Genomic DNA, 144179 nt, shown 5'->3' with positions numbered 1-144179 from the left:
TTTAACGATGGTTACAGTATGGATCATTGTTTCAGTCAATAAGATTTTACAAAACGAAAAAGTTGTGCAAACTATGGTTCTCAGACTTTTCACATCAACAATACGAAAGACATTTTTTTAACTTTCTCTTTTACCTCTTGTAAAACTGACATCATTACAACCTGAGCACATTATTGGTCATTTTCTATTCCAAACACAACTCGTTTTATTTACATTTCCCAGTTGAATTAAAAAAAAAAAAAAACTGCATCCATAAAACTTGGCCTATCCATTCTAAACAATATCCCTCCTCACTTTGGCACAGGGAACTCTTCCTCTTGTAACTTTGGGCGGGGTTGGACACATTTCATTCGTAAAGACATAATTTGGCTCCATGTTTTCAGGCCGGCACCCAAACTACATAGTTACAGCCCATTTGGCCCAAGCACCGCAAAGTGTGCACCCTGTCAATTATTGATCTCCATGTGAATCTCCAACCATTACCTGCACCTCCCTCCTAACCCTGTTCACCCACGTCGCAAACTCTCGCCCGAACCCACTTTACCTACTTTTCCTGGGCCTCATTGCTAGCGATTTAGCAGTGCTGCCGCTGTTAACCTGTCAGATCGTTTTTAGCTAACAAATTCAATGTCATGTCTGAGCGTCGCAAACAAGCAAATATCGGTAATGGAAGGAAATGACGACAAACAAGCCGTTCTGCAGCTGCCGCGTGTTTAGACGGAGGCGGTTTAAAGCGGTTGTGTGTTGCGTGTCGTTGCATCATCGATACGGGGTGAGGGAGGGGCGAGGGGGAGGTGGAGGAGGGAGTGTACGGGGGAAGGGGGGGAGAGGGGCTTGTTTGTTTATTTGTTTGTCGACATTAGTTGTTTACACGTACGTACACGCACTTGTCGTGTAGCGTGTTGCCGCACCAGCCTTGTCAGACAAATCATGGGAAGCGACAGCGCGGCGGCGGCCATGTTGCGGTGGTGGGTTCAAAGGGGAAACGGAGAAGGAAAAGAAAGGTGGTTGTGGAGAAATGGGCTGCTGAGAACATTGGAATATATGTAGTTAAAGGGACAGTATGCAACTTTCTGGAGGTCACCTGCATGATTCCATGGAAATAGAGTGTTAAAACCATACTTTAGAACATTCTCCATGGAAACAAGCAGGAGGAGGTTCTTCTCTAGGCCAAATAAGAGTCAGGTTGGATGGGAGAATGCTGGGGATGCCAAGTGCTGCTTTAGCTCTAGAGGAGGCCCTGAGGAAAGATTATTTATTTATTTATTTAGCGATAAATCTTGCAGAATCCAGAATCAGAGGTTTGAATGACCAAAATGAAAAAAAAAAAAGCTTCTATTCTTTGTCTAAAAAGTTAAAAAAGTGCTGTGGCCAGATATGCCACCAGGCCTCATTACAGGTCAGATCTGTGTAGAAGTGGCCCCTGTCACTTTCTGTTCTGTTGTATAAGGAACAGGTGCAGACGCTCGGGAATCGATCTGTAGATCTTTATTGTACAATCGGGTTAAAGGCAGCGTACAAAGCAGAATCAAATGCAAAAAGTCTATGCAGAGTCTAACACAAAGTCTAACAAATTGAGATTACACCAGTGTTTTAAATCCTCCCAGAGTGGGTGTCACGCATCCTGTATGAAAGAAGCTACTGTTAAGAAGTGTGAAATATGACCTTGGCCAAAATGTAACGTTATGTCTGAGTTTTCTGTGATTACAAGAAATGACACTGTTACATGGGAAACAGAACATTTTGTAAGTAATGTAATATATTTGTATATTGTTCACACTCCCTTCCAAGAAAGAAAGTTCATTAAGGTATTTTACTAGCCATAAAAACACCTTTTAATTGAATAAATCCCCATTTGAAAACTTAATAACATAGACACTACTTTATTGTACAACTGTGAGTACCATGACAAAGTATTTCTCTGGTTAGTTGAGTCTAAAATTAGTTCCAATTTAAATAAAACACTCGAGTCTTGTTTATTGATTATTACCTTTAAAATAGGACATTGTAGCTTACACTTTAACGCATGTAGACCTGTGTGTTGATGTAAATGCGTGTTTGGCTGTATGCTCTGGCCTACATAATACCCACTCAGATTAATATGTTGTGATTTTGTACTGTATGTGGCATAGGGTCCCTGCTGCGGCTCCCTTAGACTGTCTCTGTCTCTCTGTGGGCTCTGGCCTCGCTCACACTTGATGTATGGACATAAAAAGTGCTTTGCTCTGGTTTTACCTGTGGCTCGATATGTAACACAGGTGTGCATCCACATGTGCAGCCCAGCAGAGAGGAGCCTGTTGATGTTATATTGTTGTCTCCTCATCAAAAAACATGTTAGAGTTGGTTCCCCTTCTCATTTACCCTCTTAAAGTTGTATATACGGCGACGTCCGCTCACATCGGGTGCCACAGTTTCTTTTATTAAGTCGTTTTAGATGAATATTGTGATTTAAAATGTCAGATTATAACAGAATAATCTACTGATGTCATAGATTATAACTATATAGCAGACTAAAGCATATCTTTTTTAATCCATTAATCCAAAATCGTCTTCTCTGAGTGCTCAAAAATGTTTCATATTGCCTGGATTGTTGCATCATAGATACTAAAAATTCACAACAACAGGTGTTTTATTGCTCATAAATAACTTGAACAACAAACATTCTTACAATAACAAGATCACCTCTCCACAAATGTGACCAGTAACTTGGCAGTGACCTCACAAGTTTTCCTCCATGGCGACAGATGCGTGTAATGCCATACTATGAAACATTCCAGACAAAGCAATAATATTTCCATGGCGACAAGCAGTTGCATATAGTACACCCTTAAATATGTGATTGGTTGTATGTTCATGTCAGTCCTGAATTCACACCATAATTTTCCTTTTTGCATTGTTGTACCATGGGTATTATGCCAGATTTTTATACCAGATGCCCTCCCCAACAAGCCACCAGCACTACACTAAATAAACAGAACCAGAAGTGTAGCGCCCAATCTGAAAACCACTTCGTTATTCTATTTTTATTTCAGAATACACAACTCCAACCAAAAACTATTTCCCGCTGTCTCGCTGCTAGCTTACCGCGGTCAATCTTTAATTCTCCCTCTTTAAGAAACAACTAGCAAGGCAACAAGGCTTAAACGAGGCTAAAGTCCACCGATTTAGACAAATGAACTTTTAATTGTGCTAAAATATGCTAACGTATTCATCTGGACTATAGCTTCTCCCTTGTGACTAACCGCTCCTCTCCACCTCCTCCTCCTCGTCTTCCTCCTCTTCCTCCCCAGTGCGCTTCCTGCTATTATGGGCCGGGATAAGCAATGCTCCGAGCCCCGGTATCCATTTGTAACCGTGTGGTAATTCTGGTGCGGAGACCCATAGCTCGTGGAAGAGGAGGAGGAGGAGGAGGAGGAGGGGGGAGGCCCAGGAGAGAGTGCCCCCTGCGCGGAGACAGGCCCAGGGAGAAGCAAACATCATCAGTTAGCCGCGTCTGGAGCACCAGGCTAGCGCAGCTCCCTAGCCTCCACTAGCATCATCATCGGAAGCCCCATTCACTGTGATTTATGTGAGCACGGACGGGAAGGGAAGAGGGGGGAAGGAGGGGGGGAGGAGAGAGGAGAAAAAGCTACCTGTGATGGAGAGAGCGAGGTGATGATGAGGAAAAGAGAGAGAAAAGAAGATGAGATGTTTGGGTCAGGTGGGAAGAAAGCTTGTTGGGGATGTTGTTTTTAACGGGAGACACTGTCGGTGAATTGGAAAACATAATGTATCAATTTGAAACTTTTACTGTAGTTTTATAAATAAATGTAAGAAAATATATTATATGTCATTTCACGTTGTCATAAAAATATCACATTTTATGGGTAAATATTGACAAAATTAGGGCAAATTATTCTGAAAAATTGATAAACACAATTACATAATGAGACAAAAAAAGTTTGTTAGTTAGTAGTAGAGATACAACTTCAGCAAATTAAAGGTGCACCACGTCACATATCTCATGAGGGGTCCGCCACCTGATTGTCTCCATGGAGATGTTTTTGTGTTGCCTAAAATGTTCCACAGAATGGCATTAATCATAACAATTATCCAGTTACAGGTGTTTTTATTTAAAAATAAATAAATAAATAAAAATACCTTGAAAAACATACATTCATATTTAGATTGGGCTTGCCTTTCCATAGAGGCAAAAACATCTGCATGGAGACAACCAGGGTCCCATTTGAGGATGGATGAAATGCTTTATTATTGAATGTAAACACAGCACATCGGTCAAACTTTGTCAAAAAGAGCTGCTTTTACTGTGTAGTTTTAAGTGACATGCAGTTTCCTTATTTTTCAGAAAGTTAAAGTTTGGTACAACCTCATTTCAGGGATTTAAAGTGACGATGTTCACTTTTAATGGGATTTTTCTTTGTTCCTAAGGCCTTTTTGACTATGGTCACTTATTGGCAAGTTAAGTCTGCTCAAGTTAAGTGTGTTGCTCAAGGACACCACATTATGATGGAAATGCAGAGAATAATGCCTGTGGCTGGGATTGAACTGCAAAAATATCAAGTAGAAGATTATATTATTTTCCAAAATAAAAATATACTCTCTGACGCAGTTCAATTGTCCTTTGCTAAGTTTACTCTAATATAACACTTTTGATCATTGTAGTTATCTGTTCTTATCTAGAATTACTGACACACAGCAAAAATTAAACCTTTTCTTTTATAATGTTATTGTATCAAAGCCTGTCTCTGTAATCCTGATTTTCCACACTCAGGTTATGTAGTCCACACTTGACATGGGATACCCCCCCTCCCTCTCTCCCCCCTCTCTCTCTCTCTGCACCTCTCTACTCTCTCTAACTCTCTCCTCCTCTCTCGTCTGTCTCCCCCCTCCCTCTCTCCTCCCTGCTCCTCTATTCCATCCTCTCCATCACCGGGACTGGATTAGGACCGTGTCTAATCACTGCAGCATACCCACCTTATGTCGGCACTGGCGGGGGTGGGGGCCTCTGGGGACCCGCTGCCCCGTCGACGGGCCAACGCGGTGGGCATAAAAGCAGCGCCGTGTAACTGAAGAGAAATGTCTTTTAAATGACTGGCCCATTGTGTGTCTGTGCGGGGCGATGGTACTCGGGCAAAACAGAACAATGAGCGGCGACTCCTACAGGGGCCTACAGCACGCCAGCATTACCATAGTCATTCTAATACAGTAATCTGGTTTTCTGCACCAGACGACAGCGAGGCCATGGGCAGGGTGGGTCTGGGATCAGCGAGAAGGGCACACATAGTTTAAAGATGCTATAAAACTTTTCTGGTAGAAGATCTCTTTTTCTGGTCTCCATGGAGATGTTATTGCCTGAGATGATCAAGAAAATGGCATTACGCTTCAGTAAGAGACAGGCAGATGACACCACGAGACTAAGTAATGGGTCAGATCTGCGGTTTAGCGAGTCCACTATGGTAACAATGCAAGAGAAACCCGCTCCAGAAGTTACATAGTGCAAGTTTTAAAATATATATAAAGTTACTATGGAAAATAATATTGAGGGAATGTTGTTTATTGGTTGATCCTGTGCTTTCAAGTGATGTAAAATTGGAAATTGTTGCTATAGATATACTAATTCTTAAAAGAAAAGGTCGAAAGTCCCCAAAATAAACAGCATTTATCATAACATTCATGCAACAAGACAATTACTACAGATTTTTGGATCACACTTTCACTAATAACTGATTCCTTCATGACAAAAATGCTTAGATTTTGATTTACGGACATCCGGACTTTCACCTATGATGTCACAAAACTGGGAATTTCAAAATCGTGGACCTATAAAACAAGGATTCATCAAACTAGTGTGAATAAAGCAAAATGCAACTCCAGTTTTTTCATTAAGGAACAATGTTATAGTTGGTTAAAAGCTCCAGAAAAAGTCAATTTTGGATAATATGTGTCCTTTAAGTGTAATTGGACCTTTCTCCCAGAGCAGGTATAAACTGTGTGGGCTTGCAGGGTTATACCGGAGAGCTGGGTCTGTGCCGCATCAGCTCAACAACAAAAGAGGAGAGACAGAACCAACTGCTTCCACACAAGCTGCTCCATTCTCGCGCTTCCGGTCCAGTGGAACAGTTGATGAAGTTTAAATGAAGCAGAATTAGGAGATCAGAGAACCGGGGCGGGGTGGGGGGGCTGTGTGACTCCCCCGTACCCGCTCCCTGTCACTCTTTTGGGGTTATACGAGACCTTGGAAACAGCTGCACATCACCACATCACTAAACCGCGCCGGAATAAGTATCTCTAAATGTGATAATCTCCAATCACCTCTATAGCATCAATTCAGCGGAGGCCGGGGTTAATGAGAGCCCCCCCACCCTGTACACACACACACACAACGCACCCACGCACACACACACACACATATATATATCTTCTATCATCGGTTGTTCTAGCACCCTAATCCCTTTTCCTTCAGCTGACTTGGTGCGATCGGAGAGGGAGAGAAATCCTATTACCCAAGCTCCTCTGCTCTCAACTATCTAAATGCTAACGAGAAGGGGGCGCCTGGGACGGACGGGGAGGGGAGAGTGCGGAGGGGCGGAGGGGGGCATGCACGGCGTAAGGAAATGATAGTGAGAAGCATTAGTCTACAGGAAGTGAGTGTGGCGTGTCAAACGGAGAACAAAAACGAGCGGCGAATAGGCGGTCCCGTGCAGGAGATATAGTTTGGGTTAATCTGTGTCATGTAACAGTTTTAAAGACTAAAAGTGAGCTAGAGGGCACGGCTGTTTTGTCCTGGTTTAGGGCTAATATCTCTGTAATTACCAGTGGTGGAAGGTAACAAAGTAAAAGTAGTAAAGTACTGTACTTAGGTAGAATTTTTAGGTGTCTGTGCTTTATTTAAGTACATTTTACAGTGGATACTTTTTACTTTTACTTCATTACATTTGAGAGCAGGTGTCTGTACTTTCTACTCCACTACAATTTGAACTGAACTGAGAAGTAAAAAGTACTTTCCATATGGTTTGAGGTGTTATTTTTATCATATTCATGCCAACATCCTGATTAAAGTTTTTGAGTTCAAGCTTTGACTTTGAGCAAACATACATAAATACACAAACTTCATGAGAAAAACTAAAAAAAAAAAATTGTATTGTTACTGTTGACCAAAATATATATCATTTCTTAATCAGTATCACTACATTTAACACACAAATGAACAACCCTTGTGTGAAATACTTTTACTTTTTACTCTTAAAGTACATTTTTAAACAAGATTTTTTTTCATGTGATACTTTTAGTTGAGTAACTTTTTACCTCTGTATCTGTACTTTTACTTAGGTAACAAAATTGAGTACTTCTTCCAGCACTATTATCAGGCATAGGCATAAGGTTGACATGAAGCTGAATCGTGATAGTATCTGCTGACACATAGGTGGCTCAGTAGCTAGAACTCTTTGCTAACGGCAAGAACGTTGTGGGTTCGACTCCCAGGCCTTTCTGTGCAGAGTTTGCCTGCTTCTCCCTGTGTCTGGATGGGTTTCCTCCAGGTGCTCTGGTTTATATAGATAAAATCCTCCAGCTAAGGTAGACCTAACCAAGACTAGCTCAAGATGTGGAGATGGTCCCTTCACTGTGACACCTTCTGCTCCTGACCATAGACTGTATAAAGATGTGGACTAAGGGAGTGTGATATCACCCATAGTGTTCAGCTCCAGTCAAATGAAGTGTATTGAGGCAAATCTGAAACCAAGTTCCATGTTTGGAATTCATAGCAACCAAAGAGCCAATCTGGAGCAAGGCTGTTGAAGGTGGTTTAGCTTAGAAACGCTGTCAATCAAACTTGTTGCTAACGCTAGTGGGACTGACCTCAGGGAAAGAAGGCAGCTGATTTGTCTGTTATTAATGGTCATGTCTTTATTTCTGGACACGATAGTGAAATAAAAATACCAGGATCATGTAGAGCAGGTCAATACGAACATATTTAGACCAAAATGATGAGGCTCATTGCAGCAGTTACAAAGAGACGGGCAACAGGTTTTTAATAGAAAGTGAATTGGCTCCAAAGTCTATGGCGCCTATTTGAAATGCGGTGGCTAGCAGGTTAGCTATGTCCATTTATATATACAGTCTATGCTCTTGACATGTTGTCCCAGTGGTGTTGAAGGATGAGTCAAATACAGAGGACAAATTTTCCTACGGGGACAATAATGTGAACCCTATTTTGCTTGGAATCTTACTCTTACATTTCTATCTTGCATTTATTCAATTACAGGTGTTATTATTGTTCAAAAACAAAATCATGCATTCTTCCTATGAATAGATTCGCCTCTCCACAGACATGATTTGTAACTTTGCCTGTTAGTACCTCGTGCTTGTGTCCATGGAGATAAATGTGTTTGATGCCATACTGTGGAACATTCCAGGTAAAGCAGTAGCATTTCCATTAGGGATGTAGTCGACTGAAGAAATTCTTGGTTGACTGAAGCCGACCGATTAGTTGACTAAAAACGAAGCGTGGCAAAAGCTCTCAAAACTATCATGTGTTTCTATGTATCTGATACAAACTGCACTCACAAGACTACACCTGCAGGGGGAGTTCATGCAAAAACAACTATTTATGCAGAAAAAAAGTATAAGGAATCAATTATTTATGTAAAGACAGAACAAATGTGTGAATCCTGAGTTTAATTTACCTGTTTATATTTAAATACCAGTAGTGGAAAAAGTGTTCAATTTTGTTACTTAAGTAAAAGTACAGATACCAGAGCAAAAAAAGTACTCAAGCAAAAGTATTAAAGTACCAGTTTAAAAATGTACTTAAAGAGTAAAAAGTAAAAGTATTTCACGCAGATTTTGAAATCTATAATAAAGCTTCAAATGGAAAAAGTTTGATAAAGATGTGTGCTGAATCAGATTATTTATTTATTTATTTTTTTACTCAAACTATAAACTTGTTAAAAATAAACCCCTCTGCCTTTCCATCGGGTTTCAAACAATAATAAAAAAAATACTTTTACTTTTCAGTCCAGTTCAAAAATGAAATGGAGTAAAAGTAAAAAATATCCACTTTAAAATCGAATTAACTAAGGTACAGGTAACTACAATTTTAGGTACAGGTAGATACAATTTTAAATTAAGTACCAAAAAATACCAAATCTTACTTACTCACTCAATGACTAACTTCTTTCTGTTGTTGTCCCATATAAATCCTAATAATCTAATTAAAATAGCCCACAGTTGCCAGAAACCTGTGCTCGGGACGGATGGGAGGCAGGGAGCAGGAGGAGAGGCTAAACTCTACTTGATGGAGGTGTCTGGTAGTTCTTTTTAAAGCCACCCTCTGACCCTTCTGTCCCCAGGGTCAGAGCACCTTGTCTGGGCTCTTTACTTCCGCTCTGACAGGCCCCGCTCTACACAGCTTATGTCCAATGGGCTTATCACTGTTCTATTGATTAAAACAAGATGGAGCCGAGCTACCTGCTGTTTTCAGTCCAACCGGGAACGTCAGTGGGAAGTGTGGAGGATTTTTCTTCTGGTTAGATTGTAATACAGAGTGGAGTAGGTTTCGGTTTCATTCCATAAGGTCAAACTATAGAAAAAATGCATATGACAGTTTAGATTATTCATTTCACTTAAACATAGTTAACATAATTATATTTAAAGGTCTCATATTATGTAAAATTGACTCTTGTGAGCTTAAACCATGTTATAATGCTGTTACCTTATTCAAAGATGAATGGAGTAAAAACACAGTGGAGCACTTCCTGTATTACCACATGACATCACAAGGTGAAACAGAGTGTTTTCCATTTGAACTCAGCCTAAATAAACGTGTGTGAATGAAACAAAACACAACTCCAGGTATGTTTACATTATGACATAGATTAGAAAAGAGTATAATATGGGACATGTTAGATTTGACTGTAATTCTTGTCTATTTTTTTTTGTTTAGGTGAAGTTTATAACTTTACTTCCTGGTTGGATATGAGCAGCAGATATGACTTACATATAGGTGATTCTGTAACTGTTACCTAGCAACCTTAATGTTAACAAGGGTCAAAACTTCTAAATTGCACAATAGTTATGATTAGAGAAATATATTATTATAGATTTATTTTGTTAGATCAAGGTTTTAACTGCAAGAAAAATGTGTTCCTTGGTTTTAAGTTCCATTTTGGATGGACTTTTCTGTGCTGGTGACAGTCTGACCTGATCTCCATGTGGTTCTTGACTCCTTAACACTTTGATAAACCAGTTGACTCTGTGCACAACGGCTCCCAACAAGCTCACTGTTAGAGTAACTGTTTCCCTTCCAATTGTGTCTCTATGGGGTTTCTGCCACTTTATGTTTATAAAGCTAGGTATTGTTGTCTCAATGCTAACACCGATGTGAACCTTGTGGCAAAATAAATATTAAAAGTTGCCTGACCAGCCAAAATTTTGAAAAAAACTTTGCAAAGAGGTTAAGGTCTGGGATCCTATATTTTCGATTTGGGCAAGACTGACTGGCCGATTAACCAATTAGACATGTGCATGGTCAGTTTATGTTAAAAAGAAGAAAACAGCTGAGGATTGACAAACTTTCTGCAAAATAAACAAATGATCATATTCATATAGCGCTTTTCCACCAACAGAGACACTCAAAGCTCTTTACAGCAAGGAACCACTCGCCCATTCACACACACATTCATACACCAGCGTACACAGACATGAAGGGTGAGGCAGGTCTGGAACCCCACCGGGTCATCGGATCTGACTGCTCTAACAATGTTTTGAATCGTGAGCGGGATTCAATACGCCAACCTTTCAGATCAGAGGGTGAGCGCTCCAAACTCAGGTACTACTGCTCCAATCACCTGCTTGTCTCCATAGAGATAGGCAGGCTTAATGCCCGTCCAGGCAAAATAACGCCTTCATGGCAGTTAGTTATATCATTTTTTATTATAACTTGTGCTGTCTCCGGTGAGTGTCTATCTATCCACAAAAATGGACAAACTTAATTATGACAAGAAGCGTCAGAAAACCGCCCATGATTCACTCTTCTTAAACTTCCTCTGCTCGTCTCCTGCTGCCAGAGGATGGCCATTCACTGTAGTACTGACAGCTTGTGACCATATTAGGCGGAGCAAACGTTATTAGCTAGTTTCAATATCTTTTTACAGTGTCTACATTTGAGATTACAGTCCATTATTCCATTGGGGGTGGTGGAATTTTTGGAACTCCACTAATGATGGAATATTTCTGCATGTTTAATGTGATTCCATAAATAAGGTTACCCATTTTGGTACTTAGCTTATTATCAGTTCTCATATATCTTCTTATAGCATCGCTGTTTTTGAATATTTGCAGTGGTTTTTTTTTTGTCAGTTGGCGTATAGCTACTTTTGAATTGGATTTATATAGCGCGTTTCAACTGACGGAAGTGAGTCTGCCAATCTGCACCATCTGCCCCACCCAATACCACCAACACTCACACACCACTTTCATACTAGGCAAGGTGGGTGAAGTGTCCTGATTAAGGATGCAACTACAGAACTTAGTCCCCATGGGAATCGATCCTGCAACCTCTGGGCTCTTGGATGAGTTCTCTAACCACTGAGTCTCCACCGAGTCGCCCTAAACTTTTACCATTAAATTTACATTTTGGTCTATATCAGTGACCCATGGAGTGACCATCTTTTCACCATTCAAAAGACAGGATATTTTGTTATGTTTTGTTTCGTTTTTTTGGACGTAGGGGGCCTGACATATTACATATAAGACCTTTAAGTTGATAGTGGTCAAAGACATTATGAAACAATACCTTAAAAGCTCAAACTCTCCATTCATGTTTATTTTAACGCTCTGCCCAATCAGAACCATCAGCCTCCTCAGCCTCTCCATCTCCTCTTCTTCATCACCGCCAGAGTCTCTCACACTCTCCCTTCATTTTATCCCTTTATTTTTACCTGTCATCGTCACAGCACTAAATTTTTAACATTCAAAAATATTCAAGTTTAAAGAAGACATATTATACTATTTCAAGTATTTAGTATTGTACCATAGCATTTGTAGGTCATGATTTTACATTTAGTTAATTGTAAACAGCAGTATTCATCTAAAATGGCTTAATATTGGAAATTCCATTGAGTTGGTATTAAAAACTACAGAACTGAGATTCCCCACCTCTTCACAGTAAAATTTTCCTGTAGCATCAGCAGATTTAAATTGTATGTGTTTCTATGGTTGAAAATAGTTACGTGACACTGACATGACTTACAGTTTTTTTCATAATCCCAAGTAAGCGCAGAGAAGTGGGTGGAGATAGGGGTTAGGTAAAAATTGAATTCAAGACAATAGAGATGGTTCAAACATGAATACAACTTTGAGTACATGGTTAAAAGTTGATTTTGCACACGTCTTCTTTAGTTGGTAAATGGTCACATTTATATGTAGCGTTTTACCACCTTCAAGTCACTCAAAGCTCTTTACATCAAGGAACCACTCAAACATTCACACGCACATTCATACACCGATGTACACAGACATGGGGGCGAGTTGGGTTAAATGTCTTGCCCAAGGACACATTGACAGCATTCATCTGCACCACCAACCTGTGGGTCAGTCGATCTGGCCGCTCAACCAATGATGTTTACGTCGAGAGCGGGATTCGAACCGCCAACCTTCAGATCAGTGAACAAACGCTCACACACATTTTCTATAACTGCATTGTGCATTCTGTTCATGTATCTTTCATCACACAGTGTCAGGAATAGGTGGCACATCTGTATTGATTCCACCTTGGTTGTCTCTGTCTGCACACCTGAGTGCTCCCAGCTGGGCTAGTGAGGTGGAAAAGTCCAGGCTAAAAGGCATGGGTCACCTCCAAACCACTGTAACTCATCACGATCCCTGTTTCTATTATGGTTTGCTCCATCGCTCCTCCTCCCCCATCTTCATGTTGCAGAAATGTTGTCAAAGTCTCAGATGGTGAGCAGGAGCCTACATATTTTTAAAGCTGCACTATGTCACTTTTCTGATGGAAGGTCTGTTACCAATTTGCTTCCACATGGCGTTAAACTTCTCATGGAAAGGCATAGTCACGGGTCAGGTCTGTGGAGAGGCTCAGATAGACAGTAAGAATGTATGCTTTCCAGATGTTTTGAAATCATAAAAACATGTGTAATTGAGTGTCAGACTGATATGTTTAGTGTTATACTGTGGAACAATCCAGGAAATGCAATGAAATCTCCGAAGCACAAGCAGGTAAGCAACTCCACTCTAGAAAAGTTAGATAGTGTACCTTTAAAGGAAATGTGCCTGTGTTATTACTAGTTTAAAAAAAGATATGATTACAGCTGAAGTGATGCCAGAGTCTGAACCTGCAGATAGAGGTCACATAAAATTTTCAGTATATGGACAGGCCTCATGTGAAAGCTCAGAACCTCCAGAGATCACTCACTGAGCTGCAGATGCTGCACTAGCACTGATTAATGATTGGCTGCAAGTGGGGATTTAGGCAGTTGATGATTCAGATCAGACTAGAGAGGTTTTAATCAACCTTGAAACTGGCAACCCAAATGAGAGACTCATGTTACAATTATCAGTAAAAGCAATATTTGATTTTGACCTCATATCTTGGGTCACAGATAGGTCATTTGAAATTCTACATAACCTCTATTTAAGTGGATGTATAAACTTCTTGGCAAGAAAATCACGGTATAACAGGCCAAAGTACACATCCTACCTGGACTATATCCAGGGCAGGATGTGCACGGGCCAAGGCCAATATACCCGGGTATATTAGGCCAGTTTCCGTTTCCCTGTAATATTGCTTGTTTCTTGTCCTTCACTGATCCCACACAGGACATTATGTCCTTTAAGACATCTGCCCCCTCTAGTAGCGGAGTCTCTGCTCAGAAAAGAGGAGTGATGCTGAAGTGACGTATAGTCCCTGAGCACAGCTGTGTTCTTCCCCTGGCCAAACATGGGGATGTCCAGGTGCAGAGGAGAGGCCACAAGAGACACAAGAGTCCATCTGCGGTTACCTCTGACAAGCAGTGTAATCCAAAACGCCCTAGTGAACTGTCACTTGGCAGGTGGGTTTAGCTATAAACTATAACTTTAATGTATATTAGATTTGATAAATCAAGCTGTTGTTGTCAGTAACACGGCTTAATCTTGTATTTTTTCAGTGATGAGAGAAAGTCCAGGTAAGAAAGCGGAAAGTTCAGGACAGAGTGAAAATCCAAGTCCAGCTTCCAGATCCAGGCTCCGAGAGAGGTCCAGAATGTCTATAAGAACCTCCAAGACAAAATCACTAAGACAGTCATAGGGAAAGTTCTGGGTGACCTCCATGAGAAGCTCAGGACAATATCCAGCCCATAGACCAGAAGAAAGTCCTGAACAAAGTCACAGTCCAGAACAAGGCCAAAAAACGCAATGTGGAGGGAAGAATCCTCCAGAGAATCCTGGAAAAACTCCTACATCAAGACCAGGCCGGGTCTGGGGACAAGACCTGGGACATGATCCAGGAACAAGTCGAGCAGAAAGTACAGACCTCAGTCCAGCAAAAGGTCCTGAGTCAAGTCTAAGATCTCCAAGTTGAGGTCCAAATGAATCTTCTGGATAAAGGTCAGGACAAAGTTCCAGTTCCAGATTCACATTCAGGACAAGGTCATTATGAAATCCAACCACAAAGCCCAGGAGAGTCCAAGAAGAAAATATAGACAAGATCCAGAGCAAAGTCCTGGAGGAGGTTGGTCTGAAAGTCCAGAACAAAGCTGAGAATAAAGTCCAGATCCAGTGCCAGATCCAGGTTTCACTCCACAACAAAGTCCAGGACAAGGTCTAGATGGACGAAGTTCAGGAGAGAATCGAGCTGTCGATGAAAAGGTCCTGAAGAAAACAGCGAACAAAGTGCCACGCGTGAGCCAGGATCAGGTCAAGCACCAACACAAGCGGTACCATCTCAAACTACTGCACCCTCACACGACTGCAGAGATCCAAGACATCCTGCTCCGTTAAAAATAATAGCCCTCCTTTATCCGCATTGTGATGAAAAGGGAGTATATTTGAGTGTATATTTATGCATACAGCAGCGGAGGTGTGGCATTTTATTCACGTAGGCATGGGATACGGTAAATGTGTATCTGAACAGGAAAATCCTGAAGACTGCCCTGCACTCTTGTTTTTCATTTCATACATTTAAGCATTACAGAGTGGGTCAATACATTTGCATTTGATTTTTTGTTGTTGTTGTATTTTTATGACTGTATTAATTGTAATTTAGCATATTGGGCTTTCGAGTAGCTTTTTTCACAGGGCCAACTTAGCTCGACACAGCCCTGCACTTCTTGTTACTGTACCCTCTGGCCTTATAAAACATCTGAGCAAATATTTGGCGATCACTCAACCATGTTCCTGCGCCGCTACTGCAACATTTAATTTGAACGACAAATTCTCCAAAGACATCCATCCATTATTTTATTTATTTATTTTGTCTTTATTTAATTTTTTTACTTTGTGATTACAGTGAGGTAGGGAGGAGAATGTGCACCTGTGTAAAGAAAATTAATTGCAGTAGAAGACAGCAGGCTGCTGATTTGGAACATGAGAGAGAGAAGGAGAGACAGAAGCTTCTTTCATTCAACTGATATAAACCTGATCCCAAGTTATGAAGAATTTGCTTCAAAACATTTGTTAAGTGTATAATGTAAATACAAAAATAATAACAGGTATAGAGCTCCTGCAGTTGTTGTCACGCAATCCCAGCATGCACCTCCAATCCCCACACTGGCAGTGGAGCGGCGCGGAATTCTCATAGAAACTAACGCCGTTGGCCGTAATGAACAAACTTTATGGGAGTTTCAGAGATTATAGATTATGGTTGTGCAGGGGGATGTACATATTATCAAGTGTAGAAGAAGCCTGAGCCGTTTACCAGATTTACAAAGCTCCAGACTGACGACAGAAGTGGATTTATGCAGCTAAACGAGCCAACAGCTAATCAGGCCATACATTAATTAAGATATGAAGGCATTTTTTATATTGATATTGTTTTTGTTAAATTTTGGTTTTGTGAATGATTCAAACATTATTTCATACCAATTCAAAAGCTGTATGTTTGTGTATTGTCAGTTTGTATTATAGTCTATTAATAAGTCTGTAATAAGACAGAGAGAGGAGTTTAAAGAGAAACCATCCAAATGCTTTTTCCTAAACACTCTTCATTTGTGCAATGTTAAATGACTGCTTAGAAATCACAAACCAAAGTGAAATGTTTTTTGTGTTTATTACATTGACATGAGTGATTAAGTTGCTAATAGGAAACATCTGCACCTTAGCTAGAGCACATCGTGTTTCGCTATTTCATCAATTTCACATGATTTATCAGTCAGTATCAGTAAATGTTATAGATACAGAGGTTTTTAGTAAAGCATATTTTTGATGAACATCTCCCTTTTTAATGATAGAAGAAGGTGAAAAGTAAACCAGATGTCCAGATTTTGCAGAACTAAGGCGAAATTTACGCAATCTACACTCTCTAAAATAACATCCGTGCCAGGTAAGGGTCACTATAGTTTAATCTCATTAGTTTTAAGATAAATCATTGTCTATCATTTCATTTAATGACAACAAAAACTCCAAAAGTGGACTTGGTGCTATTCATTACCATTAATTCACCACTGCCAATGTGGTGTCTGTCAATTTTAGTCACGTGTCTGCAGGAGCAGGAGCTCTATTTCCAGCTCATAATTATTATTTTTCCAACAGATGACAAATTAGAGCCAGACAAACAGGGATGTCTTCTCAGATTGTTGATACTATTGATAGCTTCAAGTCAATGGGGCGTTGTTGACTGGACTAAGGACGGCTGAAAAAGGGTAACATCATTATAGTAATAAGGTGATGTTTTATTATTGTTGTTGTTGTTTTGTTTATTTTGCTTTACTCTATAACAATAATAGTACTTTTTGGTTGCACTTTACACTGCACTTACACACAGTATCTACCACAGTAAGCATAACACAATGCTTTGTGTAATAACATGTGATTAATACTTGAGGAATATTTTCAAGGCTTCAGGTAACTTTTCTATTGGAGGGTTCCCTCCGTGGAGACAAGGCAGGTTACAGGTCACAGGTTACAGGGCATATCTGTGGAGAGGCATGCCCGTCTCAGTCACTACAGAGTACTCTAAGTGGAGTCAGTAATTTGTCATTGCTTCTGATCTAAAACGAGTGAGTAAAAACACATGTCTGATATTGACCTGGCTGTTTCTTACCCCATGCAGTTGAATGCTTCAGCTAGTCTGCTCCCAACTGCACTGCTACATACAGCAGTTACCTGACTACGTACGTTCTTTTTTTTTTTTTTTCCAAAAGTGGGATTTGAGTTTTTTCGAGATTCAAGCTACAACACCTCAATCATAGTTCCTGGGTTTACATGCATTTTGAAAATTTGCTTTAAATTGGACTAGACAAGATACATGGTTTTACTGGTGTGCATGTAAATGAACTGAATAATTGCTAGACAAGTTTAATGCTATACTGTGGAACATGCAGGCAATGCAATCACATCTCCATCCATATGACATTTTTTCAAAACACAGTTCATATGATACATCAATACACTATATGCTTCATGGATACGTCTGTGTTGTCATGTATACTACTGTTCCTTTCAGTCACAATCACTCTTGATGTGATTCATTTGCCAGTGCATGAACCAGCTGTTAGCTTGGACTGTATTTGATGTTACACTGAGAGCCACTTTCGCTTTCATTCTGGGCATAACAACCTGCTCCTAACCATTCCGCACATCCTCCGCTCTCTTTTGAAGAATTCCTATTTGATTTCACTGTCGTCCAATCAAACCGCAGCGGGAGCAGAGCAGGCAACCCAACAATCAGCCTTTGTAAAATAATCCACAGCGAGCTAGCATGCCGGGTAAATGTTTACTCAGGCACCCAGCCAAACCTAACCAAGACCAAAAATCTATCTTCCTATCCTCGTCTCTCTATCCCAACACCAGCGGGGCATCAGGCACATTATATCCCAACCCTGTGTGCATTTTTCATATACGCTAGTCTTTTTATGTTTTATGTACGCTAGCCCTGGGGAGAACAGCAGCTAGCATCCTCAGCTAACTTCGGACGAGGGAACTCAATTTCGGGCGCGCCATACCAAACCTGATTCCATTACCATAAGACACGCAAGCTAGCAACACCTTGTCTTTGCATGCTGTTAGCACTATATATCATTTGGATTTGCAAGTTTCCCGCCTGATCCGTATCCGTGACCTGCCGCGCGACCCTGAACCAAATCATACCGGATTATTCGCAGTTGCGCCAAAGACGATTCCGATAGATAAGCTGGTGTGATGTTCCCTAATGTAAATTGATTTCGTGGCACGGAGTTGGAGAAATGTATAGCCTATAGTGCGAGTTTATAATTGACCCTGCTAGCGCCGTCGAGCAAAGCCGGTAAATCCCCCTAGCTAGCTGCTCCTGCCGGATTCGTAACGCAGCGCAATATGAGGCACGTTATGTTGTCAAGAAGGCAAAAGCTGATGGGGAAAAGATTGTTTATGATCTGCAATGTATTCAAATCTGAAGAGGGAGGATTTGAATAACAACAATATCCATATTTTCGGCTTAAAAGTTGAGGTGTTGCTAATATTAAGGCCTATTGTAGTTATGAGGTATTTTTGATAGGGTTAAAGAAACTCATGTACATTCTGTCATTTACAATTACATTTCATTCAGAATCTTAATATAGCCTAAGTAGCTTATTTGGTTTGGCCAATGTTTAGGCTATTTGCATGTTTTTTAAGCTGTGTATGAGCCAGAATTATGTTTAAACCATTCAGAAATAAACTGAAGCATGATTCAAGTTTCAATTAAAGGCGCTGTATTTTCTCTTGTCTTAAAAAGGTGAAAAACAGAACTGGCTCATTTTAAGTGGTTTGCAGAGGTCCAAAGTTATTCCTCGCTAATGTCCAACCTTTTTTCTCCTTTACAAAACAAAAATGCCAGAGAGTTACTCATTTTAATCACAAGAAATTCAGTGTATATAAGAGCCACGGTAAGCCTTAGAGTGTCTATAAAACATAAACCATTATCCATTTATTAGTGCACAGTTAGTCATCAAAATTATACATTTGCCACAGTAATTAATCAAATTTTAGTTATTCAGCACAATGCGTATAATTGAGGAATCCCTTTGCGAGCTACCTGGGAGGGAGTGGAGAGCTACTCGTCGCTCCCATGCTACAGGTTGTAGACCACTGCCTTATACATTCTGAGCATCCTGACTATTCATTGCAAAAGTTTAAGCAGTTTTCACAGAGAAGAGTCACCGCAAAGCTAACAAGAACTAGCATGCTAATGTGCACGTCCTCATTATCAGACAATAAAACATAATTGGAGTTTCAATGCACTGCCCGCATCTTTATAATTAAATGCAGGCAGTGCATAGAGGACATATTTTGACCTCAAGAGCTGCGTGTACTATATATATATATATATATATATATATATATATATATATATATATATATATATATATATATATATATATATATATATATATATATATATATATATTTATACTGGGACAAGATAGGCTATACCAGGGGTGTCCAAACTTTTTGCAATGAGGGCCAGATTTGGTGAGGTGAAAAGGTGCGGGGGCCGACCATTCACCCTGATCATTCTTTGAACCATTAATATTAAATGCACATGAACTATTTAATGATTTAAAACTTTTTATTGCAACTGGCTTTCACCTTTCAAAAACAAAATGAATTATACACAGATTATAAATATGAAAAAGTGAACATTTAATCTGTGGTTTTGATTATCATTAATTAATTCACTGAGATTTTCAAATTTATTCACCAAACAAACAGAGACTGGACTGAAACTGAGATCTGGACTGTAGTAAATAGGCCTGGTCTGGCTCAAAGACAGTGGTTTGGATGCGCAAAACGTCACGCAGGTGAATCAGTCCTCGTCCGGTTCTTGTTAAAGTTCATAACCGAGAACTAAACAAACACAGCATTTTCTTAGCAAATGTTCAAATTTCTTTAAACCTGTCTTTATCCAATTGCCGTTAAAAGTCAGCGAGAGCGCGACCTCGGAGCACGGTCTGGATCTGCTGCCATGCTTGGTGAAATATAATATTGCTTGTAAATGTGTATTTTACGTTGGTCAACAGTGCAACGGGCCACACATAATTATTTTTATTTCAGAGGCTGCGGGCCAGTGGAAATTTGTACACGGGCCGCAATTGGCCCCCGGGCCGGACTTTGGGTATGCCTGGGCTATAGGTTTGCTCAAAAATTGTAAAAAATCAGGTCCAGGATAGTTAAGAGCCATGGCAAGCCTATAAAACATAAACCATTATCCATTTATTTGTGCACAGAGTTAGTCATCAAATTACACATTTACAGTGGTAATTAGTCAAATGTTTGTTATTCAGCACAATGCATGTAATTCAGAAATCCCTTTGCGAGCTACATGGGTGGGAGTGGCCTACTTGTACACAAAATTATTAAAGTAATTTGCAAGGAATATAGTTTAGTCCAGCCAATGCAGCCACTATATGTGTATTAGCTGTGAGGCCTCAAAACTGTTATAAATATAACTTATAGGCCTTTTTAAATTATTTTTTTTACACTAGTGCTAACTGTGCCCTAGCCTGTGTACTGTAAGTTGTCTTCAGTGGAGCAGCATTAGTAAAACTGCGAGAGAAAGAGGATTTCGTGAGTATATTTGTCCACTTATTTTCAGGCTTAACCCCAGTCAGAGGCCCTTCTCCAAATCTCTGGCCTTTGCTGTCAGAATATAACTGTTTATATGGGACATGCTGCCACCTGCTGTCTGCTGTGTGGTACTGACAAAATCCGCTCAGATTTTTTTGTCAATTTTTATAAAGGTTGAAAATGCCACTAGGGCAGTCTATGGGGCACACTGAGAGAAAAGTGGCTGCCTTTCTGTGCATTTGATTTTTCCACGACAAATAACACTCATTCATAAATCGATATAGGGCAAAAACCTCCAACTTATTATCAATAAAAATACAATAATAATAATAATAATAATAATAATAATAATAATAATAATAATAATAATAATAATAATCTTTTTCACAGTTCAGTCATTATGAAGGACCTTGGTCTTGGTTTAGTCTTTGACATAGCACATTTCCACATTATAATACTGGATGACCTCTGGTGGTCAGTTCTGTCACTGCAACAACTTGGTACATGCTAGATTTCGTGTAATACTTTATAATTTACAAAAAATGTTAGTATCAGTAGCAGATAACTAAGGGACATTAACTTTGAAATACTTTTATTATTTATATAAAAGGGAAGGTTTTGCGGGTGGTTCCGAAAGTTGTTGTTTTTTTTCTCCATGAAGATGTGTTGTTTTTCCTAGAGTATTCCATAAAATGGCACACAACATAGACAAGCAATAAAACACAAGTAAAGAAAGACACATTAATACCACTTTGAGGAACATTCTAAATTAAGTAAACATTTTTATGAGAAGAAGTAGGTGACACACTCCCTGCAAGTTACGTAGTGCACCTAACCTGAATTGTCACGTGGAGATGTTTTTACTCTAATGTTCCACAGTATGGGACTGAACATCTCTGTCTCCTTGGCGACATGCCAGGTCAAGTCTGCAGAGAAGCGACCCTGCTCACAGTAGAATTGCATGTCTTTCGTGGTACTTTAAACTATGTAACTTGTTGCTAGGTACATCACCTGGTCTTCATGGAGATGTTTTTGCTTTGGCTGGAATGTTCCACAGTATGACAATAAACGTACCTCAATCTTCGTGGAAACAAGAAGGTCGCACTAACAGGTCAAGTTACAGCTCGGGTCTGTGAAAAGGTCTTTTTGAGCAAAATGATTAATAAAAACCCGTCATGAAATATATATTTGATTTGATTTTGATTTGATGCCATAGTATATTTCAAGCAAACCACGGACATCTCCATGGAGACAAGCAAATGGCATAACCTCCAACAAGAAAAGTTACACAATATGTTATGCACTTTAAACCTGTAATCCCAGTGGTGGAAGAAGTTTTGTTATTTAAGTAAAAGTACAGATACTGGTGCGAAAAAAAAAAATCCTCAAGTAAAAGTATCACATGAAAAAAAATCAACATATTTTGAAAGTATTAAAGTACCCATGTAAAAATGTACTTAGAGAGTAAAAAGTAAAAGTATTTCACGCAGATTTTGAGGTGTTATAAGGCTTCAAATATATAAATTTTGAAAAACATTTGTGCTCAATTTTGTTCAACAGGAAGAATTGATTTTTTTTTTCTTAGCTGTTTTATTTGTATATTTTTGTTTTGCTCAAACTATGAACATGTTAAAAATAAACCCTCAGCCTTTTCAGCAGCTCCCAAACTGTCATAAAAAATACTTTTACTTTTCAGTCCAGTTCAACAATGTAGTGGAGTAGAAAGTACAGATACTTTCTTTCAAATGTAGTTAAGAAAACGTAAAAGTATCCACTGTAAAATGTACACTACTACTTGTACTTGGTTACATTCCACCACTGTGTAATGCAAAATAAGCTAAATTGATATTCCTATGTGTTAAACCAAGATTCAAGGCAAAGCAATAACATCACCAGGGAGACAAGCAGGTGGGTTCTCTTCTTTTAGCAGCTATGTTTCTCATGCATAACATCAGGTTGATCTGCTCCTCTGGTTTTCCTCTCACTGTCATGTCAAAAACGTGCAGGTGACAGCCATTAGTACACATACTCTGTAAAAGATCAAACGACAGCAGAGAACAAAGCTGAACACGACTGTGAAGATCAGAGAAGAGATTGTCCCGTCACACAATTAAATGAAACATAAAAGTTTTAGTTATAACAAAAGAAATCAGACAGGCCGAGACATTCCCTCACTACCCTTGAGGTTGTTGGTTCAATCCCAATATTGCTTGTCCTTGAGCAAGACAGTCCAAGAATCTCCAAATGTGAGGATTTCCAAAAACTGTATCCAAGAATATGTGGTCCAATGCATTTTTATTTACTAGAAAAACAAAGCTCATAGTGGAGAATTTTGAGCTTGACCTTGATCTCTGAAGTTAAGCTGGGTTTGAGCTGGTTAGTACTTTAGGTAGTACCACAGGGAATATCAGGAGCCATAGTGGGGCAGCAGTGTTTTCAGCACAAGACACTTTACCCATTTTCTAGTTTGAATGGTGTGTGTGTATGTTATTGGTGGTCAGAGGGGCTGATGGCACAAATTGGTCTTGCTTCTAACAGTCTACCCCAAGGCAGCTGTGACTACAATATTTATCACCACCAACTGTGAAGTGAATTATATAGGACTAATGGTACACTCTGTCACATCTTCACAGTGACAGAAAATGTTGTCTTGCTCAAGGACAAAAAGGCAGTATGTGTTTGGACAATAACCCAAGGTAAAGTATGTGAGAAATAAAGTGTAAATTTACCTAAGCACTATGGTTGTAGTATTGAAAGGACTGAAATTAAGTATTGAAAGTCACATACTAATTGATACTAAAATTAGTATGGTAACTAGATACTCGTTTAAGTATCAATACTAAGAAAAAGTCACAGGACAGAAATGAACCTTTCCTGAATAGCTTTAGAATGATGTTGAAAATTATATTCTACTGTCTAAATGAAGACTGTTTTATTATGATTATGGTATTGGAATTAATCGCAAAAGAAAAATAAAATGTGTCAACTGGACAAACCACACAGTGCACAGTTAGGGTAGCACAATAGACCTAGCCAACAAACAAAAACTGTAGACAATAGGGATTTTGAGTTTCAGTGTAGTTAGCTCCTGCCTTCAGGTGGATATAGGGCAGTGTCCACCAGTGATCTGACCAGAATTGAAAAAGTGGCTTGGATGAGCAGCGAAACGTCTTCACTCCTACAATGTTTTGTCAAGATTTTATTTTTCTTTAGCAATGGATCTGACCTGGACAACTGAAGGACTTCACAGATATCAATATTGATTATCAAGTCTATTCCTCCTCAGTATCAAAGTTTAGTTTGCACTAAAATGACCAAAAGATGAATAGGAAAAGTAGATAATACTACTAAAACACCATGTACACAGTTTATTTATTAAAAAGTGGATTTAGACAAAGCAAAGACTACACTGTTGTCGATGGGCAAACATCCAACTCACTCCACCACCCCACCCTTACTCTAGACTTGTAAGTAAGACCAGAAACAGCCCCTTACGAGACTCAAAGCGTGGTTAAAGATTGTAAATGTGCGAATCATGGCGTGTATCTGATCTGCTCCTCAGAGTCCTGTTATGGGAGCATGAGTGGGGTGCGGGGGTGCAGGTAGCTCCCTCCACCCCACCCATCCCACTCTCACCCGTGTCCACTTGTGCTGTGTCAATGTGCCGTGACTAATCCCGCCGGCCCTCCTCTCCTCTGGCCTAATTAAAAGAGGATTAGCCAGGAGCAGCATTCATAGTGTCCTCGCTGCGTTCCCTGGATAGTCTGTTTATTTTTGTAGCCACCTGAACTGTTAGTGGAGCCAGATACCACCACCATTTAAACTGTCCCAATAGAGATTATGCACTGATATCATTGTATTTGCAAAACGCCCCTCAACATTCTGACTGAGTGGCACTGAGGCAGAACTATGAGCAGCACAACAGACAAAAGGTGTTTCTTAGCTTTTTGTGGCCTATTTTATGTACATGGAACTTTCTTTAGCTTAAATTTGCTTTAACTGAAAGTAGTTTCTCTGTTAGCTGACGATAGGAGATAAAGAACAGGGGAGATAAAAGACACAACACAACAACGAATCTCCCCAACACAAACTCAGAAACATGTTATTTAAAAAGAGAAAAGCTCCGTTCAGGTGTGTATGATCCAAATCCAAAGTCTGTATCAGTGACTTGAGTTGATTTTCGTGTTTTAGATGTAAGGTATAAACTAAATATTTAGGCGAATTGTAGACTTTTATAGCTGCTGGAGTTGAATTTACTCTCCTTCATGAGTAAAGTTTAGCTCGTCTTTACACTTGACTACAAAGGGACTCTCACCTAGACTGGATTAACCCTAGATAGGATTTACACCTAAATAGCAGCGACTTTCACCTGTTAGACTGTCAGTGTGACTGTTTGATAGTTAGCTGTAGTGACTTTTGCACTTTTCTTTTTTTCTTTTTATTTTACTTTACTCTGGAGAAGAAATTCAAGTAGATCCTAATACTAGATATTATATAAAGCAAAACATGGCAAAACTAAACCTATGTTCACCTTTAAAATGCAGAGGGCTTATGGTGTAGAGCGCACTCTTGTCTCCAATGTCCAGCGTGACAACGGATGCAGCATGGTTCATTGGAAAACCTTCCTGTTCTTTCGATTGGCTCTCCTCTCATATTTGCTCTGCTTACGTGTTGTGTATGAAATTGTGAAGGCAGTTGGTGATCGTCATCTTCATATTGTTGGGACTCATTTTACATAGTCACTGTTGCCATACACAGCTCTTTCTGCATTCTTTCTTGCGTCATTATTTTCTTTCCATTTAGCTGTTCTTATGTGTCTTTTCAGTTCAGTTAGGTGAGCAGCATTCCAGCCAAAGCAAGTTCACAGCTGAAGAAATGTCTGCTTTTAGTTCTCTGATGTAATACTTACACAAAAATCAGTTCTTGTAAGTGAGCAGGTCTTGTAAGTGATCAGTTTTTGTAAGTGTCAGGTCTTGTAAGTGAAGGACCATAAAACCCCTGATGTAAACTCACTTGTTAGACTCTGCCACTTTTTAGACTCTGTTTTGAATTTTGCTGGACTTGGCCTTTAAGACAACCATACTGCTGTGACCATCAATAAAGACCATACAGAACAATTCTCGTGCCTCTGAAACCGACACATACCGTCCCCCCCTTATCGTTGCCAAATTGCACTTTTTCAAATTTTATTCTAGGTCATTTACCTTTACAAATTCATCTTGATATAAGTCTGCCCCATATTTTAAACTATTTCTCATTTCAATTGTAAGTGCCTGAAGGATGTAAAGGAGACAAGGCAAAATCCAGAGTTCCCCATCTCCACGTATTCCTCCAAACTTCATTATTAACATTACAAGCATATGGTTTATGTATTTTTTGTTATTGTTGCTCTGTCTGTCTAATACATTATGCTTAAGGCTCTAGTAAAATTGCAAAAAGTGTTGAAGACAAGCTACATCCCTAACGAGAATACTTAAGAGTTATCGTTCATTTTTATTGTTGCAGTAAGTTGATAATATGTCTTGATACATTGTACTGCCTTTTCATTAAAAGTCAAATTATCATTACTTTTTATGTCTTATCAATACTATTAATGGGTAGGAACAGACTGCTCCATTACAAGGATGTTTGGTTTGTGCCCTGACTTTTGACTTGCAGGCTGATTTTGGAAACTGTACATTTGTTATTTTTCCCCATAATATGATTTTAATATACAAGTATTTTTTGCACTGTAAATATGCTTTTTATTGACGTGTTAGTTTATTACAATAATGCATTTTAATACTTTTTTGTCCATATGGTGTATTTAAGAACACTCAGGGACACTTCACAGAACAATAATACAACTATTTAATATTGCTCACTATTTTAAAGGGCCCATATTACACTCTTTTCAGACTTATGTTATAATGTTGAAATGAAAACACTGTTACACTTTGTGATGACATGTGGTAATACAGGAAGTGCTCCACATCTTCACTAGAATCATTTAGATAATTTCAGCCCTGGAATGGCCAATTTCCACTGAACTAAAAGTAATAGGTAGCTGTTAACTTGGAAACTAAAGCCTCATGACATCACAAGGTGGAACAGAGCATTTTGAGCTTTGGACATGTAGACAGACTAATAAACCAGGATTACTCAAACATTTGTGAATGAGACAAAACACAACTGCAGGTTTAAAGCTCACAAGAATCCATTTTGTGTAATATAGTGTGAAAAGCACTATAGACCGAGCACATACAAAAGCAGAGGATGGCTGTGGGTTATTAATAGGAGTGGGGAGAGGTTAGCCCTGTTTAAGTGCTGGTTAATAAGCTTCAGCTGTCACAGTGGAGGGTTCTATTCCCAGAGGACCTAGGAACACTGTTAGAGACACTGACCTCAGCCGGGGCCCTGATCTTGTCCAGCTAAAACATATGGCTCCATGCACCTCTGAATATATTACTTTAAGTACTGTTTCAAAATGTTCAATAGGCTAAAGATGCTAAAGATTTTTTTTTTATTTGAGAAATCATATTGTTTACACTGAAGAAGTACTGATATATAGAATGAAATAAGCATAAATAGACAATACTTTTCAATTTCAAAATGTAATCTATAATTTTGATACTTTTATATTACAGTAACCTACTTTTATATTACATAAACCATATAACTTTGGCCTAAGCCTTGTTGAAGTTGGGTTTCTTCCTAATTTAGACCTGGTTTACATTCAGTTTTTGAGATTTTGTTACACCTGGTCTGGATTTAGACAGGTCCAGTCCTATTCTAATGGCTACTTTAAAGGGTAAATATGTATTATGACGTTGTAGACCCTATATAAGTAAGTGCACTAGTACTAGTCTCTGTAAGATAAAAACACTGTAAAATGTAACAAAAGCCTTGGCTACAAACATTTATTTTGTAGATTTGTAACTAAACAAGGCTCAGCCAAGAGAGAGGATTAACAGTAATTATTTTTTAAACACCCCATGCTGGCAGTGACATAGTAGATTTGGTCACTTTGTCCAATTATTTAATTAGCTTAATTTACCATGTTAAATCCATACATACAATCTGTTTAGAGTCATTTCTTTAAAAATAAATAAGTACAATTTTTCCACATATTTCTGTATTTGATTTAAGTGATCTTGTGATTTTAACCTTATTTTAAAGACAGTTTAGTTAAGGGATTTAAACCATATCTGTACTTGCCTCCTAATGTTAAACACTTCCCTGTAGAAAAATCGACTTACCTAGTGGGAGGGCTTACTTTGTGCGTGAGTATAAAAGCTTGCATATGAAAAAATGTGGGAAATTCAAATTTGGTCATCGTTCTTTGCCGGCGCTTGAGTAGGACCATGAGTGGGTCAGAGGTTGGCAGTTGGGGAGATCTTCTTGATCTGGGGGAGGATGATGAAATTAGCATGGAGCAAAGTGAGCAGAGCATGGAGCAAGTGACAGCAAGCTACCAAAGAACAACAAGAGGGTGAGGAATGACAGCAGAGACAGTGAAGTAGATTTGTTTAGTGTTACACCAAGAGAGAGTCCCCTCAAAAATAGCTTGTTCAGTATGTGGTCAGAGGGAGGACAAATGGACAGAAGACAGGTGATGGGAAAAGTTTTCACCATCTTGTTAAAACAGCATTCATCTTGTGACTATAAATCATATTGGGTATGGACACACTGAACTGAACACAAAAATGCTCCTTAAAAGTGAACTGTTTGCCTCCATCTCAATCAACAAACTAATGGAACTGACTTCATCTCCATGAACTGTGTTTTGGATCCACAACCAGTTAAGTTTCTATGCATGTTGTGTTTGTGATGATGATTGTTTATGAAATATGATTAATGAATAATTTTCTCCCTTTAAGTATTTCATTTGATTTTTTAAGCATATCTTTTTAACTTTGTGCATGCCCTTATTTGTATTTGTATTTATTCAATGTGTTTATGTTGCACTTTTTCACCGAAGCAAGTTCCTAGTTTGTGAACTGTGTTCACAGACTATGGCAATAAAAGTCTTCTGATTCTGATTCTGAAAAGGGAGAAAGTGTGATGGAAAATGTAAGTTCTGTGTGTGTAGGCAGCACAGTGGCTGAGTGGCAACACTCATGCCTCACAGCAAGAAGGTTTGGTTCGATCCCCGGGTCGCCCAGGCCTTTCTGTGTGGAGTTTTTCATGTTTCTCCCCGTGTCTGGATGTCTTTCCTCCGGGTACTCCGGTTTCCCCCATCAACCAAAACATGAACGCTCTTCTAGACAGCTGTTGTGATTTTGGGCGTTACAAAAAAAAAAAAATAATTTAAAAAAAATTTAAGTTTATTGTGAATGAAAAAAATATTCTTATCACGAATGACTGTGTCAGACCAGACAATAACATGTGTGAAGGCTCTGTCCCATCCTCCAGGAAACCCTTGTTTTTTTGTTTTTGTTTTTTTCATTCTAGTACAAATACTCAGAGCTCAGAATAGTCCAGTTACGCAAAAAATTCTACTTAAGTACAATACTTTTCTACTTGTATTTCGTTACCTTCCACAACTGTACTATTGTGAGCGCTGAGCAGTCACGCCTTTACTTCACCTGGTGGCGTTGCCTGCTTGTTTCCGTGGATATAGATTAATGCAGTACTGTGGAACACTACAGCCAAAGCAATAACATCGTCATCGAGACAAGCAAGTGGCTTCTCAATCAGAAAAGCAACAAAACGCCCCTTTAAATTAAGAAATCGACTATTTCTATTGTGTGCGCGCGACCATCCAGTGCACCCGTGCGTCCATCGGTTGCGTCACGGCGCCTGTCAGACAGCGCGCAGGGCACAGTGTCCCTCTGTGACCCGCCCTCCTCCTCTGTGTATGTGCGTGAGCTCTACTGGGGCAGTCTGTGAGTAAACACGCACCTTTAACGACACCGTCTACCCTGTGATCAGCTCCAAACCTAACGGATCGGGATGGAAAACGACCGCGAAGACTTTGCCATGAAAGAAGCCAAGAGACGAGAGCGAGCTGCAGGTATTTTTGCACAACGCGCGCATGTTTTCTCTGACAAAACAACAAGCTAATTACTAATGTATAAGAACAGCTAAGCTTTCAGTCCTACAGTCACTGCACTGGGAGAAATGGTTCAATAAATGTTTAAAACCGTTTATTTAAGTCTATAATGCGCGGTGATGATCCAGATTTGGTGTTAAACGTTAGCTTACTTGGCTAACGGTGGTTTATCGCGCGTGCTCCGGACTAATGTTAACGGCTCTATGCTGGATCACAATTCAAACCTCTTTTTATTATTATACAAACAGTTTACAAGCCAGTTTGTATTTGTTAAGTAGACCATATACTACGTGATGTTTTAATACGAATAAAAAGTTAACTGCAAGTGAGAAATGTACTTACGTCGATTAAGCTCATGTAAATCCTGTCAATCGATTACTTGTGAATCTAGCGTCATGACGTAAGAATTGGGAAAACGGGAGATGACTCCACTCTTGAAGTTCGGAATCTAATAATTAATGGGAAAAGGTAGAAGAAAACTTACCTCTTTTTTAAACAGCAAAATTAAAATTGGTGAGCATAATTACATACTACAAACATGAAAGCAAAAAAAATAAAATAAAAAATTGGAAATGCTATATACATAAAACAATATTTGCCAAATCCAAACCAAAATTCAACTTGCTCTTAATTGATATATAAAATTACATCCAATCTGCTAAACAGTTAACAAATAACAAGTCAATTAACTTAATCAACAAATATTTCAAATTAACCTCTTACAGTTTAGTTCATTTAAACCTTATTTTCTTATTTCCTTTTGTTTTATGTAATGTATGTCTTCACGTCATTATTTATATTTGTTCCTTGAATCCTCATATGCCACATTTCATTTTTTTTTGTTCAATATCAAAATGTGCTTTCTTAATAATGTACTCCATGCAGGAAATGTATGTAAATATGTGAATTCTGAAGCCCCAAGAGATACTCTTTTGCAAAAAACATGTAAAAAAGTATACAAAAAAGCCGTGGAACAACCTGAGAAGGTGCTGGGTCATTTATCACTCAATAGTGTCCATCAAAATCTCTATTGGTTTAACATTAGGCTGACTGAAAAGCTCTTGTGCTGGATTTCAGATGACATTACAACACGCTATAGGCCTAGAATATTGAATACAGATAGGGACAGCTAAAATGAATATTGTTAAAATGCAGATTTTTGCTTTTAATACAGTAAAACTATCAGGTTCCACATGGAGCTCAACAGTTCCTGCCCAGCCCCTGGTTCTCATTCATAAATTTCTCATTCATGTTTTCTCATAGACTTTGTGCGAAAAAATAAAAATAAAGTTTGAAAGCTTGCTCAGGCATAATCACCTATGTGATTAATGACCTCAAGACCTATAATTTTATTTAAAATCTGTTTCTGGAACATTATAAACTGCAAAGTTATTCAAACATTTCACAGAATCTTGCCTTTAAATGTGCTTTTTCGTCTTAAAACAGCCGAGTTATATTAGTTATAGTAGATAGCTGATTAGCATCTTCGAAGCGTATGAACTCTTAATGTTTGAATTTTTCGAAAAGTCTTTGGGGAAAATTTATGGAAATTTTACATCTGGAACTAAAGTGGACTTTGAAGTGGGCGGGGCTGCTGAGCTCCAGCTGTGAATTTAGTTTTTCTATATTTCATGGCAAAGTGCAGTATAGGGAAAACTGGTTCCTGCCCATAGACTGTATATATAAATGGACATACTGTAGCTAACCTGCTCACCACTGCCTTCCAAATAGGAAGTGATCATGGGCGGACTTCCGGCTCCAATTCACTTTACACTGGAAATCTGTCACCCCTTTCTCTGTACCTGCTGCTGTCAGGCTCGTCATTTCCATCTTAAAATGTTTGTATTAACCCACTCTTGTGTTTGTAACTCAAGATATGAACATTAATAACAGACAAATCAGGCGTCTTCATTTCCTGAGGTCGCTCCAGCTAAGCGCCCGCTCCATACTAAACCAGTAGGAAGGGCATAAAGGGCCGTTACCTTCAACAGCCTCACTCCGCATTGACTCTTTGGTTGCTATGATACTCACGGTCAGAAATCCTAATATGCAAATTCGCCCCTATAACTTCTAGCCTCGATGAGCTTCAGTTGACTGGAGCCAAACACCATGGGTGACGCCACTCTCCCTCAGTCCACGTCTTTATACAGTCTATGTTCCTGGAGTATGATATCATCACTTTCTACAATCTGAAAACCATCATCAGAGTAATGTCCCTAAATGTTATTAATCACTAAATGTTATTAATCACTAAATGTTATTAATCACTAAATGTCACTAAATGTTATATTAATCTCAAAAGTGTTCAATCCATTTTGGAAGTTGAAATATTTCACTTTCTAATATTACCTCAAATGAACTACTAATACTTCACATACAAGCTCAGAATTCCAAATATGGAACTTGACTCCAAATTCACCCCTGTAACTTTTAGCCTCGATGAGGTTCATTTGACTGGAGCCACTACAGGTGACGTCACACTCTCATAGTCCACTTCTTTATACAGTCGTTGCCTCCAACTTGATTTTAAACTGTAGGAATTCTCAAATTTGATGTCATGTGAACGCAGCTTAGACACAGGTATAATCCAGTGTAGTTAATGTACTAACTATATAATTGATCAGTCATTTTAAATGTTGTCCAATTGTTTTTTACATGTAACTTTCATCTGTAGGTCAAAAGCATGGCCTTCATGACATTGAAGGTATGAACCAAAGCCTGCTGTGTGTGTGCATGCTAATTTTAATTTGTAATAATTTTGATACAATTATAATCAACAATGTTTGCAGTGGTGGGTATTCACTTTTACCTGCTGCATGTAAATTAGTTCTGAGTGCCTTCATACAGATTTGATTTGCATTTTGAACCCGTCTTGATCCTCTTCTGTTGACGTCTCTGGCTTCTTCTGCTTTCAAATGCACTGAGTGAAATCTTTTTATGTTTATCTAATGGACTGATAGCTGGATGTCATTTGCGCCTCAAGCAAGCACACAAACTTACAAATTGCACATTAGTGGGTTTATTCGAAAGCTTTTAGAATAGACTAGTCATGTGACCTCTTTGGACCCCTCTATTTCCTGTACTGTATAATGTTGCCAGTAACTTGATCTCAAATTTCAGTTAGGGGAAGTGGAAAATCAAACATATGAAATTATGAATTGGTTGACAACCATTCTTATTTCTCCTGATTTGCTTATGTTGATGGATGGCTAATGCTAACTGCTATATTATTGAATAACTATTATGTAAAATGGCAATTCCCATTTGTCTTGTCTTTGATATGTACAGTGGTCATAGCTAGGACTGCAGTCGACTAAAAAGGAGGCATGGCAAAAGCTCTCAAAACTATTACGTATCTCTATGTATCTGACCTAAAATGCACTCACAAGACTGACTCACTAACCTCTTCTTTCTGCTGTTGTTCCATATAAATCCTTGTAATCTAAATGATATGATTCTTCGACTAACAATCATTTTGGTCAACTAAGACTCCATTCACCGATTAATCGACTAAACCACTGAAGTACTACAGCTTTACTAACTTCTCCTTTGTGCTGCCCTCCCACATTAATCCTTATAATCTAGATAAAATGATTAGCTGACTCATATTATTTTACTCACCAAGACTCCATCGACCGATTAATCGAACAAACGCCTAAAGGCCAACAGCCCTCAACATGGCTATATCCATGCAATATCCTTTTAAGGCTTTGGGCAGCGTAGCTTAACAAGCTTTAATACTGTTGAAGAAAAGTGTAATATCTTGATGAATAATAATGTGTTTGCGAAGCGGGGTGAGTTATGAAATTTTTCAAATCTTTGTTACAGCGGTTATATACAGGACAGGGCTCAGGTCTTCACACCATGAATATACATACATTTTCATCACAATACTTTCTAAAATATATCTTTAACTTGTTTTTGGAAAGGTCTAGGCCTGAGGTGGTTGCATCTACTGGTGCATTGGAGAGGACTTGAATACTTGTCATGAGAGTAAAACAACCTAAATATGCAAGATTACCTGAACGTGTAAAACCCACATCTTGTTTTTATGGGGATGCAATATTGATATTTTATTTTAGTTATTTGAGCATTTTGCATTACAGTAAGACAAGACAAGTTTATTTGTATAGCACAATTCATACACAAGGTCATTCAAAGTACTTTACAGAATAAGAAAGACATTAAAATCACAATACAACAAATCAAAACATAAATAATCATCATAAAATTAACATTAAAACAGAAGAGTGCAGAATAAAAACCTTTAATAATTACAGTAAGTGCATTGTCATTTAAGTGCAGGGCAGAGGCGCTCAGAAGTAGTAGGTAGTTAAACCTTATATTTTCCTACCCCCTATTCCAGAATGAAGAAGTTAATTGCTGTGCGTGCTATGTCTGCAGAATTTAAATACCAAAATACAATGTAGTAATTCATCCACAAAAGCACAACAGAAATATACAATGCAACAATATTCAGTTTAGTTAAGAAGTTCTCATGATCTGTATAATTGTTAGCATATTTTGAGAGTTCTGTTAGATTCATTCACGTTAGAACAGGCTTGTATATTTTTGTCTAAAGCGTTCCAGAGGTCCACACCACACCTTGAATCGTCATAATTGTGTGGATAGTTTGTTTTTTTTTATTCCGTATTCGTCTAAAATTTTACCCCTCTTCTGTCACGAAACAAAGATTGAGTGTTCTTAGCTTAAAACTGTGTAAAAGTGTCATGTTGTGTATGATGGTAAACAGTAATAGCAACTGTTGCAGTTCAAATGACAAAGGTTGCAATTATTTAAGAAATAAATGTCCTCAATCCGCATACAACTAAATATCCCTTTTAAATATCCTTGCAGTTTTAGTTTAAACCTCTACAAACATGTTCTGAATGCATGGGATTTATTGTTTACCTTCTCAATCCTGGATGTTTGTTGAAATGTGTACTGGGAATTTAATCTTGATTTTGATATAAACCCTGCATTTTTAGGCTGAGCCCTTCTCTCATACAGAAAACACCATGTTCCACCTTGTGATGTCATCTGGTAAAATAGGAAGTGCGCCACTGTGTTTTGAACTCCATACATCCTCACTAGAATCATTCGGATAATTCAGCTCTGGAATTGCCAATCGCTACTGAAAAAACGTAAACATGACATGACATTACAAGGTGGAACAGAAAATTTTGAGCTCCAGACCAACATTTTTTTCCAGGAACTCTGTAGCACTGAAAACTTTTAGGAGCATCACCAGAACATTTAGAGGCGCATGATAAAAATGTTTATATTTTTTCTATAGTCAATATTGTATTCCTAATTTATGTGCTTTATTTTAATGTTTAATTGTTTTGTAACCAGTTAATATATATTTAATGCAGACAGATTCCTTTATGAGGAGGAAGCAACAAACGAGCCATCTGTAAAACATATCTGGCTTGAATAAAAATCATATATTAAGTCAATGCAAGTTTAATATAGAATTGAATAAGAATCGTCTTAATTCCCCTTCTCATTATTCATATGCAGTTTCACGTATAGTCTGAGTAATAGTGTATTCTCTACTTTTTTCATATGAGGATCACTTTAAAGCACAGAGGCTCCAGATTATAGTGAATGGCAGTACAGCTGTCAACCATTGACAATACATGCAGTCTGGGCCTCATGCTTGGGGCGACCACATATTCAAGATCAAAAATTGGGACACCCCGGAGTTGGGGTGGCTGGTAATAATGAAACTGGGAAGAGCGTGTGGAGATTTAAGGAAAATTGTTATGCGCTCTGTCCATTGATAACTTATTCACAACTTATTTATTTATTTATTTGATAGGGACAGCGCATATTAATGAACATCTGTAAACACAGTGTAAATATGCCAGATTATAGCAAAAAATACTAATTTCCATCTGTTGTCCCTAACTGTTCTGTTGTACTTGTGAGTCAGTTTTTGTCAGTTTTGTGAGCATGTTTTTCTGTACTTTGGCTAAACAAATGAGAATTTATGCTCCTCTTTACTGTTGGTGGGGATCAAATTGGTCAAAAATAGGAACGCCCTGTACATTTTTGTATAAAACTGGGACAAATCAATGGTTTAGAATAAATCTACTGAGACAGGGGCACAGGGTTCAAAGCTGGGACTGTCCCAGGTAAATGGGCACATCTGGTCACCCTCATGGTAACACACTTAGCTAAGCTCCCTCCATCTGTCCTCTGCGGGGCAAAGGTGTGAGATTTCAGAGGTTACACGCTTGTTTACGAAAGCTTCTCTTTGTGCCTGTTTATAAAACTTGAATAAACTAATCACAGAGGAAGCAAGTGAAGCAACATGATGAGCTCAGGCTCTGCTTCGGCTGAGCTGTGTCTGTGCTGCTATAGGAGCAGAGGGAAGATGAGGGGAGAGGAAGAGAGAGCATGTGAATGGCTGCGACTAATCTTATTACTCAAATTAATATATTTAATCCAAATACTGAGCAGGTCTGACTGAAAAAATGATTTAACTTCTGTGAATTTGTATGCATCTCAAATAAATATCTAAAAAATATCTAGTTAACATGTGTAAGTGCTTGAAAAAAAATACTCGCACAGACAAATAGCGGCAAAATGTGAGCATTTTAATGGCAGTCTGAAGCCCTAAGCACTAATCATAAAGTGTTACTCAAACATATGTGAAAGAAACAAAACACAAATCCAGGTATGTTTTTGATGAGGCAGAACATTCTAACATGGCTTAAAGCTCACAAGAATCTCTTTCGTGTAATATAGGACCTTTAACCGTAAAACTATCACACTCACACAGCCCTACCTAATTGTCATTGTTCCAAGGTTGTCATGGTCTTGATTTTTTTAATGAGTATTGAAACGATGTTAATAGCTTGCTTCTGTGTAGATGACATGCTAGATTAGGTTAGCGCTTGTTTAAAGGGAGACATTCAACTAAACAGGCCTGGAATAATGGTAGGTTGACAAAAGGCCTGTCATGTTAACAAATATTGAAGTACAATATACTGCTGAAGAAAATATTGACGATAAACCGTAATGTTAAAACACATTTATGCCACTGACACGATAACCTCAAAGCAGGGTTATTAGAAATGTTTAATATGGTTAAAAAAAAACACAAATTGCGAGAATTCCTAGAAGTTATGGATTTGACCCGCTACGGCTCAACTCTTTTTGTAGTACAGGAAAATAACAAAAAGTACCCATGATAAATATTGACCCCTAAAAATGGTTGTTCCATAAGCTGATATAGTAATTATCCTAACGGGCCGAGTTGACAGAGAAGTTAAGGTGCTGGTTAGATGGTGCGGCTCAGTTGTCAAAGCTCTAAAAGTAAAAGTTTTCTAAAGAGGAGGAGAAGGAGAGGAAATCATCTAGCCCTTTCTGACTTTCCTGGTGTAATAAAGTGAAATTATTGCATGTGAAAAGGTCTGAAGCATCAGAGGTGGTGGAGGCTGCTATGGGATTTCATGTGATGCTTCATAGACAAAACATCAAATCTGCTCTCAACTCTTGATGTCTTTAACTTAACCTCCTCGCACACTTTAGCTCCTGGTTTGTATGGCGCAGAGACCCTAAGGTAGCATGGGGACCTTAATCTTATGCTTATTGGCTGTTTTATATTAGCTAATGTTCAGGCTCTTCTGACTGCTAGACATTACAAAGAGTATAATGTGGTAGTTTGTTTTAAAGTCAAACTTGTATAAATCAGAAGCTTATTTAATTCCCAGGCATTCCACTTTTATATAACTTTGTATGCATTTGGGACTGCCCCATGGGAAAGTGAAGTTCTATCAGACAGAACTCTCAAAGGTTAGGTTAGGCCACCACGCAAACAATGCCACAACGGAAAGTTTGTCCCTAAGTTTCCAGTGTGTGATTTCCTTTTAAATACCTGTACCGGATTTTGAATCATGATAGAGGAATATGGGTCAGTTAGACAGAGATATTTGCACTTTGTAACGCATCAGCCGTTATCAACCTTACAGCAGAGGCCAATATTTTCTTTGGGTCAGCAATTTCCAAAGAAAATGTATCAAGTTTTACTAAGAAGAAGACACAGCTCCCTTGTCCAGTTTGTAATAAAATAGGGTTGTATCTGAGTTTGTAGTAAATGTAAATGGTGTAATTTGGGGAAAATAATCAAAATCTACCTCCTTATTGGCCCAAGAATGTTGGCTGAGCTTAGTGGCTATCGGTTTCTCTGAATTTGAAATAATAGGCATTGGCCACGAAAAATCTATATCTGTCAATGTCTAGTTTGAAGTGATCCATGATAAAAGAACATGGCTGAGTTTGACTTCGCCCAGATTGTGATTCGTGATGGAGAAACACGGTTCAGTTTGAAGTTGAAGAGATTTTGATCCATGGCAGCAAGACCTCACTGAGTTTTGAAGTGGACCATGGCTCAGTTGGGTGTCTTAGCACAGATACAGTTAATCCCTCATCCTTTTGAACCATGATAGAGGAACATGACTTTGTTTGAAGAGCTAGAACACATTTTGAACCATGACAGAGGAACATGGCTCAATTTGAAGCGTTATCATGAGAGGAACCTAGCCCAGTCAGAAGTGTTGGCACATATGTTGAACCATGCTACACAAACACGGCTCAGTTTGAAATCTTACTACATATTTTGAACCATGAAAGACTAACATAACCTAGTTTGAAATGTTAGCATGACATATGGACATGGCTCGGTTTGAAGTGTTAACCCAGATGTTGAACCTCTGGGATAATCTCAGCCAGTTTCCTTTGGTTTCTCCTCCAACAAATCGTCTTTGTCAGTGTTTATCAGATGAGCAGTCAATCCACAAACAGTATTCCGAATCAGAATGTCTTAAATCGTCATTGCACAAACTAACTGTACAAAGAAATGTATAAAGCCGCTCCACATTGGTTCTCAAATTACACATAAATTAATAAATAGGCCAGATACATAATTCAAAAGACATTATTAATATTTTAGATAAGCTTTAATGCGCCACTTGTTCAAACACTCACAGGTCTACGCAACAGGCAAATAATCATAAATGCAATTACAATTTCTTTCACTCAGTCAAAATTTGTATGCATTTGGTTCACCTAAAAGTACTGCAAAACAAAATGCAGAAAATAAAGACACACCACACAAAACTGATTTCCTAAAAACATTAATCGACCAAAAAGGAGAATTAGAAGCAGAATTTAGATATCAACTATACCAATTTTCCTCATTGATTATACATGAATTTCCATGGCAACTATTACAGTTAGATAATAATCAAAAACAAAAGAAAGGTTGTATGCTGTATACTGTCTCTAATCTTGCCTATTCCCCCTTCAGCTCTGGAGAACCCGGACTCAGACATTGGGCTGTGTGGCTGGATACTGGTTTTGTTCTCCATGCTGCTCACACTGGTCACTCTGCCCATCTCCATCTGGATGTGCATCAAGGTTAGCTTTCTCTGCTCCCCTTCTCTCCCCTCCCCTCACACAGTCAACAGTGTGCACCCCTGATAATCTGGTTACCATGGCGCCTATCAGACTGCACTCAGGACAAGAGAGACAGAGTAAAAACAGATCCCTTCAACAGCCTCTATTTACATCAGGCCTGACTAACATTGGTCTACTAATCATCTTAAAGGTCTTAAAAGACTTTTTTTCATTAGTTTTTGCAATATTGTTTTCATGCATTCATGAAATGTATTGCACCCATTATTAAAATATATCAATATTTGTAATTGGATCTGCATCACCATTTTTGTTCTCAAAAAATCCAAAATTAAGAAAAAATATCAAGTTTATTGTTTATAAACTATTTAAAAAATACAGCAGATGTAGGTTATGTGATATCTGCAGTTATTGCACTGTCACTCTGACTATTGGGTATTTTACTTCTATGGGGTATTAGCTTCAAACATATTTGGATCACCATGTTACCTTTTATTGTTTTGAAAATGCTATATTCGCCAAAAAACAACATATTAATAAGCTTTATAATCAAACATGCATGGATGACATCTAAAACGTCTTAAGGCATGTTTTTGATGAGGGAACAACGTTATAACATAAGATATGCCTTTATTAGTCCCACAGTGGGGAAATTCCAGACAACATGGTAGAAAGCACAAAAAATCTATTTTCAAAAATGCCTGTTGGTATGGATTTATTTTGACAACCTTACATAATCCCGTAACAAAATCTAAAGACAAGTCTTTCCACATCTTGCCTCATGGACAACATTTACCCAGAAAAGATTAACATTAACAACACAGTGATGTAAGCATAAAGTTGCCTTCCCAAATATAAATTTAATGTTCTCTTTTTTAAAGAGAAGATAGTAAGCAAAATCAACAGTTTTGAGCTTTCTACCATGTTGTAACATTGTTCCTTCATCAAAAACATGTCTGTAGAGGTTTTATATGTCATCCATGCATGTTTGAGTAATGTAGCGCTCTCTTCTGGGCCCTATTCAAGCCCTTTTTATGGTTAGCTGTAAAGTTTTGCCCAATGCTCCACCCACAGGCCTACGTCATCCATGGTCCCGCACGACAATTCTCCATAAATATACAAAAGCATGATACAAAACAATACACTACAAACCTGATGCGATGTACCGTATACCTCATAGAAGTGTAATTCCCCCTCTTAAACAAAATAATAATCAAAATAATCAATAAATGCGTAATGTCGTCCATGTTTTTTTCTGTCATTTCATATATCTCTCTCTAACCCTCCACTTGTACAGCAGCTGCTCCTGTATTTACCCAAGAGCGAGCTGGTCTAATGTAATCATGTCAAACAATAGAGAGGCAAACCGTTTTTCCCTGTCCTCCTGTTGTGTGCGTGCAGATTGTGAAGGAGTACGAGAGAGCCATCATCTTTCGCCTGGGACGCATCCTGAGGGGCGGAGCCAAAGGGCCAGGTCAGGACATAGCCACACACACTGTTGTAGCAAAAGAAAAATTCAATCGTGTCAACTGGAAGACTGAACTGAAGACGTTTCACCGCTGACCTGGATGACTGTGGGATTACATACACATACACGCTTTCATAGCATTTAGAGAACAGCTTGGGTCACTTAAATGTCATGGAAAATGGCTACTGCCCAAAAGCAATTGTGTTATATCTGTGTAAAGTGGGGGTACTATGTAAAATCTATCTCTCCCGGGCCCTATTCAAATGCTCCTTATGTTTAGATGTAATGCTAATGCTCCCAAGCCTATGTCATCCATGCTCCCACACAACAATTCTCCATGAATATACAAAAGCATGGTACAAAACTCTACACAACTTGTCAAAGCTGATGTGATGTAGGGATGTTGAAAAAAATCGGTTCTTAAAAGGATCACAATTCTATGTTTAAACAATTCGGGATCAAATCCAAATTCTCAAAATTTCAAGTTTAAATTACGTTAATAACAGCGTTTCTGCCACAGTAAAATGCCTCTTCTAAAGTCACCTGACATTGCCTTTGCAGAGTTTACAGCGTTTCTCTTCATCAGTAAACTGAGAATAAGCCTGTGCGTTGGTTTTATGTTTTTTTAAGTCGTCATGTGCCACTGGATTTTCCATCACTCCAGGCACCAGGGCGAGGAGCAGCTGCTGTCTTCTAGCGCATTGACAAAAAACACACAACACACACACACACTGCAGGAGACCTGTGTGAGGCCGCTCTGAGACAGAGGAGATATGGGTCAGACGCTACTTTTAATCACTTTAGCTCTGTGGCTTGCTTTACTATGATGATGTTAGCAACGAAGAAAAGCTAATGCGCGAACTAAAAACACAACTTGCTTTTAAATTTGCTAAATTCATTTGAAAATATTTATAAATAGGCCTACGTATTTAAGTTTAATCATTGCAGTATGAATTAACTGGGCTGATAATGATTGAATATTTTTTTATTGAGTCACGTATTCACAAAATAAGCCTATAGTTCATTAATGATAAAATATAAGCATAATTTTATTCAAAATAGCATTTTCAAAACAATAAAAGGTAACATAGGTAAATAAAAGTCTTAGCAGTTAATGGGTATTAATTACTAACACATAATATTTACATCACCATATCTCCATGGAGACAGTGGGTCAGATGTATGGAGAGGCGAGTTCCAGTAAGAATGCATGCTTTTCAAGAAATGATTAGCAATTAAAACACCTGTAATGTAATAAGCATATCATATGTAAGTTTAATGCCATACTGTGGAATATCCCAGGAAAGTAACAACATCTCCATGAAGACCATGAAATGGGAGACCTTCCACTCGAGAAGTTACATATTGCATCTTTAATACTTTGCTTGATCTTGACCATCACAGAGTCACAATTCATTCCTAATGGGGTCTTATAAAAATAAATATGTTCTTCTAAAAGCTAATCACAAGAGCAATTATTTTTTTTGCTCTCTGGCTGTTTGCATCTAATTAGAAAACATTTTATTGTGTGATAATCAGGAAGGGCATGTTAGCAAGCTAGTTTATGACCAATTCTTTTCCTGTGAATTTGAGTAAAATTTGTCTTGCTGCAGGAATCAGAATCAGAAGACTTTTATTGCCATAGTCTGTGAACACAGTTCACAAACTAGGGACTTGCTTCGGTGAAAAAGTGCAACATAAACACACTGAATAAATACAAATACAAATAAGGGCATGCACAAAGTTAAAAAGATATGCTTAAAAAAATCAAGTGAAATACTTAAAGATACACTGTATAAGCAACTGTTGAGGGCATCTGCATCTAATTAGAAAGTATCGTATTGCGTGGAAGTGCATGTTAGAATACAAGTTTTTTACCAATTTTTTCCCCCCATGTATTTGAGTGAAATTTGTTTTGCCCCAGTACAGATTATTTTGGAATTGTCCATCTTGATCACAGAACTCCAGTGCTCACTCATGTTTTGCAGCTGTCTCCTTGTACATTTGCTCACATTTAAACAGCACTATGGCCTCCGTCACAGCTGATAAAGGCCCTGCATTCACTTGACCTTTGAGTGGGATTGTTATGGTGGAAGCGTGGGAAAAGTTTGTTAAAAAAAATAAAATAAATAAAGATGCACAGATCCGGAAATGGCATGGATTGGGTGTTCAGTGTTATCCTAGTACCTCTAGAACCTCCAGAATTCACTGTGTTAGCACTGTGCAATTTGTCCAGTTGACAGATTTAAACTTCGTCTTTTGCTATGGCTCAGACCTGGACGACTGCGGGATTACACAGACATCTACACTAGCACTGATTAATGATTTGCTGAAGGTGCCGGGGTTCAGGTTGTCACGATTCAGATCAGAGAGAGTCCTTTTAGATTTAAACCAACTGGATTTCAGCAGTGAAACTGGCAACCCAAAGGAGGGATGTGAGGCTGCTTCTGCTTTCTGATTAGAACCAAAACACCAAATTCTAACATAAACGTGGTCATCCTGTCCAATGTTTTTTTTTAAATTAAGAATAAATTTGAATAAAATATTTGATTTGAATGTCTCCTTTGCGGACACAGATAGATAATATTTATGGAATCATACACATCTAAAACATACAGTTCCAACAAATTCTTAGGAATCCATAAATGTCAATATTTCTAGGGAAAAAAGTCTATGAAAACCTCTGACGATTCCTGTGGGATCATAAAATTATTCAGTTTTGTGCACTTTGAAATACAAACTATGTTATACAAATAAACATGCCTTGCCTGATATTGTAATAATACATTTGCCAAATATTATGCAGGACAAACACTTACAACAGTGGAGCACAGATTGTCCAGAAAAAATATTTGTTTTCCGTTTCTCAGTTCATTTTCCTGGTATCTGTATGAAACATTCTCTGAGTAAAATTGTATTCTTTTACAATCCTTGGATGACTTTTTCAGTACAGATGTATCATCCTGCTATAGTCTTGTCCCTCTTGGCCTTGCATGCCCTCAGAGTCACCATGGCAACAGATGTTATTAGATGCTAGAGAGGAAGGAAGCTAACAAGGAGCATTACGGTGCAGGACATGTGGGATAATTATCTTTTATAGCACAGAGTGAGAGGAAGCCAAACAACCACAGATCCTTATGTAGAGTGTGGTGGCCATTGTGGGTTTTAAAAGCAGCCGCCAGACTAACTGTTGAATACTCCATGTTTTAATGTTTTAGGGTTTGATGGTCGTGTACTATTTTTGAGTTTTTTTTTATTGAATTATGGGTTTTTTAGATGCAAAAACTATGTAACTTTTGTGGTGGAGAGCCTGCCACTTGCTTGTCTCTATGGAGATGATATCGTTTTGCCTGGAATATTCCAAAAAATGACACGGATTCAATCAATTTCCAAGAGAAACAGGTGACTCCACCAGACCAAGTTACAGATCAGGTTTGCGGAGAGCTGACTTGGCTTGTGCCTTTCTTCATCTGACAGTTTACCACACTATACAATGGACTTTAAAGGGAAATGAAGATGATTGCAATATGGTTACTGTATATAAAATAATCAACTCAGTACATGGGGTTACAGCTACAAAAATATTAAACAAAAATAGACATAATAACAATTGTCAGTCATAGCTAAATCTTACACTGTTGTTGTTCCCGACCTTGTCCTTGAGATTCTTGTGCTAGCTTTATGCAGTCCAGCCCTCTTCCATTTGTTTACTTTTCCCACCAACCTCCTGAGCTTACAATACAATACAGCAATGCAGCTTACAATACCTCGTACCTCGACCTTATTTGGGTACTCCTGTTCATTTCCGTAGAGGTCTGTTCCAAACCATTTAAATCAATGTCATGTAAGTTTTCACTTCAGTGGACCTGACAACTGGCACTGGTCCAAACTAAACTGTGAAATTTGAGTCCAGTGAATGTCAGCAGACTGTTTATAGCGAGCAGTAAAAATGGCTCTGTGATTGTAAACCCCACAATCCTGGACTCACAAACTTGGAATGATAAACTTAGGACATCTAAATATACTCTCATTTTCCATTTATCTCACTTCTGTTTAGTCAATTATTAAAGATCTTGTAGCCAATGTTTTCCCATGTATTTGCCCCAGATACAGATATAAGCAGCTGTTGAGGCCGCCTGCATCTCTTTAGAAAACATTTTATTGTGTGATAATCTTGAAGTGCACATTAGCATGCTAGTTTTTGACATGAATTTGAGTGAAATTTGTCTTGCCCCAAGAAGATATATTGTGTAAGCAGCTGTTGAGGATGTCTGCATCTAATTAAAAAGTATTTTATTGTTTGCTAATCAGGAAGTGCATGTTGGTATGCTAGTTTTTGCCCATTTTTTCCCCCTCATGTATTTAAGTGAAATTTGTACAGCCCCAGTACAGATATATTGTAAAATCAGTTCTTTAGGTCATCTGCATCTATTTAGAAAACATTTTGTTGTGCAATAATTAGGAAGTGTTAGCATGATAGGTTTTGTGTTTTTGTGTTAAGTTTTTCCTTGCGAAGTAGGAGGGTATAAGGACAGGAGATGTTCTGGGACAGTTATCTTTTATATTATCACGTGGTCTTATGTCTGTGTAATCCCTCAGTCGTCCAGGTAGGTTCCATGATGGTCCATGGGCGTATACTAGTCTATGTGTCTTGTACTTGTTCTGTTACAGCTCGGATAAGCCCCAAAATACATTGTTCCAGCATTCATATATTTATCAATAAGTGGATATAATAATTATCATAACGGACCAATTTGATACTTGCTCAAATGAGTATAGTTTCAATACTAGATTTAGTATCGATTGGTATCTGATTCCCGATACTTTTAACAACCCTAGTTTAGTTTATAGTATATGATAGTTTTCTATAGCAGTATATCAAGGCCCATTAAACACGGAGCTGGACTTGGTCATGTTTTCCTGTGGTTTTGGGTTATTCCTGTTGACCATAAAACTTGGGGACTTGCTCTCACTATGCTGTGTGTATGTGTGCTTCCTCAGGCCTTTTCTTCATCCTGCCCTGCACCGACAGCTTCATCAACGTGGACATGCGCACCATCACCTTCGACATCCCACCACAAGAGGTAACACGCTAGCAATGCACAAAGGGGGTTAGTTACATGTACAAGGATTCATATCAAAAAGCAAGAGTGGTTTGTGTTTTTAAATGTTATCAGTATTTGATAGTCAGTGTTTCTGTCTTGTATTTTAATATGTTTGCTATGAACCTTCTCAAATGTTCAACCACATACTGTTGACTTAGAGTTTAGTTAATTTCAGTCCATTGGCAAGTTGATGTAAAAAATGGCGTACATGCCAGTAGGAGGGCTACAGGGTGATATCTGGTCTGCAAGATATAAAAATGGTTTTTAAAAACTAGTAATATTTCTACACTTTTGTGGTAGGGCTGGACAATTAATTGTTATTGCATTGAGGTGGTGCAATTTTCAATTTGCAAAGGTTGCAGTAATTTACATAATAGAAAGTCCTCTGTAAAGAACAAAATATCCTGTCTCTGTCTGGAAAGTCTCTTTGAATGTTTGACACGTAAAGATACGTTCAGTATAGCTTTGTGAGCTTTTGTCATATCCTTTTTAGTCAACTAATCAATTGGCAAACGTCTTTAGACAACCAAGAATTCCTTTAGTCGACCATAGCCCTATTATCAGTACATTTCAGTGCCTTTATGGGTTACAGTAAACTGCCTCTCCGCATGTAGTCCGTTACCTTTTATCATCACTTTAGCTGACCTCATTTATCCACCAGTCGAGTCGTTTGTTGTTTGTTGGTGGTTAGCGCTCTTGCCTTCAACAGGAAGATTGTAGGTTAGAGTTCTGTTTGTGGTCTGATAAAAATCTCATCTCTTTGACATCACTGCTTCCTGTAGCCACTTTAGCTTTAACTACATATATTAATATTTTCTTTGATTCATCGCTTAACAATAATTAGATTCAGACAAGATTCTATCAGAAATACACTTTGCTGTATGCATGTAAATATGTTGGTTGAGATTCTTGCTGCAAGTTTGAATTGACCTAAAAACATCTAATCAGATCTTGTTTGAAAGATTATACTGCACATTTCTGTATATTTTTGTCAATTTTTTTATTTTTTATTTCTTTGTAGTTTTCTAATTAGTGTCAGTTTTAGTGTTTGTAGTTTTTAGACGTTGACAATCATGCTCTCATGTCAAAGTTCAACAAACAAGTGAGATATTCAGGCAGTGTATCCTGGTAGTCCTTTATAAATACATTTTATACAGTGTTGTTCTCTTCTAACAAACAGCGATGTTCAACCTGCTTTTTTATAGATTGTACAGTGATGGGTTTTAAATTCATCACCTGTTATGAAACGAAAGCCTGAGTGAAAGAGTGAGTCTAATGGTTTCAAGGTAGAGGCTGAAGTCAAGAGGTTTAGAGCTACACTTTTTTATCAAGGGCTGTGAAAAGGTCATTTAAAACTTTTGTGGTTTCATTGACAGTATTATGCTCTTCTCTCAAACCTGATTAGTAAGAATTTAAAATAGAGCATTTATTAAAGTAAATTGTAACATGATTTGCAATTACCTTTTCTAAAACAAGGTAATTTAGGCTGGAAATTATTTACACTATTATTTGTCCCACCTTTATGTAAAGGCAAAACATGTGCTGTTTCCCATAATTCTGCCATTTGAATAAAATTAAATAAATAAAAAAATATGTAATAGAGGTTGAATTAAACGTAGGGCAGCTAGTAAAAGTAAAAGGTTTGGATTCAGGTCAGCAGTTTATCCTGTGCATGCAAGAAGTCACTCAGTAGGCCTATTAGGTGCAGACTCCTACGTTTTATATTGAACACAGCCTAAATATGCAGGATTTGTGATTTAAACATGTGTGAATGAAACAAAACACAACTCTGGGTATGTTTTTGATGAAGAAACACAATTATATTAGTTGTTGTCAGTAGTTAGAGAGCCTTTACCTTGGAGTTTTCCCACACATTGATAACATTTCACACGTTTTTTTTCTCATTGTTTCCTTTGCTGTTCTGTCTGCCATGTGGTAGGTCCTGACTAAAGACTCTGTGACAGTGAGTGTGGATGGAGTGGTGTATTACCGTGTACAGAATGCTACTCTGGCTGTAGCTAACATCACCAATGCAGACGCCGCTACCCGCCTGCTGGCCCAGACCACCCTGAGGAACGTCCTGGGCACCAAGAACCTGGCCGAGATCCTGTCAGACCGTGAGGAGATCGCTCACAGCATGCAGGTACAGACACAAGATCAGCGGGTGTTGGGGATTGAAAATGAAAGAATGAATGGCTCTGTATCCAATTTTTCCTCATGTATTTGAGCAAAATTTGTCTTGCCCATGCACGGATGTATTTGGACCCCAAGAACTGTTTATACACTATATATACTGTCTACATCTAATTATAAAGCGTTTTTTTGTCCGATAACCAGTAAGTATGTGTTAAATTGCTAGTTGTTGTTATATTTACAAAAACATCAAAACTCTGAAAAGTGCTTATAATTGCGGTGAATAATTAGAATTCTTGGAATGCATGAGATAAATGAGGAATAACACTGGACAACTGCCCACCGTTTAAAACTACAAACATTCAGGCACACAACACATTCATACTAGGCAATGTGGGTGAAGTGCCTTGCCTAGGACACAGTAGCAGTTTTGGCTCTGGCACCCGACTGTGGCACTTGGTATTCCCAGCGATCCCCCATTCAAGTACTGACCAGGCCTTCCTTAGGCTTTGGCAAGCTGGTATGGCCACATAAACAAATGCATTACAATGATATTAATTAAAGAATTGGCTGTATTTCAAAATGTGTAGGGTTTTTATTTAAATACAATGTTTGACAACCCATTAGAAACTGGATTTATTACTTAAATACTGAATAACTTTCCAACATTTGCTTCAATTTAGATCCCACTTTTGATTCCATCTCTTCATCGCTCAGCCCTCGTCGCAGACCGCAGCAGGCATATATATATCCCTCTGTTCTCTCTAGTACACTTTCCAAACTGTATCTTTCTACAGTCACCTGCCGCAGACAAAGCATTCGTGAACACCGGGCCTGTTAGCAAACGCGCAGCTAATCCCAGCTCCAGCTCCGCTCCCAGCTGCCCCTGCTCTCATTCACATAACACACACGGGCCTGCCACTGCGCGCCACGAGGCTCTAAACCGTTCAATATTTATCGCAGACAGGGCGGCGTTTGCATGTGATCAGCGAGGAGTTCAATAACCTCGGCTCCAGATGGCACTCTCATTTGAAGGGTTTGAGAAGGCATCAGCGACATCTGCTCCCAGGCTGCCACTGCGCTTTCACACTATTCTGAGGGTTGTAATATGGCAAGAGATTTGGTTCAAAAAGATGTAGCAAAATCAGATATGGCACTGCGCATTTCATAGACATTAATGGATTCTTCAGAAAGGGCTGTTGTGATGTCGATTCAAGTCAATTAAAGTCATTACATGAAGACGGAAATGGTCTGTGTGAAAGTGTATTATGGTCCAGCTTTTCTTTATGAAATCATTTTTTGTAGCTTTCTACCGTGTTATAACATTGTTAATTCATCAAAAACTTGGCTAAAGAGATTTTATATATCATCCATGAATGTTTGAGTAATCTAGCGATCTCTCCAGGGCCTTATTCGAGCTCTGTTTTTAGTTAGCAGTAACATTCTGTCCCATGCTCAGCCCATAAGTCCATCCATGCTCCCACTCAACAATTCTCCATAAATACACAAAAGCATGATACAAAACTGTACACAACATCTTGACAAACCTGATAGGATGTGCAGTAGTTTCATTAGTAGGATGCACACTGACTGTGTTTTCATTGTGCTCTGAAGTGGGAGTGACTTTGCATGGGGAGCAAGTTATAAAACATGTTAATACACTGTTTTTGGCAACATGGTGATTTAAATGTGAGTTGGTAGTTAATACCCCATAGAAGTAAAATACCTCCTCTTGAATATTGTTTTTAAGTCAGGATTTTGTTTTAAAAAATCCTGAGCTTAAGACCGCAGTGGTTTTCACATGTAACAGTGCAAACTCCCCAGTCCCTATATTAAAGAGGAGTATTACACTTTTATGGGGTATTAATTGCTAACAGAACATATTTAGGTCACCATATTACTTTTTAATGTTTTGAAAATGCTATACAGTATTCAGCAAAAAAAACGTATGAGCATGTTTAATAAGTTTCAGTTTTGTCTTTGATTCTCTACCCAGAGTTGTGTTTTGTTTCATTCACCCCTTTGAATAACCCTTTATCATTAGTCTGTCTACATCTCCAAAGCTTAAAATGCTCTGTTCTACCTTGTGATGTCATCAAGTGGTAGTTTTAAAGTTAACTAATATTTTTTGCCTCAGTTGCGCTGCTTTACTCCCCAGTAACCTACAATAATCAAAGTTGTTGCCTTTTAAAAATAAATAGTTTAAAATATTTTTGTTTTACCCTTTGTTCTGATGAGATTGCTGCAGAAATTCTCCATTATCTTGTGCACCGAGAAGTGAAGTAGTTTCAACGAGGCTAAAACTATAGATTTAATTTAAAATTTGGCAATTCCAGGGCTGCAAATCATTCAGATGATTCTAGTGAAGGTGTATGGAGTTTAAAAACTTGGTATAAATTATTTAGTTGCATTTAATTTGTGATTTTTGATTCTTATGGATAGGCACAGTGATAATAATCTAAACATAAACTATGCAGTCACATTTGCACTTTCACCACAGATTCTTTCACCACATTGAAACAGTTGAAGAGCAAAACCACAGTGACAGACGCTCTAATGTCCCCCAGTCTGTGAATCTCTGTTTCTCTTTCAGTCGATCAACTAAACTAAACAGTATTTACAGAGCCATGCACACAAAAATGGTAAAATGGTACATGCAATAAAACAAGATAATGGATAAATAGCTTAAAATAAACTAAAAATAGAATTTAATATAACATCTCTGTAAAGTGACTTGAGTATTGCACATAGGTGTGGATGAATGACACATGTTCAGTGTTAACAGTGTTCATTGTACAGTCTGACAGCAGCAGGAAGGAAAGACCTGAAACCTCTCCTTCACACAGCGAGGGTGAATCAGTCACTGAAGCTGCTCTCCAGGACAGACAGAGGGGGTGAGACTCATGGCCCAGCATAGAAATGACCTTAGCCAGGACCCTCCTGTCCCCCACCTCCTGCACTGAGTCCAGAGGACAGCCCAGGACGGAGCTGGACTTCTTGATGACCTTGTCCAGCTTCTTCCTCTCTCTCGGTAATGCTGCTGTTCCAGCAGACCACACCGTACAGGATGGCTGATGCCACCACAGAGTCATAGAAGGTCTTCAGGAGTGGCCCTCTCACTCCAAAAGACCTGAGTCTCCTCAGGAGATAGAGCCTGCTCTGGCCCTTCCTGTACAGTGCGTCTGTGTTGTGAGTCCAGTCCAGTTTGTTGTTCAGATGAACACCCAGGTACTTGTATGAGTCCACTCTCTCAATGTCCCTTCCCTGAATGTTCACTGAGGGGGCAGTAGAGTGGCGTCTGCGGAAGTCCACCACCATCTCCTTTTCACTATTTTTCACTATTCACTATTTCACTATTTCTTTGGTAAACATATTTATAAAGCTTGGAAAAGAATAAATGCATTAGTGCAGTGGTTCTTAACCTGGGTTCGATCGACTAATTTGCAGTAAATATTAATTATTATTCTAGCCTGATGGAAATTAGGCGATGGGTGTGTGTTAAAATGTTAAAAATAATAAATAGCATAAATAAAATAAGTTCATTATTGAAATACATAAGGTTAAAAATTAAAATCATTTCAATGTGGTAGTATTAAAAAAGGTCAAGTCTTTGTTAAAAGGTATGTATGTAATTTGTTGTGAGTTCATGCATTGGATTGGTTTTATTCTTTGAACACAGTGATGTTAATGCACAGTTCATTTTGTGCACCAGTAAAATATACATATGTTTTTCAATAAACAAGGGTTCGGTGAATGTGCATATGAAACTGGTGGGGTTCAGTACCTCCAACAAGGTTAAGAACCACTGCATTAGTGCTAAAATATTAACCAAAGGTGAATTTACAATTTGCTCTGTGCACAACAGCACTGGCAACCTCACTGTTGACGTCTCTATTTCCTGTACTATTGTATCTGTGTTTCAGAGATCATGTCATGTTAGTCATGTTAAAGTAAAAGAATATGAAGATTGAAGCCGCTGACATGTTATAGAAGGAAAGACAAATGATTTTAACACTACTAACACTCAGGACACTGTGTTTAGAAAGATAAAGTTTGTGTCTCAATGCTAATGCTAATTTTAAGGCATAATGAATATTAAAACAACACCACAAACTGAAGTAATAGTGAGTGAGCATCAGGTTTGAGACACAGGGAGCTAGCTAACATGCTGCTGTACACAGAGTCTATTGTCTATGTGTCTCCATGTGGTTCTTAATCTGTCTAAAAAGTATTAACCTGATAGTTTAGACTTTTGCAAACATGTTCTGAAATGCATGGGATTCTAAGATTACTTTAACAGCTCAGGTTTTAGTCTCTCAAATGTTTATGGACCTTTCTAAAAAGTTGTGTGAACTGACTCTGGATTTGGACAAATATATTACAACTGATTGCAATGTTTGTCCAAAAATGCACCTATATATTTTTACTTGAAAAAGCCCATGTTTATCTTTTAACTCTATGTTTCCATCCTCTTCCTGTTCTAGTCCACTCTGGATGATGCCACAGATGACTGGGGCATAAAGGTGGAGCGGGTGGAGATCAAGGATGTGAAGCTGCCTCTCCAGCTGCAGAGGGCGATGGCTGCAGAAGCGGAGGCCAGCAGGGAGGCCCGCGCCAAGGTACATGAACTACTACTACTACTGTTTAAAAGCAGTTTAAAATCCAAATGATTATTTTATTATAGAAACAAATCTTATATCCCATCGAATTACAGAAAAATTGTTCAAGCAACCGTTATTTCTGTGCTAGATTATGATGATATACATGCAGACTTCAGCCTCTACTTTGAAACCTTTAGATACACTTTTTCCCTCAGCCCTTTGTGTCATAACAGGTGATGAATTTAAAACACATCACAGTGCACTCTATGAGAAAGTAGACTGGCCATCGTGATCTGCTAAAAGAGAAAAACACTGGGTAAAATGTATTTAGAAGAGACTACTTGATAGACTGGTTGAATATCTAACTTGGCTGTTGAACTTTGATACGGGAACTTTTAATACAAAATCTCATGTTTATCCAAGTGTAAAAACTGGCCGCACTAGAACTGAAATGAGGGGAAAAAACTTTTGGTTACTTTGCTTCTGAAAAATTGATTACATTTCAAGGACATGCAAAACTGGATACACTGGTGCCACTAATGCACTGTAATAATCTGGTGATAAACATTTACAATCACACCTGCTCCTGTTTTTAACGTTTTAAATGGACTTATGCAGTGATTTGTTTTGTTTGTTTTTGTTTGTATTGTTCTGTATTTTAACAGAGCGCTCATGAAAAACAGTCTGCTGCTCTCATTGGGCTCTCCCTCTATATATAAAACAAATGAAAAATTCAGGCTGTGCACTGTGGGGACTATTGACTTTTGTGTTTTTATTCACTCGATTATGCATTTAGAAAATACTTATGTACAGTGAAAATACAGTCTTATAGCACCACGCCTTTCTTGAAACAAACAACCAACATTTTAATCAAATAAAATGTTGTTGGGGAGATTCAGTATTTATTTAAAACAATTGACTCATTTTGATACTTCAGATTAGATTGTTACTTCAATCATAGCCCGTTTGCTAATTTGCTAAGTTTCAATTTATTTGCAGTATATTGATAAAATAGATTATAAATATAAATGTATGTTAAGGTCTGTTCCATCCTCATTGGCATTAACAGATTTGTAGGAATGGTTTGGTATAGAATTTAGTTTTCAGTTGATGCCGATATCCTCTATTTGTGGTGAATTTATTTATTTATTTAAAAGGGACAACGCACATTAATAAACACCAGTAAAAAATACATGTGTAAATGTGCTGAAGTTTGCTGCACAGCTAATTTTCATTCTCAGTCCCTCAACATCTAAAACGGGACAAGAGACAGGACAACACAAACAACAATCAAACAACTCCACAGATCACAAAAAATTCACACTCCATACAGTCTAAAGTGCCTATTTATAAAGTGCGTATGTGGCTAAAGTGCTTCCAGTAACTTTAAAGTGCTGTAGTGTTCTAATAAATAAGTTAATTTAGTTTAAAGCCAGTTCAGTCCAGATGTGTTAGTCGTCTCCTGCCGCTCAGAGACAACCAAGACACTGGAGTTTACAGAGCGTCCTCATGTCCTAAAACATTCATACATATATACAGATTTACATATTAACAGTAAAAAAACTTGAAAGTTGTGAAAAGTTCTTATAAACTCATCACGGTGAATAATCAGGATGCTAGGAATGCGTTACGGAAAGTGAGCCGATGCAAAAGACTTGTGTAAAACTTTGGTACGTCTCCCTTAACCTCGCGTGTGCTCTCTGTTTTGTGCCCTCCGTGTAGGTGATAGCTGCAGAGGGTGAAATGAACGCGTCCCGGGCTTTAAAGGAGGCGTCCCTGGTGATCGCCGAGTCTCCCTCCGCCCTGCAGCTCCGATACCTCCAGACCCTCAACACCATCGCAGCCGAGAAGAACTCCACCATCATCTTCCCCCTGCCCCTGGAGATGATGCAGGCCTTCATCAAGCAGTGAGCCACCACCGGACCCCAGGCAGCCATTCTCACCTCCAGACAGACCCAGGCAACCAGCCCCACCTCCAAATCCACCAAATCCATCAAGCAGTGAGCCACCACCGGACGCCAGGCAGCCAGTCCCGCCTCCGAACTAACCAACCCCATCTAACGTGTAAGAGACGTTTTATGCACCAATCTAGCCCGAGTATTTAGCCAAACTAGCGAGAAGATAGAACTCCATGGAGAGAGAATGTAGAGAAGGGCAAAATCTAAAGGATACAAGTGACATTACAATTACAAATTTGTTTCTATCCATGAGTTTCAGAGTGATAAAAGGACCATTGTTGCCTAATATTACAGTACATTTAAATAATTCTGAATATTTTTATAATATTTGCTACATTTCAGTCATCAAAATCCATTATTTGATATATATTTTTTCCAAATGTCACTTGTGCCCTTTAGACGTTCATTCCTGGCCTATATTCCGTTTACATAAATATGTCATTAGCCAATCAGAGCTCGCCCTGCCATCTTGTTTGTACGTGACAAACAGGTGCTACAGCCGTAGAGAAGGAGAGAGGTTCATATTTCATATTCTCAAACAGGGAAGTGCCTCCAACTACGTGGCCTTATATAAGTCAACATGGACCACTGTATTAACGCTTAAAACTGCTCAGAGGAGGTCAGGGGGCGATAGTGAGTAAATCAGATAACCAGATAATAATAATAATAATAATAATGCGGGGCTGGACGATACGGTAAAAAAAAATCTGTTTACGACGCAGTTTAATTTAAAAATAAAAATGGTTTTCACTGATGATTTCCTGAACATAAATATACAAGGTTACAGACTTTTAATGATTTAATTTTAATAATTTAACATAAAAATAGGCCAGTTTCTTCCTCCAACTTTTAACTCTTCAAACCACATGATTTATTTATTTTTTTATTTTTATAATTAATATCTCAATTAATATTAAATTGTCAAAATCTACACAGGTGTGAACAACTAGAAAGAGATCAGATTACTCACATTCGATGAAACGGTTTACGTGACTCAATAATCTGATAACTCCAAAAATCAGATTATGATCACATTTTTGGTGTGCCTGTAAATATAACTACGAATGGAAAACAAATAAAGTTGCACTAGCTAGTACGGTGATCAAAAGTATCGAAAATATGAGTCCAACTGATACTAAAACTAGAATTGACATTTGATACTCATTTGAACTTGAATTGAAGTATCAGTACTGAAAAATCCACATAAACAGGGCAAAGTTTTACCTCTCCAGAACTATAAGACAACAAGGCAAAGCAAAGAAATGCTTGTGTTGAAAATTACATTCTATGGTCCTAAAAGTTTAAAATGTGAGTATCGTGCCAACAGTCCTAGCTAATAACCAAAAGTCACCACTAATGTTTTTTTAATCAGTTATTAGTAAACACTGACTTTAAAATGGTATTTATTCATGTAATGAGTTTAACAATTGGTTAAAAAAAAAAAAGAAAAAAAAAAAGAGGTTTTAACTGCAGCTTTGTGATTCTTTTTGTAGCTCAAAGAAACAATCTCAGTCTGACTTTACTGAGGTGTAGCCAAGCCTCAAGTGTGATTATTTATTCATTTTGATGTGGGATTACATCATAAGATTTATTAGAAAGCATTGCTCGCCATATTTCTAAAAAAGAAATGACTAAAAATATCAGTACGTTTTAACAGGCCAAGTCAAACCCATTATTCTGGTGTGATGTAATGATATAATTGGTTTGCTGTTACTAATAATATCCTTCATACTTTCTAATGTCAACAACCACTAGAAACATAAGTTTTAAAATTCAGATTTTTTTATGTTTTATGCAAAAAAAGAAGTGTTTTTTAATCTAGTGCACTATATTATATGGCCAGTCTGAGATGGAGATGCGACAGGCTGTGGAAGCAAGTTAAAAAGGGGCAAAATATATCACGGAATTAAAGCTTTATCAATTTTTAAACTGCTGATTTTGAATTTCAGAAAATATTTCAAAACTTGAAAAAAAAAAATCTACATTTATTTAAAAAAGGAAGTAGTTTTTTTCAGCCTGAAGCCTTAATATACTAACACCACTTTACACCTCTGATCTCTATGCAGTCACTTTTCATTTAACTCAAACCAAATGTCTGTGTATATACTACATGTGCAAGTGCTGGCCATTTAAACCTCTTCACTTTGGGAATGTGGAAAAATTATAACTAAATTTGATGAAATGTTAAAATGTTTTTTGACTTTGAAGAATAGCTTATTTAAAAAAAAAAAAATCTAAAATTGCAACAGTGTCCTATCCCAGGATGAATTGGTCCTACATGGCCCCTGACTGTTGTATTTAGAGCGTGTACTGTTACTGCTTATTGTATATCAGAACTATAAGGATTACTACAATATATACATAAATATCTTGTAATGCAGTTTGACATCTAAGCAAAGAATTCTGTTATATTTTTCACTATTTCAAATTTTACCTTTACTGTTATGAACATGTCTTTGTTACATTTATCTTTGTCAAAATGAAAAGTTGATTTCAAGTTTTAGGTCAATGTTATTTTCGGAGTGACCATCACATTGAGCTTGTTTTTGATGAAATGCTGAAAATAGTTGAAAGTTGATGGTAAATGGTTTGAAGTTACAAGTTTAAACGGCTGTTACTTCTTTTTTTTTTTGGCGTTACATCTTTGTAACTGATTTTTTTTAGCAGCTTTTCGTTAATAAAATTGTTATGAATCTGCACAAACCTTTTTGTCATAATATTTAACTTATGTTCAAAGCTAATGCCTATAAAATGAGCATCTACGGTAGCCTTATAGGGACAAGCAGTAACTCAAACTCGGACTAATTTTTTTTATTTTTTTTTATTTAAGCCTATTTTGCAGCTCATAGTTAAATCCTGTTGGGTTTTTTTTGTAAGAGGGGCTTTTATGCTTGTGAGCGTTAGATAGGATCGTACTTCTAACTCCTAACTAAAAAGGGTTGGAATAGGACCCAGGAGAGATCACTAGATTACTCAAACATGAATATAAAGCAGAATGAATATATATGCAAAAACAACAACTTTCTTTTTCCATTAGTATTTTATTGGCGTGGCGAATAGTGACACAGAGGGTCCTGAGGAGGCATCATGGCGACCAAGCAGCTAAGCAATGGTTTCTTTTCTCTTCTAGCATCACAAAACAAGCTAGCCCTATCCGCAAACTCTATCCAAATAAATATAAACGTGCTAGCTAGTCGCTTACAAAGGCTAATCGTACAGTACCTGTAAAACACTGCGCTCTAACGTAAATAATGGTACTAAGGCATCTGTTGTATTGCTATTTGGTTCAGAAACAAGACAATAGACAATATTTTTGCATCCATTTAACTTCACTAGTTTTGACAGGTAGGGTACAAAGTAACTTAAAGCATAGACAGAAGAATTTTTGGACACATTTTAACATGATAAAATGACGAAAGCTTGACAAATAAAATACATTATGTCATGTTTCGTTTGACGATGCTGCCATATAATGACAAAATATGTAAATTGTAAATGACTTAAATTCAGAATAATAATTGTGATTTGACTAGGTTTGATATATTTAATTTTTAGACTTATAAATTCTTTCAAAAAATATATTTAGCCAAAATTACCCTAAAATTACACAAATACAATTCTGAATGCACATGATTTTGAATGTGTATTTTCACTTTTTGTCATAAACTATTTAACACGTCCAATATTTCTTCTGTCTATGCGTGACGTGAAAAGTGCATATATCTTCATTGTAATTCTGACCCACTAGAGTAGTTCCTATTAGCATAAAACAACTCTAAAAGGCCTCAAGTGACTGTAATCAAACGCTCTTAAAAACATAAGAAAGAATAGTATAAAACACATTGGCAGCAGTACAGTCTTAGGCCAGGAGGGGGCGGCACAGAGCAGTGGGGCGTGGAGGGGAGGGGCTCTCTCTTAAAGAGCCAGTTCAGCCATCATGCGCTCCAGGGGGTCGCTGCTCCAGTACTCGTGGTCCCAGCCCAGGAACCAGCCCGTGAAGGTCGGGGGTTCAAATCCTTGTTTGATCTTGACGATGGGCGTGCGCTTGTCCCTGCTCGCGGGGTCGGTCTCGATGTAGCGGAGAGCTGAGGGACAGAGGAATGTTTACAGGTGAAAGACAGAAAATGGACATTACCTTTAAATGACTTGAGTAATTATTTGGCTGTGAGTCAAGAGATTTCCACACTCTTTATTTGTAGAATTATAAGTCCTATAATGCACAAAACTGAAATGTTATAATGCTGTTACCTCCTCAAAAACATCCCTAGAGTTGTGTTTTGTTTCATTCACATGTTTTCTACATCCCCAAAGCTCAAAATGCTCTGTTCCACCCTGCGATGTCATTTAGTTTTAAAGTTAACAGCCATTTTACTCTCGTTTGAACTGCTTTAATCTTCAACACTCTAGAATAATCATAAGTTGCTGCTTTTACTTTTGAATATTTTTATTTGTTTATCTGAGATTGTCAATAGAAAGTCTCTAATACAGAATCTACTGGTGCACTGAGGAGTGAAGCAGTTTCAATGAGGCCAAAACAATAGCTGTAACTGCAGAGTTAGTCAAATTCAGGGTTGAAATTATCAAAATGATTCTAGTGAAGGTGTATGGAGTGTAAGAACACAGAAGAGCACTTCCTCTGTTACCACTTCATGACATCACAAGGTGGAACAGAGTCTTTTCACTTTGAGAGAAGAACATTAAACATTTTTAAACTTGTGTCAATGAAACAAAGCACAACTCCACAACTCCATGTTTGTGATGGTGAAACACTGTAACAGATCAAAAATAGTGCAATATAGGCCTTTTACATAAAATTAACTAAACAACAAAATTTTCAAGTAGAATTCATAATCTATGATCTATTTGTAATTTATTATATATACACCGACATGCACTTTTTGAAAACTATAAAATTCTTAGTGTATAGGGTGTCAATTTTTATAAAACATGTTCTGGGATCCTAGACACTATTGCTCCTTTTAAGCACAGGTCCACCAAGCCAAGGACCGATCCCTGGTTAAATGACACTACTCGTGCTCTTAGGCAGCGTTGCAGACAGGCAGAACGACGGTGGAAAAAGGACAATTTACATGTTTCTCTGGACATACTGAGGGACAATCTTGCTCATTATCAGAGAGCTGTGAAAGAGGCTAAGTCCCAATATCTGTCTGATATTATATCTAGTAATGGTCATTCTCCCCGAGTGCTGTTCAGTACAATTGATTCTGTAGTGAATCCAGGCACTTTTCCTTTGACTGACGCCTCAGTTTCCACTTGTGAAGATTTTCTTTGCTTTTTTGTTAACAAAGTGGTGTCTGTTCGACAGCTAACTAGCTGCAGCATTAGCTTAGACCTACCTATTGTTGCCACTCAGTCTGCTGTGTTTGACCATTTTGAATCAGTCTCACTTTCATTTCTCACTGATGTAGTCAAACATATGAGCGCAACAAACTGTCCGCTGGACCTTGTACCAACCAAGTTGCTAAAGAAGGTGTTCAGCACTGTTGGGCCTTCCCTCTTGGTTTTAGTCAACATTTGTCTTAGTTCAGGATGTGTCCCAAGTGCTTTTAAACATGCCATAGTTAGGCCTCTTCTTAAAAAACCTAATTTGGATTCTTCAGTTTTATCTAATTTTAGACCTGTTTCTAACTTGTCTTTTATTTCAAAAATTCTTGAAAAAATTGTTGTTATACAATTGCAGTCATTTTTAGACGAAAACTCTATTCTAGAGAAATTCCAGTCCGGGTTCAGGTCACGCCACAGCACGGAGTCTGCATTGCTGAAAGTTCACAATGACATTGCCCTTTCTGTTGATGCCAAATGTCCTGTTGTATTAGTGCTGCTAGATCTAACAGCTGCTTTTGATACAGTGGACCATTCAGTCCTTCTGTCCCGGCTAAACCACCATGTTGGCATTCGCGGTGCAGCACTTGAGTGGTTCACCTCATACCTGACCAATAGGACCTTCTCAGTACAGATAGGTGAACTATCATCCTCCACTGCTTCTCTGTTTTGTGGAGTACCCCAGGGTTCCATTCTTGGGCCTGTCCTGTTTTCACTCTATATGCTGCCCCTGGGGTCAATTATAGCCAAGTACAAGCTTGCGTTCCACTGCTACGCAGATGATATTCAAATATATTTACCTATAATGTCAAGGAAACATGACGCGCTTGAATCGTTGTTCAAATGTATAGCAGATATCAAGCTGTGGTTAGGACAAAATTTTCTGCATTTAAATGAAGAAAAAACAGAATATATTTTGTTTGGTGATTCTGCCCCCTTAAATCTTGGCTCACTGACCTCAAGGCTCAGACCAACTGTTAAAAATCTCGGGGTCATTCTTGACAACGCTTTTAAATTTGACAAACAAATTGACAGCGTGGTCAGAGCAAGCTTTTTTCAGCTACGTCTTTTAACAAAAGTTAAGCCATTTTTAAACCGCAATGACCTTGAGAAAACGATTCATGCTTTTATCAGCTCTAGAATAGATTATTGTAATTCACTTTATGTTGGTGTCTCTCAGTCGTCCCTGAGTCGCCTCCAACTTGTGCAAAATGCTGCAGCACGATTTTTAACCAACACATCCAGACGCCAACACATCACCCCAGTCCTTTATTCACTCCATTGGCTTCCTGTTACTTTTAGAGTTGATTTTAAAATTTTACTTTTTGTTTTTAAAGATCTTAATGGCCTCGCCCCACCCTACCTGGCTGAGCTGTTGGTGGTCCGAAATTCAAACCGGGCCTTGAGGTCATCGAATCAACTCCTTTTGGAAGTTCCAAAAACTAAATACAAACAGTGGGGTGATCGGGCTTTCTCTGTTGCTGGGCCCAAACTTTGGAACAAACTGCCCCCTGATGTGCGCACCATTACTGACTTTGGTCTTTTTAAATCCAGGCTCAAAACATATTTATTCAGACTGGCCTTCAACACCTAGTAATGTTGTGACACATTATCATTATTTATATTTTGTTGTATTAATGTATTTTATTCTATTTTATTCTCCTATTTTACTGTTTTAGTATGATTTTAACTTGTTTTAATTTGATTTTACTGGGAAGCACTTTGGTCACTTTGAGTGTTGTAAAGTGCTCTACAAATAAATGTTGATTGATTGAATTTAAAGTTGCACTAAGTCATTTTTCTGGTGAAGGGTCTGCCACCTACTTGCTACATATTTTATTGTTTTGTCTGGAATGTTCCACAGCACAGCATTAAACTCATCTATCTTCGTGGAGACAAGCAGGTGACACCACCGAGCTAAATTACAGATCAGATTTTATCTTTGAAGAGGAGACCCCACTCAAAGTATTTTGTTGAGCAATAAAATACCTGCAAATTTGTTGCTATGCTGTGGAACATTCCAGGTAAAGCAATAACATCTCCAAAAAGGATATAATGCACCTTTAATGTTACTCGGATTCACCCAAAACGTTGTCCCTTTCTGTTTTATTTGGTTGTTGGAGCTCGCAAGTATTATATGGCAGTAATTTTGTAGACTGGACTAGATTATCAAGAACACCACCACATGTGCCCAGAAATTACATCACACTAATGAAAGCATTCTGTATCCAAGATCAGGTTTTGGAGAACAAACACGTAACCAGAGATCCTTTACAATCAGATCAGACCATCTCTATTCCCCACGTCACTGAATCCTTAGCTTTTATTTCACGTGTGCCAGGATATATTCTCTCACCTGAAGCCATGGCCTCTGTCTTCTCTTCTTCTTGGGCTTCATTTCCGATCCAAACAAACACCTGAAACACAATTGTACCAACATCAGGTCCAGCTGAGTTTCAGATGACATCACCAGGATTATTTAACACAGATGAGGGGCGGCTAAAATGCAGGTTTCTGTTGTAATACAGTGAGTTCTTGTGTCTCATCAATAATGGATCAACATTTGTAAATTTACCTTTTATATATTTCGTGGCAAAATACAAAGTAATGAACAGGGACATTCTGAATATTGCTATTATAATGTTATGTAACTAAGTAACTAAATACATATATTCAGATTACAGTTACAGTCCCTAAAATTAAAGAAATCACAGTATAACATCACGGTGCTTGATGTTGAAATTTTTTGTAAACATAAATGCATATAAAACATGAAGCTGTTTTAATCCTATGATCTGTTTTTAATACTATACTATAATGCTACCCAATGTGAAAGTACAAATACAGTTCTGTGATTGGACCATGTAACAAAATAAAAAAAAAAAAAATACAATTGTAGTATTCTGTAAACACATTTTGAAATTATTCTTCCCATCACTGTAGAAAGTACAGCTGACTGAATCCACCTTCTATTCAGTGTTAGCAGCTCCAGCAGAAGTCAGAGCTCTATGTTTCTCCAGTGTTACCTGCTCCCATGTGTCCAGGATCATGACGTCATCTGTGGCCAAGTCGTCCTGGGTCATCTCCCCGGGAACCTCCTCGATCTGGACAAAGAGAGAGAGTTAGATGTGCTTAAAGGGATTGTTACCTGTCAGTCTTTTTCAATACCAATACTTGAACTAAACCTGTATTATTATATAAGACTTTACAATACTTTTTCACTACCTGGTGCATTTATCTTTATCTATTCAAATGGAATATACTCTTGAATGAGAAAATTCAGAGTCGTACAATGAAGTTGCCGGTCTTGTTGGAGCAGGCGAACAGTCTGGGCGGGTGGGCGTCCATCTTGTCTTTGAGTCTGGTGGATGTGCGGTACTCGGACTTTCCTCCCAGGATTTCCCAGAAGTCATCTGTGAAGAGAACGTGCCATTTAAACAGATTATTACACTCGGGCCCTGTGGGTGTGTGCAAATAGTTGATGGGTGTGTCACAATTCTCTACAAGGGCAGTCAGGTTCTGTTTAATTTGTCTCGCCTCAGTACAGACATATTGTAAAACACCGTCTGCATCTAATTGTATCCTCTGTTGAAGCACAGTCCCTTTAAATTAATTGTCTCCATGGTGATGTACTGCTTTGCCTGGAATGTTTCACAGTATGGCATTTAATGTATTTATCTCTAGTTTTTAATGCGCAGGTGTACTGTATACTTGTCGTTTTATGTGTACTTTTTTGGGGGTCGTGCAGTAACATTACGGTATGGCCACGTTTCTGTTTGTGCAATATGACCCGCAGCACTGGCACACATAGATGCACTTTTTAAATTAACGCCATATTGAAGAACATTTTAGATGAAACAATGACATCCCCAAGTGTCCCTTCACTGAATAAGTTACATTACCCCTAATTCAAGACAGAAACAGCTTATATTATCTCTTTATATCAGACCAGCACACCACCTCACTACATTTCAGGTCACATACAAGCCTGTCCGCTCTCCTCTGTGATGTTTGGACTTCACAGGCGCTCCTAAATTGCCTTTTCTTGGTTGTGTTGACTCTTACAGAAGTTTACACAAGATGTGCATCAATAGTACATTTAGCTGGTGAAACTGCGAGCTAACAAACCACTGAACAGAGCTTCAAAACATACCAGACAACTGATGAATTATGAAAAACAACTACAAAAATCACAAGACTGAATTTTTGCTTTTTGTATCGCTCTCTCTTAAACTCGGGTCATTTTTATTTTATTTTTTTCTCTCGTATGAAATATGGATAGTGTTTTGTGTTTTGCCCGCGGTCTGCAGAGATGACAGAGTAAAGCCTGATGTAACGCGGCCGTGTGCTGTTGTAAAATGAATGAACCCGAGTGCTGAGTTAAAGAGCAGCTTTGTACTGGACTTTGTGGACATTACGGCGCTTTGTCTGAGGGTCTGTGAACGCAGCACAGCAGGGAAACAGAGCAAAACTAACAAAGAAGGATCCAAGTTTGAATTGGATATTATTCTTATTATTATAGCCAGGTCATAAGTTTGGGTTTGATATCTGTACTCCTCATCTGTTTGGGCCCTGTAGGATTTTGGAAAATAAGGTGATGGAAGAAATGGTACATGAATCCAGGAATTTGTAAGCCTTCTATACAATTGGTTATATTCTTCGATTTATGTAGAGTTAATGCTACGCTGCTGGGTCCAGAGGGAAGGTCTACTGCGATTTGATCATTTGAAGTGATGAAGTTTAGGAATAGGATTATTTTTTAAGTTAGGAAATATATTATGGTTAAGGTGCTTGGTTAAGTTTAAGAACAAGATTATGTAAAGGTGAGGAAAATGGCTAAGGTTGGCCGTTAGGAAAATAGTTAACATGTTAGTAGTAGTAGCGAGCTGTACTTTGGGCTGTACCTGTCACTAAACAAAGTCAGCACACATTGAAAGCTAACACATTATAGCAACTTAAAAAACTCAAAAATCCAAATTACAGTTTAAATCTTTGGAGAGGCAAGCCCGCTGACAGTAAGAATGCATGTTTTTAAGGCATTTTCTTCACAATAAAAATACATGTAACAGAATAAATGTTAACCTGATATTGTGGAACATTCCAAGCAAGCTTTAAAAATTCCCAAGGAAACATGCAGAGGGCAAGAAACCAACATTATCACATGTTTAACACGAGCTAAAGTATCTGTCTACTTTGATAATAATAATAATGAAAAAGTCCACCGCAGTCTGAGTCTGTGAGTGATACAGTAGAGCCCTCACCGCTCTCCCCTCCCTCGGGCAGCTCTGTGGGGCTCACTCCCAGGATGGCACTCAGTTGGAGCGCTCCCTGCTTTTCAGTGTCACACGCGCCCTGCCCCACCCACAAGAAGCAGCCTCCAGGACCCGCCAAAACAAAAGCATCGTTGGAGTTTAAGTTAGAGGAAGTAGCTTCAACCTGCACACAAACACATGGATTCATAATTTTATTGTAATTGTGTGATGAACTTGAGAGTTAATCTAAGTTAATTTAAACCAAAAAATAACCATATGTGTTTAAAAATATTTGTATATTACATTTTTAATGCAATTTCACAATACATGATATTTCTATTAGGACTCGCACATATACACTTTCTATTTAGAATTTTCTTGAATAAAAAATATAAATGCATAGTTCATTTCTCATTACATAAACGTAAACTTGTGATTGTCAGAACACATGTTGTCTTATGGAGGTACAGGTCTCTGGCTCTGTTTGAGTTGAGTATTTTAGTTCTTCTAACTCAAAATGAAAAAAATCTATAAATACTAACTAACTAAACAATTATTAGTAACTTTTTTGTAGCGTAAACACAACTCTTGAGTAGTATGGTGGTCTCACCTCGACAGCACGTGTGTGCCCTGTGGAGTTGGATCGGACCTGGAACAGCCTGGTCTCTGCTGGAGCACTCTGGCCGCCCTCTCTGGAGGTGCCCCCCCTGTACACCACCATGGGCTGCCCCGCGAACAGGCTCATGAGGTGGGCTGGCTCTTTGCCCTGCACCACGCGCACCTGACACACAAAGCCACAGCAGAGTGAGTGAACGGAATTAAATAGGCTCTAGTCTTTGCTATACATACTTATATATACTTATTATATATCGTGATCAGTGGTAGTATAGTAGACTACACAGAGGCTGCGACTGTAGTCATCTGCTAAAAACAAAATACTGCTCATTGTTGATAAGGAAGAAAGTACAGTAGGGTTTTCAAAAGTATCAAAAATCAGATACTGAAACTAGTATCAAAACTAGACACTCATTTGAGCAGGTATCGATACTAAATAAGTCACATTCACAGCAAAGAAATTATCCTTTCCTGAATAGAATGAATGAGCTGTATCAGAACAAGAGCACATGGACTAGTGCCCATGGACCACTATGGAACCTACCTGGACGACTGCGGGATTACACAGATGCATGGTAATATAAAAGAAAGTACTATGATTTAATATTGAAAATCACATTATATTGTCTAAAGAAAGAGTGTTTTTTATTAAAATTGTGGTATTGGAATTTGTACTGAGTATCGAGTCTATTCCTTAGTATCAAAATCGAATTTGAAATTTTAGTATCACTAAAATATAGTATGTACTAACTCCAGATCCAGCTCCAGACGCTTACTTTATAATCCATTGCTTTATAATAATGCAGGTAAACAGATATGTACTGTACTGTGACTCGTCTGCAGAGGGAGCTATAGACAAAATGTACATTGAAAAATCCCCAGTGCCACAGTTACAACAGCAGTAATTGAAGTGGACACTAGAGGGCAGCACTAAACTCTGGGAAAATGACTGAGGACAGCAGGTCAGAGCTCTGCATGAACTGCAACAGTCAGTATCCACGTACAATTCTGCACACAATACTAAATGTATTATCCTCGTGTATAATTTTATTAAAAGTTTACTATCTAGGTTATAAACTAATGGTTAGTTAATATGTAACTCTATAAGATCTATTTCTTAAAACACTAGAGCTACCAGGAATGTGTTTTTAACCACTTGACCAGTGATTACAAATGAATGAATGGCACAACAGGCAAAACAGAAAAACATGCACAACACACCCTCATGCTATGGCAAAATGTATAGATAAACAGATCGTGCGGTGAATCTAAAAACAATATGCTTTATGCTGTTCTAAAGTGCTCAACTTGAACGCTATGATCCATAGGTAAGTTGATGTAACGAGATTGCTTTAAGGCCCTGTACCCGATTTTATCCCCATGTATTTGAGCAAAAACATGTCTCCTTGAAGTCTGCTGTGTGCTGTCTGCATCTAATTATCAAGTGTTTTGTCTGATAATCAAGAAGTGCGCTTTAGCATGCTAGTTGCTGTTAGCATTACTGTTACTGCAAAACTCTGCACTGGTCTCTGAGAGTGGTGAAAAGTGCTTATAAACTCATCGTGGTGAATAATTAGGATGCTCGGAATGCATAAGGTGAGTGAGGAATAACTGTGGACCACTGCAAACCGTTTAAAATGAACTAGTTCCTCATGTCAGGTTTTAAGACAATACAAATCAGGTACAGCGCCTTTAAGCATGCATGAATATAACTAAATTAAAAAAACTACGCCGGGTGTGTTCTTTGTCTAAGTGTCTCCTTAAACAGTTAAATTGAAATAAGGGAGTGACAATGAGATGAGTTAGTCAGACAGTCTGTACGTTTACATGCACATAGAGAAAAAACAAATTCCAACCCTACTCCGATTATAACAGGATTTCACACTGCACCTGAATGAAGAACTCTGACTGGGGGGAGAGGTTGTTATTCAGATTCCTCTAAATGGATTAACACAACTGGAGAACACTGACTAGGTTACAGGTAATAATGTCCACTGCAAACTACTTTTTAAAAACTCTGGGGTCTTGACCTCTGTAAATATGTTCAAAAATACATGATTCTTGTATTAGTTTAGCAGGTCACATTTCAATCTTCAAATTTAACACTCCCGGACAGTGAGCTGAATCTTGATTTGAAAACATAAATCACAAATCTAGCCTCAATCGCAATTCGATTTTCTCCCCAAATCTTATGGCTCTAAGGTTTTATTTGTACAGTGTGTTTTCTGACAACGCAAGAAGAGGTATTCAACTGCAGAGGGTAAGAAACAGCTAGAGAAGTATTAGACTAGCATGAGTTTGTTGTTTAATTCAACAGAGCTTCAGTTTGTTTAACTGAGCTCTTGGACAGGTAAATAGCTATAAAATGGTATTACTAAAAGACTAAATTACCCCATTTGCTGATATTGGGCTTTATAACAGGAGTGGTCTGACCGGTTTTCTAGAGTAATCAGACTATAATCGGATGTGTAAACGTAGTGAGAGTTAGTCGAGTTGCCACAAATGAGCCACAGTGAAAATGGAGGTACCTGCGTGGTTATGGGGGCACCAACAACCTGGAGACACGGCAGAAGATTGTAAACAAAAGAAGAAGAAGCAGAGGGAAACAGGAAGTGACATGGACAGCTCAGAGGTCAGGAGGAGGAGCCTGAGATACTGCAGTACTCCGAGTTTGGGTGATGTATATAAACGTGGACACAGTGAAGTAGTACATGGTGACTTTACCTGGACAGGCCCGCCCCCCAGCTCCTCGTCCAGCTGAGCACCCAAAATGGCTGACGCTCCGATCTCATCCTGACTGGAGTCTGAGCCCTGCCTGCACACACAGCACGAACAGATTCATTAAAGGTGCAATATGTCACTTTTGTGGAGATCACCATATGCGTGTCACCATGAAGCTGTTATTGCTTTACCTGGAATGTTCCAAAGTATGGCATTAAACTTCTCTATTCATTTATTCAATGCAGGTATTTTTATTTATATAGACGAACTATGGTGAGTGGAATAACCTTTCCACAGAATTTACATGTAACTTGGCCCGGTGGCGCACCTGCTTGTCGCCATGGAAACAGATCAGTTTAATGCCATACTGTGGTTACTTTAAAATGATGTTTAAATAAATTAAGCCTAAATTATTTGTGCCTTTATGTTTGAAACTCTTTTTAAATATTTCACATTTGTTTTTTGGGGGGTTTTTTTGCTTGTTTTTTGGTGACTTACAAATGCTAAGTTTATAACAGTTTTTGGATTTGGATAGGCCCCAGTATTTACAGTAAACCAGGTGAAAAAACTGTATAGGACTCTTTACTTACTTTTTTAAATGTTCTTAATCTGTGACACACGTTGATTTGGTGGTGTCACAGCCATTTACAGGAGGGACTGACAGCAAAGGAGGAAGTGGAAAATCTGAAATATAACCTAATGATCTGCGAGTTTCATAAAGTATAACTATAGAACAGATAAAAGAATTAAATGTCTTCTTCACCATATATTCATACACCATCTATATATATTCTACAAACATGGAACTCTTGGTCACAGTTCAAGTTTACTATCCTATCGTAGTATTAGTACTTGAGTAACACCCACCACATGTAGATGATGTGTCCGCGGCGTCCTCCGTGGCTGTAGTTGTACAAAATGATGTAACTGTCTCCTCCATAGAACTGTCCATAAGTAGACGGGTCGACGGGCACTTTGTCTGAGCCCTCGATACGCCAGATCTGGAACACAGCACAAGTATTCACTGATGAGCCTTTACTACAAGCGTATTATAATGTGTTTAAATGTATGTAAATGATCTGTCTGCACAATAACCCAAACATTATCGATGTAACTACTAGAGCTGAAGGATTTAGGTTTAGGTTTTATATATAGATAATAAAAAGGTATAAAGTGCCATATTTATTTTACAATCCACTCACTTTTTGTGTGATACTTGAGCTTCAGGAAAGATATTTATAAACATATTTTTAGCAGATTACACACATATTATCAGATTATTGTTATCGCAAGAATCTATAAAGAGACTGGAGGTTAGGGAGCGTCTCATGTGGATTTTTTGAGTCGATAACCAATATTTGTTGATTGAGAATTTAAAATGATGTTATAGTAAAGTTTACAAATGATGATGATGATTATTATTATATTTTTATGTATTTATTTATTCTTTGTGTAAAAATATAGTCATGTTTTTTAGCCTAATTGTTGTTCCATTGTTCCTGTCTGTTCAAAAAGACAAATCTGATGCACACATGGGGGACAGGGCAGAAAAAATATCAGTACCAAATTTCTGCAAATTCTCAGTATCGGACCAATATCTAGAAAACCCTCATGTCACATATTCCAATGCTGGAACTGATATAATGTCCATTCCTTGTTAATATTGTGTTTTTTCAATACACCTTTAACACATGTGCATTCTGACCTGTTTCTCTCCTCTGCCGTCGTCCACCATGCCGTGCTGGGCGGCCATGGCCTCAGACTCGTGCAGGCAGGCGGCATCGAACGGCACCTTCTGGATCTTGGCGATGGAGTTGGCAATGTATGCCACGCCCAGGCCCTCCGTCTGGTCCTTGTCTCTCCAGTTTTTGAAGAACTGTTTGAAGAGCGGCGTCTCACCCATCTCGGGCAGGATCTGCACCTCTGTGTGTTTGGGGTAGCCCATCTTCTTTATGAACTCGTCTGCTGCTTTCATGGCCGCCTTACGCTCGTCCACGTTGGCATCTTTACCTAGAAAAAAGAAAAGGGAGTTTACATTTGTAACGGAGGCTTCAGATTTTAGAATGAATAATATGATACACCCAGATAGGGACAAGAGCCAGTTCTCCCTAGCCAGAACAATGAATAATTAGAACAGTTTCTGAAACCCAGCGATGATTTGAAAGTAATAGTTATGTCATTTGTACATATGGTTGGGAGTGGTGTAGTGAGTTAAGCATTTGTCCATGAACCAGAGGATAGTCAATTCTGATATTACAAACCTTTCCAGACAAAGATCTTGCCATCGGAGCCATGGTCCAGGATGAAGCAGTCTCCAGACTCCAGAGCGCTCTGAGCGAAAGGGTTTTCTGCAGCCACCAGAGCGATGGCCATGTCCCCGCTCGCATCTGACACCTGCACAGGTACAGAAAACATGTGGATAACAACTCAATAAGCACAACCAAAGGAAAAATAATGCACTGGTTCATTTATATTACCTACACATTACTGAAGGAATGTATGACTATCTCCACAATTAAAACGTATGTGTATTATACTGTCTGTCTGTGCATGAATCTGTTTTATAAGGAACACCCAGACACATAAAACCTTAACAAGCCCAGGTGAGTTGTATTGCGTGTGAAGTGCAGTGACCTTGTAGAGTTTTGCTCTCTTCCTGTTGGAGGCGTCAGCCTTGATGTCGTCAGAGACTCCTTCAGGCAGGTCTGGTTTGGGGCCTAGCACCTGGACACACAGATCAGAACATTAGAACATCAGCTTACACACATGGCTCTGTACTGGAGCCAGAAGTGTAGTAGTACGATAGTGAATGCAGTCAAGTGTGAATGACACAGACCTCCACCATCTTCTCCCGCTCCGCCCCCTCGTCGCACACGTACACTCGGGCCCGCCCACTGCGCTCGTTGTCACGGATACCCTTGGCCACCTGAGTGGCCTTGAGCTTCTCGAAGCGGTTACTCTGTGAGCCACACCACTGGTAGATCTCCTGAGGAGAGCAGTATAATAGTGTGTTTAAACCACTGTCCTGTGCTGTGATGTTATTGTGAGTAAACTTGAGAGGAACTGACGTTGCCCAGGTCCAGGATGAAGCAGTCTCCCTGGTTGAAACTGTCCCAGGTAACCGGCACCTCTGTTGCCCTGACAACACGCCGACCTTTGACCTGGAGCACCCGCTGCACAGTGACCTCATTGGTGACCACATGTTTGAACCCTGAGGCAACGCCGCCTTTCTGTAGGACACAGGGGCACAACATATGGTAAATGGTAAATGGTCACATTTTTATATAGCGCTTTTCCACCTTCAAGGCAATCAAAGCGCTTTAGCTCTACCAACTGAGCTACTGTCGCCCCCTACATACAGGGTATTTATTTGTAGTTAGTAGTTATTTAACAGTAAAGGTGGTAATTTTACATACAAATTGGAAATAGGCCCTACTGAGATTTACTTTTTACAAAGTAAACAGGAATTATTATTTTTGAAATAATAATTACAACTTGCAAGCATTGATGATTACAAAGCAGTTTCCCAAACAGGCCCATCAGAACTGAAATTTCATAATATAATAATTATCTCATTATTCAACACTTAAGTCACACAGAAAGAAAAGAAAGTTTCATTTCATAAAGCTGTTAAATTATGAATGCTGTGAAATCAGACACAGTAAAACTTGTCAACAATAGTCAACACAAATACATTGTGTCTTCATAATACCAACAAACCAATAAATGCACCGCACCACTGTGGCTGAACTCACCATGTACTTGATGCCAGACTTGAAGTATCCCAGAAAGGTCTTGGACTCGTGGCCCTGCACCTCCCTGTACTGGATGGGCTTCCCTCCCAGATAGTCATCCATCTGCACCGTGAAGATAGCCGCCGAGCCGCTCTCATCCTGGGTGCAGTGGTCACCTGGAGAGAGGGAGGTTGCGGTCACTACAGGCATGCTATCTCTGCCTCTGCTGTTAAATTATGGGATGCAATGCTTTGCTTTCCCCGGGTTACATCATGTCCTGTTTATGAGATAGTTATTTTGATAATCAATGGAACGCCATAAAAGCACATGGCATCAATGAGGGGTAAAATGGCTGCCAGGTTCCATATTAGTGGGTCTCCAAAAAAAGTCTAGTGGTTTTGAAATGATCACAAAATCAGTTTATTACATTACGGTTCATCTGATGCCACATCCAAAAGTGGGTCAAATTTGAAAATGGTTGCAAAATTATTATTATTATTATTATTGTTATTATTATTATTATTTATCAAATGTATTGTATAAGTATAATACTCTCGTGCTTGAGATTGAATTAATATATAATATAAGATTTTCCCAAATTATTATTAGCATGTTTTGAATTTTGATTTTTATAGATATTTTGTTGTAAATGATATGGATGGACAAAAAATTTGCCACAAAACATTACTAATAATACATAAATACAAATACTCAAAATACAAAATACTCTTTTAAAGTTACTTTTATCCATCTTTTGGTCTTTTCTACAGGTCAACATGAATAATAATTATATTATATGTACGATTATATTACATCATGATAAATCAATATGCAAAGTATCTATAGTTGAAATAAAAATGTCATCATTCTATACTATACTAAGGAATAGACTCGATACTCAATACCAATTCCGATACCACAATAATTTAAAAAAACACTCACTTATCTAAACAATAGAATACATTAAATCATAGTACTTTCTTTTATATCACCATGTGGCCTTATAGCTGTGCAGGTAGGTTCCACGGTGGTCCATGGGCATATACTAGTCTATGTGATTTTATACTTGTTCTGATATAGCTCAAGATTATTCTAAAGCGAGTCAGGAAAGGTTCATTTTCATCCGTTGAATGTGCCTTTTTAGTATGGATACCAAATGAGTATCTAGTTTTGGTATTAGTTTTTGATATTAGTTTTAGTATCTGATTTTCCAACAGTCTAACCCAGGGGTGTCAAACTCATTTTGGTCTGGGGGCCACATACGACTTAATTTGATCTCAAAGGGGCCGGACCAGAAAACTCACAGCATAAATACTCAAAAATAGCAATAAGTAGAAACATTTGTGCAGCGAAACATGTAAAATATTTTTATTGAAGAGAACTGTTCCTTTATAAAATAGGAAGAACAACCTGAAACTGTCTCATTTTAGTGCAGTACAACTCAATACAGTAATTTTGAAAAAAAAACAAAAAAAAAAACATTTAGATTTTATTAGAGCATGTGCAGATTAATACAGAAATGATTTGAACTCAACATTCTGTACATAAAAACAAAAACAAAAAAGATCCAGACCTAAAATCATCAGCATTTTACCTTTTTATTTTACAGGATTTAGTCATGCTTTGTTTTTGATCCAGAAACTTAGCATCTTTTAGCAAGTGCATCAATATCAGGCATCATATCCTAAGTAGCTGCCAATTTCAAAATGTCATTTAAGTGCTTGTGTGTTAGCTTTGAGCGCAGCTTTGTTTTATTAAGGTTCATTATTACGGTTTCGAAGATGATTTTTTTTTAATTCAATTTTTGCTGAGTGTATTTTTCTTACAAATCAGCTGAGGGCCGGATCAAGTCTATAGGCGGGCCAGATCCGGCCCCCGGACCACATGATTGACACCCCTGTTCTAACCGCTGGGCTGTTAGATAGTTGTATTGTTTATTTGTCTAGTATGTTGAGCTTTCTAAAGCAGCTGTTGTGAAATTTGATCTGGTATTCAAACTTAAGACCCTCCTCCTCACTCACACATTGATCACTCTCATGGCCATAAAGCACTCAGCATTCACCTCTAAAGCATTCTAATGTAAAACCACAGTCAGACAGGAAAATTACACCACCTGCATATTACAGAGAGTATTGTCTGGCTAGCATCAATGAAAATTATGTGTCAAACGTACTAAAGAAGACATATTGTGCTTGTGTGTGCTATGTAGTTATAATCTATGATACCCCTAGATAATTATGTTATAATATGGACATTTTAAATCACAATATTCATATAAAATGACTTAATAAAAGAAACAAGTCCGCTGACTTCTGTATTAGAAAACTGCGGTGCCCAGTGGGAGTTGGGCACCGCATGATAACGCTGTAAACGTTATCATGGTTCCTGCCATAGATAGATGCACATCACACTAGTGCTCAGCAGATTTTTGACTATGCAACATAGCCGAATTCTATGAGTATCACCGATTAAGAAAATAAAATTGGAGAGGCAAGAAAGTTCAGAGCAGTGGGAGTATGCCGGTGGCAAAATGGCACCTTGAAAATAAGTGATTAAAGATTGCTCAAACATGCACAAATCACACCAAATACAACTTCGAAAGGGTAAATGAGAGGGGGAAACAACTATAACATGATTAAGGGCTGTGAAAAGTAGATTTTGCAGAATAGGTCCACTTTGAGGTAGACATTTCTGTGGTTAAAAGCTTATTAGATTGGCCTGTTTCATCACTCACAACATTAACTTGTTGCATTATTTTGTTTTCTAAATATGCATGTGATGAAATAGTGATGTAGCTAGTATATTTTTGTGGTTTTCACATTGGGGTAAACTGCTAGTAGTCTACAACGGTATAAAGCCTATGTGTCTTAATTTTTAGCGGCAAGCCTTGGTTAAAGCTACAGTACGCTTATGCTAATGATGTCCTTGTTTGGGTTGCTTTGGGTTGAAAACCAGTTCAGAATTATACCTAGTTTTAGTCAAAGATAAAATATTGGTATTTTAGTCTACAAAAATATCACATTTTAATAATTGCGATTAGTTTTTTTTATTTGGTTTATATTTAGCTTTAGTCAACAAAATTAGAGAGATGAAAACTAGGACAAGTTAATGAAATTAACACTGACTAAACATATGATCGCTCCAGTTTGAGTTTTTTTTAAGTAAGTGCACATATTACAGTTATTATACCTAACCTAAATTTTAAACAATAAAATATTAAACAAATTCTCCTACAAGTATCCTTTGTTCTTGTTGTGTACATACCGAGCCAGAAGTGCAGGTCGTATTGCAGAGCTCCAGACCTCTGCTTGATGGTGTTGAGGATGAGATAGGCGTCCCCGGTGTAGAAGCCTCCATACAGATTCTCCGGCACAGGGACCAGGTCAAAGTTCTCCACCCTCCAGACCTGCAGGCCCGTCTTCTTCCCGGCACGGTCAAACTCGGGGTGTTCCGGCATCCTGAGAAGAAGAAGAAGAGGAATGGTATTATTACAAATGCACAAAAATGTTTTTTTTTTTTTTGTTTTTTTTTTTTTTTTACAAAAAGGAAATTATGATAACTCTTTATTTTTAGGGAGTTACTGCTCCACCCAGAGCCATGAGATCAGCTGACCAACTCTTGCTGGCTCTGCCCAAAGCCAGGCTCAAGACCAGAGATGACAGAGCCTTTTCTGTGGCAGCGCCCAGACTATAACCTTGTTTCCACTGGTTCGATCTGGAGTGGTTCAGTACAGGCAGCAAGTGTCAGCCAAACCCAATGCATTACATAAAGAGAGGTTAAATGCGGCATAGAGGTGCAGAAAAGTGAAATAAATGTAGAAAAAGCTGATGATAAACAAGAAGTAGTTTTGAGTTTATGCTAGCTTTAGGCATGTGTTACAGTGCCACAAACTAAACATTTTTTTGTGAATTGCTGAAATCGGCGTTATGACTACAAGTATAATTCAAATATTACTTTGATTTTATTTATTAAGAAAAGTTTTGTAATGTTTAGGTGACGTCAGCGTCTCACGTAGCAGAGCCCTACCACTGGACCCGGAGCCGTCCTCAGGGCATGAAAACACAACTCAGCTGGAGAGAGCCACACTAAACAGCCCAGGTCCAAGGCGGCCTCAAGCGACCCGGGCCAATGGAAAAGAGGCTCATGGAACAGCCTCTCTCTGCCCGTCAGATCCTTTCAGTCTTTACAGCAGTTTAAGACTAGACTAAAAACCCACCTCTTCTCCCTGGCATTTAATACTAGCGAGACACGATATCCTGGAGTTTTATTATTCTTTTCCTATGTATCGTAATATCTGTATATTAGTTTTTTGATAATTGCGCCTACTCAAAATGTGATTTCAATTTGACTGTGATATATTGTGCAGCTCTAGTTTACTCCTCACATAAATTTTAAGTTTCCATTTAGTCCCCGTTTTTTATACCTGCTTTAGTGCTGAGTAGAAATGGATTAGTTCTACTTGGAATCTGGCTTAGTCCAGGTACACTGGTGACTGTAATTATGAAATCAAGGTGGTTGCAGTAAGACCTATTTGTGTAATATAATATCCTCTGCAGAAAAAACACATGGGTGTTGTTGGTATTACAGGGCCTGTATCCAATTTTCCCTTATTTATTTGAGCTCAATGTATCTTGCCCCAGTACATATATTGTATAACCAGCTCTCGAGGTCAAAATAAGTCTCCTGTGTACTGCCTGCATCTAATTATAAAGTATTTTATCGTCCAAGAATCAGGAAGTGCATTGTTAGTATGCTAGTTGGTGTTAGCTTGACAGTAAAGCTCCGCTGTGGTCTCTAAAAGTTGTCAAAAGTACTTATAAACTCATCGCAGTGAATAATTAGGATGTTCAGAATGGCAAATGTAAGTGCGGAATAACTTTGGACCACTGCAAACTGTTTTAAATGAACTTGTTCTGTTTTTCACATTTTTAAGACAGTAAAACTCAGGTACAGGGCCTTTAAGAAAGCCAAACAGACTATCCTAAAGCCATATTATTATTATTATTATTCATGAGTTTCAGCCCCATGTTTATAGGTAATATTCTGAGGACATTTTGTTTGAATTGTTAATTGCTATGGCAACTGTGCTAGATTTTTATCACTCTCAAACACATGGACAGCAACCATCAAGCAGTAAATTACCCAGAGATATTGCGTGCTTCAAAGTGATGACAGCAAATCACATGTGCCACTCCTATGGTCGATACGGTTGTCGTGGATACGGTGATAACGTTTACAGCTTGAGTTATACATTACAGATATTAATACTCAGAGGAGTGACTCAGACGTTTCCTCTTTGGGCAGGAAGAGGATGTAGTGACTCAAATGTGCCGCAGACTGTGGGTAGTTACATTTACTCGGTTACATTTACTTGAGTAACTTTTAAAAGTAATTGTACTTTTCAGATACTTTTCTAGCTGCATAATTTTACGTCCAATTTTCTTGAGTAATACTTTTTTATTAATAAGTAACAGTGGTTTTGGTTCCTCTTCCCACTGAGTACAGTAAGTCTACAGGTGACAAAAGCTTTATGTTGATAAATAAAATTATTTGAGCGTTTGTGTTTCTTGCACTGCTCCTTCAGATGTGTTTTTTTTTTGTATAATATTTGTGTCTATCCTTTGAAAATACCAGATTTTTCTGCATTATTTAATGTTTAGTCTTTCAAATTACATTCACTTCAAATTATAAATAAGATGTTACGTCCCAACAATTACTCTCACTTTAGTAATAGTTTTCCCAAATACTTTTTTACTCGTCTTGGATCACTACTTTGACATGTTAATTCAAATGCAGAGCGCTAGGAAAGGTGAGATTCAGTTTAAAATCACGCTAGTAGATAAAGAGAAGAAATAAGGACTTTTCTTTGCATTGGACCTAAAACTAGCGCAGACTTTATCACAATTCAAACTGTTCATTTAACATACAAAAATAAAACAGTCCAAATTCTTCCTCCAACATCTGAACTCCAAACCACATGCTTTTACTAACAGAGTATTGGTTGAACTCTTTATGAAGCCCAAATCTATCAGTAAAGCTTAAAAATGACTGAATCTTAATTGAAATTTGATTACTTGCCCAGGTCTACTTAAAACTACTTTAGACATGACTATGGTCCTGTTATAGACCTGGTTTAGATCTGGTGGTACTTGGAAAGCCAGATATTTGTGGTACTTGGAGAGCAAAGTTCTGATTAAATTCACTGCCGTAGAGGAATAATACCACAGTCCAGTTGCAACCAGTTTTATTTTGGGTAAATTTCATATAGGCAAAAACTAAATTAGCTGAAAACTGTAAAAATCTCATTCAAAGTGGTTTTAATTCATGTTAAATCAACTTGAATATGGGCTGAGACAATCACGATAACAAATTTTGACAATATATTGCTACAGAGATATCATTAAAAGATATGAACTCCAAAATGAAGCACTATTTAGCTGTATAAGTTACTTTTTCAACCCTCAGTTTGTTCATATTACAACTAAAATAACAAAAATCTCCACTTTTGCAAAGAAACTGTACCCACGATAAATATTGAGCCCCAAAATATATCGATCTAGCTGTCATTTATTGAACCATAAGTCCATATAGTAATATTGTGATAGGTCTACAAACACTAAACATTTATAAAGAATAGTCTGAACTATAGACTGATAAGACTGGTTGTTTGGGAATGTGTTCCTCTGACAAAGGAAATGCTATTTTGTTTATGAAATCTGTTCTGTATTAAACCCTCATTGGCTGCAGCTGGAGTGGACCAATTCAAACATGCTATCCCATTAGCACAATTAGCTCTAAAGTTGCAGCATTTTCTTGATTAACCACTTCTCATACAGAGAGAGAATCCATCTCCGCTAGTCTGCATACAGTGTGAAGACGGGTCGATCGTCACCCATGCTGACGACCGACCATCAGGCAACTATTCACATGAACATCAAAAACAAACCCCATCCCTCTTCTTTTAATCATCTCACTTATCGACATTAGCACATTAGCATAGCATGAATAGCTATCGGCTAGGTGGGCTGCCTGATATGAGGCGTGTCTTGGTCTTTAAGACCACCCCTCTCTCTTTGTTTCTATGCTATAAAAGCCCCTCTATCCACACAGCAAGGACAACCACTGAAGCATTTACCACAGCTTAGAAGATGGCAGCAATGTACTGGACCCACTCTGAGATCCAAGAGCTGCTAGAAGTCACCCTCAAGTGCAAGGAAGAGAAAGGCAGACAGAACATCGACTGGAGATCTCATCCCAGCACCTATGAAGATATCTGGAGAGCCTTTGTGCAGGTGTATCCGGTCAAACAGGTAGAGAAGGGATTGGGGGCCTTCCAACACAATGTGGAGGCCATTACCAAAATGGAAGTGATCTTCAAGCTCAAGGACATGCAGAAAAGATTCAACATGGCCTGGCAGTCGAATGGAGCCATCTTTTATGCTCCACTCTGGGACATTTGTAACAAGATCTGGGGAGAGAATGCACCACTGCAGGATGATGGTGAAGATGAAGATCTCCTGGAAGATGAGGACAGTCAAGAGCTCTCCAGCCTCTGGGATTCTGACTGCAGTGTTTGCTCCACAGAGTCAGAAGAGGAGGAGCTGGAATGGACAAGTCCACCATGCAAAAGAAAGATATTACAGGATAACTACTTTACTCAGGTATGTATTTATGTGATTTCTTCCTAAAATGAGTCTTGTAAAATTATAGATTTGAAATTAGGATTTTTGATTTTGTTTGATTTAGAATTCACAACTGTAAAGCTCACACTCTGAAATCTGGTTGAAACAGTGGGTGTTTCATGCGGTTTTTATGTCTCTTATCAGGAGTACAGAGAGGAGTCCATGAGAATACATCAAGAAGTAATTGAAGGTATGAGGCAATACCAATCGACAGTGACTGAGAGCATGCGCCTTTTGGCAGAACTCTTCCAAAAATTCCCACATCTACAGGACCAGGCAGCAGGCTTTGTTGGGCTCCAACATCTCCTTGAACTTCCACCTGGATCAACCTGGTTCTCCTCCAAAGCTGAACCAACAGGCATCATCTGAAGACCAGCCCCTGCAGAGCTGTGGACTGATGTGAACTTGGTTTGAGATTGTATTTCTGTCGTTGCTTATTTATTTTTATGACAGCACTGTTACTTTACACATTTGCTATGTTGAATAAAACTTTGCATTCATGTAATGGTTGTTGTGTTCCATTTTTATAGTTTCTGTTGAGTCGAAGAATGATTTCTGTCCAACCAAAATCCCACTAGATTGAGGATTCCACTCAATTGCACATTGCACATATTGCTAATGTGAACAGCAAAGGGGAAAGTGTATACCTTGTCTACAACCAATGATACATATTTTTTTCATTTTTTTTTTCATTTTATTTGTCATAATTTCAGCAGTTGGATTCATTTTGACACATTTTTAAAAATTGTCAATGTCTTTTTGTGACTTATAGAAAAGCATTATAATTAGAATGAATTATATTTAATGGTTTGTCTATTGTGAAAGTCCTGCTTACCCAGTTTTTTACCCATTTTTAACTCCATCAATTATATCTGGTAAAATGTTTTTTATTTACTGAGCTCATGTCTATGATAATGTGATGATAATGCCATAGTTAAAGGTCGCTAAGACATTTGAATCCTGTTGTTCATATGTATCTGCCTATTTGTTGAAAGGCTTGCTTTGTCCAAATGCAGCCAGTTTTAGCATCTTATTTAAATAAACTGCCCTGGGATTAGGCATAATAGTCGGTGACTGCTGGTGGGTTTGGTATGATAATGAATGGATGACAACGATGTTTTTTGTTCTTCTTTGAGTCAACGTTCTGTCCTACTTTAAAGCAAATAGGGCAGACCAAGCAAAGCTATCTCCACAGAGGAAGATTTTTAATTTTCCCCTTTTCATTTTTTCTATGGATAGTCATAACTTAAACCAATGTCGATGGAACCGTATAATTCAAACAGAAAATCTTCTTTTTTTGAGCCAATTGTGGTTCAAATCAGAGTTAATTTGGCTCCATAATAGGAAACAGCTGCGACACTGCTTTGTTTAGAGCTCTTATGTAATCACACAAGAGGTACCCCATTCAGTCTCGTTAAAGGGCCTATATAGTACTATTTCTGATCTATGTTATAATATTGTTTCCTCGTCATAACCATACACAGAGTTTTGTTTTCTTTCATTCATATATGTTAAACACTGCTCTACTTTGTGATGTCATTAAGTGGTAATACAGGAAATATTCCACTCATTTAATTTCAGCCCTTTGACTTTGAAATTACAACTATTTTTTTTAACCTCACTGAAAATACTTCACTCATCGGTGCACGAGCAGATATTGAAGACTTTTTATTGACAATCTCAACTATACAAAAGGCAAAGCATAAATATTAACCTTAAAAATAACCTACCTAAAAATGCTTAGCCTAATAATCCAGGAATAAAACAAAACACAACTCCAAGTATATTTTTGAGGAGGTAGCAGTATGACAACATGGCTAAAAGGTGACAAGAGTCAATGTTGCGTAATATAGGTCCTTTAACTCTCAAGTTGTGTGTGCTTTTGGAAGACTTTCTGAATTCAAACAGTGTCCTCCAGTCTCCCATTAAAACCTGCCCAAACATTACCTCAAGTACTCCTAATGGTCCACAGATGAGCCTTTATAAAGACCTGAAGCTCGAGTTGAACCTGCGCTAACGTCCAGTCTAGTTTTCCACAAAAATGTTACCTCTAAACTTTCAATCTGGAACGTCAAAATTGGAGCAACAATCGGCCATTCTCCGAGCAGCAGTCTGCCCACAAACATGGCAGGAATCTGGGGAGGGCAAGCAGGGTAACCCCCCCTCTCTTAACCAGACTGGGACTTATGTAACGAGCAGGCTAAAACCACAGCATGCCACAGAGAAGTCAATGGTGAAACATCTACATAAACATCCACATAAAAGCCTAAAGCAGTGTGTATGATTATTATTATGGTAGAAACATCAGCCTGGTCTAAGAATGCATTGGGTGTACATTATCATTATATAACGAATGAATTACATTTTTTTCCCGGTTTTGTCATCATGGTCATGCTAAAAACTAGCATACTAACACTGCACTGTGATTCTCAAACAATTTAACCCTTTAATAATAATTTGATGCACACAGCAGTCTCATTTTGACCCTTGTTTTCACAATATCTCACTACTGGGGCGAGACAACTTTTTATTTCCAACTATGCTTAACTACATGGAAATATGTGGGGACAGTCATTTAGTCCAAACTCTGCTGCTCTGATCAGCCCCAAGTTGATCATTGACTGAAATTAGATTACTAAACCTTGATTCAAATTTGATTAATTACTAAGTCATACTTTACAAAACATTTCCTGAAAGAACACCTATTGTGCTTGTCTCTTCTATACAGTTATAATCTATGACACCTGTGGATCATTATGTTATAATTTACACATTTTAAATTGCAATATTCATCTAAAACGACTTCATAAAAGAAACAAGTCCACTGACTTCTGTGTTATAAAACTCTGGTGGCCAATGAGAGCTGACGCTGCCGTAAACGTCATCAGAATAAAGAGCCGAGCAGCTGTTGGCACTTCCGATGGAGAGCTGCAGATGACACTAGCCAGTAGTGGATTTTTTTTTCCCATTTTTACCAAAATGACTATGCAGCGCAGCTGAATCCTACGTGTATCGCCGATTAAGAAAATAAAATTGAAGAACTAAGTAAGTTCAGTGCAGTGGGGGTATGCCGGTACTCAGAGCCTAACGCAGCCGGCCATGACTAAAGGTGTTCTGGAGACAGCTGATGGGGTAGGGGCCACCACAGTCTTTTCCAGTCTGAAGTCCTCTGTTCTGCACTAAACAAACACAAGAGGTATGTGAGCTATCCAGTCTCTCCCCCACTTCACTGGGCCCTATGTGCAGTCAGACTGAATTACATTCATGACAAAATATAGGTCGTTAGCATAGGGTCAGCACAAATTAACATTATAATGAGCAGCAATATCCCCAATATCCATTATAAAGGAGACCACAGGCACTGCAGAGGCTAAGACGCTTGACCACTGAACACTAAACAGACAGGTGTAAAGTGGCTTTTAAGAGCTTTTAACTGTGTTATAATTATTTACCCTGATGATTTAACATACTCACTCTGAAGTAGGCCTGTGGTGATAACATATGTTAAAGGAAATACAGGCAATAAACAATAATATTGAAACAGACTTATCCCACTGACAAAAAAAACTGAAGTAGAATTATCCCCAAAAAACTATTGAAATGTGTTTTTTTAACTATATTATACAAACTGTAAGTAGTTAGTTTGTATCTATTAAAAAAGTAATCGAAGTTATCAGCTCAAAATCTAATTGTAGTACAGAAAAATAACAAAATGTTCCCCACTAGTACAAAGAAAAATCCCCACGATAAATACTGTCTCCCAAAAATGATTGTTCCATTTAACATACATTGAACGATAACTTGATATAATAATTATCGTGACAGACCTACTATTATTTATTTAGACTGATTCATGGATTTTTGAGTACCATTATTTTCCTGCATTCAAGACATCATTGCTCCAAATCTGTCCTGTTTATGCAAAAAAAGCATCAACTGTAGCTATCAAGGTGGGGCCGTCAGCATTGTCAGGCGATTATATCATAAAGGGGCAGGAGGATATCAGCTCTGTAGTGTTATGATAAAGAAAGCCATAACAATTTTTAACCAGAAGTCAGCAAACATATTTGCTTTGTAAAGGGGGCCACTTTTCCTAATAACTGACAAAAGAATAGAACTAAAAATACAGTGTTAAGCCACATAGCTCTTAACCACAATTACAACCACGCTGTCCAAAATGTCCTTTTTTTAAACCTGGCCTTGTATCCCACATGTGGCCTGTTTACATGGGGGATTCCTGGTGACTCATTTTCTCCAGCACTGCTCAAGCCCTCAGCCCACTCGCATAACGTTTATAGCCCCATACTTCCCCGTGGCACAGCTTACAGACAGAAGGCCCGAAACAGCTGTCTATGGCTCTGGACAACTGCTGGTAATATAGGAATGCTCACTAAAACATTTTGGATCATACCATCTGAAAACATAGCATGAAAGATGAAACAAACTTAAAAGTGCACTATGTTACGTTTCTGCTGGAGGGTCTGCAAACTGCTTGTCTTCATGATGATGTTTTGCTTTGCCTGAAATGCTCCACTGTTTGGCTTAAACTCTATCCATCTAAACCTGTGCTCATTGTTTTTGTTGCTAAAAGTACCTCTCCACCAGACTGCATAAAGAAGTGGACTAAGTGAGTGTGACATCACCCATAGTGTTCGGCTCCAGCCAAATGAAGCTCAATGAGGCCAGCAGTTATGCCGGCTAATTTCCGTATTTGGAATTCCAACCGCTTGCAAGGTGAGTAATTGATCGGTAAGACATGCCAAAGGAACCAAAGAGCCAATCCGGAGTGAGCTTGTTTAAGGTACACGCCCCCTGTTGACCGCACCCTTGGTCTGTCATTAATGTTCATAGCTTGATTTACAAACAAACAATGAAAATAAAAAAAAACAGGATCATGTACAGCAGGTTAAAGTGAAAATTTTAAGACCAAAATGACAAGCCTGACAGCAGCAGAGAGAGGGCCACAGTTTTTCAGTAGAAAGTGTACTGGAACCAGAGTCGATAGAGACAAATTGCACGGTGCTAACACATGTTCTTATATACTTTTAACACAATAAGTCTGATTTAACTTAAACCAATATTTTTTTACTACTCTACTCTTTACTACTACTACCACTATCTAAAACAGGAGCAGGTGTGATTATAAATGTTTATCACAGGATAATTAAAGTGCATTAGTGGCACCAATATATCCAGTTTAGCATGTCCTTGAAATGTATTCCATTTTTGGGAAGCAAAATAACCAAAAGCTTATTTTTCCATTTCAGTTCTACTGCAATCTGTTTTTAGACTTGGACAATCATGAGATCTGGCATTAAAAGTTCCCTTATCAAAGTTCAACAAGTGAGAGATTCAGACGGTCTATCAAGCAGTCTCTTTTAAAGACATTTTATACAGTGAAAAAAGTAATAAAAAGTGTTATGGTGTTAAAAAAAAATTACATTAAAAACGATCATTCCTTTTTGTTTACCATCATACTGGAATTGCACCATATTACAGGGAATCTACAGTACTTGGAAAAAGCCCTGAGGTTAGCTGCATACAAGTATGTAGTAAACAATGAATGTGGTCTCAGCACACAATTAAGTTGAACAGAAAATTCTGACTTTGTGTCACTGATGATCTGTTTAGACAATGAAAACATCACTTTGTTTAAGCCATAGTGTGAGAAAAGAACCTTCAGAGGAGACACTAGGGTCTAGGGATGTAACAATATACTACTGTACAACTGCAGTATCACCAAAGTATTAGCCTCATGTTCGGAGGTGGTAGAGGAGCCAAAAATTGTACTAATGTTACTTCAAAATAATATCACTATAAGAAGTACAAAGTAGTGGGTCCAAGAAAATATTCAAGTAAGAGTAAAAGTACTACTCATAAGAGTAACTCCCAACAGAGTAACTGTCGGGAGATAACATCTTATTTATAATTTAATGAATGTAATTGGAAGAAAACATTCGATATTGCACAAAATAAACAAAAGAATAGATACAAAAATGAGACAAACTAAACCATATCTGAAGGAACGGTGCAAGAAACACAAATGTTCAAATCATTTTGTCAAAAGCTTGTGTCATTTGTAGACTTACATTGGGAATAGGAGCCAAAACTGAGCACTGTTACTTAAAAAAAATAAAAATATTACTCAAGTAAACAACCTATAGAAGTATGATGCTAGAAAAGTACTCTTAGCACTTTAGAACTCGTGCAATACACTTAGCACTTTAGAACTCGTGCAATACACTTAGCACTTTAGAACTTATGCAATACACACAGCACTTTAGGACTTGTGCAATACACACAGCACTTTAAAAGTTGTAGTAACCCTCCTGAGTTTATGTTTTTGACTTGGCTTCTGTCCTGCCCTGTATGTATTTGACTGTATTTTGTGTATGTGGTATTTTATGTTAAATGTGACTATCAACCTGTCCAGGGACAACAGATGGAAACTAGCCTGTGGCTAAAATCTGGCATATTTACATATGTATCTTATGTTCATTAATATGCACTGTCCCTTTTCTAAATAAATAAATAAATGAAAAGTACAATTTCTTTAAAAAGTTACTCAAGTAAATGTAACTGTGTAAATGTAACTGAGTACTACCCACCTCTGCTCTCAAATACTCATTGTCATATTGTGGGAAGCTAATAATAATCCAAGTGCTGCTGTGTAATTAATCAACATATTTTTTTTGCGACTCAGTGATGTCTAGTTGTCAATGATCAGGTTGGGTTCTTTTTAAAACAGAATTATGGTCATTGTAGTTCCCTCTGCCTGTTTCCCTGCAATAAAACCACTGTGTTTTAGAATAGTAAGTTTACTATTTGATTTATTACTAAACTGCATTACCTTAACATTCATATTGCAATCTATTTATATTTTTACTTCCCAGAATGGCGCCATACCAGGTTTTTACTGTCTTAAAAACATGAACAACAGAACTAGTTCATTTTAAGTGGTTTGCAGTAGTCCTTATGCACGCAGAGCATACTAATAATTCAGCATGTTGACTTTATAAGCACTTAAGAGGCCCTCACGGTAAAGCTAAAAACAACTAACATGCTAACACACACTTTCTGATAATTGGACAGTAAAACACTTAATATCCAGAGTTATAAACAGTCACAGCTGACTTCAAGAGCTGCTTATAGCCTACAACAGACACATTTTGCTCAAATACATGGGGAAAATCGGGTAATAAGGGGTAGTCTGCTTGTATTTTACTTTAGACTTTACACTGATAAGTGGACATTGGTTCCAGGATATAATTAGACTAATATAGTTAGACTGTTAGAGTTCATCTATTTTTCTGTTGTATTTCCTCATCGAGTTTTCATATCAAAATACTGTACAACATAAATCCAACATGTCCGCTCCTAAACCAAATATTTGACTGAGAGCTCATGTGCAGATAATGAGTAATACAGGTGTTTTTCCATATCCCTGCTCTGTACTGAGATGAATAACCCATGAACTGATCAGAAATACAACACAAAACAGAAATTATACATATTTTAATGTTGACTGGCAGTGCATTCTGTTAAACAAGACACTTCATTGTAATAGAAAAATATAAAATTTGTCAACCCAACAAAAAGTTGTAGGAACCTAAATGTTTCGCTGCTCATCCAAGCTGCTTCTTCAGTTCTGGCCAGATCACTGGTGGACACTGCCTTATATCTGACCAGAACTAAAGAACAACTTTTTGTTCACTTGACAGATTTTATATTTTTGTTTTATTTATTTTATATCCTAGTTGTTGCTACGCTTAAAGGTACACCCTGTAACATTTTCGCTTCCTGCTTGTGTCCATGGAGATGTTATTTCTTTGGGTTGATGGTGATGTGCTTTAGGTCCTCTGTCAGTTGCCGAGGTCTTACAGTGCTGATCCATGAGCACGAGTAGTGGTTTGATTATTTCAACACGTGATTTGGAGAGGTAATGTGTGACCAGTCCTATGTTGGCTACAGTGGGGAAGAGTGGTGTACCTGTTTTGTGTATCTTTGTTGTGCCAAATATACTCGAGAGTGATGGTGGCTGTGGTTAAAAGATGACTGTATGCGTCCTGAGGGAGTACACACCTTATCACTCACATGGGATGTGGTCCTGGAGAAGGTGTCAAACAGTAGGGGACATAAGCTTCTCCTACTGTCTGACAACACCAAATGAAGCGGCCTAACAGACTCGTCACTACACCATCTCATGATGCTTCTGAAGAAGGCAATAGGAAGTTGCTGAAACATGTAAAGCAGGTAAACAAACACTCCTGTCTGACAAAAAGAATCACTAATTTTAAGTTTAAAACTGAAGACAGAAACTAAACTAAACTTTAAAAAACAGGTCAAGTGTCTTGTCAATGGATATCTGGGCAAAAGCTCCACCAATGAGCCACTGCTCTTTTTATATCTCCAACACAAAGAATTCAGAAGTAGCCAGTTAAATATAACTAAACAACATGTTAACTTAGTGAGAATAAAAGAGTACTTCTGAAAAGATCTTGTAATCAGTCAACCATCCAACTACATCAAAAGCCTAAATAAAGGTAATGATCAATCCCAGGGTTACAGAGTGTCCAAACTGCTGGTCTATAGCACCACGCCCTGAGCTGAGGCCTACTGACTCAGAGAGAGAAGAGTCACTCACTGTCTGCTGCATTCTACCACTCTACCAGGGCTACGACATCTCAAAATAGCTCATATGTGGGGGGAGGGGGGATTTATTTGACCATAAAAGTACTTAAACTACTTCTAGAGCAATGTGAAGCGAATAAAAAACAAACTGTGATCTAATCCCTGTCTGTTATATGCAATTTTCGTGTCTTTTTCCTACCAATTGGTCAGCCTCCATCACACTCTGAGGGAGTGACAGGTGGAAAAAGCCAATCACAGTGAAGTATAAACTTACAGAAGCAGAAGATGGCTTTATTTATTTATTATGATTTTTACTGACTTAAAACCTAAAAAAAACATTTTAAACAGTTTGCAGTGATCCAAAGTTATTTCTTACTTATACATTCAGAGTAGCCTAGTTATTCACCATGATGAGTTTAAAACCATTTTTCAAAACTCTCAAGAGACCAGAGTTTTGTTGTGACAGTAAAGTTAACAACATTTACCATGCTAAACTTTGCACTTCCTGATTATTGGACAGTAAATTGCTTTCAAATTAGATGCAGACAGCTTACAGCGGACTAATCTGACCCCAAAAGCTACTTATAGGCTACACTATATCTGTACTGGGGCAAGACCTATTATGCAAACAATTGGTATGGAGCCATTATAAACATATGTGCACATGAATAGTGACTGAATCAAACTATATATGTTCTTAAAATATTTCAGCATATAGTCTACCCTACTTCTACTGTTCTTACTGATACTTACTTACTAAATATGGCTGCTATGCTGTGTTTATTGCATATCTGACTACTCCCCAATCACACACACAACATCAACATAAGCAAGGTAGGTGTCAAGTGTCTTACCCAAAACATGATGCTAGTACGCAATGGTGGTATGGTATCAGGGACTGAACCATCAAATTAGTCACCACCTAGCTTTACTTCAACTACTTCGATATCTATTTTTACTACAATTATTACCATTAGTTCTCCATCATAACTTGTATATTGAGCTACAAAAATGCTTACAGTTTTGTGATTTCTTCAATAACTTTATAGTCAAACCTGACAAACTGATAATAGAGCTATAATCACACAACTCAAAATTCTTAAACACATGAAAAACAGAAGACTACCTTACCTTATGCATTGAGAACATCCTAATTATTTACCATGATGAGTTTATGAAGCATGACGCATTTTTCAGCTGCCTTATTTTGACCTCAGGAGCTGCTTATACAATATATCTATACTGGGGTAAGACAAATTTTACTCAAATACATGGAAAAATCAGGTACAGGGCCTTTAACATTTTGTACAAAGCTTTTTTATTTGCAGAAAAGTATTATGACTTGTTTGGTGTTTTTACCTAGTAGTTACTGACAGGGCATCTGGTATAAATCTTTACAACAATGATGTACACAATTTGCTTGACGCTTTTACAAATCATAGGGTATTAGTTGATACACTTGCTGTAGCCTGTTGTTAAAAGGCTTTCCGTGGCTAAGTCTGTTACCTGGGCGATGTTTACAAGGCGACTCATACATCCCATAATAACAGTATGGGGTCCCCACATGGCGTGATCTGATTGGCTGTTTCCTCCTGCCTGTCTGACACCCGCCCTGAAGCCTCACAGACTGCAGCTTCATCAGCACGGAACAGGAAGTTGTGACTAACTCTACTGTAAGAGCACCCGATGTTAGGATGTGTCTCTATGGCAACTGGGCAATATTGACAGAAATGAATATCTCCTTTTTTACAGCAACTTGAGGACAATTTTCAGACAATATTTTAACAATGCATGAGGAAAGTATCAACATGCATGAGTACGTTTTGGTTGAAGTTCATTTAGTGCACAAAACAGGAATGAACTAATAGCACTTTATAGCCTTGTTTGGAAGATTATGCTACACATTTCCATTTTGTTTTCTAATCAATACTAAAACTAGTATTGAAACTCATTTGAGGAGATACCAATACTAAAGAGTCACATTCACAGGACAGAAATGAACCTTTCCTGAATAGTTTTATAATGATCTTGAGCTGTATCAGAACAAGTCTATACATAAACTTGTATACGCCCATGGACACTATGGAATATGCCTAGACGGTTGAGCAATTATGCTATGTTTTTTACTGTCATCATGGTATCAGACTCTGTATTAATTATCTAGTCTATATGAGTAAGCGACTTAGTAACGTGACAATATTAGATTGGGATTTCACCCGTCACCCCAGAGGATCAGTGGACAAAGACTTAAGCAACTGAGCTTCTGTCACCCCATTTTGGATTGCATTTCTGTGAATGTTTCTGTCTGTGAGTTTTGCAGTTCAAGTTACACACTAATAATCACTGTTGTGTAGCTTGTTGTGGCAGGTAAGGCATCTGAACTGATTTCTCGATGGTCTATATTGTATTATAAGCCTAAAAACAGAGATTTGCATAGTTTGTTCCACTATTCCATTGTTAATTTATATAAGCAGATACAGGAATGAACGCCTTTGGGTCTGACTTAGGAGAGAGTTGCAGAATCTTTCCCTTGATTCTTTACACTCAAAAATCAAGAGAAGGAGAAAAAAGAGGACCAAAGTAACTGTTATGACTGTCACGTGAAATTATATGAACTAAACAGAGCATTTGGAACAGCAGAGTCAACCACAAGTTCCTAATACAAACCTGAGTTCCTCTGCAATAAAGCAATTAAGCATCAGACACAGCTTGTAATTTGGCAGCGTTGACAGTGACTACACCAGAACAATTGTGCTTATAACAGTTGTCTATTGTCTATTCTTAGTAACCCATAATGATTTCCTGACTTAACCGAACTTGTTGCATTTTATTCCCTTCTTATCTCTGTCACTACTTTTATAGTAACTTGCATTTTCATCCAGAGAGCCTCTTTATACGCTGCAGAAATCGTGTGCAGATGAACAAAGGAGGGGGGTTAATTAAATCTATAAACTAGCCTGCATGACTAAAAATTCCACTATTTCAGGGCATGCCAACAGCAATGCGTTATCTTACTTTTGTCCATATAAGGCAGTAGTTTTTCCACTTCACAGCACACCCATGTTATGTTTAAACGCTATTTTTATTCAACTAGACGAGATAAAGTAGTTTGATCAAAGATTAGCCTAATTGTAACCGCTCCAAAACAGACGCCACTGGGTAATTACGCATAGCCTACTCGTGGGCGTCACTTTCCAATCCGTGCTAAGCTAACGGAGATATCATGCGGGGATTGCTTACCTGATAAAAGCACTTCTAGTCGGGTTGGGCTCGGTTTGGGTTCGCGGTGGAGACTCGGGAGCTGCAGCCGGAGAGGAGAGGTGTCGAGTCAGCGGAGCAGCGCAGAGAAGGGGCGCAGTTTAAAGCCCTGAAAGCCTGAGACACTCCCCGTTACGACACTCCCCCTCACGGATACACAGCCCCTGCACACAGGCGCTATGGAGGCAGGCCAGGCAGGCGGTGCACACATGGGTCTACGGCGGCTGTGCAGGACTGCGGAGACTGGGGGGCAGAGGAGAGCGCACCGGGCCCTGCTGTTGGTGCTCTCTAGTGGCACATGAGGAGCGTGGCAGCAGCATCATGGGGTTGAAACACACGGTGGACTTCTGCGTTGTGTAGTTTTGTGCAGTTTGTGTTGTTTTAAGGAGCCATGGGGCACAGCGGGAACTTTTTGGAGGTACTCTAGGTCACAAAAGTACAAAATGGGATCAACATGTGACGTTATTTATCGGACCAGCCTATGCGCTTACCAATACTGGATTTACAAAGAGACAAAACAACATACCTGGTTCAGAAAAGTAAAAAAAAACAAAAAAAACCCAAAACAATAGGATCAACATGTGCCGCTGTTTATCAGTCCAGCCCAAACTACAGAAGAGAAGATGACGGACAGAGTTAGCATCTCCCGTAAATAAAAACAACGGAGCAACATCAGAGCTCAATATTAACTTAAATACAACTAAAATATAATTACAGATGTAAATAAAGGCAAAAATAATAACAAAGGGACATTTTAATCATCGGATTACAACAGATAACTGATTTCGTCTCAGTACTGGATTCGCACAGAGATGAGGCAACGGTCAAACCCCGAATTTATAGCAGGGGCACCGCGAAGGTCACACGAAGAAGAAACAGAAACACAGAAGAAGAGGCTGGAGGACCAAGGCTGCACGTTAAAACAAACGCCAGGTATGAGCAAAACTGTAGCCTTGGGGCCCTAAGCAGCTGCTTAATTTGTTTATAGGCTGGGCCGCCCCTACCTGTAGCCTATCATAACCAAGCCTCTAGTGTTCATCAATGTGCTGTGTTTGAAAGAAAATGTGTTGGCCTACTCAAGTAAAAATTGGTTAGTTATATGACAAAAAATACTCAATTACAAGCTGAAAAAAATGTTCTCAAGTAAAAGGTACAAAGTTGCTATCTACTTTATTAGCCAACATGATGCGATTTGTAGAGAGTATGAGAGAGAAGCAGACAGTGGTGACTGGTAACTAGCAGTGCTTTGGATCAACTAGGACAGGGGTGGCGAACACGCGGCTCTCGAGCCGCATGCGGCTCTCTGCCAATAGGAATGCGGCTCTTTGCCTCTCATCATATTCAATATAATATGGCTCTTCGCATCGTTTCATGTTTCACTTATTTTTTCTCTTTTTATTTTTTCTCTCTTAAAACACATTCAAATCCACCGGGGCTTATTAAAACAAACAATAAACAATATATAAAAACTGATTTATCAGCTTTTTTTACGCTGCGTCTGACACGTGACCGCGGGTCATCTGCGCGGGTCACGTCTAATGCCGCGAAAATAAGTAAACATTTCATTCGCGTGCAGACTGTTACCCTCGAGTCAAAATGGCAAAATGCAAAACTAAACGAAAATATGAGGATGAACACGGGACATTTCTGGAAGAACGGGAAGATGCTTACTTTTTTATTGAACGGAATGGCAAGTCACTCTGTTTAATCTGCAATACTACAATATCACATTTCAAGGCTTCAAATCTTCAGCGTCATTTTAGCCTCTCCAGGCTCATATGGACAAGGAATTCCCCAAAGGTTCTGAACTACGCAAGCACAAACTGAGCACCTTGAAAAACCAGGTAAAAAGACAGTCTGAAATGTTTCAGTAATTGAACAAGCATGGAGAAACTGTGACACTTGCATCCTATAAAGGGCCTGGAAGGTTGCCCGTGCTAAAAAAACGTACAACGAAGGAGAGTTTTTAAAACAGTGTTTTGTGGATATAATTGAAACCTTGGCTCCAGATAATAAAAAATCCCACTGAGATAATCATCCCATCACTCCAACAAGGTAAGAAAATCTGTGATGTAGTTTGAAAATAACACCTGACTTATGCTTGTGTTAATATTTTAATAAGATAAGATAAGATATGATATGCCTTTATTAGTCCCACAGTGGGTAGCTTAGAATAAAAAAAAAAAATAGACTTAAAAAATAAACTAAAAATATTCCATCAGTTTATATTATACAGGCCCTACATGTGTTTCTGAAGTGTGTTCAGTAGTTGTGTGTGTCAGAGAGAGATAGAGATGAAGATAAAGAGAAAATGTGTGTGTGTTTGACAGAGTGAGAGAAAGAGAGAGAGGAAGAGATGCCTGTGTGTGTGTGTGTGTGTTTTTGTGTGTATGTGGGGGGGTATCTGACCTCTGGGGTAGGTGCTGTGTTAACTCTGGCTAAGCTGCATTTGATGTGTGTGTTGAGGGTGGACACTTATCTTGAAATGAACAGAAGTACAATGCTTGCTGTTGTTTTGTAAGGAGAGGAGTGTTTTATGGGAAGTAATGTGTGTGTGTGTGGGTGTGTGTGTGTGTGTGTGTGTGTCTGTCTGTCTGTCTGTCTTGACAGGTCAGTGTGTCGTGTGGCTCTTTGACTCTTACGGTTGAAAATTTTGGCTCTTTGTACCTAACTTGTTCGCCACCCCTGAACTAGGATTTCATAATGCAACTGTTAATGATATCATGTTGCCTAGCACATAGCTATAATTATACTCGACTACAAGTACAAGGCCTACATGTTTGAAAATCTATTCCAAAAAGCAAAATTACCCCAAAAATCTACTCACTCACAGTAAAGTGAGTATTTAGTGACTTTCCACTCCTGGATTTAAGACTGTCTGACTTTCCAGGCTGTACTTCCTGTTCAAATGAGGTCTGGGACCAGACAGACATTGCGACAACTGTTCAATTTTGGAACAATCCGATTACAGCTGCTTATTTGTGCTGCTTCTCTTTCAAATTTCTTTCAGAACTAAACATATTCTTTTTCTTCAGATATACAAAGTTAGCTTATCATGTTTGTTTTGTTACCATCTGGCACAATTGTTTCTCTGATGTTTTCTCTGATTGGCTAATCCACCACCCTCAATCATTCAAATCTTACCTCTGTTTCTGTTTGTACTGGAAATGCTGCCTGCAAGTCGAGCGATCTAAGCAGCAGCACATATACCAGGCTTTGTGCCGGCATCAGCGTTGAGAGTTTGATTCTCAGGTTTGATGGTCTGCTCTTCTCACCCCTTCTACTCTAGCATGTAGTAGTAAAGGTACGCTAAATCCGTAGGTTTCAGAGTGATGACATGACTTCAGCAGCAGCTATACCCCCTGGCATCCCACACTGATATTCCAAAACCTTACGAAAATATGAATCACATTCCAAAATAAATAGTATAAAGAATGAAATGCCATTGGGTAAATAATTGTTTCTTTTATGACGCTTTTAACTTACCATTCATAAACCTTAAATACTCAGCAAAAGACATGTTTATGTGTACTTCTCTGTTAGCTCGCTCCTCCACTGGTCGAGCAGCAAGTGTGACCTGAGGAATGTGAGAATGGCCATTGGACTGCACTGAAAAAGTCTCTTATTCAACCGAACAAAAAAATCTTTGTCAGTTTTTTATAGGCAGTTTTGTTTTTAGTTTGCCCTTAAACCACTTTTTACATTTTTTAAATTTATCTTTTTGTCTATTTTTTTTTTTTTTTTTCATTTTGTTGACACATTTTTGGATAAAATTGGTTACTCTGGTGCCTCAAATATAATTTAATGATCTGGCAACCAACATTTATATTCACACCTGCACCTGTATTTAATGTTTCAAATAGACTTATGTACTTATCATTTTTGGTATTGTATTTTTTCTGTATTTGAACAGGACGCCCATGAAAACGAATCTCTGTATACATAGTTCTATAAACAACTGTCTTCACACGTACTGAAGAAAAGAACAGGTACGTGTGCGAATTATCCATTTTGAGTATTTTTATATACACTAACCAGCCATGGAAGAAGTACTCAGTTGTGTTTAAGTAAAAGTGCAGATAATGGAGCAAAAAATGTATCACATGAAAAAAATGTACGTAAGTAAAAGTATTAAAGTACCCCTTTAAAAATGTACTTATAAGTAATACATATTTTGAAGTCTTATAAGGCTTCTGGTGTAGTGGTTTTGATAAAGATTTTATTCAGCAGAAACAATTAAATCAATTGTTTTTTCCTTGCTATTTTTATTTGTATATATCTTTAGTTAGATCAAACTACGAATGTGTTAAAAATAAACTCTCAGACTTTTAAGCAGGTCACAAACAATAATAAAAAATACTTTTGCTCTTCAGTCCGGTTCAAAAATGTAGTGGAGTAGAAAGTACAGATAACAGCTCTCAAATGTAATGAAGTAAAAAGTATCCCTAGAATAGACCTGGGATAGTCCTTTTATAGACTTGGTTTAGATCTGATGGTACTCGGAAAGCCAAATATTGTCTTTGGTGGTACTTGTTGCCACTGGTCAAGTCAAGTAGTCTTGATATATTACATATTTTTGTCATTATGTTGCCCTCTAGGGGAACGTTGCTGCAAAAACAAGCAATAAATCATGGAATGGTAATGGTTTTAAATTTTATTTTATTCAATATTTATTTAACCAGGAAAAATCTCAAGATTAAAAATGACAATGAAATAACATGATTCACAGATTAGGAAAAATAAGTGCACATTATTGAGGTAGTCTCTAGTGCTTTCTGATGCCTGGATTTAAAGGCATTAAAAGATAAGATGATATGAACTCAGCCAATTTCAGTCTTTCTGCAGCGTGTTCTAAGTAACAGAGGGGGGTAGTACCCAGTTACATTTACTTAAGCAACTTTTATGGATAGTGTACTTTTCACTGTACTTTTCTAGCAGTGCACTTTTACTCCTACTTCAGTAATATTTTATTGAAGTAATAGTACTCTTGAGTAAAAGTTCTGGTTGCTCTTCTCACTGTGAGTAAGACTGCAATAAGAAACAAGACAATATGAAATGATTTGAGTTCCTTGCTCCGCTCCTTCAGATATGATTTAGTATTTAGTACTTTGAACGTAGAAAAATATTTTGTGCATTATTTAATATTTCGTGCTTATAGTTACATTAACAAATCATAAATCAGATATTATGTCTCGGTAGTTACTCTTTAATCTTACTGAGTAGTACTTTTCCCAAATACTTTTTTACTCTTACTTGAGTAATTTCTTAGACCACAGTGTTGTACTTCGACTTGAGTAATATTATTTTGAAGTAACGTTACTATTACGTCAGCACATTTTTTGGCTAGTCTACCCACCTCTGCCAAGTAAAAGGAGTTTCTTCCACAGCTCTGTGTGGGCATAAAGGAACACTGTCAAACTATAGCCTTTTCACATTCAAGTACAAACCTACATTCCTAATTTCCCTAGTCTTGCACAGGCCCTGATTTAATCTGATGTGACCTATGACCTCTCTCTACTTTGATATTGAGTGGAATTTCTGCAGAATCAAACATGAACCAGGACAAACAAGACACTGTCCGGAGAGTGTCTTGTTTGTGAGCCCTTGTGAACGACCCCATCTCACAGGAAGTCCAGTGACCTTTACCATCTCACATCACTCACACATTTCCTCAGACAGTCTATTGCACAAGACTGTCCCACCCAGGGCTAAGCTGCAGATGAAATAGGCTTGTTGGTTATTAAAATACATATATAATAGCCATTTCAATTGTAGCTATTTGTTTTGGTAAAGCAGGTTGAGTTTAATCCTTTTGCATTCTGCCATTGTGTCCTTGTGCAAAACAAAGCAAACAAAACAAAAAAAAACTGTTTGGAATTTGCTATAGGCTGCTACATCTCATGACTATTGGAGGTTTATTTACAGAACAACTCATAATATGCATAAATAGGTAAAATCCTCCAGCTAAGGTCATTCTCACCTGTCAGGTTGGCTTAGTGGCACTGAAGGACACATGGGTCAAATGCAAAGAACAAATTTCTCTACAGGAGTCAAAATGATATCTTAAACATAACAAAAATCATATTAAATGTTACAGCGTAAAATAGCCCGCAATGGTCAGCACAAATATTAATAAGGAGTATTTTTGGTCATATATTTTATTTCAGTGTGGCTGGCTGAGGGCCTATTTTTGGAAAGCTGCAGCAGACCATCCCTCCATCCTCAGAGCCACTGATGCTATTTTCATCCTGTCTCCTGTCGTGCACGCGCATCCCAGTGCACGTGCCCAGTTGTGCGCGCGCATTGTAAAAGCCTGGCCTCAGGTGCGCGCACGGAGCCCGAGGGCGGGGAACAAGTGGCTTGTGGGATGCGAACTGCCCAAGTCGCCGGCGGCGGCAACTGCATAGATCCACACCGAGGAGACAAGCCATCAGCGGGGACAGAGACAGCAGGGACACACGCACAGCAGCTGGGGCAGACTACCGGCGCCGCGGTGCTTTCCACCTCCGTATCCAGGCTTCTGGCGCAGGCGGCGGTGATATTGGAGAATCGGCGGAAGGCAGAGGCAGGAAGGGAGGAAAAGTTGAGATCCTACGAACCAACGCGTGGGAGTGGGGACGCGGATCGTGACTGACTGAGGCAAGCCCCACTGTCTGTCTCATCATGGCAGGTAAATCAATGAACGTCCTCACGCATTGTTAGGGCCGAACATTGTGCATGTTTCGCTGATCTCTTTTTAATTGTGCGGCCGTGAGTGGAGCTAACGTTAGCTAGCCAACTAAAGTTAGCTCATGCTAACGTTAGCCAAGTGTCATCGCCCATTGGCCTGTGCATGGGTGTAGTGCCATTCTAGGCACCCAATCACAATCGCTATTATTATCAGCTAAATGACAGCAATACGGGATTTTTAGGGTTTTCATAATACAGTGCATCTATTGTGGATTACTTGTGTTTATTTATGACTGTTTATACATATTATAACCGTATTTGTTATAGACCAAAGCATAAATTGGTGGACAGTTTCAATGTTGTCCCTGAGGAGAAATCAATAGGATTGTAGTTTTAATGGACTTCTTCGTTTACTGGACAGTAAATGTCACTTCTTGGATGTAGAAACCATTCTGTTCAGGCTGCAGAGATCACCGCAACACTGGCTAATGCTAATGCTAGCTGTTAATAGCAAACGCCTGCTGTTTACTCCGGCCCGGGCAAAAACCTCCCTGCTAAATTTAGCTGCCTATCTCCTACTGTAACTTCTAGCTTATGGAACCACGGTTTGCCCCCATGTACCCACACTACAGACTTAAATTCATAACGTTTATTGTTCATTCAAACGGATAGCTTTACACCAACACAGCCCATTGCACACATTTCTCCAACATGCCATGACTGGCTTGACAAGGAGCGGCTAACGCTAGCTCAACTTTTGACATTGTCTTTTTGTTGGGCATCATCACAATTCCTTTGTAGGCATGAGAAGTTGTTAAATAGTTTTTTTGAATTTATGTGGGTACAGTTCCTAATCTAGAGCATTGATGAAGATGTATTAAAGCGACATTAACTGAAGCTAACAGGCTACCAGAATGGGTGTTGCTGGGTTGCTTTCTCTCATTAGCTTATGTGAGACACAAAAGTTCCAAGTTCAACTAGTAAAAGTAAAGCATCAGCATTATTTGACACGTTTTTGTTTGTGCAAAAGTGTTTGCTGTCTCAAACTTGTACAGCCACTTCTCTGCAAACCCTTTAGTGTTCAAAGTTCATTCATTCACAGTAGGGCTGCAAGATTAATCACAATCGAAACAAAAGTCCAATTTAAATAGATGCAATTAGCAAATTGCAAAGGTGGTAACTATTTCATTTACTCTTCAATGGCTAAATTTCCTGTTTTATTCTGTATTAAACTAATAACAGTGTAGTTTAGACTACACGGTTATTAACATGTTCTAAATACGGTTGTCAAAAGTATAATATTTAAAAATGATTTTATTCTTAGAAGTATCAATACTGGGGGGGGGGGGATGCATACCTGGGTACAATTTGAGCTTTTCTGCTAAATCACATGGTATAATAAGCATATAATAACTAAACACTTATTTTGTGTTGAAAATTACAATATTGTCTAAAGAGCTTTTAAAATGATCATTTGAGTATCAAAATCGGTAAAGGCTTTCCAGTCTATTGTTTAGTATTGAAATAGTTTGAAGATAAAAAGACTAGTTCTAACTGTGATTGTTGTATTTGTTCGGCAGTTCATATTGCTGTCTTTTTGTCAATTCTCTTGGACACGTTTTAAATTGTCAACTTTAAACAGAATGCTATTGTTAAAACATAACTCACAAATCTAATCACAACGTTAGTCAGAAAAATGGCAAATCATTTCTTTCCCAAATCGTTCAGCCCTGATGTTTTGGTTGTAATGCAGAGGATGGTGAGAAAGATGTGTAGAGGTCTGATGACAGACCCGCTGCCTTCTTCACAAATGTGATTCATAAAAGTGTGCAGCCGGATGACTCACTTGTGTCCTTGATGTTTCTGCAGCTGTGCCACTGAGCGCTGGACACTTTATCCTCTCCGCTTGATTGGATGGTGATGGTGAACATAGGGCTGAGCGATGAGGGAAACAATGTATCACCGATTCACATGATTCTATTCTCTTTTTTTTTTAATGAAAAACAAACAAAAATGGTTTTCAATATCAATTGTATGAACATAAACAAGACAGACCAATACCATTAAATATGAGAATAATCTAATTCCATTCTCCTAAGTCGGAAGTTAGCTCTAAACCACTTGGATTGGCTGTATTCTTGTCTGTTTTGCCCGGCACAGCTCTAAATGAACATTATCAGTGAAAATGTATGATTCGTATATATATTTTTTTTATCAATATTGCCCCATGTTGATGTGTTTTTAAGGTGAGTAAACAATCATAAAAAGCAGTAGGATTGGGTTAAACAGATTGAATAGCTCCAAATTTCTCATTTAGAGGTTACTAAAAGCCTGGCTGGGTGGGATGGGTGTAGAACTGTCACGATAACACATTTTGAAGTACGATATTGCTGACGTAAATATAGACAATAAACGATAATATTGAAATATTGAAATTTATGCAACTGACACAAAAACTCAAATCAGATTTAAACCACAAAAACTATTCTAAAAGCACAATAATGTTAAAAAATCATGAGCTGCATTAAAAAAAAACAGCAGAATGAAACACTTTTGTACTTAATTTGCATCTGTAAAGAGTAAAGTTATTAATTTAAGCTTAATGGCTCAAATCTTTTCAGATTGCCAAAAATACCCAAAAAATCCCAGTACTGCAAAAGAAAAATGTGCACGATAAATATTGACCCAAAAATATATTGTTGCAGCTTCCATATATTGAACAATAAGTCAATATTGTAATTATCATGACAGGCCGAGGTGTAGGTGATTTGTTTGGATTTATGGGTCTCAGTTTGCCTAAATTGAGATTAGGAGGTGGAGTTACCCCATGCTAACTCTTCTGCTCTTCTTAGACTGTGCCATATTATGTGCATTTTATCAACTCATAGATATAAATTCTGTAGTCTTATCTCTATTGGATGTTAAACCCCATAAACACGTGCATTTATACGCCTGTATTTCCATTGATATGCATATGTAGTTTTGGAAATACAGACTCATGAAGGTGTATGTGTATATATTTAGGTCTGTGTTTTTATGGTAGAAATAGACAGATATATCGTTTGGCCGAACCATTGGGCCAATACTTTCACTTGCACACAAAGCTATATTTTAACACTTTAATGTGATAAGATAATGGCACAAAACATGACTGCACAGCTCTCCTTAAGAGTTTGTGGCGAAAAAAGGCTTTGGATGAGTTAATAGTAAATTTAAATTACAGAATTTGGGGAAAATGCTTAAAAATCGGGCCTACTTAGAGGTCCAAATATAGCGACCCAAAAATGTCGGCAGAGCTCATTAGCAACCAGGGCTCTTTATTCTAAATAGGAATGTAACTATAACTGAAATGTCGTGGTATTGTATGGTCAAAAGTCTCGCAGTAATTTCATAGGCCATCACAATATAAGGAAGTACAAGTGTCTTTGCTTAAATTCATTGTTTTGGTGCAGCAATAAAACGGATGACTACATAGACCACATGTGTCAAACTCAAGGCCTGCGGGCCAAATGTGGCCTTCCAAATTATTTTATGTGGCCCTCGACAGGGTAAATTTAAAAGGTGTGATGGTCTTAAAATCTCAATTTATCAGGAGTTGCCCAGTTACACAGCCATATTTTTACATCTAGGTAAGTGCATATACAATATTTGTAACTTGAATAAGTAATTAATACAGAAACCGTTAATTAAGAAGTAAAAAAAAATGTTGGATTTATTTTACATCTGGCCCTTTGAGAGCAGCCATTTTGTTGATGTGCGCCTCGGTGAAAATGTGTTTGACACCCCTGACATAGACCGTGATCCTTGCTTTGTTTGAGTCCACATGATTACGGCAGAAAAGTAGCATATTCGCAATGTGTTAGCCTCGACAAAATATTAAAATATCAAAATATCATACTGTGAGATGTGCATCATGAAAATATTGAGAGATGTGTGGAGAGATTTTAAACGGCATCTGCAATCAAAAAACAGCAAAACATCGGCCTGTCTCTAATTCATGGGTTTGACTTCCTGTTATGTGCACTGTTTTGAGGACCTTTGTCATGATTTTGACCTAAACTACATAAAAGTGTATTTTGGTTATGCAACGAGCTGCAGCGAGGGACCTGTTGTGTCATATTCTCAAGGCGGCATGCTTGCTCTTGTTTCTGTTTTTAAAGGTGGAATGATCCTACACAGTGATGCTACACACTGATAACTATTGAAGATATGCTCGTGCAGTACTTTTATTCATAATTCAAATGCTTGTAATTCTGTCTGCGCCGTCGTGTACCCTGCTGCGACTGGCAAAACAGTTTGTGAATTTGTCAACGCTTGGTGGAGCATTTGTGTCGTAGGAACTCTGCATTCCCAATAAGACTTGCCAAAATAAAATATTGATTATGAAACAATCTTATGTAATGGGATGTTTTGAATGTATTATTTATTGCCAAAACGTACAATTCTCAAGGTGATTGCAACTTTATGCATTTGTCATAAAACTGTATTGTTTAGCAGTGATAAGATAAAAGATAACAAATCTTGAAGTACAATGTATCGCTACAGAGGAATATTGTGATAAATGATATTAAAATACTTTATACCACTATCACAAAGCAGGATAATCCAGTAAACCAATTTTTATATAAAGTTTCCTTAAATAACCTAAGCTGCAAAGATAAATGGCAGAATGAACTGATAATTAGCCATAGCAGATATATATTCTACTCTCTACAGTAGATCTTGCCCTATTACATAAAATTGGCAAAAATTCCCCCACTACTGCAAAGAAAAAGTACCCACTATAAATATTGAGCCCTAAAATGTATTGTTCCAGCTATCACATATTGAATGATTAGTCGATATTGTAATTATTGTGATAGGCCTACATACATTTCATTATTCATTTTATTTCTCATTGATTTTTCTACAAGAGTTGGTCCTCTTTGAATAATACATTTTAATATGCAAAAATGGAAAAAGAACAAACTTGCTAACATTTTGATCCAAGGGAACTGTAAGGTGACACTTCATCAGTTTTGTGCTTAAATTCTATCCACTCAACCACATTACATATACATGTATGTGATGGATGGATTGCAAAATACGGTTTACCTGACTAGCCAATCTCTTTCTGTTCGAATCCAGAATTGGGCTATAGAGTGTGACAAACCTCCATCCTAACTTGGGATAGTCCAACCACAGCTGCTGTTGTAGCATGTGTCTCAAATGCAGAAGACAAAAATTCTCAGAACATTCAGAAAAATATGTATAACTTATTTTACCTGAGGAGGTCTGTGTCCAAGATAGCAAAAAAAACTTTGTCTTTTGCTATCTTTTACCTGAGATACATATTGTTTTAACATGTAAGCTGCATGTGCCTCTCTGATTGGTTAATCTGCCCGTTGCTCATGCCCTCTGGAATCGGGGAGACAGGATACGGGTTCAGATCCACTCGTCTTTGGCAGGTCAGGTTTATCAAAAAAAGAATCCTAAGAATTTTTATTCAAAAAAATCTGGGCAATATTTCCAATTGTCCTCTATTTAAATAATTTGTGCTTCTATATCGCAGGCTGCAATAAAATTGAAAACCCAAAACCAGCCTCTGACAGGTGACGAGTCCATTCATCTGCACCATCCATTACAGACTGAAGCTTATGGGGTTGTGAACATTGCGTATGCTCGCTGTCTTTTGAACCGATGTGTTGTCCTGTTTGTCTTCTGCAGGACCTGGAGGTGACATGCAGTGGTGCTTCTCTCAGGTGAAAGGAGCAATTGATGACGACGTCGCTGAAGGTATGAAACCTGTAATGTGTTGGCAGTGTAATCCTACATGAGAGCCAATGTTGTAATCCAGGAGTTTCCGACCTTTTAACTCCGGTGAGCTACCTTTTACAAAACAAAAATGCCAGACAGCTTCTCATTTTAGTGGTCACAAGAAATTGAGTGTATATAAGAGCCACAGTAAGCCTTAGATGGATACATTTAGATGACTATAAAACATAAAACATCCATTGATTATAGTACAGTAAGGCATCAAAATGATGCATATACAATGGTAATAGACATTTAATTAATCATATATGCAATATGTATGTACTGGTAGCTCCGGAGCAACAGGTTGGGAATCCCTGGTGTAATCTAAATTAAATTATGGTTTGAATAGTCACTCTATTTGGCAGTTAATTAGAAATACTCCACTTTTTCAGAAAATCGTGTCACAGGTAATGCTGCACCATTATGAAAAAAAAAAGATTTTTTTTTTTTTTTCGTAATTCCCCCTTTTTCTAATTAATAGGAGCAATACATTTTCACGATCAAAGATTTATTCACTGCACAGTCCTATATTTATACTTTGTGTTACAGTGAATATGAGTTTCAGACTGGCTATCAATAGTAGATCATATCCAAGGGTCAGAGTACCTAAAATGCAATGTGCTGTTCCTAATGTGTTTTTTAGTCATCCAAAAGTTAATAATAATTAAAATAATTTGATAAGCTATTATTTGGGGCATCAGACAAACATTGGCTTGGATATTAACCTTTTAGAGCTCTACAAATGTCTTATTGAAATACAATATTACAATAAAATCGACAATGTTATGCTTCCAAATGCGCTGAAAAAGGCTGGTCTAACTGAATTTAGTTTTAAAATTTAGTTGCAGCTGTCGCCATGAAATGGTTTATTACATGCTGATAGGTTGTATGAGCGTATGACTCTCTTTATATCAGCCTGACAGATAAGAATCGGTGCATGGAATTAGAATTGGCATAGAGTAGAATGAAATGCTCACTGGCTAATTTGACCTTAACCGAACTGTGGCAATGCACCACTCTGGCGTCCATATCAAATGTCAGCCAGTAATAACTAACACCCCACACAATATCTGAAATGCTAGTAATGGAACAGCAATGCACACGTTGTTATGCTAGCAAAACAAGCTGTCACTGCTTTTCACTCATTTCAGAATACAGATATTTTAAGTGTGTTGTCTCATATCACTGTAGTTTCCTCATTTATAGTTGGTAAAAGTAAAATGAGAAGTGATTTTGCACCCCGAGCCACTTGTGATCAATATCTCTGAATGTGTGACCAGACTGGTCCTCTGTGCAGGAGTGGAGATGTATTGAAGTTTTTATTGTCTTCCCCAAACAAATGTGGACACACTTCACACTGCAGTGCTGCGGTTTTCAGTTCAGATTTCAATACTATAGCCTTAAGTATCTGTAGATGCCTTATATATATTTACCAATGCAGAGACTGAAAACTGAGTTTCCTTTAAACAAAGCTAAAATAAGACCAAACTGACCCAAATATGTTATGTAGCTGTTTTTTTATCTCTTGAATAACGACAGAACAGCTTTGTGTAAAGAAAAGTCCAAATGTTCTGAGACTTTCTGGTCTGAGTATCAGCAGTAAAGTCTTAATATATCAATTTGTATGTTCAACCAGGATATTGGCCGAACCGTGCCAATATCCAATACCAGTATCGGATTGGAGCATCCTTACCTGGAAATGTTTTGAAAAATAAAAATCACAATTTAGGGGTTATAAGTGTGAAATCTATAACAATGGATACAGACTATTTCAAAATGTTTATTGATTTGGCATAGTTTTTTTACTTTATTTTTTAGTTTTTTCCAAAATTGACTTCTTGTTCAGTTACATACCAGACAGTGATCATAAGGACCAACAGTCATTCAGGTGCTTTTAGGAGGAGTAAACTGTTAATTTCAAGCTAGATGAATCATGAAAATTCAAATTAACTGTCATTATTTGCCGAGCAGCAATTTATTCGTTAACCATTTGTGTTTTAATGTATAAAACCAGTTAACCCTGTATCTTAGACTTATACAAACAAGTTCTCAAATCCATGGGATTCTTGGATTAATTTAGCAGTGTGTTGGCCTGTTTAAAATCTGTTTTGTGTCTGTATTTCACAATTTGCAGAACATTTGCAGTAAGATTTGAAAAGTTTTGCAGAACATCTGAATTAGATTGTTTTTCTCCTGAAAACATTATGCAACCTAATTCAAGCGCAACGTCCCTTTGCAAAAAATGATATCAGGTTACTGGTATTTTTATGTTTTTGTTTTAGCTCCGCCCACACAGTCCTTATTGTCACTGTGATATTGGCGCTCTTGGAAATGCATCAAGACAGGGAATCAAGTGTCAGGGATCGTGTCAGCTGGGTTCCCATGATTCTCAATAACAATGTGCCTGATTGGACCAAAAAATGATAACCCTGTCAGTATCTTATGTATTAGTTATTACCTGTGAGAATGCTGTGCAAAAAGGATAGATTACATTTAACAGTTTTCTTTTTTTTTATTTAGTAGATTTTACTTAACAATACAAGCTGTAAAGAGCATTTATCTCGACAAGAATAAATTCAAATTGTGTACAGGCCCTTTAATAATTTTAATTATGACAAAACATTATTTAAACAACTGTACTGTACTTAGTCTTCAAAGGGCCTTTGTAGAATAGTTATGTTTACACTTGTATCTGTGCTCTCTGGCCCAAACAGACACTGACGTAAGAGAAAGTGGTGTTATATTACATGAGCTAAGTCCTTTATCTGCAGGGCTTTTCCGCACAACACTCCCACAAGCTTCTGTCCTACTGTCCTACTTCACTGCTTGTCTACATCACACAGTATCTTGCTGTAAATATTGTGGGCATATGCCTTAGTCAATTATGGCCTTAAATGTGATAGACTATTGGAGTGTGTGTGTGGTTACTATTGGGAGCAGTGGAGGGCGCTTCCTACAATGGCAATATTGGTAAGACAATATTGGGGGAAATTAAATTGTGAATTTTTAAGTATTGCAAGTTGAGAGAAATCTGCATCTCTACTTAGGTCATCAAAAGTATCAAAAATCAGATACTGGTCGATAATAAAACTAGTATTGAAAGTTGATAATCATTTGAGGAGGTATCGATGGGCAGGACAGAAATGAACCTTTCCTTAATAGCTTTAGAATGATCTTGAGCTGTATCCGAACAAGTATAAGACACATAGACTAGTATACACCCATGGCCCATTATGGAACCTACTTGGATGACTGTGGGATTACACAGATATAAGGTGAATATATAAGATATAAAATAATGCACTATGATTTAATGCTGAAGACTTTCTATTATCAAAATGTATTATCATTGTGGTACTGGAATCAGTATTGAGTATCAAGTCTTCTATTCATTAGTATCGAAATGGAGTTGGAGATTTCTTACTTGGGTGTCACCTTAGAATCAACTTTAACTTTCAAATTTCAGACACACACGAGTGTCGCTGACCATGGAGGCCTCTCACATGTATTTTAACTCCATGATCATCTCACATTTCTTGTACTATATACTGAACTGACACACACATAGGCCCCTCCTGTGTCCCCAGCCTTTTTCCTTTGCCACTGTAAGTCAACAATTGGCCAACAGAGATTCTAACCTGCAGTTTTTCAAATCATGCACATCTGACAAAGAAATGGCTGAAATCTGTACACATTAGGGATGAATGTGATTTGAATCATCAGTGGAATGTAAAATGTGTGTGTGTGTGTGTGTGTGTATATGTAGCGCGTTGATGGAGGGGGGGAGGGGCAGTGGGAGTGGGAGTGGGTAAGAATGCATGTGGTTATGTTTGTCAGTATGTTGTTTTTAGAATAGTATATGAACAATATGACCCCTGCTAATATCCGTTTAATTATGTTTGTTCAACTTATCTATAACCTGCTCACCTACTACTGGTGTAAATTTGCATTCATGTTATGACCTCGCACCAGCATCTCTCCTATGACACTTAATGTGTATTGTTTTGCGTTGACCCTATACAAATAAAAGCATACCATACCATTTTACAACAACACTAACTGCTCTTTATGTAAGAACCGAATGTATCTTAGAATGTCATAATATGAATACTGTTTTTACAATTATGCTAAATTATATTGTTTGTGGTTCAAAAGCAATGCCACAAAAAGGTGGTGATGCTTCATGCAGTTTTTCAGTCTTTTCACATTTGTCTAATCTTTTAAACCTCAATTAATACATCTAAAGACACAGTTGAGGGCATTTCAAAATGTCCTCAAATATTTGTTATTGGGATACTCCCAAAAAAACTTTTTGCTGGATATTGCCTGTCCCTAGTTCAAACTACAGGGTCAGCTGGTTTAGTAGCCTACACATGTGATTTCACCACAAGTTCATTTAGTATCTTGGGCCCTTCTTGATCCATCCATTATTTTTATATTAACACAACATTTGACTAAGACTTTTGATTCCAGTGTACAAAAAAGATTTGATCAAACTGATTAACATCCTATCAATGAAATAAACTATGAATCTGATACTCCGACTATTTGTGTGTGGAACTTGTGTGGCAGTCCCACACTGGGTGACCCCTTCTGGGGCCCTGAGGCTGTGCGGCTCTTACAAAGAGCACCTCTGATAACTGTTAGGACCATTGTCCTTCTGCTTCACTGGACGTCAAAGGGTTAAATGTGTGCATGTGGCGCGCACGAGCCTGGTTTACAAATCCAGCTGCTGTGGAGTAGTCTGAAGAGGAGAAGTAGGTTATCCACTGCACTGTCCGTCTGTTCATCTTTCTCCTACAGACACAGTAGTCATAGTAATAGTAGTGGGATTAGGATTACTTACCTCCTTATGAGCCTTTGTTTCGGTCCTCTGTGGTGAATGGCTCTAACGGCATATGGTTGTGTGTTGACAGCGGACATCATCTCCACAGTGGAGTTTAACCACACAGGGGAGCTGCTGGCCACTGGCGACAAGGGAGGACGAGTGGTCATCTTTCAGCAGGAGACAGAGGTACCTGCACACACTTTTAATGCTGTGTACCATAATGTACACGTTATAGGCAATAATTCGTCTTTAGCTCAAAACTAATGCTAATATTTAATATTGTTTGGACAGTTTAACATTGTTTGAAATGTTACTATGCATGCCTAATATGCTAACCATTAGCCTACTGTTTAGTGCTGGTGTAAATTGTGCTTAGCAGCTGCTGCCCAATTCAGATATTTGCCCATGACTCCATCATCACATCACTCCTCAGAGGTACCAGTACCACCCATGTACATGACACTGGCTGGGTGACTCACGGGAAGGCAGGACGAACTCTGTACTCCAGTCAATCTCTCGTCTGGGGACGCCCTGGGGTTGGGAACAGTGGGACTTCAGAATTATTTGGGTGGATATATCTACTGCGTATTACCACCTTTAAAGCTTTGAAGCAGTTTCTGCAGATGGAAACAGTCTGTTTTCTTTTTCTATTTTGGTTCTGTTGCTCTGACAAGAAGGTCTGGTTCAGACCGGACAGTCAGGCTAAAATGTGCCCTTACCTGGAGCTGCAGTAACACGTAATGTGGGCAAAACTACATGCAAGTATTTTTAAAAGTGTCAGTTTACACCAGAGGCATCAGGGCTGCTCCTGCAACTCTAGCCTCACATTTAAACACCTAACTGTTTTATATTGCTTACAAAGTTATTGTTAAAACTATACAAAAGTTTACAAGTGGGACGATGCTTTGCATAGCAATAACGAGCTGTGGCTGCGTTGCTCTCATTAATTAGGCAACTTTGAGAGATGCATAGCATAATTACGCCTGTTGGACATGGGTATGTCATTGCTGGTGTAGATTGTCTGACTGCTTAAAATAAAAATTGAGTTATGTGTGTATGCTTTACTGCTACACTGTCACTGCTTTGGTAAATTGGGGGTTAGCCTCTCCGTCTTGTGTGTTTGCACAGAATAAAAACCCGCCTCAGTTCCGGAGCGAGTACAATGTTTACAGCACTTTCCAGAGCCACGAGCCCGAGTTCGACTACTTGAAGAGTTTGGAGATCGAAGAGAAAATCAACAAAATCCGCTGGCTTCCTCAGAAGAACGCTGCTCAGTTCCTATTGTCCACTAATGGTAGGCCCACAACTACAGCTGCTCATTCATAAACAAGAGGCTGACCCATGTTTGTTGTTTTTCCATCATTGCAATCTGTCAAAGGCTTCTCGCTGTAACAAGTGGAACAAATACAAGTTTTAAAGCACAGTGTCTGCAAATACATTCATATTGACATACTTAATACAAGTCAAATTATTTTTGTGGCATTTTCCAGATAAGACAATTAAACTGTGGAAAATCAGCGAGAGGGACAAACGGCCGGAGGGCTATAACCTGAAGGAGGAGGATGGCAGATACAAAGACCCCAACTCCATCACCAAACTGCAGGTACAAGCTCAGGCTCCACGCATGTATTACACAACACTGGTGTACTCTAGTGTACTCAAGAGTATTCTAGTGTTATTCCAGAGCATCTCTATTCCACTATATTTAGACCTGCCCATTCTCAACACTATTTAGAGAGCACTGCAATTGTATAATGTGCAGATGAATGTTTGAATTGAAGCCTCTTTTCTGAAGATTGAAGCTTCTTTAGTAAGTAATAGTCTTGTCTTTGAGCATTTTTACCTGATGGGGGGTCAAATTGATATAGCAATCCATGGCTCTCACTGAAGCAATCAGAGATAAACAGTGGAATGCTCAGGTCAATAATGGGGATGGGCTGATTTTTTACTAGCCCATCCCCATTAAAACTAGTATTGAAATTGGATGCTCATTTGAAGTATCAATATTAAAAAAGTGGAATGAGTCGCTTTGTTTTGGATGGGAATACAAATCTTTTTTCCCGGTAGGAGCTTTTGTTGTAGCTATTACCAATAAAGTTTGTCTCTGTGTAACTACTGCATTGTTGTTGCAGGTCCCAGTGTTGATCCCAATGGACCTGATGGTGGAGGCCAGTCCTCGGAGGGTGTTTGCCAACGCCCACACTTACCACATCAACTCCATCTCTGTGAACAGTGACAACGAGACGTATTTGTCTGCAGACGACCTGAGGATCAACCTGTGGCACCTGGAGATCACCGACCGCAGCTTCAGTATCCTTCTGAAATGTGTGGGACAGTTCAATACTGTATCAATACTGATAAACTGTCCAAGTGTAGTCAATAGGACAGTAATAGGAGGTGGTGTATTGAGGTGCAGTATCACTTGTATATTGCTACTGCTGGCACATCACCTGCTTTGTTTAGTTTAGATTCAGTTCCCTCATCAAAAACATGCCTGAAGAGGTTTTTATGTCCTCCATGTATGTTTGAGTAATCCAGCGATCTTTCTGTGTTCAAACCCTCCTTACAGTTAGCCACTCAGAAATGTATTACAGAAATGTAATACCCCCTTTAAGGTATAACTTGGTTAGCATTGTTGCCTTTTCTACCGTTTTGCTCGTTATGCTATGCAATTTCACAACATTGTCCATACATTCTCATATAACTCAAGTGCATTCATTGATTTTATTCACATCATTCATTGGATTGTTCTGGGGTCTCCTTCGGCACTACCTCCACTCAGACTTTAACAAATAAATCTTGTTTGTGCAATCATATTTCTCAAAACCAGTATGGATGATCTCGTAGGGTTGTCAAATGTTTTAAACATCATATACTGATTGGTACTAAAAGTAGTATTGACACTAGATAATAATTTGAGCAGGTATCAATACAAAAGGTCCCATTCATAGAACAGAACAGAACTTTCCCTGAATAGCTTTAGAATGATCTGGAGCTGTATAAGAACAAGTATATGACCACGTAGACATTATATTGTCTAAATAAAGTGTTTATTATCACTATAATATCGTGATGTTTTAGACCTATTCTGGGGATTGACTTTGCAAACTACCAGTCTATTTTCCTAATGCCAATAATTAATGTTTTATTTATATGATTGATTCTTCTTTTACTATATAGATGGTATAATGTCAGTAGCATAACCTCACTGTCCTTCCCACATAGTTGGCTTTAACTCAACACTTCTCAGACATCGTTGACATTAAACCAGCCAACATGGAGGAGCTGACGGAGGTGATCACGGCTGCAGAGTTCCACCCTCATCAGTGCAACACGTTTGTCTACAGCAGCAGCAAAGGCACCATCCGCATGTGTGATATGAGGGCCTCTGCACTGTGTGACAAGCACACCAAATGTAAGTCACCCCTGCTGCCCCTTAGACCCTTAGAAGTATTTTGTCATCACAATCTGCAAAATTATGGAAAAGGGGCAAAGTGAAGTAAAGGAGAACATATTTTGAATGACATCAGATCTAAATGTTTTAAAGGCCCTGTACCAGATTTTTTCCTCATGTATTTGAACACAATTTGCCTTGCCCAGGTACAGATTTATTGCATAAGCATTTCTTGATGTCACAGTAGGTCAGCTGTGTGCTGTCTGCATCCAATTATAAAACGTTTTACTCTCAGATGATAATCAGGAAGTGTGCGGTTAGTTTGCTAGTTGTGTTAGCTATTCTGTGATGGTAAAACTCCACTCTGATCTCTGAAAGTTGAAAAATGCTTATAAACTCATTACAGCGAATAATCAGGATGCTCAAAATGTGTGAGGTAAATGAGGAATAACTTTGGACCACTGCAAACTCTTATCGTCTTAAAAATGAACTAGTTCATTTTAAAGAATCAAGTACAACACCTTTTAAGTCTTTATAACAAAAATAACCAACAATTTGGAATTTCCAGGATGTAAATTTCAGTTAGTATCAATTCTTTCCAACAGAGAATGGAACCATTTTATAGTCTCAAAATTGTATCAGAGTTTCATTTAAAAAGTATAATGTCAGATAAAGTATGTCATATCTCTATATCAGTGTTGTCTTTTGTTTTTTTGTTGTTGGTTTTTTTTTTCATTTTATCTAGCGTTAAAAGTATTTGTTCAGTAATGGGCAAAATTCCTGTTTTTGTGATTATAAGCTTCCATTAAATAAACAATGTGAAAGTCTAACTTGGGCTCTGATATTGCATGTGGCAGAGTAGTTATCATTTGCCAAATTCCTCATTAATTTTCATGTTTTGAGGTATTCTCAGTTTCCCCATTGAGACTGCATCAGGTTCCCTTTTGCCTCCAGTTGCCTCCATTCTGGAATTAAGAATGTATTCAGAAATGTTTAAAGGCTCTACAGTTCTGCTTTTACATGTTATTCTAAATCTAAATGTTTTTTTGCCTTACAGTGTTTGAGGAGCCTGAGGACCCCAGTAACCGCTCCTTCTTCTCTGAGATCATCTCCTCCATCTCAGACGTGAAGTTCAGCCACAACGGCCGCTACATGATGACCCGGGATTACCTGTCAGTCAAGATCTGGGACCTGAACATGGAGAGCAGGCCCGTGGAGACCTACCAGGTGAATGCTACTGTCACTGTGTCTAATAGTACAAAGTAGTCATGGCTGGCTTCTGCAGTTTTGAAACCAATGATTCTAGAGAATGCAGGGTGTGTAGGTGATGTGTCATTAACCGAATGAATTAATCTGTTCTAGTTTGGGCGTGGGCGAATCATTTTGTCTTACGTAATCACAACAGACCAAGCTGCCACATACAGTACCAATCAAAAGTCTGGACACACCTTCCATTCAGGGTTTTTTCTTTTTTTATTGCTTTCTACATTGTTCATACATACTGAAGACATCAATTATATGAAGCATGATGTATGGAATTATGTAGCAAAGAAAAACTTAAAAACTCGTAAAACCATTTTTCAAGGTTCTCAGGAAAATACATAAAATAAACAGTCCATTAAATGACTGGGACGGTTTGTGTTTTCTGGGCTGTATAATTCTTTGATTGGCTGAGGACAGCCAATGACACCTACAGATACAGCAAGGTCTGGAGAATAGAATGAGAAAACTCAATTTGGCCATAAAAATCACTTTGACAGGTATGAGGCCTGCTATGTTATATTTTAAATTCAGATTCCTCAAAGTAGCCACGCTTGGTTTTGTTGACAGTACTGCAAACCCTTGGCCTTTTCTCAGTGAGCTTCATGATGAAGTCATCTGAGACGGGTTTCACTTCCCAGGCGTGACTTGTCTGGGTTCATTAGTGGAATGCCGAGAGGGAAGAGTGGCTATTTTGAGTTATCTAAATTATGAAACATGTTTGGAGTTATTTCAGGCTTTGTTTACTACATTCCATATGGGAATGTAGAATCTACGATGTAAATAGTCATGAAAATAAAGAAAAAACATTATAGTAACAGTATCTAACAATTTGCATTTATTGCACTTAAAAACATAAAAAGATGCGTCCTTACTCTAAGTGGGCTTGCATCTCCACAAACCTGACTCGTGTTTGGCCTGGAAGAGCACATCCTCCTACTTGTTTCTATGGAGATGTTGTTCCTTTGGCTATAATATTCCACAGTATGGCAAATGTTCTGAAGTATGGTTTTAACTTTCTATTTCCCTGGAATCAAAAATCGCCAAAAGGTAGCCGGCTAGCATATAATCATTGTAGAACATGAGTGTTTATTATTTCTGTCTTCTGTCATAAAAATGAATTATATGTCAGACATGTTTAGTTCTTTACCATATGTGCAACTTTTTGACTCGCAGTTATGGACAATCCCCACTAGAAGGCACCATTTGCATGTAGTTTGGCTGTATCTCCTATGCTACTTGCCATCAGGTCTGGTGAGTGTGTCACATGTAACATGTGCTGTGTCCCTCAGGTTCACGAGTACCTGAGGAGCAAGCTGTGCTCGCTCTACGAGAACGACTGCATCTTTGACAAGTTTGAGTGCTGCTGGAATGGCAACGACAGGTGAGGGCACGCTCCCACAGCCCTGCTCTCTGCACACACACTATGAGAGGAATTTGGTCACCTGCTCAATAGTGTTGTCATGATACTAAAATTTCATGTATACCTCCTCAAATGAATATCTAGTTTTAGTATTGATTTATTTGATTTTTGCCCAGCTCTCTGCACATACAGTTTAAGATGAATTTAATCACCTGTACACTCTGTGGAGGGCTGACTAACATGTGGGACAGGAAGTCAGTCACTATCTATGCACTGTGTCTTTAAACACCTAGCATGCTAACGTGCACTTCCTGATTATTGGACAATAGAATGCTTTATAATTAGAAGGAGACAGCACACAGTTGACTTATTTTCACCTAAAGAGCTACTTATATGTAGGCCTGTCACGATAACAGAGTTTGAAGTGCGATATACTGCAGTAAAAATAGTTTTTTGAGGCTAATGCTAATAACGTTTTGGTTTCAATATCATTTATCATCTATCCTAAATGTACAAAACTGCTTAAAAAAAATAGCTGACATAACAGAATGCATCAATTAGGAAGTTAGTTTTTCTCTAATGAGTCATGGAAGTAAAGGTAAAGGGCCTTTAAGTTTGCCGAACTGAACTTGTGTACATATATATGGCTATGACTATGCAGGATATTAAAAGCATCACATGGATTATAAAAAATAATAATAATAAAAATGTTTACACCTTCTATAAATTGGTTTTTACAAATATCCTTTTACAGTATGATGAAACAGAACTTTAACGGTGCACTGTGTAATTTTTCTGGTGGGGAATCTGCCACCTGCTTTTCTTCATGTCGTCATTATTCTGTTCCACATTATGGCCTTAAAGAGGGGGTATTATGCTAAATGTACTTTTTTGAGCTTTGCATCATGTTGTAATGTTGTTCCCTCATCAAAAACATGTCTGAAGAGGTTTAAAATGGGCAGAGCATTGGACAGAATCTTACAGCAAAGTCACTCATGTTCCCACCTTACAGTTCTCCATAAATATATAAAAGCATGACGCATAACAATACGCTACAGCATTATAAACCTGATGTCCAGTAGTTTCATTAATGATGACTATAATATGGTAACGCTGTGAAGTAGGAGTGACTTGTGACACAGTGTCTAAAACAAAAGTGAACATGTTAATATGTCGTTTGCGGGGAATTTAGCATTTTCAAAACAATAAAAGGTAACATGGTGATCTAAATATGTTAATACCCCCCAGAAGTAAAAAATACCTCCTCTTTAAACTCGTTTTAACTTGTTTCAGTGGAGACATGCAGGTGACGCCTCTAGGGATAGTTACAGTTCAGATCTGTAGAGAGGCAACCCCCGTTGAGCAAATCCTTCAGTTTAATCACATACATGCCCGAAACGTCCCACATATTATGGAACATCCCAGTCAAAGCAATAACATTCCAGTCAAAGCAATAATATCTCCACCATAAACCCCCCACACCATAAAGGTTATTTAGTGCTTCTCTTTGATTGGTGCATCATATTTACAGGAAAAAAAAGCATAATGTATAACTTGCTGATTTATTAAAACCCCACTAAGAACATTAACACCCCTCCCTTTGCTCCTCAGTGTGGTGATGACCGGCTCCTACAACAACTTCTTCCGCATGTTCGAGCGCGGCCACAGGAGGGACGTGACCCTGGAGGCGTCCCGGGAGAACAGCAAGCCCCTGCAGGTGCTCAAGCCACGCAAAGTGTGCGCAGGCGGCAAGCGCAAGAAGGACGAAATCAGCGTGGACAGTTTAGACTTCAACAAGAAGATCCTCCACACCGCCTGGCACCCCCAAGACAACATCATCGCCGTGGCAACTACCAACAACCTCTACATATTCCAGGACAAGGTCATTTAACAGCACGCAGGCGAGTTACCGGCTCCTTTTTTCTAGGCGCGACGGAGGGGCGGGGTCCTCACGGTCTCGCCCGGCCCGCCCTCTCTCTCTCTCTGTGGAAACGCAGGCACTTGAAGCAGCCATGTCCGTTGCTAGCGGCGACCAGACTTTGCCACTTTGACCCTAGTGCGGACAGAGGAGGCCTTGCTATTATCCCCCCTTACATCAGATCTGCAGCAGAGGGACACCTGCCTTCTCTTTTTAAAGCTCTAGTGCGGGGTTTTTCAAATAGCGTTGTATGTCTAAATATTGTGTAGTGAGCCCTGATTAGTAATTGACACGTGATGCTAGCAGTTCATTTTGTAATTCTTTTTTGATATGAGGGCTAAATCCTCCCAAAAGTTCTAGTTTGGAGACGCAGACAGGAGCAGTAAGATTTGCAGTGTGTGGGATTAAAAGAAAAGCACTTATTACCACTAATACCAATTTATCAATGCATTATTGTTGTGCATTTATTCAAACACGGTTCTCATTTTGTTTTACAACGGCACTTAATATCTCTAAGTAAACTCAACTCGTGGTGATAGAACACAGATGGGCAATACATTAGATATTGAAGTACACCAGTGCATAGTGTGGTCTCCTGTCTGCTGCTTCAAACATGGAATGAATGAGACTCTAGCCCTCAATATTTCCAAAGTTAATGACAATTTATATGAAGCACTCCTGATTTAGATCTAAATAATAATAAAAAATTAAAAAAACACTCCCTACATCACTACTTGGAAAACCCTGCAGTAAAGCTTTATAATTTCGTGCCAATTTTCGTTCTCCTCATTCACCACGTTTTCCTCGACAAGAAACTTATTTTTTATATACCACCTGCCCCCCGGAAAAAAAATACCTGTGGTCGTCGTGTTGTTACCCCCTCGCCCTGTGCCATCGTAGTGTTTATTTTTCTATTTTCTGTTTGTAGAACTTTTATTAATTCATCCGTTATACTGTCATAGTTTTTTTCTTTCATTAAATGCATTGAAACGACTCACTCCATTTTGACATTGTGCCTCAGGTTCAGTGGCCACAACGGTCCAAAAACTGACATCAATAAATATTTATGTTTGAACAAGTCAGGTATAGTTAAAATAAATATGTCATATTTATATTAACCGGTGTTACCGAATTTGTTCCGTCCGTTTCCATGAAATCAAATTTGACGTTATGTTTTTGTCTTCTCAAGCACTTAAAAGTTTGGATTTGACACTGGACGCTTATTCATCTTAAATAATGAATATCTGTGTTGAAGATGGAATTAAAAATAAAAAAAACACATTATTTGAGGCAATGGGTCGCTAAATGTTGGAGCTACTGCAGGACTTGCTACCGCTACTGTATGTGATGGTACAATATATGGGGCTGCACGCGGGTGGGTTAGCAGCCGTTTGAGGAATCCACAATGTATTTGGAAAGGCGGACGATTCAAACTATATTGATGCCTCTAGTAATGTATGAATACAGTTTTAATCTATGACAGTGAAGATAATAATAAAGGAACTACTTTTTGCATCTGTGTGGTTGACTCGTGGTGGCGGAACACGCTGGCAATAATATACCAATCTCAAAGTGGAATGAAATCAATTTTTTTGCTACTTAACTGTGTTTATGGTGTTTTAATAGCAGCATCTACTGTTCCTAGTCATTGTTTTTTGGAAATTTCAGTGCAAACTAGGTAAATTTGCAGATTTCAGGTCAATAACATCTAAATCTAAATTTGTTCTGCTTCAGTGGCTTCTGCAGTTTCCAGTAGTTGACATCAGACAAGACTGCCCTGATTACAGCCAGGTGTTATCTGATTACAAATACTTGGCTGCTGCGGAGTTTGAAGTGTGGATACCTGTTAGACCAATCACACTGTTCGTCATATGTCCAGACTTTGCCACTCCTCTCCTCTCACTCTCTTCTTTAGCCCTTCAGGTTTAGCAGCGCTATTTGAAATGTGGGTGTGGGCAGGGTTTAGGTGTTCAGTCCCACTTTAAAAAATGCACGATGTATCTTTCTGGTACATGGTTCAACACTTGCTGGTTTCAATGGAGATGTTATTGTGTTGCCTGTAATGTTTCACAGTATGGCTTTTATCCAGCTTGCTTTATTCAATTACAGGTGTTTTTATTGCAGTAACATCTCCAAGGACGCAAGCTGTGGACCATCTACCAGAAAAGCTACATAGTGCAGTTTTAATTGTCTTTAATTGTACCTCAACAGTGCCCGTCCATCTCCAAAAGTAAAATTTCCAAAAATGTTTCTTGCAGATTGAAAATGTTTTGAGATGAGATGCAGTAATGGAATGACAAGTGATAATTAATTTAAGCAATGGTAAATATTACATGTATGAAAACTTAATACAAATTGAAGTTATAATTTTCTCGTGAGTGAGCGATAGGTCTGCAAGATTAATCATAACTGAATCAAAATCACCATTTGAACAGACGCAAATGACAAATAACAAAGGCTACAGTTTTTAAAGCACCATAATTCCACAAAGTATCTTGTCTGTCTTATTCTGCATAAAACCTGTTATTTAGACCTGTATAAACTGTTCTGAAATGTGATTCTTATGAGTTTGTAAAGAAGAATTTGCAAACTAATGCCAAACTAATACAATAGGCTGTTCCCTTCTTGTCTTAGGCAGTTAGATTTATGTTTAGCACCCTGAGATAAACGTATACCCTTTCAAACTAAGGTATATTCTCACGTTTTCACCTAAGGGTCTGAAAAGGTGCAATTGAATAGTCTCTATGATCCTTCAGTCTTCCAGCTAAAGAACACTGAACTCTGGACAAAAGACTGAATACGTTTAGTCACAAGTATCTGGGTCAACTTCTAAGTAGGCTACTGCAGTTTTTAACCACTCATCTAAGTGAACCCACAGTTTCCGAAACACACAGGTGGAGTCGTCAGCTGCACCATAATAACTCCCAGTTTCAACACCAGTTTATGTGGACACACTGGCAGATACTGGAAAACTGTGCGTCACATCTGCCCCGGTGCCAGCTCTGGACGTGAGTGTGCGTACGTGACCTCATGCACGTCTTCTTTCAAACGTGTCAGAAATAACCCCTGTGTGTCTGCGGCCTTCTTTAATCAGTTTACGGCTGCATGTACAGTATGTAGCGAGCCAGAGAGGGAGCGCTGTGCACATCGGTTCGCCATCCTCCCGGAGTTATTATGTAATCTGAACCGCCTCTCTTGGCCCTGGCTGGTGCGTCATGACGTCACCCGGCCTCTCCAGGAAGGCGTGCTGCTCGGCCCAACAGCCAGTGCACACAGCAGCAGCAGTCCGCCCGTAGCTTGTGCCCGGAGCGCAACCCCCGCAAGCACGTCTCCTCCGCCGCGGTGATACGGTGATAGTACACGCCTGGATGTGTACAGATAAGGGCCACTGACTCGAGCCTGTGTATGCAACCCGCCCTGTGCTCCAGCCACGACCATGTCCGACGCTGCTAACGCTTCTGCCACAGACAACGGAGAGCTCAACGGTAAGGCATTTTTTTAGTCATTAATCTAATCTAAAAGTGTATCTACGCTTTTGTAAACGTTAGGAAATAACCGTGTGTCTCTTAGCGAAGGCGTGATTGTATCTTCCCCGCGTTATTAGTACGTGGTTGTTCATTTCCATCTGTTTTTTGCAGCGAAAACTACATGAAGGTAGAACGCTATGTTCTGGGTGGTTATTGACATTGTCTGAGCCAATAGGATTGCAACAGGCGGCCTTTTGGTTTAACGGACACGTGAAACAGCCAATCAGCGACGAGAAATTGAGGAAGGGGCGGGAGTAATTTTTGTCAACAAGGCGAGATTGAACTAGCAATAATGGGTGATTAAAAACATCTATTCTTTCGGTCTTTCTGACAGAATAATAGGGTTTGCTTCGACTCGATTCTATTATACGTGTGCTCAAAAATCTCATCTAATAAATAAGTTTAATCGATGTTAACCCTGTAGGCGTAGCTATCGTTATGTAAAATTTAACCTGTTTCATAATGAACGTGTTTAATTTTAGCGTTGCGTTGACATGCATTCATAAACTTGCTTGATCTATGTGTGCAGATGGGTTTTTTTTTACAAGTTGAATGCCTAAAGCTTATTTTTTTTCAGATCATCAGTATTTGAGATTAACGCTTTTTGTGGCGTTTTTTAAATTAGATTTAGCTAATAAATTAGAACAAACTGCATTTCTGTACTTTATTGTCCCTTGCAGTACACAGTGGGGTGTCAGGCTGCTGTTGTGATGCTAAATGGCCGGATAGTGTAGTGTAGTGACTGGCATTGCGCGCTCCAGTCCACATAAACAAAGCCTGTTTATGGCACAGCTGTCCTGACACCGCGCATGTGTCCGCGTTGGAGAGGGGCCCATGGGCGCGCTCCAGGTGAAGTTTAACCTCACCGCGGGGGGCGTGAGGTGGCAGGCTATTTACAGCCCCGGTGACAAGAGGACAGATGTTCTGGACATGAGTAAGGGGGATAAGTACAGTGAGCTACAGGCTATATGCAGGAGGGTGGGTCCATGATGGTGTACATTAGTCTACTGTAGTTTGTTTTGGTCCCAACGGAGGAATTGTACAATCAGACATGGGTGGAGTAGCTAAGATTCTACTCAAGTAAGAGTAACATTACTGCAAAATATTACTCAAGTAGAAGTACAAAGCAGTGGTCCAAGAAGTAAGAGTAAGTAATAGAAAAAAGCACTAAAGGAAGTGGAACAGTAAGACTCGGGACGTAACATCTTGATTTAAAATTTCAAGTGAATGTAATTGGAAGAACAAAACATTAAATGACTAAATAAATCTAGTATTTTCAAAAGAACACAAAAATGAAGTTCCTTACACCACTTCTTCAGGAATTACTTAGTTTTCCAAGCTCACCATCAAAGGAACATGTCTGTACATGTCCCACCAGGCAGTGACATAATTTAGTATAGTTAAAGTAAGAGAGAAGTAATTCTGGTTAAAACTGTTATGGGTTTAGACTACTGAAACAAAACTTAAGACTGAGATGATGGCCACACAAGGCACATTAAAGCATAGTGCTGAGCTTTGCACAATTACCCCAAATAAAAGGAAAATGGAGAACTAGTTGCGTTTCTGCTGTTTCCTGTCAGGGTATAGTTTGTTTGTGACTTAATTTATGTAACTGCAGTTAATAATTATCTATTTTTAGTCGAGTAACTCAAGGGAAGGGAGGGCACTAGTGTTGCCACAAATCAATATATTTTTGAGGTTTCTCTTCATAACTGTAATCAGATCATTTTGCAACTTATCGATTTACTAAAACATGTTGGTGAATATTTTGTTTGAGATTCAAATATCGCTCAAGCTGTAAGGACCGCAAAATGAATATCCATCTCCTTGAAGAATGTTCCGAAGTATGGTTTTAACTTCCATGGAATCTTTCAGAAGACATGCCACCTCAGGAAAGTCACTGTGTCCTACTTTTTTAGAGCAGTAACATCATAGCTTTACTTGGAAAATGATTTTGTAGCATATTTTGTATATTTGAGATTGTCTTGTAGATTATATATTGTCTATTTTCAACACAAAATGTATTCACCCTAACAGTCAAAAGTTTGGATACATATGTTTACTACTTTTTACATTTTATGTATGGAAGACATCAAATAATAATGCAAGATGAATGGAAATATGTAGCAAAGAAACAAAGTGAAATATCTCAACAATTTTAAATATAAATTATGTATATATTTTGGTTTATTTAGTTGATTATATTTTAGATTAAACTTCCTCAAATTATCCATCCTTTGCTTTGTTGACAGCGCTGCAAATCCTTGGCTTTCTCTCAGCGAGCTTCATGATGCAGTTCCTGAAATGGTTTCCACGTAAAGGCATCAGGGTCAAGAAATGCCAAGTGTACAAAGCAGTGATCAAAGTTTTGAGTAATTTTTAGCTCTGTTTTTGTTTATTACAATCCATATGTGTATATACATATAGTTTTGATGCCTTTAGTGACAATCTACAATGTAAATAATCATGGAAATACAGAAGAAACAAATGAAAAAGTGTGTCCAAATTTTTCACTGGTAGTGTAAGTGGATAAACATGGACTGGATGACTGTTAATTGTAGAAAACTTTCCAATGCTTAATATATTTTTTGTGGATAGTGGTACATTTGTCATTAGAGTCTTTATCAGTCCCTCACAGTCCCTGCAGCTCTATAAACTGGCAGCAGACCTGTCCGTAGTGTGATGTCACTTATTTGGCAGCTTCTTTCTGTTGGTTTAGTCCTGCTCTCTCGGTCAACAACACTTGCGTTCAACTTTGGCTCACTTCTTACACTTCTGTCCGGATCCTGCTCAGCTCTTCAGCTGTGAGTCAGCAGATTCTTACCTGTGTCTCACAATAGGAATGCACCAGTTTATTCAATTCTCATACCAGTATTGATAGTTCAGCTTGAAAGGTACAGTATATAACTTTCTGGAGATATCATGTCAAAGTTAAAACCATACTTCAGAACATTGTCCATGAAGATAGATATGTTTCATTCCATACTGTAGAAGATTATAGCCAAAGGAACAACACTTCCATGGAAACAAACAAGAATCAGGTTGAGATCCAAACCAGAGTAAAGACGCAAGTTTGTCAGTACAATAAACACAACCAAAATGGGAAAAAAAGGAAAAAAATGGCTAAAAGTTACATACTGTATCTTTAAATATATGTCCATATCTAATTTTTTTTTTTAAATCTCAATGTTTTATTACTCAAATGACTACAGAACAGCTATAAATAATAGTTTGAGCATTATGAAACTCTCTGAGCCAACAGGAAATAATCTTGGTGCACCAATTTATTGGCCCAAACAGGATGTCAACTGAACTGATATCATGAAACTGATTGAGCTTTTTATTTCTGGATCTGCACTAATATCCTGTACCAGCATTGCTATTGGTGTATCCCCAAGCAAAATGGGGTTATAGCAGTAGCCAGACTATAAACAAAGCAACATTAGACACTGCCTTAATACAGACAGTAATGATCACAAAAAGATTGAGCTTCTATTTCCATTTTAACTCACTAGTCTGTTTATAAAGACACATCCGATGTTTCTGTGTTAATTTTAAGTAGGGGGTATTATGAAATTCATTTTTTTCTACCATGTTATAACGTTGTTTCCTTTATCAAAAACACGCCTTAAGAGGTTTTAGATGTCATCCATGCATGTTTCAGTAATTTAGTGATCTCTCCAGGGCCCAATTCAAACTACTTATGGTTGGCTGTAAGATTCTATCCGATGCTCACACACTATTTTTTGTATATGTACAAAAGCATGATACAAAACTGTACACAACAACTTCACAAACCTGATGCGATTTCCAGTAGTTTCATTGGTGGGATGCACCCTGATTGTGTTGTCATAAAGGGGAGTGACTTAGTGCAGGGATCAAAGGGAGGGGAGACTCAGAGCATCAAAACAAAAGTGAAGCTTATAAAACATGTTAATGTGTTGTTTTCGGTGAATATAGCATTTTCAAAACAAAAGGTAACATGATAATCTAAATATGTTTGCTAGATATGTTAGCAGGTAATGTCCCATAGAAATTTGTAATGCCCCCCTCTTTAAAGTTGACACAGATTAGCAGCCTCTCTTCTGTCAGTCTGCCCCAGGACAGTTGTGGCTACAGTAGTAACTTACCATCACCAAGTGTGGAAGTGAATGAATAATGACTATAGTGTAGTGCTCTGAGAGTCTTTCATAACCCTGTAAAAAGCGCATTACAAATATAAGGCATTATTATTACTGAGAGATTTCAATTATTATTTTTTTAATAGACTGGGTTCTTACTTTTTGTCTATCACTCACTGCTAGAACCCCGAACAATATCAAATTAATGCCAATTTTTCTACATGGTATCTGATATCTGATGCTATAGCAGAAATGTACTGTCAGTGCCATACATGAATATTTCAAGTCATACATTTTGCATGACGCTGCAGACATAAACTCTGCCCTGGTTTGTTTTACATTGGGATATATTATTGGATACAAATGAGCTTTTGCCACAATCGGTCCTCTGTTATCTGATCCAGCGGATGTCATAGTTAAATCTATTCTAAGATTTAGATTCTAATCTAAAAATTCTTCTATAAGCTGCTGGATGTTGAGCGCCCCTTCTCCAGCCTGCACTGTCCTCCCTCCCCCAGCCTCTCTCCTCGCTCTGAGTAAGCAGGGGAGGATCAGAGGGGCCACGTCCTGTCTGCCCCCTCTAACCCTCTACGACAGCTGACCTGGCTCTACTTCGCCGTGACAAGCAGCTATGACGGGGACAGTGGAGACAGGATAACGGTGTGCTACCAGGAGGGGAGAGTGCAGATTTAAAACTAACACTGAAATAACGATTTATTTTTACAATTTTTACAACTATTTTTACAACTTTTTAAATTACTCTTGAGGATTTATGTGGTGGTGGAACAGTGGCCTACTTTGTGTTTGTGGCCCACCATTTGAGAATCTCAGTTTTAAACTCAGTGCACTTCTATGACCTCATATGGGTGGTTTTATGATGTAATTATGGTAGGGCAGAGCTATATGGCCTATATTTTTTATCACAATGTAAAAGAACATTTAAATCTTGGCTTAATATATTTGTACTGACTTGTTTCATGCTATTTAAGTAATAAGTAATTTTGCTTTCACTCCTTGCATCTTATCTCTTTCATTACTTAAGTTTTAGCCTCTGCAGAACCTTTACATCCAGTGATCAAGTCGCCTGGCAAATCCAGAATGACATCTCTGTATTTTTTATACAGCTGCATATCAGTCCTTAGGCTCTCCACTGCATCTCAAGCGAAGCTCAGACATGGCCGTCCAATCAGATTAGTTTATATCTTTGATGTATGTGAAACAGAGGAACTCATTGGTCAACAGTCATTTAGAACAACGTCAAATCTCTCACCTCAGACTAGTTTAATGCTTCACTCATTGAGTCTGCAGAAATTCTCTTTTCTTTTCAGTCCTTTCTTTTTTCCTCATAAGCAGCCATGTTTGTTTTGATACGGATGAATGCTCCACGGCCTTTACCTCTTAATTAAACTAATCAACAAAGTTGTCAGTGGCCAGTGCCAGCACAGGCACTTACTGTCTTTTGACTTTTACAGTGTTTGTGTTGATTTGTGAAAGTGCACCTCATGTTGGCTCATGTTTGTCAGTTGTTTACTTGTTGAGTCAGTGGTATATGTGTCAAGGTCATGACCTCTTAAACCCAGCCCCTCCTCCTCTGCTGTTTACGAGCTGTGTGAAGTCAGGTCAGCTTCTTCCTCTTTTCCAGGAGAGAGAGCAGAAGCAGAGGAGTGATGAGTGGTGGTTTGCCTTAGGTAACCTGTCACCTGTTGGATCTGTTTGGACATTGGCCAGTATAATGTATTTAAATTCCTTTGCACCTTATGGCCCTTGTTACCTTAAAATGCCTTCTTGTATGTGTTGTGGCTATAAGTGGTGGAGATTTTGAAACTATATCACAGGTGGGTAGTACTCAATTACATTTACTCACAATTTTACTTGAGTAATGTTTTTATTAAACTTGTGCTTTTCTATCCATACTCTTATTTGAGTAAAAGTTTTAGTTCCACTTCCCACTGAGTAAGTCTACAAGTGGCAAAAGCTTTATGTTGACGATATGAAATTATTTAACATTGGTGTTCCTTGCACCACTTTTTCAGATATAATGTATATTTTTCTCATTTTTGTGTCTGAAAATATTAGATTTTATGCAGTATTAAATATTTTGTCTGTCCAGTTACATTAGCTTTAAATTACAAATCAGATGTTACATCATGACTGTTTAAGTTACTCTTACTTGAGTCGTAGTTTTCCCAAATACTTTTTTTACTCAAACTTAAAATACTTTTTTGCGGACCATTACTTTGTACTTCTACGTGAGTAATATTATTTTGAAGTAAAGTTACTCTTACTTGAGCACATTTTCTAGCTACTCTAACACCTTTGGCCTATATTGGTGAGTTACTTGCAGTGTTTGTTAATGTCATCACATGATCAATATCAGGTTTATTTTACCTGTGCCTGAACAGTAGTGTTCAGTAATCTCATTTTGCTCTGATCATTATCTAAAACCTTTAAGGGATCATAATATTCATCGACATCATAAAAGGATATTACTTCGTGTAAAACCAGAAAAGTTGTTTTAGAACCAGAAATGCCTTAACTTTTTTTCCCCCCAGTAGCACACAGGTTCCATCTCATAAACTCCCCTACTTAATAATGGACAGATGAAATGAAATTTTAACATTTTGAAAAGAAAGCAAAATTGTAGGACTGTAGGAATTCTATAGATATACGAAGGAATAGACACAAACCAATTCTGATAGCGATGATAGCAATTTAGACAATTAAATGTGATTTTTAACATTAAATAATAGTACTTTCTTTTATATTACCATTTGGTCTTTATATCTGTGTAATCCCTCAATTGTCCAGGTAGGTTCCATAGTCGACTAGTCTAGAAGTCAAGATCATTCTCAAGCTAATCAGAAGATGTTCATTTTTGTCCTGTGAATGTGATTTTTTAGTATCAAAGCTTGACAGCCCTGTTCCAGCCACAGTTCTCCAGCCGCACACAGTTTAGCTTTCCTGGTTCTAACCCTCCTCTCTTCCCCCTCCTCTTCCTCCTCCTCCTCTGGACTCGTCCCTGCCGGAGATCACGTCCCTGGAAGGAGTGGCCCCGGGAGTCACGTATCCCTTTGGAGCTCCATAACCACTCAGGCATTCACTGCTCTGTCAACACCGAGCCCTCCACAGCTTAACTCTGAACAACCATACCCCCTCCTCCCCCCACAACCCATGGAAATGATGGAGTCAGCCTTCCTGTTGTACTGCAGGGTCTGAGGGTCGGCTTTGCACACTATTTTTGACCGCTGTTGTTGTTGTTGTGTTTACTGAAGGCGTGTGCGTGTTTGGATTGTCTGTTCTTAGAAAGGCACAATGATTTAGTGTGTTGATGTATTGTTGGGGTGAGTTTGCACAATCACTAAATTGGGGCTAAATATAGTCTAAACCAGGACTAACACGGACTTAACCAAACAAGTTATATAATTTGACCAAGAACATGTTATAGTGTTAGAGTTTGAAATACTTGAAAAAGCCAAGTCGTGTATTTTTGCTATGTGATGATTTCTATTAACATGATTCTTGGTCATTAAGAGGAGGGTTAGAAAGTTACATTTGTTTATTTTTAGGAGGAATATTATATAGTTTATTTCTTTGAGTAGTTTTCTCAGATTTTTTTATTACAAGCCTTACAATACCAATATGATAAACCCATTTGCTGTGGGAACTTAAACGGTGTTAGGCCTGGTGGGCCACAGTGGGGTAAACGTAGCTCTATTGAACAGTTTGAATGATTTGGGAAAAATATAGAATTGCGATTTTTATGTTTTATTCATTTATGTTTTGATAATAAGGTTCTGTTCAAAGTTTATATTTTAAACACACACACTTCCAAAAGGACTGATGAAACAACTGAAATATGAAATAAACTAATATAAGAAAATAATCACATTGCAGAGCATGTTTGTACAGATCTAAACTACAGCATTAATAGATTTTATGCAGAATAAGACAGGAGATTATGTCCTTTGTGGAGGAAATCAATTAATCAGTATGTGTTCCCGAAGGGCAATTTAAGCACATTGACCAGTAAAATACAATAATACCAAGGCTCAAACAAAAGCTCAAAAGGTCAACAGATCCAGTGTTAATGCAGTGTGAGGAGTGTCCACACTCTGTCTTTTGTGTCCTGCAGCATCACAGCAGCCTCACGGGAGCATCGGGTGAACTTTAAAGACACAACAGCCAAGTGAGCCAACTACTCAATTTCAAAACAAGTAATGGTACTTCAAATATTGCAGCCTTAGCAATTTGCCTGTTGTGTCCATTCAAGTTTAATTATGAAAACCGTTGTGTCCTTAGGAAAAACATTTCACTCACATTGCCAGGTATAACTGTGGTGCGTGAGTCACAGTGGTCAGAGGGGTCAGAGGATCAAGTAGATATAGAATATTTATGAATAAAGTATTGATACTTAAACTTTTTAAACTTGTTTTTTGACATTTTGATTCAATAATCCTTCTGTCTTATAAAAGGACTTCTCATATGTGTTTTAGAGTCTGTATAGTCAAGATATGAAAACATGACTACAGTTATTCTTCATAGCTAATTAGTCACAATTAGTCGATTAATTGCTGCAGCCCTGGTTTCTTTACTTCTGCAGTTTGTATTCACATGTGAAACAACCAAATAATACAGAAAACAATGACTCATGACTTTGTCCATTGTAAAATGGTTGTTACATGCTCCATGCTACGTGTCATGGCTCCTGTTTGCTGACCTCTTCTGAGCCAGATACACTGTATGATTATTGACTGTAGCTTTATCTTATCAGGTGTGACTCACTGCTCAAACAGTGCATCCACATGTCCTGAAAAAAATACTCTCTCCTCAAAATTATCAAAAATCATCATACTAATCAATACTAAAACTGATAACGAAAGTAGATACTCATTTGACCAAGTATCAATACTAAAAAACTCATATTACCAGGACAGAAATGATCTTGAGCTGTATCAGAACATGTATAAGACCACAGCATACGCACATGGACACCTCATGGCACCCACCTGGACAAATAAGGGATTACACAGATATAAGGCCACTTGGTAATATAAAAGAATGTACTATGGATTTAGGTTTAAAATCATATTCTATTGCCTAAATAAAAGAGTGTTTTTTATTATCATGGTATTGCAATCGGTATCGAGTATCTGGTCCATTGCTTAGTATCAAATTCGAGTTTGAAATTTTAGCATTATAGCAACACTACTCTCTCCTCTGGAAATTTTAGCCCATGTTGGTTGTTGTTCTTTGATGTCTCTGGCCTCCGTGTTTCCTCTTCTCTCTGCTTTATCAAACATTACATGGTGGTCCAGCACTCTTGTCTCATAACAAGATGGTCCCCGATTTGATTCAACCACAACTAAACTAAAACATGTAGAATATCCTCCAGCTAGGTGTTCTTGACCAAACTTGGTTAAATGCACTATAACTGATTTTTACTGTCTTTTTACATGAAGAACGGAAATAGTTAATTTTAAATGGTTTGCAGCAGTCCAAAGTTATTTCTCACTTACCACATGCATTCCGGGCATCCTAATTATTCACAACAATGAGTTTACAAGTGCATTTTCACAACCGTTAAAGACTAGAGCGGAGTTTTGACGTCATATTGAAGAGAACAACAACTAGCATGTGTACGCACACTTCCTGCTTATCGGACAATAAACTGCCAGACACCACACAATAGACTTATTTTGACCTCGAGCTGCTTATACAATATATATACGCATTTGCTCAAATACATGGAAAAATCAGTTACGGGACCTTTAAAGATGGATCCAGGGTATTTTTATCACCCTCTGGTCTCGACAGGTTTAACCCTTGTGGCAGTGAGTGAAGGATGGGTTATGTTATACAAGGATCAAACTGTCACCTTGAACACACAGCGTTGTGTGTATAGTGTTGCCACTATACAAAATCTTTTGTTTTCAATACTTAAGAAAAGGCTGTTCAACTAATAGTACCACATGGTCTTATACCAGTTCTGATAAAGACCGACATTATTATTCAAATCCATTTATATGATTTTTATATTCACTATCACTTCTTGAAACATTTGGATACTAGTTTTATTATTTATATCTGAGTATTTATGTATTTTAGTGTAAGTATTACAAGCCGGACATTTTCAGGAGCATTACATTAATACTATGGAGGGAATTAATATGCTTTTTAAAAATCTATTTTGTTATTCAGTGAGTGCATAACCTCTATGGCACAATGCCCTGATACACGAGGCAGTGTGTTATTAAACCTCAGGCATTCTCAGCTGATCAATGTGCAGATAATAAAATGCTGTTTGGCTGTTTGTTTGGTCTGGAGGATATGACTTGTTTTTGTCATCAGGAAACCACAAGGACTGTTTCTATGGTCTGATTGGCCAGCTGACAGTGGGAGTGTTGTTATGATGGATTGGATGGACTGAAGGCAGTAGTTATGCTGTCATAGAATTTGACTTAGATGTACTGGGTCTGTCCACACGAAATACACAATTGGCACCATTTTTAACATTTTCCAACTGGTGACAGAAGGTAAAATATTTTTCTCACACCACCTTCGTTAATTACAATGGTTGTATAACAGCTGTCAGTTGAAAGGCTCAGAGACTAGGGATGTTAAAAGCATCGCAAACAGAATACTAATCAATACTGAAACTAATATCAAAACTAGATTTCATTTGAGCAAGTATCAGTACCAAAAAACAAACACATTAACAGGACAAAATTTGAGCTTTCATGGACAGCTTTGGTGCCATTTGAGCTTTACCAGAACATGTATAAGACCTCATGGTAACATAAAGAAAGTCCCATTATTTTATGTATTAAAATTACATTATAGTAAAGAGGGGAGCATGTTTTATCTTCATTGTGGTTTAAAAATCAGTATCAAGTATTGAGACAATTCTTTAATATTGAAATAGAGTTTGAAATGTTAGTATTGTAACACAACTAACAGAGACATATGTTCATTTTGTTCCTGACAAATAGGCCTTTCACAGTAATTTTTATATCAACTCATCCACTTCAACATAAATTAGAGTAACAATATTTTGTCAGGCTCAAAATGTATCACGTGTACCTTTTCTTCACACTAGTAGGGAACTTTTTCTTCATTTGATGTAGTATTAGGCCTAAATGATGAAATCTGAGATGTCGATGGGCTAATAATTAACTTACATGACACATTATAGATACGAGAACTAACTACTTTACTGTTTCATTGCACTATGTATAAATTGCTGGCCTAATTATGTTTATTTATGTTTTTTGTTTTTTCAATGTATCACACTTCAAAAATTGTTATCGTGACAGGCAGTCAGTTTGAATATTTCTTTCAAACCAAGATAAAATTGGTAGAGAAATGACAAGTCCATAATTTGTAAATGCAATATTGGAAAAAAGTTCCTCTTTTTTAGAGTATCTCGATTACGATTAGATAAGGATATTACAGTAATCCAACAGTGCTGTAAAACACACCTTTAATTGTATTAGTTGAGGTCTGAGTATCAGACAACTGTAGAAGGTCTGTAAAAGTATCCTTAAAAAGAGCTGAACTTTCACTTTATTCTCCTGTTGAAAAATTACATCTTAAGATCTTTCCATTTTTATAATTTTTAACCAGCGTTATTGCAGTTTAAGGATGTTGTTTATAAGTTATATTCTTTAAAAAAAACTCTCACTAGCACTCATAATTCAAAATATTGACCACCTCTAATTGTTCTAGATTTTATTGAGTTATCAGTAACAGTATGTAGAATAAATGATACAAATTTCATACCAATAACATCATCCATGTGTTGTGTTTTGCAGGCTCTTGGGTGGAGTTGGAGATGCACAGAGGCACATCCACCCCCTCTGACCCCCCTCCCTCGTCCGGGACCCCCCTGCTGCCCCTGCTACCCCTGCCCCAAGTGGAGGAGGAGGAGGAGGCCATGGGAGGGGGCCTGGAGCACGTGCCCTCGTCTTCATCCATCCACAACGGAGACATGGAGAAGATCCTGCTGGACGCTCAGCACGAGTCCAGCCGCAGCAACTCCTCCTGTGACAGGTACAGCAATAATGGGCACTTTTGAAGATATGGAGTATTGATACTTTGCAGTCGCATCATGCTGGAGGGTTCTGTATGTATGTTTATGGTGGAATGTTCAGCAGTTACCATGGTGACACAATGCACACATTAGCAAGCACTGTGTTAAGATGGACTGAAAACTGGAACTACAACAGGCGAGCTGCTTTGTGCTGTTAAGTCAGCTCTTTATGATCAGATTGTTTTAAAACAAACATTCAAATTAAAGTCTTACTTGAGTAACAAAGCTTCAGACATAACAGTGCTTCTAGTTAACATCACCCCACCATGCCTAGTATGAATGTGGTGTATGGGTGAGTGTTGGTGGTGGCCGGAGGGACTGATGGCGCAGATTGGCAGCTTCCATCAATCTACCCCAGGGCATCTGGCTACAATAACCATGTATTAATCTTATAGCACTTTTCCAGACTCTAAGTTGCTTTACAATTTTGTGCATTAGTCATTCACTTCGTTGCTGCCTATCTGCTCAATTGCCCCCTCCGACCACCAACACTCACGCACCACAGTCAGACTTGGCAATGTAGGTGAAAAGTCTTGCTTAACGACACAACAACAGCTTTTTGCCACTGGGGCCCCAGTGAGACACCTGATATTCCCAGCAGTCCTCCTTCCAAGTACTAACCAGGCCCAGCCCTGCTTAGTTTCTGAGATCTGACGAGATCAGGTTTTGAGGAGAACCTTTGGCCATACAGTAGGAGCATAGTACCACCGAGTGAGAAGGGTAATGCATAAAAACAAAACTGTAACTGGAAAACACTATAAGACTCATGCATTAATATTACCACAGCTCCAAAGGGTAGATTTCCAATAGTATTACTCAAAAAAGTCCCAATATAAAAACATTTTTAGCTCAAAATTCTGCTCAAACTAACCCACTAACATGTCTGTTTTACACCTGATGCATCCTGTGGTATTGATGTAATCCAAATAGTGTTGTCACGATACTAAAATTTCAAACTAGATTTTGTTACTAAGGAAGTGGCTCGATACTCATTACCATTTTTGATACCACAGTGATAATAATAAAGCAATTTTTTTAGATAATGGAATGTAATTTTCAACACAAAATAATGATTACCGTGTGGTATTGTACTATTTTTGATGGCTAATATAAGACTGTCCTTAAGTAATATATTTTATTATCGATACTTGCTCAAATTAGTATCTAGTTTCGATTCGATTAGCATCCAATTTTCAGTAATGTTGACAACTCTAAATTAAAAAACTTGGCAAATTTTGAAGTTCAACATAAATCAAGTAAACATAGATAAACTATAACACTGACACAAAAACCCAAGAGCAGATTTAAACCACAAAAACTATTCTACATGTACAGTATTGTTAAAAAATCATGAGCTGCAATTAACAGCAGAATGAAACATTTTAGTACTTGGTTTGTACGTTTAAAAAAAGTTATTAAGATTTAAGCCGTAAAAGGCTGTATTATCATCCAGCTAAAAAATAACCCAAAATTTCCCAGTAGTGACAGTCGTAGATAAAACAAATATCGATGTTTCCATATCAGGCAGAGCTCAGTCTGACTCAGTGTATCATTTTGCTGAGTTGGTCAGTGATAATTATGCACACTATAGTGGTTAAAACTGTCTCATTGCAATAGGATTTGGGTGTGTTTCTGTCTGTGTCCAGTTAAGTCCAGTTAAGTCCAGTTGGTTTACTTTGTGGATGTTTCTGATCCCTTATCATCTCATAGACAGGGCATTTTGAACAGACTGCTCCCTGTGTAATTACTGGGCTTCTTTGGATGTTCCCACAGTCAGGGCCTCCAGGTTATTTTACCAATCACCATAATTTCCTGAGACTCTTGGATTACTGTTGTTGTGACTGGTAGATCCAAATAACAGACTATTGTGTACCCCATCTGAAACGAAAACCTCTCATGAACAACTTGTAAACTATAATATGTGCTTAATAAATTTAGGCTTATTGATACTTTGCAGTGATATTGTGATGGTGGAATGTTCAGCAGCAGTTTTTATGTCTGAAAACTGAAGGGAAAATACAAAATTTATTTAAACAACACATTTCCAGGAGCTTGTGATCAATACAAGCTGTTGAAGTGTTTTGATTTTCAACAAAAAGGTGAGACTAACTGAAAAAACACTTGGCTAATGTTAGCTAGCCTGTGACTGTAATGTTATTTGAGAATTTGTTATTTGTTAAACAGCCCAAATCAGCTCACCTGTTGCAGTCCCAACTAAATCAGCTCTTTATAATCAGATTGGTTTGAAGCAAAACTCAGATTAAAGTCTTACTTGAGTAACATAGCTTCAGACAGAGCAGTGCATACAGTTAGCTTCACGCCCCCAGAGAATGTTGATGACGTCAGCTGCAAAGTATCAATATGCACTCCAGAAATCTGATCATAATCTGATTTCTTGAGTTGTCAGATCATTGAAATATGCAAACAGGGAAATCTGATGTGAGTAATCTGATGTCTTACAGACAAAATGTGAAAGACTAAATGGGTTATTTTTTAATATAGTTTTTACTTAATTTCAAAAAGCACTGGTACTTTAATAATCCATAAATGAACTGACTTTACTTGTTACCAGGTGGTTTGGATTAACACATTTCTTTTGTGCTGTAAAAATACTCCAGTAATCAGGTGCATCAGTTTATCTGATTTTGTGAAAATAAACCCACTGACTCAACGCATAGAATGTTATTTATGTTAAAAATGCAGGCAGTATGTCATAATTAGGCCTGTCAAGATAATTATTATATTGACTGGAATGATCTCTTTTGTGACTAACTTTAGTGGATTTTAAGGTCAAGACATTGATTTTAGTCACATATGCACTGCAGCTGTACCACTGAGCCACATAGCAACATAGTAATGCAGTGTAATCTCTCTAAAGGTTGTCAGGTTTACGGTTTTACCCAAAACAAATGGTGTTTTAGTTCTGACCTAAGAGGCTTATCTCTGTGTGGTGGTTTGTGCTATAGTCATTAACATAGCAGACATTCAGATGTTTAACTCAGTGACTCGATGACCTCAGCTCACAGCACAAGAAAAAGGAGAAAAGTCAGGAGTTCACAATCGGATTAAACACAGTGGAATGGGAGGAGTATTTTTATGCTTCATAACGGAGACATTACAAATTTCTTTCACATGTTCTTTTTTGAAATTCTCAGAAAAAAGTCAAAAGGATTGTTATTTTGTTATTAAAACATCAGTGGGTTAAATTTTGTTATTTTTACAATAGCTGAAAACATCGTACTTAAGTGTGGTATAGACATAGGGGGCATAAAGATCTATTTTAAATTCTACAGGCACAACACTATGTTTGGCCATTGTCCCAGTAATGCATAACAATTCTGGCTAGCTGAGGGGGAAACAGTTTGAACACTACCAGACTAAATTATCACCAGTGCAAATGAGGGCAACATTTCAATCAGGACACGACATTTGTCTGGCAAATACAAACACAACTCTATGTCATGACTGTATAAATACAGTCACAATATTAAAAACAGTCCATTTATTGTCATGATAACAAATTTTGAAATGCAATATACTGTACTGCTAAAGTAAATGGAGACAGTAAATGCTAATAGTGAAACCAAATCATAAAGCAGAATCATCCCAAAAATCTATTCTAAATGTACAAAATAAAAAAGAGCTGCAGTAAATAACTAACTACTTAAGCATTGCATTCTGTTAAGCTTAAATCTCATCGTAGTACCTAAAAATTACAAGAAAATTACCACTCGTACAAAGAAAAAGTCCCCACAATAAATATCGACCCCCAAAAATGATCGTTCCATCTGTCATGTATTGAACAATAAGTCGATATAGTATTTATCATGACAGGCTTAAGTTTGGATCTACTTCTCACAAACTCATCACATTTCTATAGAGTTCTTCAAACTATATCATTTAGTTACTCTCAGTCACTCGTTTGTCCAGTTCTCTCAACATATCGATTCTCTTGCTCAAATCCTGAGTCTGTGTCTCAAGCCCCACCCCCACTGTAGCTCAAAGGTTTATCAGTCAGCTGCTCCTGAGTCACCCGAGGCTGTTTATGTCCATCTGAAAAAGTTTCAGCTCAAAAGAAAAACATACCATTTGAACGATCAGAAAGACTCATTTTAGCAGTATTAGTTCAGTGATTCATATTTCTGTCTACTTCTCTCAGCTGTTAATCCTTGTGGGCGTATTAAACTGTGAACTGTAAAAAAACATTTCACAAATATAATCACCATGTTTTTATTTTCGTAATTGTCCAGCCCTAAGTATTATGAAATCCATATTGTATTTTTTCTACGGTTATTTGTTAAGGGATTGAAAGGGAGGAGCTACACCCACAAGTATGACAAATATGCAGTGTTAAATAATGCTCCTCTGCTGACAAAATACTTAAAAGCCACAGCACATAACTGTCTCAAACACAAGATATGAAAATTAAACAGAAACTAGACTCCATTTGACAGAGTGGGGAATGCAGGGTTGCACATTTCTTTATAGACTCTGTAAATTGACTCAGTGTAGTCGATAAGTTCGCTCCTGAATGATTTTAGTCGGTCAGCTGACAGCAGTCGATGCCTCAAAGGTCAGGTAGAAGTGTGAGAAAATGTGAAATACTGACATGACACACTCAGAAAGTAACAGATAAAGTTTTAATATTTTGGAGGGAAAGTTGAACTAATAATTTTGTCGTATGATTTATGGCTAGGGCTGCTACTAATAATTATTTTAGCCGTCTAGTAATCTGCAATAGAGATTCTTCATGGAGATAGATACGTTTTATGCCATACTGTGGAATATTATTGCTAAAGGAACAACATTTCCATGGAAACAAGCAGGAGAAGGCCCATCTCCAGGCCAAGTAAAAGTCAGGTGTGTGTAGATGCAAGCCCACAGCATGTTTAACTATATTTTTCAGTGCAATAAATACACCCATAATGAAAACAAATATGATTTTATTTCAGCCTATTTTTTAACCGAAACTAACAACAACAAAAAAATTCTAACTCATATTTATTTAAAAAGTGTTTCTTCAGAGCCCCAAAGAAGTTAAACGTGCACGTTGTTTATATCCTCACTGGTTCATTGACAGAGCCATGGTTGAAAACACAAATGTGTAAGTGTGTTTGTTTCTATCTCCTCAGCCCCCCGCGGCCCCACAGCCCACAGGATGAGGGACAAATCATCTTCGATGTGGACGCCAGGAGAGACAGCCAAGTGAGTGCGGCCGTTGTCATGACAACCGCTCAAACGTCACACCAAAGGACAACAGTAAAAGACTTCGAGCAGCCTGGTGCATCATTGTCAGTGTAGTAACAACATATAAAACAGAGTTATTAAAGTGACACCAGCTTGTCTCCGTGGAAATGCTTTACCTAGAATGTTCCACAGTATGAAATTAAACTTGTTTATCTTCATGGAGACAAACCAGTGACATCACCAAGCTAAGTTATTAGTTAGATCTGTGGAGAGGCGACCCCAATCACAGTACAAATTAATGTTTGAGCAATAAAAACACCAGTATCGAAATAAATATATGTTTTTAATGCCATGTGGAACATTCCGGGTAAAGCAATAACCTCCCCATGAAGATAAGAGAGTACTCAAAGCCAGAAATGTTACACAGGGCACCTTTAAGCCTAATATTGGAATTACATGGAGCAAATAGAAAGGCTCCACCAGGTGAACCAGTGCCTCAGCGATTTGGTGAAAAATGACAAATGTGTTACCCTGGTGAGCCATTAGCTCCACATTTCTCCTACTGGCAGGGATACCAGAGTTATCCTAATCTGATAAGCACTGGAGATCCCCAAAGCAAAGCCACATTTAAACACAGTGTTAAGTCATTAATCCTCGGTCTCTGTGCTGTAAAATTAAACATCTGTAAAGTGTATCTGGTCATTTAAACAGAATTAACTGCCGGGGCTGGGTTATATGGCAACAAATATTATCACTTATTTGTATTACAGTAGATACATGTTTACATTTTAATCATTGTATAATTGCACAACCTTGTCATCTACCATCTGTAAGTTTATCTGTTTTTTGTGATGGTGGTGATGTAGCTAGGCCTGTTACAATAATTACTATAGCGACTTATCATTCAATACTTATTAGATGGAACACTCATTTTTCGTTGGTCAATATTTATCATGGGCAAATTTTTGCCAGGAATTTTTTGTTATTTTTCCTCTTCTAAGCTTTAGAGGGTTGAATAAATAACTTCTATGACTCATTATGAATACAAATTAACTAGAAGTGGGCGAATACAACAGGGGTCAGACAGTCTAATTATGGTAGCACTATGTATGGGCGAAGATGGATGTTATATACATACACCATACTGTTGATCTGTATTTGTATACCTTTAAACTTGGAAGCCTCTCAATAAAGTGGGACTAAACACCTAAACTCCATCTACAACCACATTTGAAATAGAGCTGCTAAACTGGGCAGTACCAGTTCAACAGTTCAAACTCTGCCCCTTTCAGCCTGGTGTTAGTAATCAGAAACACCTGGCTGTAATCAGGACAGTCTTGTGTGATGTCATATAGTACTTGAAATTGTAGTGGCCACTAGAGTCAGGACACGTTTTTGACCAGAAAGCTGCAAATTTACCTCGTTTGCACTTAAATAACAACATATCTCTGTACTTCATAATGTAATAATATTTGCCTGGTGTATCAACTCCTGCCTTGTGTCACCAGTCTGAAGTGGACAGCCTGGAGAAGGAGCGGGACATGGACATCCTCATGAAGGACGCAGACTGGGTGGCTGACTGGTCCAGCCGACCCGAAAACATTCCCCCCAAGTACGTATGCCGTTACCACGGCAGCTGCATAATGTCTATATGTTCAGAGGGTTACTATGGCAGTGATGTTAGTTCTGGGACAGTGGTCTGGTCTGGTAATGAATCAATAACTGGAGTTCAGTGGCTGTAAGGAGGTGAGAGGTCAAAAGGTTATGGAGGGTTACTTATTCTTAAAGAATATCTTGGATCAGGTCTGATAATCTGGCACTGAATGTATTTAGTTACTATGTTACTAAGGTGAGACTTTCCTCTGTTTAAAAATGTTAAATATATGTTGTTGTTTTTTTACATTTATTGCCGTAGTTTTAAATTCTGGCTGCAATACTTATGCCGCCACGAACTCCACAGTACAATATGTATTCCAGTACTTGTACCTTCAACCAATACGTGTCTGATACATGGACATGCCTTAGAACCGATCTTAAAAGTTTACTAAATCAATCCTTTGTTAAATGCACAATCCATTGCATTACAGGTAAAACTGATATGAATAAGTCACATTTTAGCCACATTTTGAATAATGAATTCATAATGCTTAAAGGTTTGTTTCCTTGTCTAAAACATATCCAGAGTTGTGTTTTGTTTAACACACAAACGTATTTAGACTGAGTTCTGTGGTGAAGTAGTGTGATGTCATATGGTAACACAGGAAGCGCTCCACCCTATTTTTAAACTCCTTGCGCCTTCAGTAGAATCATTTGGATGATTTCAGTGCTAGCATAGCTCTTAAACTGAAAACTATTGCTTCAAGACATCACAAGGTGGAATAGAGAAATTTGAGCTCTGGTGATGTGGACAGACTAATAATAAATGATCACTCAAACAAGTATTACTAAGTCCATCATGATATAATTCCATATTAATATTTTGAGTATTGCCCTTGGACAGTCATATACACAGGTAGTTTACTCCAACAGCCTCTCCACCACAACACCACCGCATAACACATAAACATTACTCACATTTACAACCTCAAAAACTGAAAGACCTGGATTAGGATGCAAGCTTCATTACAGGACTTTTTGCTCTGTGTATGTGCAGTATTTGAACAACTGTAATCCCATATGCTTGTCTTGTGCCGCAGGGAGTTCCACTTCCGTCACCCGCGACGCTCTGTCACCCTGAGCATGAGGAAAACTGGAGCCATGAAGAAGGGAGGCATCTTCTCCGCAGAGTTCCTCAAAGTGTTCATCCCATCTCTGCTGCTATCACACATCCTCGCCCTGGGCCTCGGGTACGACACTGCAATACAACAAACTCATTCAGTGTTCAGTCTTTTCCATATGGCAGGTTATAACAACACTCATTCTGACATTTTGTATTTTAGAGCAGTAACTAAAGATTATTTTAGTAGTCAACTAGTCATCCTTGATTTTTTTATTGTTTGTTTAGTTCTATAAAGTTGAAAATAGTAGATTATTGATTTTTAAAAAAATAAATACAAAAAACATTGTGAACTACACGAAAGAGAAAATGTGCTTTTCTCAGATCTCTGTTATAATGCTGTTTCCTCATCAAAAACATACATTTAGTTTAATTCCCATATGTTTAACACACAAATCCTGCATATTTACGCTGCGATCTTCTCTCAAACTGAAAACACTCTCTTCTACCTTGCGATCTCATGTGGTGTGCCGAGTTTTTAAACTCCATACACCATCACTAGAATCATTTGGATGATTTTAGCCCTGGAATTGCCAATCTCTACTGAACTAAAGCTAAAAGGTAGTCGTTAACTTGAAAACTACCACTACATACCACCATAGATCACAAAGTGGAACAGAACATATTGAGCCTTGGAAATGTAGATGGACTGGATTCGTCAGACATGTGTGAATAGAACAAAACACCACTCCAGGCATGTTTTTTAATGATAACAGCATTATAAGATGGCCTAAAGCTCACAAGAGTCAATTTTGCGTAATATGGGACCTTTAACTGACATTTTAACAAACATCTTTGAGCTATAGGCTAATCTGTATCTTATATTTGTGGTGTGGGTGAATAAACCTTGCGGGTTCACAGACCTACTATTGTCAGTACGGTAGTTGTTCAGGTTACATTAAAATACTTCCATTTATTCTTCTTGCGGTCTTGATGAGGTTCAACACTGAAACATTAATTTAAAACCTCTATACTGTAAGGACATCCCACAGATGCTCTCCAAACATCTGTCACACTGACTTAGTCCAGCAGGTGGAGCTGTTGCCCTGTTAGTCCTCCTCCAGCCGTTCTGTAAACAGCTGCAGCCTAATGAGAGGCCTGGTCCCTGGAGCCGTGTTTGTGGGAGCACATGTTGGACTAATCCTCAGCTCTGATAATGTTGCAGTTTGTGTCAGCAGTGCAGCACCCAGCTAACCCTTAGCACAGAGCAGGAATGTTATTAGAGTGTTAGTTACTCACACTTGGTCACTCATAAAAGTTAAGGGCTGATGGATTCCAGCACACAAGTCTGTATTGGCGGAGTTCTAGCATAGTTTTCTGACATGTGTGTTGGGTAAATTGTTAATATTGTTCCTAGTGGGTGATAGTGAAATAGAAAGCCTGTCTGTTCCATTGGCACAGTGTACTATACGACTGCAAGCTTAATCGCAATCAAAATTATTGTTTGGATTAACACAGTTGGCAAATCACAAAGGATAATGCAATATTTGAAGTACCATCATTTACTCCACAAACAACAAAATCTCCTGTCTGATTCTGCATAAAAACATCTAACCCTGTAGTTTAGATCTGTACAAACATGGTCTGAAATGTGATTCTTGTATTAGTTTGTCAGTTTATATTTCAGTGTTTTAGTCCATCCTTCTGGGCGTTTTTAAAATATGAGCTTTGAACAGAATCCATTGTTTAAATATATACATTTCTGTCAAATTAATTCGGACCTCGGTATTTTAAAAAGTCCTGTATCCACCCCTGTTTTTTCTTAAAGGGAACATATTATCTAAAATGTAAAAAAAAAAAAAATTAGTCAATTTCAGAGTTGTATTTGGATTGATTTCCTGCATGTCTGAGTAATCCTGTTTTGTCCTGTATTTGAGTGAAGATGTCTGTTTTCACCTGCCCCCTATCCCCGCCCACTTCTCTGTACATACTCTCAATTTTTCAAAAGATTCTGGGTTATACATGTTGAGTTAATATGTACCATTTAGCCATCGTCAATAATTAATACACATGAAAGCCTTCTTTCCACGGTGAAATTTCAGTCTACAGTTTTTAATAGGAAGCCAGTGAACCTGTTTCTATTATTAAGCCTTTTTAGCTCAATATTATGGTTTGAAAGGAATAAAATCTGAAATAATAATGTACATAGTTCAATAAAATAAAGGTAAAATCATTATTTAACTTTTATTCTACTTCTGCCCCACAGGGTGTACATCGGAAAGAGGCTGACCACGCCCCCTACCAGCTCTTTCTGAATATCGCCGAAGACAAGTGCCTGTGAAGTGGCCACAATGGAGTCGCCGAGCGCGCCCCTCTACCCCGCCTGCCCCTCTCTCCCCCCTCCCCCCTCTCTTTTCCTCCTCCCCTCTTCTTCGTCCCTGAGATATGACATGTTCTCAGGTCTGCCCCCCTAACCCTCCTTTTTGTGTCCTCTCCCCTTATTTTGACCCTTTTTCTTGACTGGCTGTTTGACTGTCTGTAGATAAGCCCCTCCCTTTTCCTCGTCACTCATTTGTAAATCTAGGAATGATAACTTAGGTTTAGTTTTTTTCTTCGGGAGGGGGTTGTTTAAACGTTTTTGAGCGGGTGGGTTTTCAAGGAAGCTTCGAAAAACCAAAGTCTTTGCCCTTTCGGATGTGAAAACAAGGGGGGGGACTGTCCAGCTTGACCACAGATTGTGCCACCGACATCAGTAGCCCCACACTTCGTAAAAAATGAAACAAAAATGGTCGTAAAAATTCAACGCCGCGGGCTACTCGAACTGATCATGCCTTTTTTGTAGATGTTTTTTCTGTAGATTATATCAACTTTTCATATTTATTTTTTGCGACAGGAAAAAACGCTGTAATCAGTTACCGTAGTGGCCATCCTGAAACCACAAGTGTTCAAGATTTGCACTGGGGGAGAAACGGAAGATTAGCGTGAAGTGGTGCGAGTTTGAAAGCTAGCGTCGACATTAACAGTATTTTTTTGTTTTTTATTTTTCATTCTTGGTCCTTGCAATTGTAGGTTATCACATTTTTTATCTGCCCCACTCCGAAGTGTACGCTTTGCTTCCTATGTCTAAAAACATATCGTTAGCTAGCTTGACCCTCTATGCTTACTTTGACACTTATCCAATTTGTGATTTAGTTTTTTTTATTGGCCAGGCTTAGTGTAAAAAAAAGTATTTATAAATTTATATACCAAATTGAGATTGCTTGGGTTTGCCCTTTAAACCATGGACTTCATATGGGAATGGAAAGACTAGTTTAGCTAATAGTGTTAGCATTAGCTATGCTATGCTTGGCTAAATGCATTTATTATTAAAAAAAAAAAAAAAAAAAGTCTCAAAAACTATAAATCATACACTGAGTTAGCCAAAAAAAAAAAAAAAGTTTTGGCATATTAAAGCTGACCTCAAGCAGGTGATATAGGGTTGTCCATTTTCAAATATATCTTATGGGTTGAGGGGTTTTTTTTCAAATTTTTAAGTGAAATCAATCAATGATAGAAATATTATTTGAAGTAGTTTAGAATTTTGTATTTTTTTTATCCCTTTTTTATTGACA

At 38.2% G+C, this 144179-nt stretch overlaps 4 protein-coding genes across 6 annotated transcripts; 3 read left to right on the top strand and 1 right to left on the bottom strand.

Annotated features, from left to right (window-relative positions):
• Positions 1-29561: 29561 nt before the first annotated feature.
• stom (stomatin) lies at positions 29562-57143 on the top strand. 2 transcript variants are annotated; one of them, XM_033976306.2, is made up of 8 exons: positions 29587-29734; positions 32448-32477; positions 39093-39202; positions 40601-40673; positions 45669-45751; positions 47712-47915; positions 52390-52524; positions 54229-57143. In XM_033976306.2, exons 1-8 carry the CDS (start codon positions 29674-29676, stop codon positions 54415-54417), a joined length of 885 nt encoding a protein of 294 aa, XP_033832197.1. In that variant the 5' UTR covers positions 29587-29673; the 3' UTR covers positions 54418-57143. The 2 variants fall into 2 exon arrangements, with proteins under 2 accessions (XP_033832198.1, XP_033832197.1); XM_033976307.2 differs by lacking the exon at positions 32448-32477 and having other exon boundaries at positions 29562-29734; positions 54229-57142.
• Positions 57144-57491: 348 nt separating this feature from the next.
• gsna (gelsolin a) lies at positions 57492-91876 on the bottom strand. Of its 2 annotated transcripts, XM_033976060.2 has the most exons (17): positions 91683-91876; positions 75394-75587; positions 72151-72305; positions 71464-71625; positions 71232-71381; positions 71030-71119; positions 70657-70789; positions 70101-70405; positions 69263-69396; positions 68399-68489; positions 68203-68229; positions 65670-65840; positions 65069-65243; positions 63099-63220; positions 62834-62911; positions 62164-62224; positions 57492-58549 (listed from the first exon to the last, which is right to left on the bottom strand). In XM_033976060.2, exons 2-17 carry the CDS (start codon positions 75584-75586, stop codon positions 58380-58382), a joined length of 2217 nt encoding a protein of 738 aa, XP_033831951.1. In that variant the 5' UTR covers position 75587; positions 91683-91876; the 3' UTR covers positions 57492-58379. The 2 variants fall into 2 exon arrangements, with proteins under 2 accessions (XP_033831951.1, XP_033831952.1); XM_033976061.2 differs by lacking the exon at positions 68203-68229 and having other exon boundaries at positions 91683-91875.
• A 6144-nt stretch (positions 91877-98020) lies between these two features.
• Positions 98021-118441, top strand: ppp2r2ab (protein phosphatase 2, regulatory subunit B, alpha b). The gene is made up of 10 exons (XM_033976094.2): positions 98021-98370; positions 104076-104144; positions 109082-109179; positions 110122-110287; positions 110484-110596; positions 111126-111303; positions 112244-112408; positions 113445-113614; positions 114940-115031; positions 116622-118441. The coding sequence occupies exons 1-10, from the start codon at positions 98364-98366 to the stop codon at positions 116899-116901; spliced, it is 1338 nt and encodes a 445-aa protein (XP_033831985.1). The 5' UTR covers positions 98021-98363; the 3' UTR covers positions 116902-118441.
• A 1696-nt stretch (positions 118442-120137) lies between these two features.
• On the top strand, positions 120138-143271 carry bnip3lb (BCL2 interacting protein 3 like b). The gene is made up of 6 exons (XM_033975984.2): positions 120138-120413; positions 132388-132625; positions 137798-137870; positions 139361-139464; positions 140549-140698; positions 142835-143271. Exons 1-6 carry the CDS (start codon positions 120365-120367, stop codon positions 142881-142883), a joined length of 663 nt encoding a protein of 220 aa, XP_033831875.1. The 5' UTR covers positions 120138-120364; the 3' UTR covers positions 142884-143271.
• Positions 143272-144179: the final 908 nt, after the last annotated feature.

Source organism: Periophthalmus magnuspinnatus, chromosome 12 (genome assembly GCF_009829125.3).
Source record: "Periophthalmus magnuspinnatus isolate fPerMag1 chromosome 12, fPerMag1.2.pri, whole genome shotgun sequence".
Lineage (NCBI taxonomy): Eukaryota > Metazoa > Chordata > Actinopteri > Gobiiformes > Gobiidae > Periophthalmus > Periophthalmus magnuspinnatus.
This window is presented reverse-complemented; position numbering and strand designations above follow the sequence as displayed.

Coding starts and splice junctions, on each gene's coding strand:
- bnip3lb (XM_033975984.2), top strand. CDS start 120,365: ATGTCCGACGCTGCTAACGCTTCTGCCACAGACAACGGAGAGCTCAAC. Junction 120,414..132,387: donor AGACAACGGAGAGCTCAACG/GTAAGGCATTTT, acceptor TGTGTTTTGCAG/GCTCTTGGGTGGAGTTGGAG. Junction 139,465..140,548: donor CCCGAAAACATTCCCCCCAA/GTACGTATGCCG, acceptor CTTGTGCCGCAG/GGAGTTCCACTTCCGTCACC.
- ppp2r2ab (XM_033976094.2), top strand. Junction 104,145..109,081: donor TGATGACGACGTCGCTGAAG/GTATGAAACCTG, acceptor GTGTGTTGACAG/CGGACATCATCTCCACAGTG. Junction 110,288..110,483: donor GTTCCTATTGTCCACTAATG/GTAGGCCCACAA, acceptor GGCATTTTCCAG/ATAAGACAATTAAACTGTGG.
- stom (XM_033976306.2), top strand. CDS start 29,674: ATGGAAAACGACCGCGAAGACTTTGCCATGAAAGAAGCCAAGAGACGA. Junction 40,674..45,668: donor GGGCGGAGCCAAAGGGCCAG/GTCAGGACATAG, acceptor GTGCTTCCTCAG/GCCTTTTCTTCATCCTGCCC. Junction 47,916..52,389: donor AGATCGCTCACAGCATGCAG/GTACAGACACAA, acceptor TTCCTGTTCTAG/TCCACTCTGGATGATGCCAC.
- gsna (XM_033976060.2), bottom strand. CDS start 75,586: ATGCCGGAACACCCCGAGTTTGACCGTGCCGGGAAGAAGACGGGCCTG. Junction 70,406..70,656: donor CAAGATCTTTGTCTGGAAAG/GTTTGTAATATC, acceptor TCTTTTTTCTAG/GTAAAGATGCCAACGTGGAC. Junction 68,230..68,398: donor TGGGGGGCGGGCCTGTCCAG/GTAAAGTCACCA, acceptor CCGTGTCTCCAG/GTTGTTGGTGCCCCCATAAC.